This window comes from Manis pentadactyla, chromosome 10 (assembly GCF_030020395.1).
Source record: "Manis pentadactyla isolate mManPen7 chromosome 10, mManPen7.hap1, whole genome shotgun sequence".
NCBI classification, from domain to species: domain Eukaryota; kingdom Metazoa; phylum Chordata; class Mammalia; order Pholidota; family Manidae; genus Manis; species Manis pentadactyla.
Genome location: NC_080028.1, coordinates 7,412,901 through 7,549,385, shown reverse-complemented (window position 1 = coordinate 7,549,385; position 136,485 = coordinate 7,412,901). Strand labels below are relative to the sequence as shown.

At 40.3% G+C, this 136,485-nt stretch overlaps 1 protein-coding gene, 1 non-coding gene and 1 pseudogene across 3 annotated transcripts; 2 read left to right on the top strand and 1 right to left on the bottom strand.

Annotated features, from left to right (window-relative positions):
• The first annotated feature begins 37,525 nt into the window (after nucleotides 1–37,525).
• EP300 (E1A binding protein p300) lies at nucleotides 37,526–109,887 on the top strand. 2 transcript variants are annotated; one of them, XM_036931520.2, is made up of 31 exons: nucleotides 37,526–38,883; nucleotides 53,472–54,109; nucleotides 63,682–63,858; nucleotides 64,903–65,164; nucleotides 65,812–65,925; nucleotides 66,993–67,238; nucleotides 73,287–73,380; nucleotides 73,948–74,085; nucleotides 75,743–75,860; nucleotides 76,551–76,725; nucleotides 81,941–82,018; nucleotides 82,456–82,565; nucleotides 84,241–84,378; nucleotides 84,918–85,355; nucleotides 86,621–86,800; nucleotides 87,022–87,166; nucleotides 89,266–89,384; nucleotides 90,537–90,776; nucleotides 91,574–91,662; nucleotides 93,571–93,651; nucleotides 95,394–95,450; nucleotides 96,058–96,135; nucleotides 97,706–97,773; nucleotides 98,951–99,101; nucleotides 99,217–99,363; nucleotides 99,965–100,078; nucleotides 100,903–101,068; nucleotides 102,161–102,325; nucleotides 103,230–103,391; nucleotides 106,043–106,324; nucleotides 106,588–109,887. In XM_036931520.2, the coding sequence occupies exons 1-31, from the start codon at nucleotides 38,790–38,792 to the stop codon at nucleotides 108,763–108,765; spliced, it is 7,242 nt and encodes a 2,413-aa protein (XP_036787415.1). In that variant the 5' UTR covers nucleotides 37,526–38,789; the 3' UTR covers nucleotides 108,766–109,887. The 2 variants fall into 2 exon arrangements, with proteins under 2 accessions (XP_036787415.1, XP_036787416.1); XM_036931521.2 differs by lacking the exon at nucleotides 86,621–86,800.
• LOC130678926 (40S ribosomal protein S24-like) lies at nucleotides 42,432–44,065 on the bottom strand (annotated as a pseudogene).
• On the top strand, nucleotides 98,444–98,549 carry LOC118935329 (U6 spliceosomal RNA). The gene has a single exon (XR_005033778.2). It is a non-coding gene; the product is annotated as a U6 spliceosomal RNA (small nuclear RNA).
• Nucleotides 109,888–136,485: the final 26,598 nt, after the last annotated feature.

Sequence of the window (136,485 nt, the reverse complement as noted above, 5' to 3'; positions counted from 1 at the left end):
GCTTTGTACAGCTGTGAAGAGCAACAAAAAATTGGAAGTTCACCCCTAGGCTCATGGCTGCATCTCTCCATGGACACAGCCCTTCCCTCTGGGTCTCCACATTTGCCTGGGCGGCTGGGAGGGAGACAGGACCTAGATGGGAAAACATGAACCTTAACAGCCACTGATTGGTCATTTCTATGTGCTCTTTTGAGGGGAAGGGGTCTCAATGATACAGAGTTTACAAACACCAGATACACCCCCCCAAATCCCTCCACTGAAGTCAGCCTAGGTGAATGGGTGTCAAAAGACTAAACTGCTATGTGGTTGCCTTGGCAAGCAATGTTTGTGAAAAAACCTCAGAACCACAACAGAGGGAAAGCTGCAACCTGCAACCTACAACTTGGCCGTAGGTTTTCCTAGCCAAGCAGAGTCCCAGTGTTTGAGGGGCGCTCTGGGAAGGAACTGTGATTTTCTTTGCTCTGAGGACCCCATATTCTAGCAGGGCAGTGCTTCACCAGTGCAGTGAAGAAATTCTCCCGTGACTGCATGGGCCCCTGCTGAGAGGGGCAGATCACCTCCAGCTGGGGGACTGGGAATCTACAGGGCTTTGCCTGTTCTCAGCTGAACCCACCGAGCTGTGTGGACAAGAGCTGGGAACACTGAAATCAAGCCACATGCCCTCGTGGGCTGCTGTGTGGCCATCGGGCTCCAAAACAATCTCCACTTCTTTGATGTTTGCTTCCCCCCCCCCCATTTTCTGCCTCAGATTTCTACTCCCTCTGTTTCATACTCTGGGACTTTTCATCTCTCCCCAAGCTCTCCTCACCTCACCTGCCCACTTTTTAAATAAAAAATTCTCCATAACAGGGGAGTGCAGAACCACCTATAATCACAACCACTTACTACAATGCCCTTCTTTGTGGTGCTGGGTTACGTGCTCCCCATAATTTTGATGTCTGTCCATGGAGCAGATGAACCTTACCTTCCAATGTGGGAAGCTCCTCTTAGCTCTGTCATAGCTCACTGACCACTTCTGGCCAGTTCTGCCCTGTTTTACTACAAGTGAAAAGATCCTGCCTAGGCTGAATTCTGACATTGGCCGTGCATGGGTGAAGAATCAATTAGGGCCCTCCCTGCTCCATGGTTTGGGATGAACCACTCTACATCTGGACCCCAGAAATTCTTCCCTAAATGTTCTGGCTCATAAATCAGGTTGTTATACAGTAGCTCTTATGATTTCTTTCCTGAAAAATTATTACTTTTATGTCTTCGTTTTCAGTGTAAAACTAATATGACTTTACAGAAAACTTGGTAACACACAACTAAACTTTTGTGTGCATTTCCTTATAGCCTTTTTTCCCTTATTGTCTTGCCAGTAGGTTTCAGCCTGGGCAAGTTCACTATGGATTCAATGCGACCAAAGAAATTGACAGCAAAACGTTCTTGGGGTGAAAGGGTTATACCCAACTTTATTTCCAGGTGGCAGGTAAGTCACTAAAATCCCATTCACTCAGAGTGAGTCTGCGTGCAGCAAGCCGGTCTCTGCCCCTGGGCCTCTCTGTCTGCACAGCCGTCCTCTGGGCCCCTCTGTCCACACAGCTGTCCCGCACAGCCATCCTCTGGGCCTCTGTCCTTGGCACTGCCACCACTCCTACCTCTGCTCTGCCCTCCTGCAGCCTTGCAGCCCTGCCACCATGTCACTCCCAGAGCACTGGGCAGAGCTCTTTTTATAGAGTCAACGGCCATGTATTGCCCACAGGTGTGCAGTGAGCTAGTCAACCAGGGGCAGGTGATAATCTTGGCCACAGGAACTCTCATTTTATCCAAACCTTATTAGGCATATTTTATTTTAAAAATATGATTGCAATCATATAGGATGTGTGATTTTAGTTTTTTTTCACCTGACATTATATAAAAGCATTTTACTTAGAAAAATAAAACAGTCTTTTTTGTCATTGTAAACAGGCTTTTACATAAATAAGCATATGTACTGGTGGCCACTTCAGTTTCACTATCATACTTTTAAAGGTAGCATAGAGCAAAAGTAACTATTTTTATTTCAGTTTTATGCTATGTGAAGGGAAATTGCACTTACTTTTATATTGATATTAAGGAGCAAGCCACACCAAAAAGCATGCATCTTGATATAGTTTTTACCATTCTTACAAATTAAATTTATATTAAATGAAACCTTTTTGCAGCAAGTAGAATGATATAGTTTTCCATCCATAATTTTAAATCATGGGAGAAGTTTTCTACTAAGTGGAGAAGAAGCTATGATAGGTAATACATGTGCAATGCACATATGTGTATGTCCTTTATAACAGCTAATTAATTTTGCCATTCATTTCACTGTTTCATAAGGCAAACATTTTAATTACAATGATTGAGTGTTTACAGATATTTTAGGGATATTTATTAGACATCAGAGTGAGATACAATTTACAACATAAATGTAAGAATTTAATTTCTAAAATAAATTTGAAAAGCCTACTAATCAGCAATTGTAAGGCAATAGAAAGAAGCAATTGAAAGTTAACAATTAGAGAACAGCTAATTACCTGGTAGGATATACACTATCTTGACAGCAGCCATTACAAATGAGAATCATGAAGACAATGTTGCAACATGAAAAACCACTCCTGCTTCAGTTATGTGAAAAAGCAGAACTAGAAATTTCACTTACAATTATTTAACACAATGCCTGGAACCCAGAAAGTATTCAACAAGTGATAGATATTATTAACTAGTGACAATGTAAAAATATGTATCCCCATGGAAAAGACTGTCAAGAGACCACACTAAAAATAACTGACTTTGGTGCTTGATGGTGTGGGATTTTTTTTCACTCTATAAATTATACTCTATTTAAAAAAATATATTCTCTAAATAAAAATTTGATAAGGCAAAACCAACAACCCAATACAAAAATGGAATAGAAGAATTGATAGAGGATATGTTTCTTCTCATAGTGAAAAAATAAATAAGTCAAACAAGTGAAAAAATGTACAGCCTCCCTCATAAAAAGAGAAACGTACGTCATGATTAGCCTGACGTATCCTTTTAAATCTACTGGCTTGGCAAAGTCCAAAGAGTTTGATAACACTGTATTGCAAAAGTGTAGAGAAACAGGTGCTCTCATAGTTGCTTATGAGACTGTAAGATAGTACAATTTGTGGCTAGCAATCTGACAATATTTACTAAACTTTAAAATGTACATGGCCTTGATCTATTAACTCTACTTCTGGGAACTGATCCTATAGCCTACTTACATTCATGCAAAATAACATGAAAAAGTCTGTATAGTGCATTGATATGATACCAAATAACTGTAAACAAGAGAGATGTCCACTAATAGGGGATTTGTTTAAATAGTCTATACGAAGGAACATTCTATAGCTTTTCAAAAGGATGGGGATAGGAGCTAAGCATATTAAAATGAAGAGAGTTCAATGTGTATTATTAGGCGATAGGAGCAAGGTGTAGAATGGTGTGTTCAGTATGTTCCTCTTTGTGTGAATTAGAAAGATGTTTATCATGCACAAACTATCTCTGGAAAGATGCACAAAAGTCTCTGCAATGGTACCAGGTAGGTGTGGGAGGGGTGGTGGGTGGGGGGCAGTGGAGATGGGGGTCCTTAAGAAACAATGAGAAAGAGGATGCATTGTATACCTTTTTTTGTACCTTTGAATTTTGCAGCTTTGCACATATAACAGATTCGAAAATTAAATAAAATGACATTTTAATTTAAAAAGATGCAAAAATGTTATCACTCTTATAAAAATCAGTAAAATCATGGCCCTGTAAAGGTTCTTAAGTTAGGCTTTCAGGGACACGTGGATCAGTGGAATGGAAGTGAGGCTTTGAGGTGTCGGTTCTGGTCCTGCCGCTCTGACTCAGTGGGCCACAGGGAGCCGTTTCTTTCTGAGGCTTCCTTTCTCAGTGGACTCTAGGCTGAGAATTCATAGGGTTACCTGTGGTTAATACCTAGGTTAATACCTGTGAATACTTTTGAAAATATTTCGTAGTTTACAAAAAAGATATCATTCACAGACATTTGCTAAATTAAATGTTTTATTGAGGCATAACACCGAAAAATGCCCCAATCATAAGTGTACAGCTTGGTGAGTACAGTGCACACACCCATGTAATGACCCACACCCCCAGAAGCACTTCTCAGTCACTACCATGCTCCAGGACAACCATTATCCTGACCCCATAGGTATATTTTGACAAGGACAGTTACAAGCAAATCACCCCAGCACCCTAATACAACTGCTTTTATGTTTGCACATTTCTTTCCAAGATGTAAACACCTATTCGCCTTTTCAGTAATATAGTTAACACCCACAGTTGTCTCCATCCCCTGCCAACTCTGCCTTTACAAATCAAATGGCAAATAATCATTAATACCATTCTCGGATCTAGTACAATGTTCAAAGAAAAATGCCATTAAAGACATTTCTAGATAAATCACACGGGAGCAAAGTAAACACGTGGGTGAACTGGCTGGAATTCACTCTCATCAGATAAGGGAAAAATCTAGGCTGCCTGCTGGTGTCCTGCACTAACATTCCGCAGGCAGGCGTGTGCCCTTGTCTCCTGGGTGCTGGCTCCCTCGCCTTCCGTGGCCGTGGGTGCAGCTCCAGCATGTGTTGTGCATTAATGGAATCTGTCGGATTAGTTGGCTTCCTATTCACTCCAGTTTAAGCAGGAGGGGAGAGACAAGATGCCTGCAGAGCCTCAGGCCGGAGACTTGGGCTTGCTGGTCCCTGCTGGCCCCCCCATGTGTAAATGAGTGACTGATGTCAGACTTTCCGGTTTCCAACTCAGCTTATGCATGTAGCCTGCCCCAGTCAGTCCACATTGCTTCTGCTATGTAGTATATCCAAAGCCCTCTGGTTATTTAAGAAAAGTTTGCCCAGCGAGGACACAAAGCTGCCACCCTTGGCTGGAATGGAATGGGTGGGGTTTGGGGACAAGGAGGAGTGTTTCTGAGCCCCTGCCTGCTCCCCTGCCCCACCCCCACTGCCAGGAGCTGCGGCCCACTGGGCTAACTGACTTGCGTCCCCAGAGATTTATGACCGGTGAGGCCCAGCTGTTGGCTGGACCGGGCAGCTGCTCAAGGTTAAGCGGGCCTTATGTGAGGGATGCACGTCATGGATGGCCCCAGTGCAGTTGTTCCCTCTCGGGGTCACGGGGGTGATCATGTTGCCAATCTGGGAACCAATACAAGCTAAGCGAGGTGGCAGGCTCACCCCTCCCCATGCACACTCCCCTCGCCAGCTATGGCCCAACTCTCTCCTCTCGGTCTGATTCCTCCTGGTGGCCTGCTGATGCCAGGCTGGCTGAGCTGAGCGATCGTTTAGGAGCCCTGGCCCAGCCCCACGGAAACACCGCTTCGCGGGAGCTGCTCCCCACCGCTTGCGCTACCACCTAATTGTCACCCAGCAAGGGCATGCACCCGGGCAGGGGCTGAGGGCAGGAGGGAACAGCCAGCTCTCCCTGGAGCCCTCGCTGTGCCCAGGCCCTATGCCAGATGCTTTACTTGCATTTTCTGATCTAACTCTTGCAACAAGCTAGTGAGGTTTTTACTAATATTCCCCTGAACATCCAGAGGTTCACAGAGATTAAGGAAACTGACCAGCACACCGCTGGCTGCCTATCTCTGGAACCAGAGCTTTTAATAACTAGACTGGCAACCAAGAATATTGCACAGGCTACAATATCCAGTCTCCTTCTCTACCCTAGAAGGCCAGCAGTGCTCCTCCATTTGGGAGTTGAGGAAGCAGGCTCAGCATCTTTCCAAAGGTCACTTAGGCAATGAGCGGCAAAGCTGATTGTCCCTGATGTGCTGGACACCAAACTCTATGCTCTTTTTCCTTCTCCTTCAACCTCACTACACCCCCTGCTGATTCCAGGCAGTTTCATCAGATCCAAAGGTTCAGACAGCCTGGGGTTGCCTCTTCTTGCCTGCACCTTCCTGCCCACTCCGCTGTCTTTGACACACGTGACCCCCCTTCCAAACACTGTCCCCTCTCAGCCTCGGCGTGTGAACATTACGGGGCCTCCTACCCCATTGTCTGCTTCTATTTGGCCCCCTTTCCTGATTCCCCACCTTTCCCACTGTCCAATGAGGAAGGGACTCAGAACTTGGTCCCAAATCTTCTGAACCTTCTACTCATCTTTCTGGTAATTTCTCACCATCCCCTTTGTGGCCCAATGCCTTCCAGCTTACTTTTCCTGTGCCACCTCTCCTCTACAAGGGGGCGCACCCAACTGTCCCCTTGACTTTTTTTTTTTGTCAATCCAGAATTCTGTATTTGGCAAAAACACCCTAAGAGTGAAATAAAAGCATTTTCAAATCAATGAGAACTAAGAGAATTTGTTGCCAACAAACTTGGAGTAGCTTTCTTTTGTTTCGTTTTGTTTGTTTTGTATTATTAATGTGCAATTACATGAGCAACATATGGTTTCTAGACTCCCCCTATAAGTCCCCGCCACATACCCCATTACAGTCACTGTCCATCAGCGTAGTAAGATGCTGTAGAGTCACTACTTGTTTTCTCTGTGTTATACTACCTTCCCTGTGTTCCCCTTACAACTACATTATATATGCTAATCATAATGCCCCTTTTTCCCCCTTATCCCTCCCTTCCCACCAACCCTCCCCAGTCCCTTTCCCTTTGGTAACTGTTAGTCCATTCTTGGGTTCTGAGTCTGCTGCTGTTTTGTTCCTTCAGTTTTTTCTTTGTTCTTATGCTCCACAGATGAGTGAAATCATTTGATGCTTGTCTTTCTCTGTCTGGCTTATTTCACTGACCCTTGACATTTTGAACAACTTTATTGAGATGTAATTCACACAGCACACAAATCACCCACTTACAATGTACAATGCAATGGCTTTCAGTATATTCAGAGTTGTGCAACCATCACCACATTCAATTTTAGAACATTTGTTATCTCTAAAAGAAACCCTGTACCCATTAGCAATCACTTCCCACTTTCCCCCACTTCCCCAGGCCCTGGCAACCACTAATCTGATTTCTGTGTCTATGCATTTGCCTATTCTGGACATTTCATATAAATGGGATCAAACAGTACATCACTGTTTGTGACTGGCTTCTTTCACTTAGCATTATGTGTTCAAGGGTCATCCATGTTGTAGCATGCACCAGTACTTCATTCCTTTTCACAGCCAAATAAAATTCCATTGTATGGCTGTACCACATTTTGTTTATCCATTCATCCATCGATGGCAGTCATGTTGTTTCCACTTTTTAGCTATTATAAATACTACTGCTATGAATATTCATGTATGAGTTTTTGTGTGGACTGATATCTTCATTTCTCTTGGATATATACCTAAGGAGTGGAATTGCTGGGTCATATGATAACTCAATGTTTAACTTTTAGAGGATCCACCAACAGTCTTTTATAGCACTACACCATTTTACATTTCTGCCATCAGTGTATGAGGGTTTTAGTTTCTCCACATCCTCACCAATGCTTGGTTTGTCTCTATTTGATTGTAGCCATCCTAGCGAGTGTGAAGTGGTACCTCAGCATGGCTTTGATTTGCATTTCCCTAATGGCAGCGATGTTGAGAATGTCTTCATGTGCTCATTGTCAATTTGTACATCTTCTTTAGAGAAATATCTATGAAAATTCTTTGATCATTTTTAAATTGAGTTGTCTTTTTATTGTGGAGTTGTAAGTATTCTTTATATATTCTGGATACATGATTTGCAAATATTTTCTTCCATTCTGTGGGATATCTTTTCACTTTCTTGAAAGTGTCCTTTGAAACTCAAGTTTTAAATTTTGATGGGCTCTACTTTATCTACTTTTCTTTGATTGCTTGTGCTTTTGTTGTTACATCTAAGAACTGTTTCCAAACTCAAGATCATGAAGATTTAATACTGTTTTCTTCTGAGAGTTTTTATAGTTTTAGCTCTTACACTTAAGTTTCTGATCCATTTTGAGTTAATTTTTGTGTGTAGTATGTGGTAGGGATCCAACATCAATATTTTTCATGTATATATCCAGTTGTCCCCAGCACCGTTTCTTAAAAGATTTTTCTTTCCCTCACAATTGTCTTGGCATGCTTGTTGAAAATCAATTAACATTAAATGGTTCCATTTATTTCTGAACTATCAATTCAATTACAATTATCTTTATGCCCATGCTTACAAGTTTTGAAATCAGCAAGTTTGAGTCCTCCAACTATTCTCTTCTTTTTTTTATTATCTTGGCTATTCTGGGTCCCTTGCACTTTCATTTAAACATTAAGCTCAGTTTACTAATTTCTTTTTGAAAAGTCAGCTGGGGTTTTGATAGAGATTATATTGAATCTATAGATCAATTTGGGGTGTACTGCAGTCTTCAAATGTTAAGTCTCTGATCCATGACCATAAAATGTCTTTCCATTTATTTGTATCTTATTTAATTTCTTTCAACAGTGTTTTGTACTTTTCATTGTAAAGTCTTACACATCTTTTGTTCAATGTGTAGCTAAGTATTTTAGTCTTTCTTTTGCTATTGTAACTTGAATTGTTTTCTTTTTTTTGTAATGTTCATTGCTAGCATATGGAAATATAATTAATTTTCATATACTGATCTTATATCCTGCAATCTTGTTGAACTCATTTATTAGTTTTAATAACTAATAGTTTTTTGGTAGGTTCCTTAGAATTTTCATGTTATCTGTAAATAGAGATTTATATACTCCATTCTAATATGGAATGCCTTTATTTTTCTTTTTGTTGCCTGATTACACTAACTAGAACCTCCAAAACAATGCTACATAGAGGTCATGACAGTGGACATCCTTGTCTCGTTCTTGATCTTAGGAGGACGTCATTCAGTGTTTCACTATTAAGTTTGATGTTAGGTATGGGTTTTTTATAAATTCCCTTTATCAGGTTGCAGAAGTTCCCTTCTATTCTTAGTCTGTTGAGTATTTTTATTACGAAAGGGTGTTAGATTTTTGTCACATGTTTTTTTTCTGCATTCATTGAAATGATCATACAGTTTTTGTCCTTTATTCTATTAATGTGATGTGTTACATTAATTGATTTGTGAATGTGTTGACTCAAAAGCACAAAAATCTTGGGGGCACCAGGACCACTTTCCTGATCAGTGATTCACCAGGAGGACTCATGTAGTCATATTCACAGCTGTTTTTTTATAGCAAAGGGATGCAGAGCAAAATCAGCAAAGGGAAACAGCACCTGGGGCAAAGTCCAGAGGAAATGAGGCACAAGCTTCCAGAGTGCTCTCCTGGAGTCATGTAGGACACGCCCAATTCCTCCAGCAAGTTGTGACAACATGTATAAAATGTTGTCTACCAGAGAATCTCATTTGAGACTCAGCGCAACAGGTCTTTAATAGGGGCTAGTCATGTAGGCACCCTCCGCCTAGCATGTATCAAAATTCCAGACTCCTGGAAGGAAAGCAGGTATTTAGTATAAACTGCATTGTTTGTACAAACAGTCTAGGCACAGTGAGCCACTCTTAGCAGGCCTGAAATCCATGTTCCCAGATGCCAGCCAAAGGCCAACCTCGCATGCAGGCATTTCTCAGGATAGCAGCCTCATGCTTGACATGTTAACTCTTTTCTGCGCAAGATGTGAAGCCAACCATGTATTCCTGGGATAAATCCCACTTGATCATGGTGTATAATCCTTTTGATATGTTGTTGTATTCAGTTTCATTGTATTTTTGTCGGCATTTTTATATCTAAATTTATAAGGGATATTGGTCTGTAGTTTTCTTGTGATGTCTTTGTGTGGTTTTGGTATCAGAGTAATACTGGCTTCAGCCTATGACTGGTAAGTGTTTCCTCCTCTGCTTTTTGGAAGGGTTTGTGGAAGATTGGTGTATCGGTTTCCTACTGCTACTGTGACAAATTACCACAAATTTATTCTTTTGTGATTCTGGAGATTGAAAAGCCAAAATGTACCTAAAGGACTAAATTCAGCTGGTAACAGCAAGGCTGGTTCCTTCTGGAGGCCCCAACAATCTCTTCTTTGCCTCTTCCAGCTTCTAGAAGCTGCTCTGGGCCTTTTGCTCCATCCTCAAAGTCAGATGAGTGGTAGCTTCTCTTTCAGCCTCTGCTTGCCTTTGTTTCCTTCTTTGCTGGCATTCTACTCGGACTCTCTATCATCCTTCTTATAAGGACCTTTGTAATTACATCAGGCCTAATCCAGGATGATCGCCTCGTCAGGAGATTCTTAACTTAATCACATCTGCAAAACCACCTTTACCATATAAATTGACATTCATAGGTTCTTCCAAATAAGACGTGGCTATCTTTGGGGGGCCATTATTCAGCCTAACACAATTGGTTTAATTCTTCTTTGAATGTTTAGTAGAATTCACCAGTGAAGTTTTCCAGGACTGGACTTTTCTTTGTGGAAAGTTTTAAATTATTAATTTGATGTCTTTACTTGCTATAGGCCTAATTCACATTTTCAATTTCTTGAGTAAGTTTTAGTATTTGTGTTTTTTGAGAATTGTCCACTTCATCTAAATTATCTAATTTTTTGGAATACAGTTATTCATAGTATCCTGTTTTTTTCTTCAGCTTTATTGAGGTATAACTGACATGTTAAATTGTGTATATTTAAGGTGTGCAACATAATGATTTGACATACGTATACTTTGTGAAATGATTACCACACTCAGCTTAATTAACACGTCTGTCACCTCAGATAGTGACTTGTGTGTGTGGGGGGGTGAGGACTCATAAGTTCTACTGTCTTAACAAATCTCAAGTGCACAACATGGTATTATTAACTATTCAGCCTGCTGTACATGAGATCCCAGAGCTTATTTTCCTGTAACTGAAGGCTTGTACCTTTTAACCAGCATCTCCCTGTATAGTGTCCCCTTACAATCTTTTTTATTTCTGTAAGTTTGTCCCCTGTTTTATTTCTCATTTTAGTTATTTCAATCTCTTTTTTTACTTGGTCAATCTTACTAAAAGTTTATTGCTTTTGTTGATCTTTTCAAAGAACCAGCTTTTGGTTCTGTTGATATTTTCTATTGTTTTTCTATTCTTTGGTTAATTTATTTCTGCTCTACCCCTTATATTTTATTCCTTCTTGTTTTAGGTTTAGCTTGCTCTTTTTTTTATTTTTTAAAAGTTTTAGTTTCTTAAGGTGGAAGGTTAGGTTATTGGCTTGAGATCATTCTTTTTTAAAATAGGCATTTATAGTTGTAGATTTTGCTCTGAGCCTGGCTTAGCTACATTTTACACATTTTGGTCCTTAACATTTAAGAGCCTCTGTAACTCACTCCCTGGGTTGAAAGTCAGCTCTGCTACTTATTAGCTGCTTGGCTTTAGGCAAATGCCTCATCTGTAAAATGATTGATGATAACCTCATATAAAGTAAATACAGAATTGTTGTAAGGATTCTCTATATATTAATATACATAAAGAATGTAGAACAATGCCCAGAGACTAGAAAACCCTCCACAAGTGTAGCTAATATTATTTACTTATTGAATATTTGTTGAGTTCCTCACTATACAGCAGGCTCGGTTTTTGTCAATGACAGAATGATAAACAAAAGTCGGGCGCTTCTCTCCTCGCATTTATGTTCCAATTGTGGGAGACAGATGGACAGAGAGGCTGAAAATAAATAAATAAAAAGGAAAGTGCTATATTGAGAAATAAAACAAGGTGATGTGTTAGAGATGGGCTGGGGGCCCCTTTAGATTGGGAGAGGAAGGGGTAGGGAAAGCCGTATCTAAATGACATCTGACAGAACGTGCCAAGCTGACAGACCAGGACCTCCTGTTCTGGAGGTCCCCGAATAGGAACGGGAGTGGAATGTTTGAGACCTTCAGGCAGGCTGGAGATGGGGACAGGGGAGGGTGGCACAAGAGAAAGTCGGTCTGGCTCTTTTAAATGGCTTCATGGGATTCCAGAGTCCGGCTATTCCCTAATTTTTAAATCTCTTATTGATGGTTGTTTTCCCATTTGTTACTGTTACCAACAGCACCAGCACCCAGGTGCCTCTTTGTGCTCCCACTGGAGTCTCATTTTGTGACAGATTCCTAGAGGTAGAATTGTTGGTTCTATTACTTTTTAATTGGAAACAATGTTATTGAAAAGATAAATTAACAAGGGACCATGAGATGGAGAATGGGACTGACTAAGGTGCACCACAGACACATTCTAGAAGAGTCTCATGTACTGGGAAGTTTAGCGTTGGGGTAGCAAGGAGCTATAGAATTATCATTTATTAAGAGCTTATCATGTTCCTGGCTTTGTACCTCCTTATATGCAAATTCCTACCTCATCCTCATAAAAATGTTCTGCTATGTACTCCTGGTGTCCATCATTTTTCAGCCAAAGAAACTGAGACTAGGTTAAAATAACTTGCCAACAAAAGTCACATGTCTCATAAATTGTCTGGATTGGAACCTGGGAATCTTGACTCCACTTTTAAGATTAAGCAATACTTCTGGTGGGTTGTTAAAGAAGTGGGAATCTGGAGAGACTACTGAGTCGGAGGTAGACCAGAAACACAGTGTCTCCTCCTTCCTAGGTGAGAATAACTGGTGAGTTTTGAAAGAAGTCATTGGTTAGCATCCATGATGCCTTGAATTTAAGATATTTTAAGCATGCACTCACACACATACACACACATCATGTTAATTGCTTTATAATAAACATCCTCTTTCCATTTTTCCCACTGTAATATAATTTTAGATGGGCAAACTGTTACCCAGAATAAAAATTACATCCCTCACCCTCCTTGCACTAGATGTGGCCATGTATCTAAGCTCTTACTGGTGGGATATTTGTAGAAGTGTTGCATAGCTGCTTCTAGGAACAGAAATGAGAGACGGTTGATGTACCCTCTGCCTCTTCCTTCATCTTTCCCCAATCTTCTGCCTGGGCTATAGATACAGTCTTGGTGCTTGAGGATGAAGGCCACCTGTGGAGGGTGGGCCAGGTTGCTGGAAGCAGCCTGAGCAGGGAATTTAGTGGAACAGAACCTCTATTCCTGCCCCAGACAGCATGCATCTGATATTTTCTATTTTACCCCTATTTAAGAAAAAAAAAAGTTTGGCTGTGACCTACTTGACTTCACAATACACTTTACAAGTGCCAGCAGCCCTTCGAAGGCAGGAATATTGGAGAACTGATAGGGAAAGTTCAGCCTTCCTGTGTGTTGAGTATTGGGTGTGGCTTTCCAGTGTCCTGGGAGAGCAGGGTGCAGGCTGAAGCGCCCAGTCTTCAGCAGAGAATGAAAGGAATACACCCTGCTGGTCGTCCACAATCCATATTGCTCTCTTGGAGATTTTTGAGGCTGAAAGAAGCCATCTGCTTCAGTATTTCAAACGTAAGCAATTATAAGGACTGGCTGGGAAGCAGTAGCAAGAGGTAAGATTGGCTTTTCCCTAGAGACCATGAGCCTGAAGGCAAAAAATTGGATTAAAGAGGTTGCTTTCCTCCTGCGCTTCAGAGGGATTGAAGGTGGCTGCCATCAGGCTCAGCACAGGGACTCATCTGCAGAAGAGCAAAGCATCCAGGCTTAACAATGGTACAGCTGTGGTCATTTGCATGTGAAGCAGATAGTCTGGAAGCCTGCTAAGTGTTTGAAAGAATTACATTACCGAAGAAACCACCAGTTTGACCTGTGAAAATCTGTGACTACTCAACACTTGAAGACATTCCCAGGCTCTGAAACCTGCACCAGCAAGAAGCAGGCACTGAAAACTGGGCAGACCCAATGGGTCACCTCTCCTGCATCCATGGTGGATAACAGAAAAGAAAAATTTTTTTCCTCTGCCCAGAGGGCAGAGCTAGGGGCTATCAGACAGGTGCACTCAGGAAGTAATTCTACTGCCAGGGAAGGGGCGCTCCCCTGTTCCTGCTTAGAGGACGTTGGTGATTGCAGTGGGTCAGCATCTGCTGTGTGTTTCATATCCTCTCCTTTTCAGAGTGGTCATTTTTATTGTAAGTATCTTGTTCCTACTCCACTAGTACATATTTAAAGATAGTTTTTTAGTTTATAGGTTGCACCTACATCTAGCCCTGACGAATAGGCACAGTCTCTTAGGTTATAGACTTTGAGCAGGACCCAGGGGGATTTGGTGGTTTATCAGGGAGCAGGTGAGTGAGCTTTGTATGTGGGAAGACCATTTAATTTATCATTCAAATTAGGACACTTAAAAAAATTGTTTTATTTTAGTGTTATTTATTCATGTATTAATATAAATTGCATGCATGTTTTAAATAGCATTGTTTAGGTATAACTGACATACAAAAAATTGCACATATTTAAAGTGTACAAACTGAAAAGATATGACATGTGTATATACACATGGAACTGTCACCACAGTCAAGAACATGAATATATCTGTCACCCCTTCCAAAGCCCCCTTGTGTCCTCTGGCAAGCCTTCTCTCCTATCCCTCTACTCCCCTTGCCATGCAACCACCAAGCTACCTGTCACTATACACTGGTCTGCATTTTCTAGAATATCATATACATTCTATATATAACTTTAATAAATACAGCATATGTGCTTTTATCTGGCTCCTTTCTTGCAACATAATTATTTTGAGACCCATTTGTGTTGTTGTATCAATAGTTGATTCCTTTTTAGTGCTGCATAGCAGTTCACTATATGGCAATACCACAGTTTATTTATCCATTTACCTGTTGATGTACATTAGGGTTGTTTCCAGTTTGGGGCTATTACAAATAAAGCTGCTCTGAACAGTCAGTATTTGTATGGACATGTATGCTTTCTTTTCTCTCGGGTAAATACTTCAAACGTTTTTCACTTTTTTTATTGTAAAATATATAACATAAAGTTTACCATTTCAACAATTTTTAAGTGTTCGGTGGCATTAAGTACATTCATATTGTGCAGCCGTCACCCTATCCCTTTCTAAGACTTGGTCATCATCATGTGTAGAAACTCGTACCCACTCAGCAGTAACTCACCTTCTTCCCTCCACAGCCCCTTGCAACCACTTTCTGTTTCTGTGAATTTGCCTTAGTCTAGGCACCACATGTAAGTGGAATCATACAGTATCTGTCCTTTTGTATCTGGCTTCTTTCACTTAGCATAATGTTTTCAAGGTTCATCCCTGTTGCAGCACGGAGCATGAATCAGTACTTCATTCCTTTTTATGGCTGAATAATATTCCATTGTATGAATATTCCTCATTTCGTTTATCCATGGATCTGTTGATGAGCACTTGGTTGTTTCTACCTTTTGGCTATTATGAGTAATGCTGCTATGAATGTGGGTATACAAGTATCTGTCTGAGTCCGCTTTCAATTCTTTGGGGTATATACCTACAAGTAGAATTGCTGGGTCATATGGTAACTATGTTAAACTTTTTGAGGAACCACCAAATATTTTTCCCTTTTTAAAATGTGGGATGAAAAGTTTATGCTGTGAAAAGGAATGTTGTTACTTATGTGTGGGATAACAGCATAAACTGTGATTTTTTCCATGCAAACTGGGATGTCTGGTCATCTTGCGTATACATAGACAGGTGGGTGGAATATGGCAGAGAAAATTACTTGTTTCCCAGTGTATGTTCCCCACTTGGTCTGTAAATTTTAGGTGTGCACATCACCATTCAGAATGAAATCCATATTTCCAAGGCTGCCTTGCAGCAAGGTGTAGCCATCTAACTAATTTCTGGCCATGGGGCTCTGTAATGGCAGGTTCAGCTTCTGGGTAGAGTCCTCACAGGAAGGGGCACACCTCCTTCTCCCAGCTCCATTCCCTTCTCCTGGCTGGAATGGGAATGTGATGGCTGCTAGATCTTGGAACAAAGGTAACTTGGAAAAGAAGGTACAAGGCAGAACGAGGGATAGGAGGAGGCTGGGTCCTGGTACTGGCTGGAGCTCCCAACATCAGCCCTGGACCACCTCTCTCGGGACTGTTACTGGAGAAAAAATAAATCATTGTTTTGAAGATTTTTAATCCTAATTCTTGCAGGTACTCTTGGTAGCTAGTCACTGGCTAGTTTAATGCTCCAAATGGAATGGCAGCCTGTTACTGGCTTTGGGGTAACGTGGAAAACCAGCCCAGTCTCTGGCTTCCATTGCTTTGCTCAGCCCTAGACTATTTTGAGCTCCCACACCCCTCACGCCTCCACCCGGCCTTTTGCTTCCCCTCCCATGGCACACGAAGCCCTCAGCGTTGACACGCAGCCCACTCCCTCCAGCAGTCTGTCCCCACTGGCACCTGGCTGCGTCCCCACCTCTGGGGGAGCAGAGGCTCCTGGCTCCCTCACTTCTTATGCCCCGGGCTCCACTCTGCAGCTTCCCCTGCTAGTTCCCCACCAGGTCCCTTCTCCTGTCACTCTGTCACACTCAAGGAGAACTCAGGGAGCTGGCCCCCAGGCAGGGTGGGCAGTGGAAGGCGAACGGGCCAGGCTGGTGACTGACCATGGGTCCAGTATAAACTCGCAGCACCATCAGGAGGGTGGCAGCACCTCGGAAATCTCCGTGTCTGACGGGCCCTCCATTGCCCCCCTACCTCTTCCCTCTGCCTTTCAGAGAAATTCAGCGCCCCATTCCCTCCCCGGCGCCCTCTCCTTCGCTGCTGCCTCACCTTCATCATTCTGCTTTCCCTCCTCTGCGTGGGCCCCAGTCACTCTCTTGGACCATTTATTATCTCTCAGCCTCAGCAGTGTCTTTGCCTCCTTCCATGCTTCCAGTTTCCCCTCCTGCCTCCTGTAGGGCAGGAGTCAGCAAACTTTTTCTGTACAGGGCAAGATAACAAATATGTTAGGCTTTGCTGGCCTTTCTTCCCTTCTATGGAGAAAGCAGTGGTAGACAATAGGTAAATGAATGGGTGGGGCTGTGTTCCCATAAAATTTTATTTACAAACACAGGCAGCTGGCCACTGCAGTTTGTTGACCCCTGCTCTAGGGCATTGTTCCACCAGTCGTTCCTGACCTCCTGGATTTGTAATTTCTTCCTTTACACCCGTTTCTTCTCCACGTTCTACAAATAGGTTCAAGTCTCTGCCTCTTAATGGGAAAATAGCTAAAAGGGGAGATTGGATGAGTCAAGCACAAGGCAACGGAACAGTTTGTGCCTGAATTTAACAGAGAGGGCAAGGGACTGACTGAAAGTGGTTTCAATGAACAGACCTCAAGAGCAAGTCCTTGTAATTATCATATCCTTGTATATATCATATCATATGTAATTATCATTAAAATAATAAGAAACCAACTCTTTCGCCAACTGGAGCTTTTTCCAGGGCCCCACTAAAGTACCTGATCACTTTGGATTATGTTTGGCTGGCAAAAATTGAAAATCCAAAACACTAATGGCTTAAACAGGATATGGGCATATATCAGAGATATTTTGGGTTCCCTTCCAGACCACCTCAATAAAGTGAATTGCAATAAAGCAAGTCAAATGAATATTTTGGCTTCTCAGTGCATATAAAAGTTAACATTTACACTCTACCATACTCTGTTAAGTGTGCAATAGCAGTATGTATAATAAAATCTACTTACCTTAATTAAAAAGTACTTCATTGCTAAAAAAAAAAATGCTCACCATCATCTGAGCTTTCAGAGAATCATAATCTCTGATAGAAGAGTCACCATAACTAATATAATCATAATGAAAAAGTTTTAAATATTGTGAGAATTACCAAAATGTGACACAGACACGAAGTGAGCAAAGGGGTTGGGTCTGGGAATGGGGTCAGTCCTGAGATTCTCCTGGGCTGCGTGGGGACAGGACTAACACCTGCCAAAACCGAGGTGCTGGCAGGGAGGAGGCAGGGGACGCTAACTCTGGGAAGCCAACCAACGCTCTGCTCCCAGACCGAATATAAGGCGTGACGACTGATTTTCTTTCTTCTCACTTTCCTCGGAGGACAGACTCTGACATCACACTTTACCCGACAACCCAGAATCCTTTTACCCACCCTGAGGTTGAGACCCCCCACCCAGCAGCTTGCTGCCATCAGTGCTCCGCCCTTCCACACCTCCTTCTGTCCCAAGGGCTGCATCATCTCTGTTAATTTGCTGGGGCTGCCCTAACCAAAGACCCGGGTGGCTTAAACAACGGAAATTTATTTTCTCCCAATTCTGGAGGCTGGAAGTCCCAGATCGAGGTATTGGCAAGTTTGGTGTTGGCTACGACCTGTTTGGGGTTTGCAGATGGCCCCCCTGAACCATTTGTACACCACGACATGTGTGCGGTTTTCCCACACCAACATCCAATCTCCAACCATCTGGACACAAACTGTGTGTCCAACAGTTCGATTAAATTCTAGCACTATGCACCTGGAGTCGCCACGAGACCCCCACAGGTTAAGGACTTAGTCCCACAAGGCTGCCCCCACTTCAGACGCCAGTCGCAGTTCCTGATTCCTGGGCCTCCCACACTTCTGACAATGGCTATAAGCTGGAAACTTCTCACTGCCTCCTCCTTAGGTTCAATAAATTGCTAGAATGGTTCACTCAGGAAGGCACTTAACTTACTATTACTGTTTATTACAAAGAATACAATTCGGGCAAGGAGTAGTAGACAAGCCTAGGGCAGGTATGGGGGAGGGGCTGGAAGCGTCCATACCGTCTCCGGGTAGACCCCCTCCCAGCACACCGCGGAGTTTGGAAGCTCTACAAACTCCATTGTTTACGATTTTTATGGAGGCATGGCTGATTAAATTACTGGCCCTTGGTGACTGGCTCAATCTCCAGTCCCTCCTCTCTTCTCAGTTGGGGGTTAGGGGGTGCTGAACGATGCAACCCTCTAATCACATGGTAGGCTCCTCCGGCACCAGACTCCCACCCTAGAGCTATCCTAGAACTAGCTGAGGGGCCCGGCTGAGAGGCAGCATTAGCATCAACTCAGGTGTGGCTGAAAGGGGCTCAATCTGAATAACAAAAGGCTGCTCTGGCCCCAACGCTCGGGAAATTACCAGGGCTTCGGGAGCTCCATGCCTTGAACTGGAGATAAAGACCAAATACAATGTATCTTCTACCTCCGCTTCACGGCTGCCTCCTCCCCGTGTCCTCACAGGGCCTTGTCTCACGTGCTCGAATCCCTGGGGTTCTCTCCTTATTAGGGCACTACTCATACTGGATTATTACCCCACCTTAACAGCCTCATTTAAACTTAATCATCTCTGAAGATCTTACCTCCGATACAGCTGCATTCTGAGATACTGGGCTTTGGAGCTTCATGAATTCGGGGGTGGGGGACATATAATTGAGCCCATGCCGCCATCTTTCTCCAGAAGTCTTCACCTTCATTGATTCACTGACTCATTCAGCCACACTTACCGAACACAATAGAGATGGCAGTTACAGCCCGCCTAGGGCGAGAGTGTGGTAGTAGAGAACCAAGGGCTGAGCCTTGGGGAGCTGGCCTCTGAAAGGCAGGTGAGGAGTTCCCAGAACAGGAGCTGAGGAGGAGGGGAGCCAGGCGCAGCACCCCTCGTGCCCCTCGCCTCTCCTCCGGCTCCGCCACCCTTCCGCAGAAGCCCTTGCTCACTCAGCCCCACCTCTGTCTCTTGACACCCACCCCCACCCCGCCGGCCATCCCTCCTGGCAGGAGGGCAGCCCCAACCCACCACCTCCCTTCTGGCCTCACATTCCAGCTGGATGTCAGCGGAGCCTTCCTCTGCTCGGTACCTTCTGCTTTCCAAGACGATTGGGGTTGTGGGGGGGCCCTCTGGATTCTAACAGCGGTGTAAAATCCTTCAGTTTGATCTCTCTGCCTCAGCAGTGGCTGTAGCTGCTTCACTCCAGTTACCAAAGGGCAAACTCACCTTATCACCAGAGAATTCAGTTTTTTCCAACTCCACACCGTCTAGTCATATGAAAAGCACAATTTCCTCCTATTGATATGATTTTGCCCTGTTCCCTGAGAAATAATAAAGATCCCCTGGCCTTTTTGTCCCAGCAATGCATTTGCTTTCATCCTGGGGACTTTTTCATAAAAAAAGTTAGAGGAAAATGCCTCCATCTGAGCTACCAAGGAAAGATGACACTGTTCAAACTAGATCTTCTCTGATCCCCAAATTTCTCTTCTAATCTGGGGAGGGTTTGGGTTGTTCTGCCAGACTATTGGAACTGGAGGAAGGGAAGGGCACCAGAGGCACCGGGCATGTGGATTCGGGACTGGGGATGTGAGTGAGTCAAGTTCTGATGCCTCATCTTTGCTCCATGAGGTAAAAAGTAAAACCAGTGACTGGGATTTCAGCCAAAAGAGGATGAGAGATGCTCCGCAATGTTCTCAGCATCACTGAGGCCCAGGGAGATGGGGGACCTTGAGTTTTCAGCTGTACCAGTTTGCCTTTGTGACGTACAGCTGCCGGGATGCATCTCTGCCCCCTCTCCCTGCCTCCTGTCCCTGCTTAGTAGCTTTACTGTGTCCTAACTGGGAACCTCAACCCACACAGAACCAGCCAGACAACCACCAACCTTACAAACTCAATTGCCTAAATATTCCTCAAATTCATCCCTCATTTTCTTTCACCTTCCCCAGCTTCCTCACTGTGTTCTCTGCTCCTGTTCTTTCTACCCTCCACCCAGCTATTAGAGCAGCTTTTCAAAATACTTTCAAATTCTCAAGTTCGATTGTGTTATGCCCCTACTTAAAGCCTTCCAGTGATTCCCTGTCATCTATGGGCTTCATTCTGAGTGCAGTAGGAAGCCGTCGGAGGGCTTTGGGCCACAGTGACATGATTAAGTTTACATTTTGAAAAGATCTGTCCTTGTGTGGAGAATGTATTTGAAATAGAGCAAGAGTAGAATCAGGAAGACCAGCAAAGAAGTCTTGTATTGCAGATGAAATAGTGTCTTAAACCACATTAGTCTAAGTAGTGGGAATGGAAATAAGTCAGTGGATTTGAGATGTATTTTTAAAGTAGAATTGATCACATTTGCCAGTGGTTTGGATGCAGAGTGGATGAGAGAGGGAGGTGTTATGAAAGACCCCTCACTTCTAGAGGCTCCCAAATTCCTTGGTTTCTGCACCATTTCCCTTTTCCCTTTTTCATGACTATGCCTCCCAGTCTTTTCACTGCTCTTCATCCACTGTCAGCTCCTTAAATAATGTGGATCTCCAAGGCCCATGACCCCTTTCCATTCCAACTTTATCAGCTCTTTCTGGGAAAGCTCATTTACGTGCTAGCTTCAACTCTTAACTGTATGCCAGCATTTTCCAAGTCTACATCTCCATTCTTGACCTACTTACCATGTTCCATATCAGCTTTTCTACCTTCAATAGGCACCATGTCAAAATGGAGCTTCTTGATTCTCAAGTAAACCCCACTTCCTGTAGTCTTGATCTCAGTGCTTTCACCATCTCCCCAAATATTCCTAGCTATATATTTCATCTTCCCCGTTCTCTCCATCAACTCCCATGTGCTTTGAGCCAACAAGTCCATGGTCTTCAAATACATTTCTCATTCGGTTTCTATCCATTTCCACTGACTTATTCAATCCCTCATTATCTCTTGCTTGGACTATTTTTACTTCCATGAACCACTCTCTCTCTAGCTTTTTTCACTGGGGTTCTCATGCTTACAACTAATATTTCCCTGGGATTGCTCCACAGATGACTGCCTTGGTCAAAGTTCAGGCAATGCCACCAGGAACTAGTCTCCTATCTGCTACCTCTGTGCTGACTTCATTCCTAGAATAACGGGTTTCATTCCCCTCATGTTGCCATAACACTGGCCTTTCTCATTCAAGTCAGCACATTGAAGACCTAAATTTGAGCCTCAGTGGCTCTGATTGGCCAGATTTGTGTCAGGAACCATATCTTGAACCAGTCATCATGTCAAAGAAAGTACAGAATGTTCTTATTGGCTTAGGAGTAGGTCACATGGTCTGCCCTTGTTAAAGCAGTGGAAAAAAGTTTCACCCAAAGCATAGTGGTTGCGAGTGGGGAAAGCAAAACCATTATCACAAGAAGGCAGATTTGATGCTGGGCATCATCAACTATGCTGGGTATCCTTTTTATTGTTGAGTGGTACCATCTTTAATTTAACCACCTGAGGTAATCCTTGGCACATTCTCCATATCCACACCAAATCCCAAGATTCTAATCTATTTTTCCTCTCTGTCCTCAATGACAGGTTGCTATGAACTCTCTAACATGTCCACAGTCATTCATCCCCTCCAACCCATAATGTGATTCCCCTGGCCTATTGACTTCGGATTTCGCCACATGATATGTTTTGACCAATGGGATGGAAGAGTTATGTGACATTTGTCACATTCAAGTAGAGCTTTAATGCAATTGTGTGGCTTGGCTGGGGTACCTTTGCTCCAGCCCTCCACTGTGAGAACATGTCCCAGACAGTGGCTATCCCTTCAACCTCAACACCAGAATCAAAAGATATGTGCAACTGAGTCTAGCAGAGGGATAGACAACTTGCAACCTTCATATTATATGAGTAAAAAATAAGTACATGTTGCTGGCAAAACTGGACAGCTACATGTAAGAGAATGAAACTGGATCACTGTCTAACCCCATACACAAAAGTAAATTCAAAATGGATCAAAGACCTGAATGTAAGTCATGAAACCATAAAACTTAGAAAAAAACACAGGCAAAAATCTCATGGACATAAACATGAGTGACTTCTTCATGAACATATCTCCCTGGGCAAGGGAAACAAAAGCAAAAATGAACAAGTGGAACTATATCAAGCTGAAAAGCTTCTGTACATCCAAAATCTTACAACCACAGACTATTTATTGTTAAAAGAACATATGGGATATGAACAGTCCCCAGGAATGGGTTGTTCTAATTTATCTGAATTCTCTCAGACTGTTTAAGTTCAGTTGGACAATATCCACCATATCATAGATAAGTTTTCACAAATGCCTAAGGTGCCTAACTGGTTTTCTTGGTTTCACTGGAGATGGCTGGTAATTACAGGTATGCTTTGGTTAGGTAACTATATTCCTATTATGTTAATGTGTGTGCACAGTTTAATTAGTAGTTTAAAACCTATCCATGCTGAAGTTACTCTTCAAGAAGATATGTCAAAGAAATAATCAATCTTCCCAGGTTTTCTTCTGCCTGCTACTTCTATAGCTTTTCTTCTTCCTACCTAATCACAACCTTTAAATAGACCTCGTGCCACATGTCGAATTTACCGAGTATCATAATTCTTCCAAGTGGTAAAGATACCTCAAGACAAATGCTGGGCATAGAAGCTACAGGGCATAAATATGCAAAGAAGTAAAAAGCTAACCTTTTCAAACAATATGGCTTCTCTCTCACTTACCAACTTAACATTTCCCTGTATGGCCCCGGAAGATGACTGGTTAGCCAGAGACAGGTAAGATTCCTCAAGGGAGGAACAACCTAAGACAGGCACAGTCGCAGGGGGCCATCTGGTGAGAAAATGGGGAGCAGCAGAGGTGAGGCTTAGAACCTCCCCCCTCATGTTCTGAGAGAAATCTTCTGCATACATGGATGTTTATTGCCCTCGTCTAGCTCGGATTAACACATAGTCTACAGGCACACACCTGATCATCTACATTTGCTCTCTTACAACACTAAACTCTGTTTTCTACCTTTATCTCATATCTACCTACTACTTCAGCATTTTATTAAAAATAATAATAATAGAGAAATGTGGTATCCACATATAAATCAAGTTTAAAAATCAAATGAATATTCATATTTGAACTGTTTATAGTTCATAATGCATGAACAAAACCGAAAGCTTCTGTGATGACTGCCCTTGCACTGTTCACCATGTAACTTATTCACTATGTAAGAATTTGCTCTCCATGTAAGAATTTGTTTGTTATGCATCAGAAGATTGGAGACTGATGAAAATTAGGCTTGGGGTGGATTAATGATTGTGCAATGAGTATTGACCCCCCTATACAGAAATTTATTGTTGTTAACAACTATTTGATCAATAAATATGAGAGATGCCCTCACACACACACAAAAAAGCTTCTGTACAGCAAAGGACACCATCAATAGAACAAAAAGGTATCCTACAATGTGGGAGAATATATTCATAAATGACAGATCTGACAAAGGGTTGACATCCAAAATATATAGAGCTCATACACCTCAATGAACAAAAGGCAAACAATCCAATTAAAAAATGGGCAGAGGAGCTGAATAGACAGTTCTCTAAAGAAGAAATTCAGATGGCCAACAGACACATGAAAAGATGCTCCACATCACTTGTCATCAGAGAAATGCAAATTAAAACCACAATGAGATATCACCTCACACCAGTAAGGATCGCCATCATCGAAAAGACAAACAACAACAAATGTTGGCGAGGTTGTGGAGAAAGGGAACCCTCCTACACTGCTGCTGGGAATGTAAATTAGTTCAACCATTGTGGAAAGCAGTATGGAGGTTCCTCAAAATAGAAATAGCATTTGACCCAGGAATTCCACTTCTAGGAATTTACCCCAAGAAAGCAGCACTCCAGTTTGAAAAAGACAGATGCACCCCTATGTTTATCGCTGCACTATTTACAATAGCCAAGATATGGAAGCAACCTAAGTGTCCTTCAGTAGATGAATGGATAAAGAAGATGTGGTACATACACACAATGGAATATTATTCAGCCATAAGAAGAAAACAGATCCTACCATTTGCAACAACATGGATGGAGCTAGAGGGTATTATGTTCAGTGAAATAAGCCAGGTGGAGAAAGACAAGTACCAAATGATTTCACTCATACGTGGAGTATAAGAACAAAGGAAAACTGAAGGAACAGAACAGCAGCAGAATCACAGAACCCAAGAATGGACTAACAGTTACCAAAGGGAAAGTGGGTGGGAAGGATGGGATAAGGGCAGGGAAAAAGAATGGGGGCATTACGATTAGCATGTATAGTGGGGGGGGCATGGGGAGGGTTGTGCAACACAGAGAAGACAAGTAGTGATTTTACAGCATCTTACTACGCTGATGGACAGTGACTGTGAAGGGGGGACTGTGGGGGGGACTTGGTGAAGGGCGGAGCCTAGTAAACATAATGTTCTTCATGTAATTGTAGATTAATGATACCAAAAGAAAAATTAATAGAAAATAAATAAAAATAAGTACATGTTGCCATATGACATGAGATTTTAAAGTTGTTATGCAATATAAGTCAGAAAAGCTAAGTAGTATAGACTCCTCAGCTCAGGCCCCTATCATTTCTACCTGGATCACTGCAACTGCTCTTTCCTCACTCTCACTGTGACATCCCCGCAGCTGTCCCCCTCGTTTGTCATCCAGCCTCCTGCACAGTCTCCACAGCAAATCTGATCACATTAACTCCCCGCTTACCTCCCAGGTCTCATCACTATTTTCAGGATAATATTCAAACTCCTCCTTTAAGCACACCCAGCTTTTCAGGACCTTACCCAGACCTCCCGCTTTAGCTTTCCCTTCCCCCGTCGGCAGGGATTGCCCCGGCCCCACAGGACCCCTTGCAGTTGCTGGACGCACCATGCTAGCTGCTGGCTCTGCGCGTCACTCACTCAACATCACTCCCTTGTTCTTGGAGACTAACCTCCGGTCGCATCTGTTAAGGAACCACTTCCCAGGGTGGGTTTAGATGGCCCCTCCCTCCTCTGTGCTCGCGCAGCACCTGTGCCCACCCTCCCCTCTGGTAGCACGAGGGTCCCTAATCTCACTCCTTCCTGGCCCCGAAGTTCCACAAGGGCAACGACAGGGTGTGGCTTGTCTCTGAGTTCCCCGGGTTTGGTGGTCCCTGGCAAAAAGTATTTGGCGCTGCTTGGGAGACGACTGTGTGAAAGTATGCACGCATCTGTTGGATTTCATGCTATTTCTCCAAACCAGCCAATCTTCTCCATTGCTGCCAGAGTCATCTTCCGAGAAACAAGATTTGATCATGTGACTTCCCTGCTAAAGGAAAGGTCCTGGCTCCTCTTTGCTCTCACGGAGCTTGTCACAGCCTAGTTTGATCCACTCCTTTGACCTCAGGCACTATTGGTACGTTGGTGATACCCAAATTTCCAACCCAGATCTTTCTCTGGTTTCATATATCAAACTGCCTGTCCTACATACCTACTGGAGTGTCATGCAGGGACCTTGAACCCGAAGAGTCAGATGCCCATTTTCCTCCTCAAACCTTCTTCTGCTCTTGTGTTTTCCCTCTCAATCAGTAGCCTCCTCAACTATTCAGTTGCCCAAACCTGACATCTGGGAGTCTCCCTTAAGAGACTGGCTCAGAAAATGAACTTGGCAGCCAGATAAATGACTTCAAATGCTGCCTCTTCCGCATAGTACCTCTGTGACCTCAGGCAAGTACCTTCACCTCCCTAGATTTTAAATCTAAATTGCCATGGCAGTACCTACCTCCCGGATCGCTGAGAGGACTGAGTAATAGGATCACGCCAAGTGCTGGGCAGATGCAACCGCACAGTGAACCCTTACCAAATATTAGCGTTTGTTATTATAATGGTCCTCTCTCCCCTTTACCCTGTCATCCACCCGCTACATCTGTGGATCCCACATTCCCAGTGTCCCTTGAATCTGTCCCATCCTTCCTGTCCCCAGTGCTACCCCCTAACCCAGCCTCCTGTCCTCTCCTGTCTGATGACTGCAGAAGCTTCCTGCACAGCCTTCCTGAATCCACCCTCCCCCTGTGTTCACTCCTTTCTCCAAATTTCTAGTGTGGCTTTTTCTGAAAACCAACTCAGCTCATGTCAGCTTCCGGCTGAGCTGAACTTCTTTCAGTTCCTCAAACGGACAGAACCCTGCTTTCCCTCCACATATGCTGTTTCCTCTGCTTGGCCCCTGGCCTCGGTCAGCCAGCACCACAGGCTGGCTGCCTCTTCTTGCTGCTCCCCACGTCAGCATCAGGCTGCCTGCCCACTACCCAGATTCTGTTAGGTGTCCCTGTTAGATGTCACTTTCCTCCCAAGTGCCTCAGTATCCCTATTAAAGCACTCATCACATGTCGCCGCGCTGATGGACTCAGTGACCATCTCCTGTCATTAGACTGGGAGCTCTATACGACAGAGTCTCTGTTTTCTTCAAGGCCGTATCTCTAGGATTTAGTCCAGGCCTGGCCCATAGTAGAAGTTCAATACATTTTAAATTATTTAAGTTACCTTGAATAGGTAATACATGCACCGATAAGAAGATTCAACAGGTGCAAAGAGATGTACAGAAAGAAAAGACTCTCTCTCCACCTTGATTCCCCACTATACCTATTTTCTTGAGGATCCTTAATATTCTCTGCAAATACAAGCATACTCTATGGGTATGGAGGCATATTATACACAGTATTCTGCAGTTGGTTATTTTCTCACTTAATAATGAAGATATTCCATTCAGTCTATATGAAACTTTTTAAAAACCTGCATTAGTGTTCCTTTCTAAAGATGTATCATAAATTATTAAGCAGTCCTCAGCCACTGGGTATTTAAATTGTGTTCAGTCTTTTGCTATTATAAACAATGCTACCCTGAATGTCCCTGAACAAGTCATTTCACTCATAAGTGAATATACCCATAGGATAAATTCCTAGAAATGAAATGGATGAGTCAGGCTGTACATACATTTCATAGTGTTTTAGCTATGCCAAACTGATCTCTGCAGACACTCATCGATTTACACACCCATCTATAATGCACTGTTCTACCTTCTTCATGTGCTTGCCAACTCAGTATTATCAAACTCCTTGATTTTAGCCAATCTGATAGTAACAAAAGGAATGCAACATAGTTTTGTCATCTGTTTTTGTAATCGAGGCTGAGCATCTTAGATATCTAAGATCCATTTGCAAAGTTAAAGGACAGGTGACCAAGTGAGTAGTTACAAATCATATCAACCAAAGACAAACCAATGCAAAGTTGAACAAAAACTTGAACTGGCACTTCATAAAAGAAGAAATCCAAATGGACATTAAAGGAAATACAAATTAAAATCACACCAAGACAGCACAGCCTACTGACACAGAGTGGTTAAAATTAAGAAGTCTGACGATATCAAGTACTGTCAGTGAAGTGGAGCAGTAGGTACTGTCAGACACTACCGGCAGGAGTGGGAATTGGGGAATTGCTCAGAAAAACTGAAGATGTGCCCTGGAACCCAGACACTCCACTCCTGCATCTATTCTCACTGAGAAAGCCTTGCCCGTGTGCATTGGGAGTTAGACAAATGAACGTTCAGAGCAGAACTGTTCCAAACAAAGAAAACTATCCATCCATAGTAGAGTAAAAACATAAATTGTGGTTTGTTAATACAGTTGAAAACTATACAGCACTATAATGAACAAATTACAAGTTCATGCATCAACACGGCCATGTTGTGTAAAAATGTTGTTGAGTTAAATAAGTCACAAAAGAAAAGTACGAGTCCCTTTATATATAAAGATCAAAAATAGGTGAAACTAACTTCTGTAATGTGTCTGAGGATGCATACATAGGAGGAAAAACTATATTAAAAAGTCAGTGTAGTGGCTTCATCTTCAGAGGAGCAACCTGTGATAGGAGAGGCCACACAGCTGGGGCCGAGCTGATAAGGTACTGACTGTATTTCATTTCATGGCCTGGATGATGGCTACACAAGTGTTACGGCTTTGTCTTCAAACTGTATGTATATGATTCATACATTCCTCTGTGTATATGAAGTATTTCACTATTTTTGAAAAAAAGTTCAGAACAGCATATATATATATATATATATATATATACCATCTAAAGAAAAAGATAAAAGTTAAAGAAACTATAAGGAAATGCAAATTTGATTAGTTTTGGAAGCATATGCAAGAAACTGACAACAAAGACTGTCACTGGGGGACTGGGGAATAAGAGTAGGAGCAAAAATATACTGTTTAAAGTCTTAAACCATATTAGTATATTACCATCTTAAAAATACATTTGCATTTTTTAAAAAACCCTGTTTATATTTCCTTTACTGAACTCTATTATTTTCCAGCACTAAATAGCCAGTTACCACAGATTTGGTGGCTTAAAACAATACACACATTTATATCTCATAGTTTTTGTGAGTGAGGAGCCCAGGCATAGCTAACCTGGGTCCTCGCTTCAGGATCTTCTTGGGCTGCAATCAAGGTGTTGGCTGGGCTGAATTTTATCTGGAGGCTCAAATGGGGAAGAATCCTCTTCCAAACTTACTCAGACGGTTGGCAGAATCCATTTTCTTCCAGCTGTATGACTGAGGGCCCCAGCTTTTTGTTGTGCAGCCCTTGGCCTCTGGCAGTTCCTAGAGACCACCCACAGTTCTGTGCCGTATGGCTTTCGCAGCACAGCTGCTTACTTCATCAAGATAGCAAGGGGAATATCTTGTGCAGTCTCCTAAGTCTAGATGCGGTCTTACAGGATATAACATGATCTGGGAGTGATATTCCATCACCTTCGCCATATTCAATTGGTTAGAAGCCAAGTCACAGATTCTGTCCTCAGTTAAGGACAGAAGGAGAGGGATTGCACAGAGGTGTGCACCTCAGGAGGTAGGAATTATTGGGAGTCACCTTAGGATTTGTCAGTCATAGTTATTGTCCTGCCCAAATTTTTTTCTATATTTTTTCCATTTGCAAGAGCTCTGTGGATTAAATAAATTAACCCTTTGTGAGCCACATAGGGTGCCAATTCATTTTTTTTTCCTAGGTTTTTTTTTTTTTGGTATCATTAATATACAATCACATGAGCAATATTGTGGTGACTAGATTCCCCCCATTATCAAGTCCCCACCACACACCCCATTACAGTCACTGTCCATCAGCATAGTAAGATGCTATAGACTCACTATTTGTCTTCTCTGGGCTATACTGCCTTCCCTGTGCCCTGCCCCCCCACATTATGTATGCTAATCACAATGCCCCTTTTCCCCCCTTATCCCTCCCTTCCCACCCATCCTCCCCAGTCCCTTTCCCTTTGGTAACTGTTAGTACATTCTTAGGTTCTGTGAGTCTGATGCTGTTTTGTTCCTTCAGTTTTTGCTTTGTTCTTATGCTGCACAGATGAGTGAAATCATTTGGTACTTGTCTTTCTCCGCCTGGCTTATTTCACTGAGCATAATACCCTCCAGCTCCATCTATGTTGTTGCAAATGGTAGAATCTGTTTTTTTCTTATGGCTGAGTAATATTCCACTTGTATATGTACCACATCTTTATCAATTCATCTACTGATGGACACTTAGGTGGCTTCCATTTCTTGGCTATTGTAAATAGTGCTGCAATAAACATAGGGGTGCATCTGTCTTTTTCAAACTGGGTTCCTGCATTCTTAGGGTAAATTCCTAGGAGTGGAATTCCTGGGTCAAATGGTATTTCTATTTTGAGTTTTTTGAGGAACCTCCATACTGCTTTCCACAGTGGTTGAACTAATTTACATTCCCACCAGCAGTACAGGAGGGTTCCTCTTTCTCCACATCCTTGACAGCATTTGTCAATTCATTTTTAATAAATAAATGACTTCATGAATCTTCTTCTACCAGTTGATCTACAACTTTCAGCTCATCAACAGTGACTTCATTGGTCCTTTGTGGCATCTGTTTCCCTTACCTGGAAAGCTGAGCTGGGTCAAAGCCCAAAATTTAATTGAGGTTCAAAGATGGGTGAGATTTTGTGTTGGACTTGACTTGAAATTGCTCTGACTTTGACTCATGCCAAGATGAGTCAAAGAAATAGTGCAGAGAATATACCCGCAATGAGGCTGCCTGTAAGAGGACAAGGCAGGTTAGTCCACCTGCATATCATGAAGAGGCCTGTGAAGTCCTCTGGTATGAGACATTTGTCAGGCTGGCAGAGCATTGAACAATGGGGTGGCAGCTTTGTATGCCTCTAACCTCAACACCCCAAAATAGCTTGTCATCAGGATGTCTACACGCAGGACCCCCAGTAAGCCATGTCACTGGTACCCACTGTCCAGGTTCTGGGCTTTATGGCATTTGCTGTGCCAGCTCTGGGCTCTCTCCCCTTATTTGTGCCTGGACTACAGAGCCAGAGTTGTTCAATTCTTTCACATATGCCTCTCTCTCTCTCTTTTTTTAAACCAGGATAACCACACTGAATCATTCAAGACTCAGCTTCTAGGCTGTGTCCTGGAGGGAGGACAAAACTTACAGGCCAAGGTATATCTGTAGCCATCTTCTCTGTGTGACCCTCTGTGTTAGCATTCATTACAAGGCACTGTAATCAATCTATACATTTCTACCTCTTACACTCCATAGCAAGACCCTCCAGGGCAAGGACTGAGTCTGATTTCCCTATCGACCTTATAGGACCAGCTTCCATGGGAGCTCTCCATTTGGGTATCCCCAAAAGCACATCACCATATGCAAAGCTGAACTCACCTGAAGCACCCCCTCTGAGAGTCCACACAGCACCAAAGCCTCTGTCATTGCATCTACTGTGTTAGGATATAATTTCCTGTTTATGAGACTATCTCTCCCAGTGATAGTAAGCAACTGGGGGCAGAAACCATGTACATTTTTATCTATCTTTGTATCCTTGGAGCCCAGCACAGTGCCTCCCAAATAGGAGCTATTCAATAAATGTTCACTGAACTGAACTGGATATCTGTGAGTTCAGGGCCAGCTACCATGAGAGTACTTAGGAAGTGCTCAGGACATGATTGTTACATTAGATTCTAGAAAAGATGCTTCTCCCAAAGCCCTCTGCCTACCCTCCTTCTCTGGCAGCTTGGATTTAACACTGAGAACCGATAGTTTGTCACATAGCAACAATAGTAAAGAATGAGCTACTGCCGAATAGAGCAGACGCTTGCCTGCTGCAGAGAGCAGAGCAGAGCTATTCTGAGATCTTTTAGGTAGAGTCACAGTCTGATAGGCCCACACATTGTGGCAATAGTTATCATCAGCTTAGGGGTACAAGGCACTGAAAACATCTTATTTGCATATCTGTCTCTTTTGTCACACTTTGGAGCATTCTTTTAGAATAGAAAGGACCAGATTTTAGGTCATGGTTTTTCTTATTTTGAAGTCAGATTTTTATTTACAATACTACTAACATATTTCCATATTCCACTGAATTGTTGTACAGATGTGTTAATTTATAAATCAAATGATCACAGATACCAAACAAAAAGCAGGACCTATGTCTCAGCCCAAACTTCCCAGCATGGCACACATGGCCCTTGGTGACCTGGCTGGGCCCACTGGGTCAGCACCCTCTCCTGCCCGGGAGCCCTCGTTAGCACATGCTCCAGTCTTGGTGAGGAGCACCCAGGCTCCAGTGTGACAAGTGCTCTTGCTCACAAATTATCCATCCTGGTTTGCCTTGAGAGAGCCTCCATCACTCTGTCCAGTAGCTGTATCTGAGCTTCCCTCTAACAGGATGATCTGCCCAGAGGACAGGAATAGCGTCTTTCCCATCTTGGAATCCACAGTAGCCAGCAAAGTGCTGGGCACAGGGAATACGCTCAGGAAAGGTTGGCTCAGGGTTACCTTAGGCTCTGCAAGTCCAGTACATCCTGATGGCAGGACACCATGCCAACAATAGGGCAAGCTGCAAGTTCCGTGGCTGCTTTTGTGGCTCTGACACTCTGCATTTTAACTTTATAGAAAAGATATGTGTGTGTGTTTGTGTATTTATGTATAGACCTTTCTTCTTCCTTCCTTTCTTCATTCAACACCCACTGGCCATGAATTCTGTGGCAGTTCCTGTATTAGGTGCTATAGGCATGAGAAAGTGTAAGATCTGCTTACGGTTCAGTGGTAAGAGGCCTTTGTGTGATGTTGGAAGTCATGAGTTCAAGCCTTCCTTTACCTCAGTCTGGGGTCTCATGAAGGACATTTTACTTGCTTTAGAGCCTCAGTTTCCCAGATCATTAGTGAATACAAACACTAACTCTCTTTCTGTTGTAATTATAAAGAACCCAGGTCAAGATATTCAAGATGCCAGAAGAGAAGGAGATTGGCTGGCAGGTAAGATAGACCACATCCCCTTCAGGGCCGGAAAGCCTTGGGGCTGCAGTAGAATGGATGAGGATGCATGGGGAGACCCACCCACGGGGAGACCCACCCACCCAGACCAGACTCACAAATCAATGGCATCCTTTCATTTATCCAACAAGTCTGAGTTGAGTTCCTTCTATGTATCAGCTCCTGAGTTTGGAGCTGGGGAGAGAGATGGAAACATGGGGAGAGAGACCAACGAGGACTATCACACAGTGTGAAACGCAGAACAACTCAGAAGTGTCAGGTGCTTGACGTGGAGGCACAGAAGGAGTCTGTATCAAGGACTCGGGGATCAGGGACGGCTTTACAGGAAAAAGGATGGGTAAGCTGAGACCTGAAGGGACACTGAAAATTAGGTGGGTCAAGGGGTGAGGGTGGTTATTGTTTCAGACAGAAGGAATATGTGTGCGAATGTCCCAAGGACAGAGAAAGCATGGTGCAAACAGAAGAGAAATAAATCCACTTGGCTGCAAGAAGGGAAGTTGAGAGAAATGAGGCAGGTAGGCAAGGACCATTTCTTACACATGGAACTTTATCCTAACAGCAAAGAGGAACCATTGAAGGTCTTTAGAAAATGCTTTTTGGTTCTGATTTTGCACACCACAGACATTTAGAATGTAGAATGAAAGCTCCCTGTAACACTTCTATTACTCCAACACTGTTAAGAGTTTGATGCATATTCTCTTAGCTTCTAACCCATTATTACTATTAATTACAAAAAAAAAACACAGAGCCATTCGATACCTGCTGTTCCACAATTTTCTTTCTGACCTTAGTGCTATAAGGTTATCTTTCTGTGGTAGTACATACTTACCTACTCATTTTTAAATAACTGCATAGTGATCCCATCATCATAAAGATGTTTCATTGTTTATTTTTATTGTGATAAAATATATGTAACCTACAATTTATCATTTTAAACATTTAAAATTATTTTATAAATTGTAAAATACACATAAAATTTACCATCATAACCGCTTTTAAGTGCATAGTTTAGTGGCATTAAGTACATTCGTACTGTTGTGCAAACATCACCGCCATTCATCTCCAGAAATTTCTAATCTTCCCAAATAGAAACTCTGTCCCCATTAAACAGCAATTCCCCATTCTTCCAAACCCCTGGCTCTCACCATTTCACTTTCTGTCTCTGTGACTTTGACTCTTTGGTCCCCTCATATAAGTAGAATCATCTCTGTAGTTTTAACCATTCATCAAGAGATGGGCTGTTGGTTTTTTTCCCCTTTCTTTGGGTGGAGGAGGGACAATGACAGTGCTACACAGAACATTCTCTTTATACCTCTGTGTATTTGTAGAATACATCCTAGAGATACTGGGATTTTCAAAGTCTTACAAAACATTTGTACCATGCTCTATTCCCACCAACAGTATATGAAGGCACCAGTTCTCCACATCCTTGCCAATGTTGGCTATTAACGTTTTTTTCAAGAACATATTTTATTAAATGTATGTTATAAATAAGAGTGTGTTCTTGCAAATGCTGACAACATTCTAGAAGATTATATCAACCAGTGGTTCCTTTTAATGGGTGTGCAGCCCCTTTCACAACCCATCCAATGTTCACATTTGCAGGAGCAGCCCAAATTCGGGAAACTTTCCTCCCTTGATGACGAGTGCTTTGGAAAAACTTTACTGAGGCCACACCTGTAAGAGCCCTTTTTAAGAATTTAATTTTTGTGAGGCAGTAATACTTGCACATGGCTAAACATCCATTTGATTTGGAAAGATAATTCAGGAAATAGAATCCACAGGACTTGACTGGGTGCGAGGAAGAAGGCATAGGGAGGACTATGGGGATTCACGGATGGTGCCCACATTGCCAGCTGGATGAGCACGGGAACAGCCGTACTATTCACAGGACTAAGGAGCACCAAGAGTATAGATCTTGGGGAAAGGGGGTGAGGACCAGCTAAGACCCTGGTGCTTATGGATCTTGTCCAGTTGCAACTGACGGATTCACCCTGGGATAACACCTGTCCCTCCTATTCCTGTGCTCACTGTCTAGGGGGCTCCTTTTTGGCAATCAGGGCACCTGGGAAGCTGGATTAGTCATCAGAAGGTTTCAAGGTGAACAGAAAATGTCTTAAAGGGAGTTGGATGATCCTGTGAGATATTTTCTTCTGACTGAGGAGACAGACGCCAGTGTGCTTGCTAGTCCAAGAAAACTTGCCAGGCTGTGGGCACGGCTGAACACCTTACATGCAATAATCTCGTTTTCATTCTCCTGGCAACTCTGAGTTAGGTTAAGATCCTTTCCTTTTTAGAACCACTGATTAGAAACAACTAAGGTGTATTGAATGCTTACTATGTGCCTGGTACTTTGACAACCATTATTCATAAATTATCATGTTTAATCTCTACAACAATAGTGGGTCTCATCAAGAAATCCTTTTTACAGATGAGGAGCCCGCCCAAGTCACACAGTTGCTAAGTGACAGACCCAGAATTTAAAACCAGTCCCGGCTGCTCTCAGTGTCCCTGCTCTTACCTACCAGTCTTTGCTGTCTGATGTGTCTCCCTCTCCCACCTCCCCACCGCCAGCTACTGACAGGCAATTCCTTCTTCATGAATGTACTCTTAATCGACCCATAGCATTCCACAATCAATTAAATTTTCATCTGATTAGGCTAGATATAATCCAGGCTGATGATTCAATTCTACTTTTTTGAAACCATCTGAAATCTCATCTTGATTGCATTTGTGTCATTTTTATTTCTCCAGACACTTCCAATGAGGCTAACTTCAGAGTCCTGGGAAAAGACCCAGGCAGGAGCCGCCATGCATGGAAAACCCCACTTAGAGTGGAGCCTTCCCTTCTGGGTAGGTCCACAGCTCCTGACCCCCCAAGGAATATTTTCACGAGATGTTGCCCAAACCTGCTTATATAGGCTTCCTGTACTTTGTCCCACAGTATTTTTGGCAGGCAGGTGGGGTATGTTTGAATGCTGCCCAGACTCAAGTTGGATCCTCTGCAAAACTGGGCAAATCTTTTTCTAAAGGGCAGAAACTCTTTAAAAAATCAGGTGAGCAACCTCCCACAGGGAAATTATGGGCCAAGTTTCCAAGTGTTGCCCACATTTCTTTCCTTTGTCCTCTTCATTGTGAATGTGGCTTATAAACTATGAAAAATCACTGGATCATTCCTGAAAGCCAATTTTGACCTTAGCCCTACTAATTGAATCCATCTTATAACAACTTTAAGATAAAAAGGTACTGTCCTTTTCAATGTGTCCTTTTCCTATTATAGTTTGAGTGAATTAGGCCTGAACATCACACAACAGAATTCATCCTTGTGGCAACTTGAGTTGCTTCATCAGGATTTTCACTCCTAAGTGCTTTATCTTTTCCTCTCATCACTCATTTTAAAAAGCAAACCACTGCAACCAAAACCAAAGTAAATGCAATAATGAGCAAACACCAGCTAAAGGGGATGATATTTGAAATACGTTAAAAAGCTTTTACCTACCTCCACAGATACTCGTTTGGGTGTTTCCTTGGAGAGTACTAACAACCTTGCCACCTCCTCAAGTCCCAGTTTACCCAGGGCCAAACAGAGGAATCCTGTAACGTGTAGGAACGTGGAAGCATGCTGGGGAGGCCTTCCTCTGCGAAACTGTATTGTCACACACACCACACTACATTTACATTTAGCAATCTTCCTCCACAGTTACATTTTTGTTTTTTTCCATCCTTACATTACCGTTAGCACATTACGTTTTTGCTTTTTTCCATAATTACATTATCTTTACAGCACTGCCTAGACGTGGTCTTTTATTAAGCTCGCCTATTGGGGGTGGGCGAAAAGAAATACAGGTCCCAGGCGTATTCAGAAAAATAATTCAATCTCAATAATTCTGATCGAAGTGCTACCTGGTAAGGGCCGGTGGACACGTGGTGGACAGGTAACGAATTTAGGTCTGATCCTAAAACCTCTCCCCACTGCTGTGATTTTTTTCTGATTATCAAAATAACATGCGCGTTGTCAAACAATTGTGAATTTCAAGGAAAAAGGGAACAACTCGTAATCAGTGTGGGTTTGGGATGTGAGCAGTTCCCTTTTGTAAGGCGATGGAGGACAGAGGACGCCCTAGGTCTCTAGCCCGGAACACGGGTCGGCGGGGTAGCCCTGTCTGGCTGATTCAACGGGGGTTCGGAAGACCGGCTGCCCTAGGGCCCCGGGCGCAGGGCCATCCCCAAGGCGCTCCTATTCGGCCACCTGCGCGGTGACCTGGCGCCTTTCCCGGTGTAGCTCCCAGGATCCGTCTACCCCGGTACCCACCGGTCCCCTACGCCGAGACCCAGCCCAGGAACCTTCTCCCGTAAGTGTCCACCGACTGAAAATAGATCCCGAGTCCGCCCCGAGCCCCTCCTTTCAGATCCTCCCCTTTAAAGTGAGCCACCGGGTGACGCGGGGGGAGTTTGCGGAAGCGCCAACCGCGTTGGGGCCTTGGGCGGATCCCGTGATTGGACTGGCCCCGCCCCCGGGTCCTCTTACCCCATTGTGTGTGCGGCTCGTACCCAGGCCCCGCCCCCTCGCCCCTCCCTCCGAAGGTCCACCCCCTCCCCCCTTTTTCAACCCCCCCCTTGGCTCATTTCCGGCCGCCGCTGCTACCGCTAGCCTGTAAGGAGGATTCGGCAGAGGGAAGAAACAACAGCCGCCATCTTGTTTGTGTGCTAGGCTCGGGGGGAGAGAGGGCGAGAGGGAGCGGGCTAGAGTGGGCAAGCGGGACGCCGGGCTGAGTGCGAACTGCGGGAGCGAGAGCGCGGAGGGAAGCCGGGCCGGAGAGAGGCGGCAGGGGTCGAGACAGTGGCAGGGGGCCCGGGGCGCACGGGCTGAGCGACCCCCAGCCCCCTCCCGCCCGCACACACCCCCACCGCGGCCCGGGAGCCGGGCCGTCGTCGACGCCTAGGGGAGACCATTACATAACCCCGCGCCCCGCCGCGCCTTCGCCCGCCGCCGAGGGCGGCCCCGAGCCAGGAGCCCCGGGGGGCGGGCGCTCCCGGCACCAGGCCGCCGCGGGTGGGGGCCGTAGCGGCGGCCGTATTTATTTTCCGCGGGAGAGGAGAGCGAAGGAGAGCGCGGAGCGAGGGGAGGCCGCCTGCGCCGCCCGCCGGAGCGGGGCCTCCTCAGTGGACTCGGCGTCGGCGCGGGCGGGCGGCGCTACTCAGCCCGGCCCCCTCGGTCCTCTGGACCGGCGAGCTCCGCGCCCGGCGTCCTCGCCGCGCCTCCGCCGCCCTCCGCGCGATGTGAGGCGGCGGCGCCAGCCTGGCTCTCGGCTCGAGCGAGCTCTCTGCGGCCATTAGCGGCCGGTGCGGCGGCGGCGCGGAGCGCGACGGCAGAAGGAGGGTTGGGAGGGTGGGGGCGCAGGTCCGGGAGGGGGCACCGGGAGGAGGTGAGTGTCTTTCGTCGCCTCCTCCTCTCCCCCCTTTTCGCCCCCGCCTCCTTGTGGCGATGAGAAGGAGGAGGACAGCGCTGAGGAGGAAGAGGCTGATGGCGGCGGCGGAGCTCCGAGAGACCTCGGCTGGGCAGGGGCCGGCCGTGGCGGGCCGGGGACTGCGCCTCTAGAGCCGCGAGTTCTCGGGAATTCGCCGCAGCGGACGCGGTCGGCGGATTTGTGTCCCTCTGCCCTCCTCCGGGCCTGGGCTCAGGCCCGGCCCCTCTCACTTGCCCTACGTTTCCCTATCGAGTCCGCATCCCTCTTCCACCGCGACCCGGCGAAGAGAAAAAGGAACTTGTCCCCACCCGCCTCGGGGGCCGGCGGAGCCCCCTAAGCCCACCCCAGGGAGCGGGGCGGGGAACCCCAGCTGGAGAAGAGATTTCCCGAGGATTCTCCTTTTCCTCGCCTGCATCTCCGAAAGAATTAAAAATGGCCGAGAATGTGGTGGAACCGGGGCCGCCTTCAGCCAAGCGGCCTAAACTCTCATCTCCGGCCCTCTCGGCGTCGGCCAGCGATGGCACAGGTTAGTCTCGGGAGCCCTGACCTTCCACATCCCCCTTAATCTTTTCTGCTCGTATACCTTTATTCTTCCGTCTTTTCTTCCTTTCTTTCTTTTCCTCGTACTTTGCCTCTTGATTAATTTTAAAGGTGTTTGAATGAGCTGGTCTAAGACGTCCAGTAACCCAACCATTTTCTTTCCTTCCTGATACATTCGTTGCAGCACTGTCATATCGATGTGTGTTCTGGAATTAGAGCCCTTGAGTGGTGCTATAGAAATGGCTTTTATTGTTGCTCCCATGCAGTTTAATTTTTTGAAATGCCAGTGCATTTGTGTGTAATAGCTTTTCATGCAATTTGACTTAAAATTTTTTGTTGTTGCTGTTGAGAAATGAGGAATTGCGAATCCTTTCTCCTGGATTGCGCTTAGTCTGTTTCCTCTACTTTCTGCACGAGATTTTCTGTTGAGGATGAGGATGGAAAAAAACCTTGGTTTTATTTGTGTGTCTGGGATCCAGGATTTCACGTTTGACTTGAGGTGTAAACGTCAAGCCTGAAGTTTGGTTTGAATTATTTTACGTGCCATTCCTAGTCTTTTTTTTTTTTTTTTCATCTTATTTGCTTTAAGAATCGATATGGAGCGCAGTTCATTTTACAGCTCGCGTTTCTTTGGTACAAGACCAAAATGTCTGAAACTGGGTTTTTAAGTTGGAAGAGTCGAGGCATTTTCTTTGCAGTTTGTAGTCACTTTCTTTGGGGCGGGGGTTGGGGGGGAGGTGGAGTGGTGTAACCGATTTTGTGGCGTTAAGTACTTGGAAATCAAGATTAGAAGTTGGAAGAGTCCCAATCATGGACTGATGATGATACAGAAGTTTAAAGTATGCATTCGGTTTCGTATTTGTGTGTTTCTGTCTTTTTACACTTTTAAGTGTTTGGAGGTCCAGAGTTTAGCTTAAAAAAGCTCCATGATTTCTTCACTCAGTTGTGGACTAGCCCTTTTTGTCGAGAGAAATTGAGGGAGATTGCCTTCCATCATCCCGGTCTTAGTTAGTTTGGTGCTAGGTATTCTGAGAGCCACTGACATTGTCTTTGGCTGTTGTGGTTGTTGAGGTGCCAGGATAATGAAGAGGAAGAAAGGCTGGCCATCTGACAGTCCACAAGATGTTCCCCTTACTACGGAGCATCTCTTTAACTCCCCGGGAACAGGCTCAACGTCATTCCTCCATCTGCCAGTGAGAGTGCATAATGGAGTTAAATGTGCCGATGAGTTTGTAGAGAAGTTCTAAAGCATGTTTCTAAGCAGGCTTCCTTTCAAAGGGCGAAATGTAACGATAGAGCAAATATTTTGTATTCTTCGCTTTTATAAGAAAGATGTATCCTGAGTTTAATTGAGTATTTTTGCAGAGTTCTGCTTCACACTTGTCACATTGGTGCGCATGAACTTTGACTTGTCTTTACTCCTTGAAGTTTCTGTAGTCTTAAGGGATTTTTTTTCTTTTTTTTCCTCAAATGCATACACATATCCACTAGTGTATTCCTTTGCACTTGTGTCATTTAGAAGGATTTTTAGATCACCTTTAGACATACTTTAACCTGTAGGTTTTTGTGTCATTTCTTCAGTTTTTGGGTAATGTAGTTCTTGCCCTTTAGTTTTTGTGTAAAGTAGCAATGGATTTTACATATGAGTTAGCCAGTGACTTAGGATATTGTAATAGGGAAAACTTGTTTTATATGCATTATTTTGATGTCTCCTAGTCTCATAGTAATACAAGGCCTTATAGGAAGGCTACAATCTGTTGTTCAAATACATCTGTTCAGGTGCTCTACTGCATTCTCTATATTTGATCTGTGTACTTGGCGACTTTAGGTAACACATTTTAGTAGTGTCTCACCTGTCTTAAGATACAAAAACTTTTGCTGCTTGAACTATCTTTGAATAATTATGAGTCCTAAATGTATCAAATAGGTTTTTTTTGTAAAAAACAATCACTCGACATTGAGATGAACTCATTCAATTTTCTCTTAGTTACCTTTCTCAAACTTTTGTAGTGAGGGCTGATTTTCTCCACCTTTTATTAAGATTCAACTCTAGGAATTTTTTGGTGTCCAATTTTTAGTTCTAATCAGTCTGGGTTTTTTGTTGGGATGGTAGCGGGAGATGGGTATAAAGGAAATACTGTCGCCTTGTGAACTTCAAATTGGGCACTTTGCTTTTTTTTGCATCCAATAATGTGTAGTGTAAATTTCCTGGCAACTTCTAAGGGAGACACCTCACTTATTAAAAGTTTAAATTTCAAATTTGTGGTTTTCTACATTTTGACTCTTGTGTCACCTGGGTAGTTTATAAATGTGAAAATAGGTTCTTGGTTCTTGATTATGAATTTTGTCTAGAACTGGTCAAAATGAGCCCCAAATTCTAGACCTCAGAAACTTTTTTAATGATCGAGGCTTGGAATTTCAGTAGTGTTAGTGTGCCTACCAAGAGTGTTTGCATGTTGCCAATTTTATAGGAAAGAAAATTGGAATCCAATGAGTTTACATGCTAAAGCATTACAAAACAAATTAGCACTTAATTCCCAACTTCTGAATTCCTAAGGTCAGCCACTAATGCAGAATAAAAATGATTTATTTACTACTCAGAGATCTTTCTTAAAGATTTCCAGGTTGATTTCAGAAAACTGAAGTTCAAGTTTTATGTGTTGGAATGGGGATAAAGAGACTTACGTTTTAGTTTTTGCATCTTAATGTTCCAGCTCCAATACTTGTCTTGATCCTTTGAAAATTTTATTTAACTTGGTATGGTTAGGTCAAAACTTTGATAGATCAAATGACTTTTCTATGCCCCTCCCCCAAAAGAACCAGTCATAAAAAGCTACGTGTAAATATTTTTTGGTAAAATTATTGACCATGAAGTTAACAGGTAAGTCCTGGAAATATAACTGTAACCTATTTCTAATAATAACCTGAGTGATGGGAATGATAAAGATATGTTGCCTTCATTGCTCACTGGATATGTTCTGTCCCTGCTTTGTAAACATTTAATGCTATATGCAGTGAAAGAACAGATAGGGAAGATGAGGGACAGCGTTAGGATCTGGCCTATTAAGTAGGGTATAAAGATTCTTGTCTTAGTAGGTTTGTGTGTACTAGTGTCAAACTTGGCTTGGATTTTATGCCTGTTTTTCATTTCAAAGGCACAGGGCAGGTAGTATATAAAATATACCTGCATTTTGACCACAAGATTAAAGTCCAGAATGGAGAAGTCGCAAGGATTTTTTTTTTATGTCAATTTTGTTTTCTCAAAAACACTGTTTTGTGTTAGTGGTTTATCATCCTAACCAGGATGTTTTTGGTGGAAGCCATTTCTTTTCAGCTCTTAAACCTATATGTTGATGGTATTATGTTTTATTTTTTAGACATGAGAGTTTACATTAGATTTCTGCTGTAGTTTTTCGGTTATGGCTCCTTGGTCCAGTGAGGTATGCTGACCTCAGTGTTAAATTGGAAAACATTTCACCAAGTGCCTTGAACTCTGGCAATTACTATTCAAGACTCAAGACTGTAATACACTCAAGACTGTAAGTTCGTTTGTAGGGCTTCAAGAAGGCTGTCTGTGGTTGATAAAGTGACTTTTGTTAAGTTGTAAATCTTGTGTGTTACAGTATGGGTGCCCTTTTCCCAAGGAGGTCGTGTTCTGTTGCAGAGGTAAGAAAAGGCGTGTCCACTCAGTGTAGGATCGGGGAGTGAGGAAAGAGTTGCTGCTGTTGTTGCCTTTTGGCATTATTTTCTGGTTAACTTTGCTTTTCTACTTTCTCCTTAGTCTATTCGATTAAAAGGGGGGAAAATTCAAACAAGAAGTTGAAAATTGGTGTGTAGTGGTGTTTGTAGGGACATAAAGTGGTAAATAGGAAAGGGGAAAAAAAGTAGGAACAATGTTGCAGATAAAAGTGGGAGTGTAAAGTACTTCTTACTGGTATATTTACAAAAACAATTCAGGAGTTACTTTGCCAATTCATGCACCCAACAATTAATGGAAAAATAAGACATACTTCTGGGTGTTTTTTGAGATTTTAGGGTTTCCTCTGAGGATTTCTAAAGTTGAATTTTTTAGTGTAGCAAACATTAGAGAAATTAATGGGCAAGGTGAAACTTATATTATAAAAAGTGTAAATTTTTTAAACAATTTTGCATATGTTTTACATGAAATGGTAGTTTTCTTCTGAAATTTTAATGGGAAATTTTTTAATGCTCAGTTCTCAAAGAAGGTTTAAGAGAATAAATATTAAGGTGTTAAGCCTATTCTGAACAGTTTTGAAAATCATTTGTTTTTAGATCTTTTTTTTTAAAACTAAATGTCCAAAAAGGCAATTAGGAGTAATTTAGTTGAGAGAACAAAATTAAAACCACTGGGGGAAAAAAGCACCAGTGGTTAAGAAAATGGGTTTTGGAGTCAGACTACAAGAGTTCAGACCCCAGACCTGCCTTTATTAAACTGGACTTTGGGCCTGTTATCGAACCTCTCTCTCAGCTTCCTCACCTTTAGTACCCACCTTATAGGACTGTGATGAGGAATAAATGAGAATTCTCTTTAGTAAATGCTTGGGATAGTGCTCGCTGCAGCATAGTGTGTGCCCATTCAGTGTTTAACGTTTTTAACCTCTTGGCTTAAAAAAATACATATGTATGTATTTTTTAAGTTCTTAGTTTATTAATTTTCTCATGACAGATCTGCACAATCACCACAGATAATGTTACTGCAGAATCTTTACTCCTTTTTGCCAGCACCAGTATCAGCCTTGCAGTCCCCCTGCCTTTCTTCATTCTGTTCTGGCATTTCTTTAACTGTTCCCTTGAGGTCTTTTCCTTCTCATACAGTCCATGTCTTGCAGGTCTATGTTTGGGTTCATTTTTCCTTGCATAATCCAGAGAATTGTAGATCATGCCGAAGTCAGTTGTCTTGCCACCATCAAAATGGGTTCTGAATCCAAATACAAAGATGATGTCTGGTGTGGTCTTAGACATTTTGGCTAGTTGTTGCCTTCCCAGGATGAAGGACATCAGTGACCATTTGCTTCTGCTCAAGTAGTTGGTTGTTCATAAGCTTCCTGCCCCAGGAAGTTACTGTGTTGTTCATGGTGACAGTGGATCTTCAAGCAGGCAGGGAAGAAAGAGTGGTGTGTGTGTGTGTGTGTGTGTGTACACATACTTTATTTTTAATAGATATAGATAGATAGATGGTAGGTAGGTGGATAGATAGATAGATTAGATAGATAGATAGATAGATAGATAGATAGACAGACAGAAAGGATGAAGAAAAGCCAAATGCATGAAGTTCAGACAGTAGTGTTTTGGAAGAAAGGAAGGTATATAGTACAGAGTTAGCCTATGCATCATCTGCTCAAAGATTAAGTTTTTTGAGAGTATAAGAAATGTGGCAGCAGAGATGAAAATAAGAATAAAAAGTACTGTCTATGCATAGGGTGTCTTGTATTCTTGTATGTGTAATTGAAATGAAAATCAAGTATTTAAGGTATGAGAAATCAGAAAACACATTGTTCTTACTGGAAACCCTCAGGTTCAGAATGGCTTTTTGCTAAAGAATTGTGTGGTTGAGTGCAATTTTTTCTATTTTTTGTTTATCTTGGTCTTAAAATAAGGCTTTCTTATAAAGGAGGAGGAGGAAACATAGAAGGAGCAGTGCAGTGCTTCTCAAACTTACCCAAGTGAGAACTGCATTTTGTGGAAAACCAGAAACCCTGTCAAAAGCTAGGGAACAAATACTTATACTTATTAGTTGTTAAATACTCTGATGTTTTCTAGTGCATTTCTTTTTAAACTACTGCTTGAAACCCACTATATTGATTGCATGACCCATTATTAGCTTGTGACCCACAGTTTGAAAAAAATACTGGCTTAGAAGGATGGCAAGCTGGCAGGTGTCCTGTATTGGATCAACATTTTCTGTATGCTAGCCACTTGTCCTCAGTACCTGGGAATAAGCTAATAATCCAGACATAGACCTTCTTTCCTGGAATTTATAGATACATGGAGGAGAGCAGCGTTCTAGTCTAAGACCACTGTTGTATTTGGAAAGTGGGAGAAACAGAGACCTAAACCCTGTAACTCCTGTTACTCTGGTGGCTGTCTTTGAGGAATTGGGTGTGGGATTTGGGGATCTGAAGGATAGAGGATTAGAAAGGGTGAGCCCAGGTTGGGAACAAGAAAGTATAGCCTGTGAGGGAACCTATAAGTTCCATCCAGCTCGGGGTATAGCAAGAAATATGACAGGAAAGATGAGTCAAAAGCCAGTCATGCAGGGCTTATAATGCTTGCTGGAGTTTAGACTTACCACTTTAGCTCTTTTAAATGACTGAGGAAGAATTGTACCTTAGATGATTGTCTAAAATGTGTGGTTTGGAAAGGAACAGGGTAGAATATGAGAACCAGAGAGACCAGTGAAAAGGCTCTTTTAGAATTCTAGCAGTGATGACACTGACCTGGATATTAATAGATGAAAAGAAGTGAAAAGATTTGAGGGAAGATGGATGGCCAGCAGAAACTTGGTGATTAATTAGGTGTTTAGATATTACAATGGAGGAATCAAGGATAATTCCCAGGTTTCAGGTTTGGGCAGCTATATTGGTGAGGATGCCAGTTACTGAGATAGCAAATATAGGAAAGGAAGTATTTGTGTTTGGGGGAGTGGGGGGTGGGGAGAGTTAAATGTTGGACATTTTGAAGTTGTGTGATTCTCCTTGGATTGAGTAGTCAATGCTCATTTGGTGTGTCTTTCTCTTGTTTCAGCCAACAAACATTGACTACCCACCAGGTTTTATGCACTTTGATGTAGCAAAGATGAAACAAATTGCAGTTTCTGGTCTCAGCCTTGAGGATCTGGTGGGGATGGTGTACCTGTACATACAATTTTCCCACAAGTTATATACTCTGATAAGAATTTTTAAATGTTCTGGATAAAGGTAAAAGATAGGGATTATTGGATTATTTTAGACAGGATGGATTTGGAGTACTGGGGGAAAACTTCACAGAGAAAATTTGTGCTGGAACTGGGGTAGGAGAGCTTGAAAGCAGCTTAATCTTAGAAATGGGGAAAGTTGGAAGGGTATTTCATATTTCAGGTAGAACAAATAAATGCCAAATTGTTCTGATATGGCTGGAACAGAGACTCTGTGGTGGAATGTTTTTGTGGGAGACAGAAAAGAATGTTTGTATCCTGTTACGAAAAGATGGAAACATGCTAAGGAATTTGACATTTATGTTACCATCGGGATAAAAATTCTCTGTGCAGGAGGCTGACATGGTCAGGGAAAGGGAGAGGACTTAATTCTGTTGACATGTACAGGATCAGCAGGGAGAGAACCTAATGGTAGGAATATGAGGGGTATATCATTTATCTCTTTAAATAAACATCATTTGCCTTGGAAGTTTATGGTAAATTTGTAATTACTAAAGTGAATTGTTTATTTTTTAAGATCCAGGTTTTGTTGATGAGTTGTCATACATGTAGCAAATATAGCAGACAACTCAATCCATTAACTCCCCCCCCTTTTTCTTTATAGATACTCAGTTTTTAGGAGGCCTTTTTCTTTTTCTTTTTTTTTAAGAGATTGTATGATTGCTTCATCATCTAGGATCCCCTGTAGGTACTTCCTTGGAGCAAACACCAAGCTTATGTGCAGTTTAGGTTTAGTACAAACACTTTCTTGAGATGATTCTTAAGGTGGGTTTTTTTTTTTTTTTTTAATAACATTGGGAAAACTGGTAGAAGGGTATATTCAGAAATTCTTGGTACTATTCTTGCAACTTTTCTGTAAGTTAAAAATTACATCAAAATGATAATTTAACTCCAAACAGTTTCCTAATTTGTACTATAAGGTCTGTAAATCTGACCAGTGATCAAAGAATAATACGTGAGTGATTTTTAATTGTTTGCAACTGTTTGCTTTCCTTCTTTTTTCTGTATCTCTGGTTTTATAGCTGTGTTTTCCAAGAATATAGCTGGTAAGATTATTCCTTCAAGGAATTTTAGAATGACTTATTTGCAGGTGAAAAGAGTGGGTCCCAAACAAAGTTGGAAGCCTTTTCTTTTTGTTTTTCATGCCAAATTTTATGCTCAAATTTATTTCCATCAAGCTGATTGGATAGTGATGGGAAATTCCTTCATTTAGTTCTACATGCTAACTTAAGGTGGGGTTTTAATAAATAATAATGTCGTCTTTTAGTTAACCTCACACTAAGAAGTGTCACTATGTTAATAAACTGAGAAAGAGCAAGGCAGATAGATAGTCAATATAAAACTTCTAAAAGTGGCCTCAGGTCACATTCTTTATCAGTTACAGCCTTCTTCTCTGTTTACATTTTGAGACCGGACTTTAAATGGGTTGAGATTAAGAATCAACTTGAGTCAGTTGCTTTCCAGAATATAGGTACACCTTTTGGTATCATGGTTGCAGGATAATGTTAAGGGTACATATTTTGGAATTGGCTTGCCCTTTTGCCTTTTGCCTCTAGGATTTCAAAATGCAACAGCTGCTGACATGCATAGCTCTGTGATCTGGTATAAGTTTATATTGATTCTCATCTTTGATCCAAATTTGTACATAACCCAGGTCATTTCCAGTTGTTTTGGAAAAAATCTTAGAAGTCTTAACATGTTTTCCCAGCACGGATGTTGCATTTTCTTAGTGTTCCTTCAAATTAAGTAGTTTTAAGTGTTTGTGTGTCTTTCCTTTGATAGATGGGTTGTTTATAATTAGATTAATTCTGCTTCATCTATAGGTATTAACTATTTTTTAATAGTGGAGTATTGAGTGGAGGTTAGGAAAGTTGTTTTAACCTAGTAAATTCATGAAATTTGCAAAATTGCAAAAGGCCAAAGTGTTTTAAAACGTCTTGCTTCTTAAGCACCCAGCACCGCTGAGTTTAGTGTAAGAGCAGGAGTGCCCCCAATCCATGAGCCTGGGATCGTAATGAGATTGATGGTTTCAGTGTTGCAGCAGAACTGTTACCAGAATCATTAAAGTCATGTAGGCTTGACTTCCATCTCTATCCTTACTTTTTTAATCCCAAATCCCTCCCCGTGTTGCAGCAGAACTGTTACCAGAATCATTAAAGTCATGTAGGCTTGACTTCCATCTCTATCCTTACTTTTTTAATCCCAAATCCCTCCCCTAGGCTAGGGTTCTCTGAGTGTTCTGATCTCTAATCACTTCATCACTCGGCTGCCCCTTCTTTGAATTCTTTCAGTTGCTGAACTGGTTGATATTTAGGTTGTTCACATTCTATTTTCTCTCTCTACTCTTTACCTGTCCAGCTTCTTCTTATCTAACTCTGGCCTCACCACTGGGTTAGGTAAAAGAAAAGTTTTGAGATCTGGAATGTTCATTTTTTAAAAAGCATTTTAAGGTCACAAAGAAAACTAACTGAAAGGAGGAGACTCAACGGATGGGTTCTGTCTTCTAAGTGGGTAGTTGACAATTGACTACTTTCAGAATAATTAGTGTCGGTATTTGGCTTAGTGTACACAGTGGGAGGGCAGAAGTGAGTTTTTATTTGACTTCAGATTACCTGAAATACAGAAAGTAGCCTGTTTATTCAACAAGTAATGTTTGACCTTCTAAGGAGAAAACAAAAATGTAAATGGAAGGAAGAAATAGTGTTATGCAGTAGAATTAGATTTTGAGCCCAAATTATTTCTATTTTAAGTTTTGCATCCAAGTTAGTAACTTAAATCTTTTATTTATGATCACAGACAATGCAGTATTTGGGATTATGTTGTTAATGATCCTTCTTTTGAAAGTTATGCTTCATTTATGTATTTCATGGTGGGTGATACTTGTCTATAATTTCTCACATGTCATGGAATTGTCTTGATCTTCTGATTTTGGGAAAGTCTAAGTGATCTGAGTACTGATTTTACAAGAGATTATAAAGCTAATTCTGTGAGGACCACAGCAATATAGAAGATGGCAAGGGAGACCTACAGAATCAGAATGTAATGATAAAAGGATGTTTTGACTCAACACTTAATTTCCTGCATGATCAGTCCAGATTCATTTTTGTTTGTCACATTTAAACCTCATGGATTATGCTAAACTTTTCAAATCAGATTTAAGTCTGTCCTGTATTTCATATTCTGCATCTCTATGTTTGGACTGAATGTACACTCAGATGAAGAAACATTTTACTCAGTCATTTTGTATTTGAGCTACATTAAATGTATATGAGAAAAAGACAGACTATTTGGTAGAGGTAGCCTGCTGGTAATGTTGGTTGATATTTTAGAAAGCAAGCAGAAAATGTCTTACTGAGGGTAGTGTGAATTCATTCATTTCAGCAATTGTTTGCAATACTGTTTCATAAATATACCATAGGATAGTTCACAGGTAATGGAATACATTTCAGATTTATAAATTTATAATCCAGGAGAAGGGAGTAAGCAGGTTAAATATCTAGGAGTTCACTTTTATATCTAGAAAAAGTTCTTCGTGTCTTTTGCTTTCTTACCTCCTACTCAGTCGCCTGCATTTCTCTTTATAGCTCCACTAAACTGCTCTTACCTAGATTACTAAATAATTCCTAATTACATTTAGTGACCTCTCTCTCTGAGCGTGAGACTCCACTAACATTTCCTTCTTGGAACCTGGTTCCTAGGTCAGTATTTCTGGCGGATAGGCTGATGTTGGGTTTTAGCATCCTTTACTCGTTAAGATTATTGTCTCTTAAATGCTGGCATTTCCAGTGGTCCCCTTCATGTCTAATGGTGACTTAACCTCCACATTTCTCTTTCACAACACTATGCATTTCTCTCTGCCCATCTGGATAGAGGTTTATCACTTGGATCTTAGGTTGTCCAGGCCTAAAACTTAGGAATCATCCTTTTTTTCTTTTCCCTTAACTCTCTACCTATAGTCAGAAAGATCTGAGTTCTTTTAATTGGCTCTTTGATGCCTCTTCCCCCTTAGCACTTCTGCTCCAGGCTTATGTGCTGGCTTTGGTTGTTTCTCCAGCAGCCTCCTGACTAGTCTCTCTAACTCCAGACTTGTCTGTCTAATTCATTCTTCATCCCTATTACCTGAGTGGGCTCTAATAAACGCAGATTTATTCATATTATGTTTCTGCTTTAAGTTCTTCAGTAGGTCACGTTTCTCTCTAAAATAAAAATCCCAAACTTTTTAGTTAGGTTACAGGATCCTCTAGGTTGCTTCTTTGTTTGTTGAACCTTGAATTTTATTCAGCTCATCTGAACTAATCCCTCTGAAAGGCAAGTCAAAATTGGAATCTGAGAAGATTTATTTGAACCTTTATTTTTTCCTTTCCTGAAGGAAGAACCTGAGGAGTTTAGTAGTAGGCATGAAATCAAGGCTGGTCAGTCAATACCAAAACCCATTGTTAGAAGGATTTGTTATGGCATTTATGTTTCTTTGTTATTTTTTCCTTCCATCTTCATACATACTGCTTTTTGCTTGGGACTTGTTTTAGACCACTGGGTTTCATTTGCTACATATGACAAATTTTGGTTAAAGACATCTTTTATTTTAGTAGCCACCTCTGTACAATATGCTGCTCATGAACTTGCTACCAGGTTATTTGCTGGGAAACCCTTGAAGCAAGGTCTAATGGAAAAGGATTTGACTTTTGATGACTAAAATGAAATGTACTTACTAGGTTTTTGAGCTTTAGTAATCTTACCCCTTCCAGTATGGAATTACTTACAGTTTGGTTAATTTTTCTTAGTTTGGAAATATTAAATTTTGTTAAAAATAATTTTCACTTTTAAAATGTTCAGAAAAGTTATAGTTTTCATAATATTCAATACTCTAAAACAACTGCTAAAAATAAACTGCTTACTTACCTAGAGCAATGGAGTGGAATCAGGTGACTTTCATAGTATATATATGCAATAACAAAATAGTATAATCTTAGGGAGATTATACTGTTAGCATCAGTTGCTACATCTATAAAATGAGAGAATCAACACTTCCAAATTAGCCAAAACTGTTCTGAAGTCTGTTGTTTTATGTTTCCAAGTAAATACTGTACTAGATGGTCCTAAAGGATTGTTTGCGCTGCCCAGTCTGGGATATAATGGTATATAATTTTTTAAAAGAGGGTTGATATATGTGTATGTATTTATATAGAGGCACATATTTATATGTCTTAGAATTTTTATGAACCCTCATTGGTTCTTAAAACAACTCCATGAGCTAAGTTTTAAGTTTACTGCCTTTTGATACAAGCGGTAATTTGAGTTCAAAGTTGGTAAGTGGCAGCTAGATGAGGGGAGGCTCAGTCAAAACGGTTTAGGGTTAATAACGACAGTCAGCAATATCAAATGAAATGGCAGAGTCTGTTTGATCACACGTCAAAATACATACAATGTTTTTAGTCTTCCATATTTAGTCAACATAGTTAGCAAATTTTAAAGGTTTTAAATAGAGGTGAGAGAACTTCTATACAATGTAAACACTCCTGTCTCCTTCATAGTGAAGCCTAACTTTGTAATGTGATGTTAAATGTTTTGCATAAACATGAAACAGCAACCAAATGCAGCAGATTTGGCTGTCGTACAGGTTAAATTGAAATCCTCAAGACAAGAGGCCCAGAGTGAGATTTCTGTATTACTGCAGTTGATTCTCCTTAGTGAACTTTGTGTATGGCTGTTACCTACTTCATAGTGTTCAATGTGTGCTAGGCACTGTTTCAAATACTTAGCATGTATTAACTCATTTAATCCTAACAATAACCTGTGAAGTAAATGCTTTTATGCAGAGGTGGAAACTAGGTTCTTCATCTGGCTATCTGAAAAACTGTTGGGATTTTGATTGGTATTGCATTGAATCTGTCATATTTGTGTATGGTTTTATATTTTCTAAATAGGCAAAGATAGTTCCTAAATGTTCAACACTAAAAAATTTGTTGATTATGGAATATTTACTTGTATACCCGAAGGGAAAAGTAGAGTGCAAAATCGCTCATATAGTATGTATGTTCCCAGTTTTATGAATTACGTAAATAGAAAGGATGAAGGAAATATATCAGTATATTAAGCACTTGTCTTAATGTAGCAGTGATGTCAGGCATATTTTTTATTTGAAACTTTATATTCCAAAGCTATTAATAAGACATTTCATTTTTCTGATAGAGGGGCACATACGATTTTTCAAATGGAAAGAAAGTAGTTCTGTAAGTCTGGACTCTTAAATTTCATGTCCTGAGATCTTGGGATGCTATTCAGTTCAATTAAAATATGATGAGATGCTTAACTGTTGAGCATTAAAGAAGGAGTTCGTAATTAAGTGGTGAGACACGTCCTTCCCAGAGAGCTTCAGTCTGGGTGCACGGGTAGTATGAGGATTGGTGGTATGGACAAGTGGTAGTAGGGAGAGGAGAGAGAGAGACACAGGTAATTTCAGGTCTGTGATAGAATGCGTTAAAGAACAGGAAGGACACATAGAGGAAGAGTACCTAGCAACCAAGATAATAGGACCAAGAACGTCATTATTAAAGTGGTACCTTGTCTACTAGGGATGGACTATTTTTTAATAGGATAATCAGTTGTAGATTCAAGTATATTTCATTATTAAATACCCAGTAATGCCTTGTTATTGTGAAAACTACTTGGAGAGTTAAAAGGAAAGAAAACTCAGACACCTCTGTCTAAATAATGAGTTAATACTGTCAGGTCAACCAGGGAGTTTTGCCCTTCTGGGAGACATTTGGTGATATCTGGACACATTTTTGGTTGTCACAAATGGCATAGGGATACTACTGACATTGAGAACAGAGATTGGGGATCTGCTGAGTATCTTACAGTGCACTCCTTCCCCCACAACAAGCAATTACCCAGCCCAAAATGTTTGATAGTGCCAAGGTTGAGAGACCCTGAGTTAATCTATAATTTGCATCCTCTTTTGGGCAGGGATGTTATTGTGAGGGTGGGTAGTTTGTGTTGAAGTAGCTAGACAGGCATGGTTTTGTATCCTCTTCCAGCTAGATTGTGGTTAGGTGAGGTTAGGTGAAAGCAATGTCACTCAGCAGATTGAGGACCTAACTTTAGGGCAGGCATTGTGATAGTAACTGGGTGAAGAATGGCAGACAGCCCACACTGAATGTTTACAAATGGCGGGTCTTTTGTATCAGTTGTCTTTATTATTGTTCTAAATCTTTTGTTTCGCTCCAAATTTAGTTTGTGTATAGATGAGTTATTTCAACCTCTTCTAAGGAATTCTGGAATTTTACACAACCTAATTGTGTATCTTTTTTTCATGGTTGTCAGTACATTTCAACAAATGACTGACATCATTTTAACAACTCATGTAATAATGGGTATTGTACTGATTTAATACTTTCTCTTGGTCTTATTTCAGGTACAGTTCATAAGTGTTTAAACTTACTACATAACCAAATATTCTCCAATTTTAAATACATAAAAAACAATTTTTTTAGTACAGTATGAAAAACTGCAATACTAATAGTATCCCATGGAGTCAGGTTTGGAAATGATATTTAATGCTTATCAAGAACAAAATATAGAGCAGTTTGTAACTTTGATTCTGTCAAACTTTAACCTTTATCTTTCCTCTTTGCTTTTAGATTTTGGTTCTCTATTTGACTTGGAGCATGACTTACCAGATGAATTAATCAACTCTACAGAATTGGGACTAACCAATGGTGGTGATATTAGTCAGCTTCAGACAAGTCTTGGCATAGTACAAGATGCAGCCTCTAAACATAAACAACTGTCAGAATTGCTACGGTCTGGTAGTTCCCCAAACCTCAATATGGGGGTTGGTGGCCCAGGTCAAGGCATGGCCAGCCAGGCCCCACAAAACAGTCCTGGATTAGGTTTGATAAATAGCATGGTAAAAAGCCCAATGGCACAGGCAGGCTTGACTTCTCCCAACATGGGGATGGGCACTAGTGGACCAAATCAGGGTCCCACGCCATCTGCAACAGGTATGATGAACAGTCCAGTAAATCAACCTGCCATGGGAATGAACACAGGGATGAATGCTGGCATGAATCCTGGAATGTTGAATGCAGGCAATGGACAGGGGATGCTGCCTAATCAAGTCATGAACGGTTCAATTGGAGCAGGCCGGGGGCGACCTAACATGCAGTACCCAAACCCAGGCATGGGAAATGCTGGCAACTTAATGACTGAGCCACTGCAGCAAGGCTCTACCCAGATGGGAGGACAAGCAGGATTGAGAGGCCCCCAGCCTCTTAAGGTAAGTATGGATTGGCTTGTATGCACAGTCAGTACATTTTGAGGGTTCCAAAGATGGAGGGCAGGTTTGGGGTCAGTTAGTTATTCTTTACTGTTGATATTTAACCTTTCTTCAGTGTTTAGCGTTTCCCGTGTGTTATATGCCAAGGATCTACTGTGTTGTCACAGATTTTATACAGCTCTTACATTAAATTTAAGTAAAACATTGATTTTACAACTGACTGGTATTGTCGACCTTTGCAGTTTGTTCCAAATGGTGACTGGCTAATTCCTGTTCTCTCCGGCACAGGTATTAGGATATTTTCATTTCAGTTCTAAGCCCACTTTAGTTTTCATAGCCTGCTTATACAAATACAGTGTTGAGATAGCTGGCATCATACTGTCTTCAGATAGACCCTTATTTCTTCCCACTGTGTGGGACAGCATTTTTATGTTGCTATATTGATGTGGTTTACTTAGAATATTTGACTTTTAAGAGCTATATTTACTTATTCTAAAATATTTGTTTAATGTTATTTTTCCTTAATAGTTGATGGACATTAAGGTGCATTAGTTTACTGTGAGACCCTAAGTAACATTTGAGGTGTTCCGATTAGCCTGATTTTCAGTTAAAGCCATTGTTTGAAAAGCTTTTCTTTTTTTAAAAAGCCTACTTTCTTAGGTTTATTTGATTCAGAAGAGAATGCTAAATATATTTTTAAAACCTTTTAAATGAGCATTCTGTGTATATATTAAAGACATTACAAAAGCACATATTTGATGCTTACTCCTCCGTATTTTTCCTACATATTTTTTTTCCTTTTTCTTAAATGGCATCACATAATACATGCCAGTATATGGCATATGGTTAGTAAATATTTGTTGAATGATAGAGATGGCTTCACTTGAAAGGTGATGTTGGAGATGGGTAGGATTTTCACAAGGGGTCAGGAGCAAACTTTGTAAGAGGAATAATTTGAGCAGGCATTAGGACTCCTGAGAATCATGATGGTGCGAGTGAGTTCATGGATGAAATTAAGCCATGGGGATGAATTGGGAGTGGGAGGACTGAGGTCACATTCAGAAATGGGAAAGCCCTTAATTGTTTTTTTACTATACAATAAAGAATACTGACATCTGAGAAAAGATGTTTGGCATCAATACCTACTCTATAGATTCTTCCTTTTTGGCACTTTGATATTGCTGTATTGATGTGGTTTATGTAGAATATTTGGAGTGAGAACCAGAATCAAGAAGGTAAAATATTTTTTAGGTGCCTCTTCAAGGTTCTAGGAATATGGCTGTAGAGTCCCTGCCCTTCTGATGTATATATATTCCAGCAGGGAGAGGAGGGATGACAGACAGTAAACCTTCACTGATTGATCAAATATTTACTGAGTTCTGGCTTTGAAGCTGAAGATAGTAAATAAAACCACCTCATGGAACTTACTTTCTAGTATGCACCTAAGATGTAAATTTATAGTATTCTAGGCAAGTGCTATGAAGAAAAAGTAAGGAAAAACTCATTGGAAGAATGCCTAGGTTGAGAGGGGGGCAGTTTTACTTAAAATCTAAATTACAGACTTCTTGCATCAACATTGTTTCAGGGACTGGATATAATATAGCAGTGAACAACAGACCAAAATCCCAGTCCTTGTGGAGCTCATGTGTTCATGGGAGGGGGGAAATAAAAACATTATTATTAAGATATTTCCTTATTTTAAATGAGTCCCACCTATATTTTATGGTTACAAGTTTGATACTTAGAAAGCACAACAGTGTCTGACACAAGCTCCAAATGTTTAGAAAATAAGTTTTGGAGTTAATGGAGGTTTAGGATGAGATACCAAATTAATACACAACTTAGATACTATTATAAAACAACTAATTTTCTATTTTTAACAGGATAAAAGCCACTTCTATATTTTCCTATTGAAGATTAAAATTAATTCAAGTGAGGGTGTTCAAATTGTTGGCTAGCAGTTGCCCTTCTGTGGTACCAGGTCCTAAAATTACCTCATGGAATTGATTATATTCAATACTTTCCTTCCAAAATTCCTAAGAGTTCTGGTAGAATTAGGAATTAAGAGGATATCCACTCTCCCTACTTTTATTCAACATAGTGCTGGATCCTAGCCATGGCAGTCAGACAACACAAAGAAATAAAAGGCATCCAGATTGGTAAGGAAGAAGTTACATTGTCACTGTTTGCAGATGACATGATATTATACATAAAAAACCCTAAAGAATCCACTCTAAAACTACTAGATCTAATATCTGAATTCAGCAAAGTTGCAGGATACAAAAATCAATATACAGAAATCTGTTGCATTCCTATATACTAACAATGAACTAGCAGAAAGAGAAATCAGGAAAACAATTCCATTTACAGTTACATCAAAAAGAATAAAATACCTAGGAATAAACCTAATCAAGGAGGTAAAAGACTTAATACCCTGAAAACTACAAGACACTCATGAGAGAAATTAAAGAGGACTCCAGTAAATGTAAATACATCCCGTGCTGATGGATAGGAAGAATTAATATTGTCAAAATGGCCATCCTGCCTAAAGCTATCTACAGATTCAATGCAATCCCTATCAAAATACCAACAGCATTCTTCAACAAACTAGAACAAATAGTTCCAAAAGTCATATGGAACCACAAAAGACCCTGAATAGCCAAAGCAATCCTGAGAAGGAAGAAAAACGCTGGGGGGATTACACTCTCCATCTTCAAGCTCTACCACAAAGCCACAGTAATCAAGACAATTTGGTACTGGCACAAGAACAGACCAATGGAACAGAATAGAGAGCCCAGATATAAACCCACACATATAAACCTACACATATATGGCCAATTAATATACGATAAAGGAGCCATGGATAGACAGTGGGGAAATGACAGCCTCTTCAACAGCTGGTGTTGGCAAAACTGGACAGCTACATGCAAGAGAATGATACTGGATTGTTGTCTTAACTCCATATGCAAAAGTAAACTCCAAATGGATCAAATACCTGAATAAAAGTCACGAAACCACAAAACTCATAGAAGAAAACATGGGCAAAAATCTCTTGAATATAAACATGAGCAAATTTTTCCTGAATACATCTCCTGCAAGGGAAACAAAATTAAAAATGAACAAATGGGGCTACATCAAACTAAAAAGCTTCTGTACAGCAAAGGACACCATCAGTAGAACAAAAAGGCACCCTACAGTATGGGAGAATATATTCATAAATGACATATCTGATAAGGGGTTAACATCCAAAATGTATAAAGAATTCAAACCACTGCAGATAACCCAGTTAAAAAATGGGTGGAGGATCTGAACAGACACTTCTCCAAAGAAGAAATTCAGATGTCCAACAGGCACATGAAAAAATGCTCCACATCACTAATTGCCAAGGAAATGCAAATTAAAACCATAGTGAGGTATTACCTCACACCAGTTAGCATGGCCAACATCCAAAAGACAAGGAACAATAAATTCTGGCGAGGATGCAGAGAAAGGGGGATCCTCCTACACTGTTGGTAGGAATGTAAACTAGTTCAGCGATTGTGGAAAGCAGTATGGAGGTTCCTCAAAAAACTAAAAATAGAAATACCATTTGACCCAGGAATTCCACTCCTTGGAATTTACCCAAAGAAAATAAGACCCCAGATTCAAAAAGACAGATGCACCCCTATGTTTATTGCAGTACTACTTCAAATAGTCAAGGTATGGAAGCAACCTCAGTGTCCATCAGTAGATGAATGGCTGAAGAAGAGGTGGTACATATACACAATGGAATATTATTCAGCCATAGAAGAAAACAAATCTTACCATTCACAACAAGATGGATGGAGCTAGAGGGTATTACGCTCAGTGAAATAAGCCAGGCAGAGAAAGGTAAGTACCAGATGATTTCATTCATCTGTGGAGTATAAGAACAAAGCAAAACTGAAGGAACAAAACAGACTCACAGACTCCAAGAAGAGACTAGCTATTAACCAAAGGCGAGGTGTTGGAGAGTGTGGGTGAGGAAAGAGGGAGAAGGGGGTTAAAGGGCATTATAATTAACACAATGTAGGAGGCTCACAGGGAAGGCAGTATAGCACAGAGAAGACAAGTAGTGACTCTTGCATCTTAACTACGCTGATGGACAGTGACTGCAATGGAGTGTGTGTGGGGGGAACTTGATAATATGGGTGAATGTAGTAACCACATGTGAAACCTTCATAAGAGTGTATATCAATGATACCTTAATAAAAAAAAAAAAGGAATTAAGAAGGGGAGTTTTCAGTGAGACTTAATGACCTGAACCCTGTTAACAAATGGCAGTGGCGTTTGTGCCCAGTTCTTTTTAAAAGAATGAATCTGATACAGAATGCATGGGCAGGTTGTGATGTTACTACTGTTAAGTCCTCCAAGAGTCTGACTAACAGTGGTTTTAGAGTCAGAATAAACTAATCAAAGACAAAATGTTTTATGTCTTCAAGTTGTTTCTGACTGATTACTTCATGAGGATACAGTGAAAGGCAGTGTAGTGCACAGACTTCGAACCATACTACCTCGGTTAGCATCTAGGCTGTACTACAGTCCTCCGTCTTTAGCTGCTTATCACAAAGCTCAGTTAAGTCAGTTCACTCCTGTAACTTCACAAGACATTTTATTTGCCTGCTCAAAAGCACTGGAGACAAAAGAAGTGAAAGTTTTCCAAAATCCTTTTCCTTTTATATGTGAATGAAGAGATGAAGTTAACTAATAAAAACATCACAGGTAATGTTGTGGACCAGGGATTTTTACTGCGTTTAAAAATGGCTTACATAATAGTTATGTTACATGGGGCAAAGTTGCTTGCTGTACCTCAGTTTTCCCATCTGTAAAATGAGTTTAGAGTAGATATAACCTACCTCACGGTATTGTTGGAGAAATGAGTTCATGTAAGTAAGCTCTTTGCGAATGGTATATAGTAAGTACTTGTAGTGGAGTATTAGTAGTAGAAGAAAGTGCTTAGTATTATTGTAGCTTCCATTTTGTGATGTTCTTAAAACATTTTTTGGGGGAGGCATTGAAATCAAACCTACATCATGTAGGTAAGCTGGAATCTTCTGGAGACGTAGCTCTAGCTAAATGGGGGAGATCAGATCAACCTAACACTGGAACAGCATTCAAGGCTGTGAGAGTGCCGCTCGTAGAAATGTCAGTAAATGATTACAAATTTGGTGGAAAGCTTACTTTCGTTGGAAGTAAGGACTTTTAATTCAAGAAGTGTTACTCATTAATATTCTGGAGTTTTTGTGTTTGTTTTTTTCCTTAGAAAATAAAAAGGAGACAAGACCCAGTATATTATAACAATATAGACAGTGTAATTGTACCTAAATCAGTGTTAGGCTCCAAATGCTAAGGAGCTCCTGAATAATTAATAGGTATTTAATATGTGTTAGGACCTTAAATGCTATGTGAAGAGGTATTACCTGACATCTGAATAGATTTCTATCCAAATTTTATGTGCTTTGTGACTAATGAAGCTGGTGTTTTAAGAAAACACAAAACTCAACTTCATTCAAGTGAGTATTGATTGTCTTAGCAATAATTCCTTTTTTCTTTTTTTAAAAAGTTTTTGAGGTGGTAGGAACACTAATGTCAGTTTTAGAGTTCTCTTAAAATTAACATCAGTTTGCAATGGTTTTGGGCATGTGATGTTAAAGAATATTTAAACTATAAAGTTCCAAAGTAAGCAATGATTGTTGCATTTCTGTTTTAGAACTTGGGTGTCCTTGGACAGGCAAAGGGTGAAGCAGATAGCAAGAACCAGTCAGGGGGCATTAAGTGTAAGTCAAGGAGGAAGAAGCCATGTTGAGAGAAAGATGGTTCTTAAATGCCATATTCTGATGGTTTTTTAATAGGACAGTCATATGCCCAAATTTACAGTCTAGATGGATGTGGTTTTAAGTGTGCAATATCCATTTAAGAGGACTAGTTCCTTATGGGGTAATGAGGCCCCCTGAACTAAGGTTATGGTATAGGAGTAATGGAAATTAGTCTGAAAAATCATGTTTAAATTTGGTGTAGGTTATGAGGTATCACTAATCTTCCTTATTTATCAGCATACCCCAGTGCTTAACGTGGTGCCTGACATATAACTTGGAAACAGATAACATAGGCATTTAATGAATCCAGTCAGTAGTAGGGAATATCTGAATGTAGTTTAATTGTGTTTTTATTACTTGGTAGATCTTGGAGTCACACTTGAGTATTGATTTGTGTTAACTGTGATGCGGCAAGTATTATTAAGGGATTTTTGTCCCTGCATTAAATGTTATATTCCTTACATTGTGGGCACTACTTTTTATTTTTCCTATCATAATCAGTGATCGTCTCTATTGTGTATTTGTTGGGTTCCTATGTTCCCTATGTTTCTTTTAATATATAGTAAATTTAGAAACAACCTGTTGAGTCAGATTTTTTTTTTTTTTTAAGAAAGAAAAGTAGTCCCCTGCAGGTCCTTTTTGTTTTAGCCGCCTAGAACTGTTGTGGCTTCCTGGTCCCTGACCTTTTACATTTAGGTGGATATCTGGATCATATTAGGTATAGAGAAGGGAACAGGATCAGATAACTAACAACAGTGTAGCAGAAATTAAGTGCAATTTATCCCTTTCTTGTTACATTTGATGGGGGAGTTGAGGGGGTTAGGGAGATGGAAAGAGTAGGGATGGGGAGATAGGTTGTATTTTATTTTCCAACACTGGCAGCAGAACTCTGAGGGACACGGAAAAATGAAAAACCTGAGACTCCTAGAGTGAACAGAAGTGTCAGGAATGAATTATTGCCAACTAACCAGCAGTCAGAATATTTGAGACCATAGTCTGCTGTAGAGTAAATTTAGGAGTTTTCTGGGTGTTGCATTGTGATTGAGGGAACAAGCAATATCAGGAACTGGTTGAAGCTTGGTTGATGGAGGCGGGCAAGGCAGTGTCTCTTTGAATGAACATGAAGACCAGATTCAACTTGGGTTGTGTGTGTATATATATATATATATGTGTGTATGTACATATATATATATGTATATATGTACATGTGAATAAAGACAACAAGCTTATTATCAAGAGACATTAAAGCAGCTTACAAATCCCAGCATTTTATTTAAATAATGAACTCTTAAAAGTGTAATTTATTGTCTGTTGGCCTTTTATGTATGGTCTGTGATAGAATGGTTTTCATTTTATGTCTATCATGATAATTTCCATTCTAATAGAAAATAATTAAGTGAAATATAATTCCCCCAGTGTAGGCATGCATGTTATTGGAATTCTGTTAGTATAAATATTAGTCATTCAAAAGCATATCTAGCAGGAGCACTTAGAGATGGAGTTGAAACTACCCAAAGAAACCTGAACTTGGGTGTAAATCTGCTTCTTGTTGATTGCTGCTGTAATCTTACTGGCCAGATTCACTTACAAAATTCCAATTATTGGAGACTAAGTTTTTTGCTCTGGGTGCTTCTTGTTCAGGCTGCCCCATTTTTTTTTTTATGCATTCACCCAAAACAACAGGTCTCAGCCTCATTCCCTGACATTGTTAGAGCACCGGACAAGTTACTTAACTCCTTGTCTCTAATCTCATCTGGAAAATGTGAATATTATTTAATTTTTCTTTATTATTTTGCCTTTCCACTAAAGGCATACCTTTGAACTAGTAAATATGTCATATTGATATAAATTTGCCAGAGCATAAATAACTACATAAAATTTTAGAAATGAATTTTATTTACCAGGGATTCATGTAATTTATTTTCTGACTTTTATCATTTCTGTTTTCCAGAGTCAAAAGGCTCTTTCGTCAGTCAGGTTTAGGGTGATGGGGCTACAAAGAAGAGGCTATGCGTTTTAACAGATGTTTATTTTACAAAAAAGGTGATAAAATACAAAGGCATAAACATTTATGTCAGGGTGGGAAAGGTCTTTTTAGCTGTCTGGGACAGTAGACAGCTGCTTCACAGAAGTGGTAACTTTTGAAATGTATCTTAAAAGAATTGAGTAGAAGCTGCACCTGCTGCTTATAGTTGTACAAACTAAGCAACAAAAGATGATAGGACTGTCTCCCTGTGAACTTAGTCTTTTGTTTCCTTTATAGATTAGCTTTCAGGAGTTAAATAGGTAAGGAGGGTGTGTCACTGCATCCTTGTAAGGATGATGAAAAGCTTGAGGCAAATGCTAGAGATTTAAGATGCAGGACAAGAACACTTCACATTTGCACGTTAGTGGGTGTAGAGACAGTTGAATAGGTTTAAGTAGGCTTCATGAAGATCATGAAGGCTTTGGTATACCTTTTTCTTTTCCCTCATGAATGGAAAAAAGTGAGGTTTAGAAGGCAAGAAAACCTTCTGGACACAGTTTGCACAATCTGTGATGAGGGGCTTGAATTAAGACAGTGACAGTGTACCTGGATACCTGGGGAAGACAGGGGAGGCTGTTTAGAAGTAGAATTTGAAGCACCCTTTGGTATGATTCCTTTTAATTGGGCAATTGTAGTGTCCTTAATTTATTCTGATTGCTTGCTGTGTATTTCACTTAGGTGATTGACTTATAGTGGGATCTTATGGAAGAGTAGAATTGTAAGTTGCATCACTGCTATCAGTAAAACATTTGGCTTTTGAATAATTAATACTGTTCTTTCAATTAATCATTACACAGTATGATAGCTCCAGATGTGCCTAAATACAGAAACAAACCTGTCTTTTAAAATACATAGGAGTTGCACACAGAGAAGACAAGTAGTGATTTTACAGCATCTCACTACGCTGATGGACAGTGACTAATGGGGTATGTGGGGGGGGACTTGGTGAAGGGGGGAGTCTAGTAAACATAATGTTCCTCATGTAATTGTAGATTAATGATACCAAAATAAAATAATAAATAAGAAAACAGTTCGAAAAAAAAAATACATAGGAGTTGCAAAGAACTCAAATTACTTTCAGAGCCAGGCAGATAATGAGTAAAGCCAGCTAGGTTTAAGACACAAAGGAATGGTGTGGACTCTAAAGTTTGTGTGCTCTGTCTAAAGGATTCAGAATCAGACAGTTTAAAACCACTGTGATACCATGATGACCCTGAATAAAAAAGGACCTGTCCCCACACACTACCCGTTTTTTACCTTTTATATAAACACCATGTGGGAGTAATAAACATTCAAATGTTTTGATGTATCAAACTCTAATATATTTAGGTATTGGTAGGTTTATTGAGTTGAACTGAATTTAAGCCATGGTTTGTACATTAAATGAAAGTGCATTCAGTGCATTAAAGGTGGAGATGAATGGCAAACCTTGCTTATTTAGCATTAAATGAAGATGCTTGTTAAATTTTTCTAAAATACATCTCAAATATTTTACAGAAAATAGCTCTAAATTTACTGTTCCCAAGGCCCCTAAATTTTAATCTTGAAAACGTGAGTATTTTCATGAGCATACTTCTGTAGTCTGTTTATACATGTAGAGGATTTCCTTTAAATTGTCTTTGTAAACTAGGAAGTGGAAAAGGAAAGGGAATAGTACTGTTTTATCAATGTGGGGAATAAGATTTAATTTCTCTTCTGTTTCTTATTCTTAGATGGGAATGATGAACAACCCCAATCCTTACAGTTCACCATATACTCAGAATTCTGGACAGCAGCTTGGAGCCAGTGGCCTAGGTCTCCAGATTCAGACAAAGTCTGTACTTCCAAATAGCTTATCACCATTTGTGATGGACAAAAAGACAGTTCCTGGTGGAGGAATGCCCAACATGGTGGGTAATAATCTATCTACCAAGTTGTCTTCAAGCTAGCATTTTAACAAAATAATTGTGTTGAACTTCTGCTCTGCATTATTAGGAGGTAATAGATGACCCCTAAGATCAAAGAGGCTTGTGCCTTCCCCCTCATTTCACATGGTATTTTATCACTTGTGATATTTATTGGTCTCTACGGGCTGCTGATCCAAATAGGATCAAATGGGGTCACTTCAGTGAAAGTTTTTGGGCCTGCAATATTCTGCAGTTTCTGCTTGTGAACATTTCTATAGGATAGGAAAGTAGAGCCTTTCTCGAAGGACTCTATGGCAAAGGATTTTGACACTGAATGACCATACCTACTGATTTATGTCTGATAACTGCTGCACAAAAGTAACTGCCCTCCCAAAGTTACATTGTTTAAAACACAAAGTAAAACTTTCTAATTGTAAATGTGTCAAGCAGTCCATGTTCACTTTCGTAAATAATTGTCCTCTAGGGATTTTATTTCTTTCATGTATTTTAGTTTTTTGCTTTGTGTTGTGGGTTTGTCGATTGCCTATATTTCAGATATTCTTAATTACTAGAGATAAAAAGATGGATAAACATGGCATCTCGGTTCCCAGAAATGTTTACCTCTTTATTGGAAAAACCTAATTTCCAGAGTTTACAAAAACTAGTTTTTCACCTACCTGAAAGGCCCCTGCTGGGTCTCCCAAGAAGCTCTTCATTATCCTTCAAAACCTGACTTGGACATGTTTATCACTGTAGACTCCTTGCTTCCATTGGACTTTACTATGTCCTCTTGTTTTCTGTTCTCTGATATTATACATACATTGATTATATCACTTGGTAATGTAATAACTTGTTTTCTTGTTAAATTGAGCTTCTTAATAGTAGGGCCATTGTTTATCTTGGAGTTCCTGCATCAGAAGACGCCAAGTATGGCATACAGTAGACTCTTCTTAAAGGTTTTATTTGAAAATGTCCAGGTCCATGTTTATTAAAGAGATAGCACGCTATGACACCTAACATTAAATGTGACTTTATTTCATCCCTTAGGGCCAACAGCAAGCCCCCCAGGTCCAGCAGCCAGGCCTTGTGACTCCGGTAGCCCCCGGAATGGGTTCTGGAGCGCACACAGCTGATCCAGAGAAGCGCAAGCTCATCCAGCAGCAGCTTGTCCTCCTCTTGCACGCTCACAAGTGCCAGCGCCGGGAGCAGGCTAACGGGGAAGTGAGGCAGTGCAACCTTCCCCACTGTCGCACCATGAAGAACGTCCTAAACCACATGACACACTGCCAGTCAGGCAAGTCCTGCCAAGGTGAGTGGGCTCCAAGGGTTTGTGTGACTGGCAATATTTATAGTCAATAAGAAAAGAATGTGATCAACTCTATTTTGAGACTCCTCTACTTACTGATAATGTCTTGCTCTGTATAAGGATATGATAAAATTCAGTATTTTAAAAGTGGGTGTCTAGGGATGTGGTAGGAGAGGAATTGTAAAGGACTTTGATGATTATCCTTAATGGTTTTAATTTGCCCCCAGCATGGCATTCTTTAAATGTTGCTGAGTGTTTGCTATTACATGGGCAAACACTGAGTCAGTGTTACCCAATGTAATATGAGTTGTGTATTTATAGAATCATTAGAAAATCTGTTTTTGTATGTTTTTATAGAATAAAGCAGATTGCATGGCTTTGTGGTTGGAAAATAATGGGCTCTGGAGCCAGACCGCTTGAATTTGAATCCCACTTTAGATACTCTGACTGTGCAGATAACTTGACAAGTTTTTGCCTGTTCTGTCAACTATGAAATGTTAGTACTAATGGCTGCACTATGAAGGATGGTATGAAGATGAAACAAGTTAATAACATCTGTGGCAGTTGTTAAGTGATCAGTATATTAGCTGACACTAATGTAAAAATACATCCTGTATTTTTTTTCTTTTTCTTTTTCTTTTTCTTTTTAGTGGCACACTGTGCATCTTCTCGACAAATCATTTCACACTGGAAGAATTGTACAAGGCATGACTGTCCTGTGTGTCTCCCCCTTAAAAATGCTGGGGATAAAAGAAACCAACAGTGTAAGTGATTAAATCTTTCGAAGCTTTTATACCAAAAGTATTCTTAGACTCCCACCAGTACAGCTTGGTGGGATTTAGAGTATTTCTTGATTATGTGAACTCCCTATCACTGCCTAGTACTGTCACACTAGATTGTTTGCAGCTAATCTTTACAGACAGAGAAGAGAGAGAATGTGGTCAACTCTGTTTTGAGACTCCTTTACTGATAATGTTTTCATATAGATTCATATTAATGAGGTTAGAAGTAAATGGCCCTTTACCAAAAATAAGATGCAGGAACTTGTCATTGTTAATTCTTTATAAAAACCATAGGTGAATGTATGCTCCATTTTTAAATCCATGAAAACTTCAAATATAATTGCTTTGACTTCAGGCAAGTTACTCTTTATACCTATGATCTAAATACTGAGATAATTTGAAATTATTTAAAGAGAAAGTAAAAAATCTTGAGATTATATTTAGAAACTTTGGATGATGAGAAGCTTAGAAAAAAGATTTAAATGCAGTTACTGCCCCTGTTCTTTAGAAACTAAACATTAATGGTTTAGAATTGGAAGGCAAATTTGGAAATACTCATGCAGCATGTGAAGAAGGCATTAAATTCCATAGATGAATGAAGAAGTCATAAATAGCCCAGTAGGAAATTGGGGCAAGGAAATAGACAATTCTCTAGAGAAAAGGAATGCCGAGAAGTTCACTGTTAAATTAAGAAATGAAGCGAGGTGCCATATATCTCTTCGTCACCTCTGCAGAGATCATGCCACCTACTGTTGGTGTTTGTATGGCTCTGGCATTCAGACAATGTTAGTGGGAACATTGATGCAGTCCGTGAGAAAGTTTTTGGGTATTTTGGATCAAAAGCTTTTCATGCCAGTGATCCCCTTTAACCAGTAAGTTCTGCATCTAAAAGTTTTTTAAAGGAAGTAAGAGTAAAACAAGATGCATATATACTGAGATTTTCATAGTCATATAAAAATAATTTTGTGTTTTTTAGAATTCACTCAAACATGCTGGTCTTCTTTTCTCGGCACCTTCAGTGTTTAATACCATTTCTTTGTCTTCTCTAGCAATTTTGACTGGAGCACCAGTTGGACTTGGAAATACTAGCTCTCTAGGGGTGGGTCAGCAGTCTGCCCCCAGCCTAAGCACTGTCAGTCAGATTGACCCCAGCTCTATAGAAAGAGCCTACGCAGCTCTTGGACTCCCCTATCAAGTAAATCAGATGCCAACACAGCCCCAGGTGCAAGCAAAGTCCCAGCAGAATCAGCAGTCTGGGCAGTCTCCCCAAGGCATGCGGCCCATGAGCAACATGAGTAAGTTGGTATCCTAGTGACAGATGTGCTATTGGTTGTATTTGTAAATGCCATGTAGTAGGCAGAACCAACTCCTTATTTTAGTTTCTGTGTGTCTTTCTAACCCCCCCTTAATTTTTTGTTATGTTTTGAAGAAATTTGTTGTTTTAAAGATTGCAGTGTAAAAAATCCCCTTGTAAACCACATACCAGAGGCAACTGCTACTGGTTTATATCCTTCTTAATCATTTTATGCATATGAGTTTTTATTTCTAGAGATGGGGTCCCATTTGTTAATTCTGTAACACAGTATTTCTTTTTAACATAATCTTTCACTTTCTGTACCAGTGTATCCTTTTTAACTGTTGTATAGTATTTTGTTACGTAAAACAATCTCAATAGGTGGATGTTAAGTTTCCAATTTTTTTGTTTTTTAAAACCACACCAAAATATTGTGCTTGGCTTGAAGTATTGCTTTGGTTTGAAATAACTAGAAATGAGTGTGGTTATTGTTAATACAGATTCCCATAAATCTAACAGCAGTAGTGTAGCCTTCTGAAATAGTTTTTTGAGTGTACTTGTTTTCCTAAACTCATCCTACGATATGATTGGAGAGGAAAGAGAAGGAGTGAATGGTGTTCTAATATCCTAGTTTGTGGTATATTTCTTTCTCTAATTACATGGTAAAATAAAAGATTTGCTGTATTACCCTTGCTGTCAGGCAGTTGAACATCTGAGATACTTTGTTTAAATAGTTAGATATATCAAACACTAGTAAGTACATTACTTTTAATATTGTGGCTCTTCTAAAATTTTACTTGATGATAAAATTCTTCTGTAACCAGAAAACAGTCTGATTCTGAATAATTAATCCACTATACCTTTTCCTCTGAAATCCGTTTTCATCTTTCTGTTAATATTTGCAGTAGGCTTTAGTTTCTGCCCATTATTTGATTATAAGTGAGAAAATTGGGCCACTACTCTTGCAAAAGTGTGATGATGTTGATTTTTGTTGTTTTTAACTTAAGGAAATGTACACTATTGCATTGAGAAGCAGTGCTAACTTGTTTTTATTGAGTGAGAAGTTTTAAAAACTAGACCAGAAACTGGGATGAAGAGCAAATTCTGCCCTTTCAGGCCTGTTTTCAGGCTCTTAAGAAGTAAAAGGTACACGAAAGGGGTTAAAAATGGAAAAGATCTGAGGATTTCACCTCCTCACCCCAGCCCCACCCCACCCGACCCCTGATCTCTTTGGTTTGGTTTGGTTAGTTGATTGCTTTTTTGACTTAAAGATTGCTTTTCTCATCACCCTTTCCCATGTTATGCAAAGTGCATCTTCCTTGAGTTTTAGGATCTTGACCCAGTGCAGTTGTTTGCACGACCTGGATTTTCATTTTTGTAATTGGTTATTGCCCATTGGTTATTTCCCATTAATTTTTCAGATTTCAATGTGTTACCCTAGTTCAGCTCTTTTCATCGGCTGTTGTATCATCTGTGTATGTTCATTTATAATAAATAGCCTCAAGATTATGTGGAGGTTAGCTTTTTGGGATTTCTTTTTACCCTTTCTCAGTTTCTTTCTCTTTATTTTATGATTAGATTTAAGATTAATCAAGTTTCCATCTGTTTCTTGTTTTTCAATTTATGGTGCCTTTTTAGTAATAATCATTGTGAACCAAACTTCTAGAATACCTCATTTATTTCTTTTGTTGTGTTAGTTAGATCCCATTTTGGAAGCTAATGTGGGAATATTTACTCTACTTTTCAGCCTGTAACATCAGTGTGGTTTCTGTTCATCAGGCACAGCTCAGATAGGCAAAGGCCTACTTATGAGGTGTTTTTCTTTTTATACCAAAGTCCTTTTAAATGTGTGTTTTATGTTGAAGGGTGTCCCCTGTGTTTTCATTTTATTTTTATGAGTTCCCTAAAGCATAGATAGTAAATAAAGGATATGAATATCAAATGGAATCACATGACTGGGTCATGTAATTTTCTCAACCATCTTTAGATGGTTTTTAAGACAGTATTTACTACATATTATGAAAATGTAACTACTTTTTCACTTCACACCAAAATCTTAAATAATTTACTAGTTTTTAGCAAAACTTCATACTTTGGGGTGATGCTTTAGACCAGGGTTTTGTTTTGTTGTTGTTTTTCCTGTAAATGTTTTTTCTCAGGGTAAAGATCCTTTAAGGTTTCTATCATTATTAGAGTTGTATAATGGATTATACTAGGAATGTAATAATTTTAATGATCAGAAATATGACTCGAGTTACGACTTGGCTGAGGATAGTGTCATATTACCAGAAAGAGTAAAGAAGTGCACAATTAAACACTCAAATTAGTGTTGATAACTGTATTTTCTTTTACTATCTTTTTTCACTTCTGTTTTCTCCCACTGATAGTTATTATTTTAGGGTACGTGAGGTCTCAGACCTGTGCTAGTAGGCTAAATCCACAAACGGGACTGATCCCCACCAACAGAGTAAAATTTTTATCCTGTTTGTAAACAAAAGTATTTTACTTGAGTATATTTCCATTTATTCAGTGCCCTAAAATGTTTGTCTTTTATGTTTTTCCAAGATTGGACTCCAAAGTAGTGCTGTCAGGTCTCACCCATATTATTTTAACCCCAAAATATTGGATGTATAACTAGAAGTCCAGGGGAGAACTTGTCAGGAAATTTGAGCCATAAAAACATCTGTGTATTCTCCCTTACATAATTTATTTTTTTTCTGTCATAATCATTGCAGGTTGAAGGTAAAGGTAGTACTTTGGTGATTTCTTTTACCTGTATGAGTGCTTTTTTTTTCCTCCTGAATTTTAATTTGGAGTTTTCAAGCCTACCTAAAAGTTGTAGTAGTCCAGTAGAGACCATGTACATACATACCTTTTACCTAGGTTTATTAATTTTCAACATTTATACCACATTTGCTTTGTTCCTGTATGGACTTGAGATATCCTGACACTTGACTGCTAACTATTTCAGCATAATTCCTAATAATGACATTCTCTCTTAACCACAATAGTGCTGTCATACCTGCAAAATTTAACGTTTGTTCAATAATGTCATCTTATGTACAGTGCAGTCTGTTTTAATTTCTCCAGTTGTCCCCCAAAGTCAGCCAAGGCCTTTATATTCAAGTTTATGTGTCTTTTTTAATGTAGAAGTTATCTGACCTTTTCTTTTTTGCTCATCACACATTGACTTTTTTTAAATTGAAGTATCTTTGATATACAATCTTATGTCGGTTTCAAATGTACAGCACAGTGTTTCAATGGTTACCCATATTATTAAACCCTCACCCACTCTAGTGCAGTTATTATCTGTCAGTGTAGAAAGATGTTATGGAATCATTGACTGTACTCTCCATGCTGTACTACTGTCCACGTGACCTGTTTATATTGTGATTGTGAATTATGGTGCCCTTTTATCCCCAACCCCTCCCCCTCACTTCTCACTTTTGTTTTGTTCCTTCTATTTTGCTTTGTTTTTATATTCCACAAATAAGTGAAATCATATTTTGAGACCCCTGTAGATTGTCCTATAAGTTGTATTTGGTGGTTTTCTTATTAAGTCCAGGTTAAACTTTTGAGATAAATAAGTCATTTGTGGTGGAGTGCTCTTCATTTGCCTTTAACCTTTTTAGTATCCTTATTTTCTTCCATTGCTGACCTTCAAATTTTTGGTTACCTACCTTTCAGTTCTTTTATGAAAATTCTGGAAGTATTACCATCAAGAATTTAGGAGTTTTGATTTGTACTTTCTCGAGGTTCTATATTTCACTTATGTGGTAGTTAGGATTTCAAATTTATGTTCCCAGGCTGTCAGATTTTTGGAAAAAGTAGTATTTATGTTTATGGGTCTGTATCATACCATCTTCACCTTCGATGTATAGTGCTAGGTAGGATGAAGCACCAAAGCAAACATACTAATGCTTCCTTGGGAAAATGCATTCACAGTAACAGCTGGGGATTACAGATAATGTTTCTTGCTGTGGCAGAACTGGTTGCAGTGCTGGAATATTCTCAGTTTAAAATTTTAGGTAACCTTTGATTCACAAGGACATTTGAATAAATGATAAGCAGCATTCATTGAGACGCGCTGTATGTTGAAAAAACGTACTAAAAGGGCATGGTCCCTATTTTGAAACATCTCTAGTCTAGATGGCAGATAAATGATTTAAGTAGATGAAACTATAGAAATTTTATTACATATGTATCAGGTTATAGAGATTTTGTAGTAGGGAGGAGAAGAAGGAATCCATCTAGGGCCCAAAAAAACATTGTGACCATGTTTGACCACATTCTTAATTAATCTTCTAGTTCTTACTGAATTCATTTACTCTCTAACGGTTATCTTAGTAGTTTATTAGATTGCTGCTACAGATTAGCAAAGAAAAGTATGTTCTTGCTGATTTTTAGGTGCCACGAATTTTTTTTGTTCATTTTTTTTCTTGACATATTCTCTGGCAATGCCAGTAATGTCAGACTTTCTACATTTTTGTATTCTCAAGTGCTCACTCACTCTTATGGTCTTAAATACTAGTTTGTGTAAGGGTATTTCTGTCTCATTTATGACAGCCATTACTTGCAGTCAGTGCTGCATATTAAATGGACTTCTGGAGACTGGAGAGAATGTTCTGCAGTGTTTGCGTGTGCCACCAGAAAGCAGGAAGATAAGCAAGTTGATGTAGTATGATCACTTTTTCTTGTACCTAATCATACTATTGCCACCAATGAAACAAATCTTTGTTAAATTAAAGGTACATAATTTTTATAAAAAGGGATTATTTACACATGGAGTGTTTACAGTGACAAATACAGGATTATGGACAATATAATTCTTTTCAAAAAGAACACTTCCAGCAAAGACATTTCAGAGCCAGCCTGATGCCGTTAGAATCAAGATTCTGCCTAAGCATTTAGGAAGCATGAGAGAAGCATCGGCATTTTTCTTCACTAAACATTGTTTACAAACTAGCCAGTTTGCATTTCAGTGGGAGGTTTTGTTTGTTTTCTTTTTTTTAACTAAAACACCTTGAGGGGTATATTAATAGAATTGTGTGTCAACAACAGGTTTTTTTTTTAAACCACATGAAAATTTGGTTTAGTGTAACTTGCTGTTGGTCATTTCTGTTTTCAAAGAAATAGAATATTTATTAAAATAACAAATTGAAGAAGTTGTATGTGCACATAGAACTATTCAAGCTAGTTTGGAAGAGTAGTCAAAGTCAGTAAAACATGTTCAACTTTAAACCAAATGCTGCCTTACATTCCCCTCCCTAGGACCATAGTACTGAGGTTCTTCGTGTCCTTACATAAATTGTACTTAATAAAAGCACATATAATAATTCAGTTCCCTAAAGAATTTGGTTCTAGTGTTTTGCTCCTTTTAACATCATCATACTTATGTCTGTCCATGCATCTATGCATATAAATGTAAGAGTGTGTCAGAGTGGAAATCCTGTCAAAGAATATGTGCATGAATTTTTAGTTAACCAGTTGCCAAAAAGCCCACCCAAGAGTGCATCAGTTTACACACTATGAATTGTGGTTGAAAAGGCTTCTTTCCCTGAACCCTTCTCAACACTTGATATTCTCAAAAGTTTAAAAAATTTTCACAATTTCATACATGAAAAATACATTGCTCTAAGTTTTACTTTAAGTGTAGTTGAGCATATATGCATTTTTTAAGCTATTGTATTTTTATATAAATTACCTGTTCTTCCTATTTAATGGTTTATAAGGGTGCTTCATGTATTCAGCCTTTATGTATGTGCTAATTATATTGCTAATAATAATTTTTTATTATGTGTGCTTCTAGTATTTTTCCCTGATTTTGTCTCTTTGTGGTGATTGTTTTATTTATTACTCAAATTTCTAAATGTTGTCTGTATGGCTCCTGAGTTTTTGGGTCTTTGAAAGGATAAAAATTTCTTATGGTATTTTCTTCTAGTACTTCCATAGTTTTTCTTTCTTCCTTTCTTCTACTTATTTTTTTTTTTGTACTGATATTTGAGATTTAAAATATTCTATCTTGGTTTTTGTTTTGTTTTTTACCTAGGTGCTAGTCCTATGGGAGTAAATGGAGGTGTAGGGGTTCAAACGTCAAATCTTCTGTCTGACTCAATGTTGCATTCAGCCATAAATTCTCAAAAGTAAGTTTTATCTTGGGTTTGTGCCCTGTGTCATGTTTCAAACACTTTTTAGAATTCTTTGAGTTGTTTTGTTTCCTTGATTTGAGGATATCCTTGATGAATGAAGACAAATAATATGTTTTGAGTCCATATTTAAGGCTTTCTATAACCTTATTTGAAACTCAGTTATCTGGGGTATCCTAGACCTTCGCAAATAAAATAGGAAGTTGCAAGTATGCAGCTGCTTAAAAGACAAGTTGCTCCATCCCTGTGTTAAGAATTAGTCCATTGCCCAGTGGATTCTCTGGGATAAGCTATTTCAAAGTTACAGTTTAGTCTTATAATGTAAAACTTAGTCTTCTAAACCCAAGACTTCTTCCTCCCTGCTACACAATGAAATGTTGTAGGTTGAATCCTTCACACAAGTACAAACACATATACACTTTATTTCCTGTGGACTGCTTTATGTAAATAGACTTTTATAGTGTATTAGACCCATTGCAATCACCACTGTCAGCTCTGCTTAAGTGAAATCTTCTTTCTCCTCCCCTTCTTTCACTAAAACTATTTCATGACTCCTTTTTAAAGCCCAATGATGAGTGAAAATGCCAGTGTGACCTCCCTGGGTCCTATGCCAACAGCAGCTCAACCATCCAGTACTGGAATTCGGAAACAATGGCATGAAGATATTACTCAGGATCTTCGAAATCATCTTGTTCACAAACTGTAAGATTGTAGGCATGTCTTATTCATAACGAGTTTCCATGTCAACATGCTTCCAATCTGCCAGGCACTTAACCACAACAGGAATATTACTGATTTCTCTACAGCCTGGCTGATGCTGCTGATATTTCTCTTCCTGTGGCTTTCTTGCTTCCTATTCTCTGCTTTTCAACCTTTTCATTATCATTTGTAGGAGACTTACAGCTTGAACATTGTGTGAACTATTCTGCCTGGTAACAATAATCATTATATTTGTTAAAATTACTCATTTTGGTGTCGCTGCCTTTACAAAACTCCTTTTTTAAAAGAAAAATTAGGTCTTAGCTCATGAGAATATGGCAGTGGCAACACTGTTTACCATTATCCCTGCTAAAACTTCTGTGCTGACAAGTTGAATCTGGTACTCTGTGGTGTCTGGTCTTCCAGATGTGCACCGATCAGTAGTTTGTGAAATACCTCTGCACTTCTTGTTGCAAAGTTGATATATGCCAGGCACTTGGCCTCATGAATAGTCTTATTTAATTTAAAGAGCTCTTTTCAGATAAAAGAGGGAAAGCCTATAGAGTAGTATATGTAATGTGCCTAAGTCATAAAAATAGAGCTTGGACCTCACTGATAACAGAGCTTACACTTCTGACAACATGTAGCATTTCTCTCTTGGGTTAGAAATCTTCTTTTCATTTCTTCACCACTTAATAGAAAGGTCTTCATTCCATCCATTTGTTTTATTGGCTTAGAACCATCTGGCTTTTTATCTTAATTTATGTTTATATTACAGTAGCCTACCAGATACATTTGCGTTTCATTTAGGAGTTTTTTTTTAATGATTTCACTAGAAATGGAATTTGACAGTAAGGAGGAAACTCCAGAACAAACTTAATTTGTGACAAACAAATTGTTTAGGAACTTTCACTTAATAGAGACAATAGGCTATTTGGGATCAATTGTCTGAATTGATATTAAGAGATTATTATATACTTGGGAATTTTTTTACCAATTAAGATACTCTTAACTTCCATTTATTTCCTCCCCATCTGGTTCCTCTAAGTACTATACAACTGAACATGGGTGTCCCAATGATAAAATTAGTGGCTGGAAATCATATTTGTCAGTCTTTAGGAACACAAGTGCCAGGCATTTTGTAGAGACTTGCTAGAGAGTAAAAAATACTCAATTTAGCAGAAGCGTAGACATTTCGGCCTTCTTCACTTCCCATTCTTGATCTTTTAAGATTTTGTAGTGATTTTTAGGTTTTATTTCACTAAGCTCAATAAAATGAGGGCATAGGAGGATCTGAAGGGTGTTGCTGCTTGACACTATGACAAAGGTCAGGTTTTCTGACTTCCTTGATGCAGATTGCATAGTATAATTTTTCTGCTCTACACTGGAGTGACAGGGACCAAGGAGTATTTTTATGGCATCATTTCTTATATTCTGATAAGGAAAACCCTTTGTTTACTACAAAGAGACAACTTCATTTGGGCCAGTGTTATTTTATATTTGAGTTTATCTGACAGTTCTTTTTAAATTCTACCTAATGTACTCATTGTATAAAAATGAGAAAATACTAATTAGGAAAAGGTTTAAAATAATGTACAATTCTGTGATGAGAACAAAAGGCTAACATGATATAATAGTGGTAGGATTTTCTATTCCCTAGTGTTCAAGCCATATTTCCTACTCCGGATCCTGCTGCTTTAAAAGACAGACGGATGGAAAACCTAGTTGCATATGCCCGGAAAGTGGAAGGGGACATGTATGAATCTGCAAATAATCGAGTGAGCATTTGTGTTTTCTATATGAAGTCAGAAGTGGACCTGTTCTGGTTGTTCAGTTGGTCTCTATTTGTTACATGTTCAGGTGATGCTATATTTCAGAGGATACCCTTTAGCTATCCTGTCTTACTGTGCACAGTCAAGATAACAAAGCAATTTTCTTAAAGCGTATGTCATTAAGAATCACATTTTTCCTTTCAGTAATACAGTGCACTCATGTGGCACTTTATCTGGGTTGTCCTGTCAGTTTAAAAGTGGTTGAGCTGTTAATCAGCTCTGTGTTATTTTCACTAGGATGTAGTGAATCAACTACTTAGTATTTTGATCTCAAGTAGTATTCCCATTTCTCTACATCAGTTAAACCTTCTTCTCTAAATTGGCACTTCTTCAAAATCTAGTGTATTCTTTTCATGTGCTGTAAATTGCCAGCATGTATTTTGTAAACCTACTTTGAGATGTCATGCTTTACTTTGTGGGGTCATAATAAAGCTGCTTTCACATTATGATTCCAAACATGAGCCTCATATTTAGAACAATCTAAGAAAGTAGATTCTTCCCCCTTTTAAAAGTTTCTGCCTGCTTCTTGAAATGAAGCTAATATCTGTTCTTAGGGTTTGTTTTGTTTTTTTCCTGTTACCTGATGACAGTTCTTTTTTTCTCATGTCTGCTTTTTTATTTCCCAAATTCAAAAAGGCGGAATACTACCACCTGCTAGCTGAGAAGATCTATAAGATCCAGAAAGAACTGGAAGAAAAACGAAGGACTAGACTACAGAAACAAAATATGCTACCAAGTGCTGCAGGCATGGTGCCAGTTTCCATGAACACAGGGCCTAACATGGGGCAGCCACAACCAGGAATGAATTCTAGTAAGTGCTTTTCTTATAGTTACTTAGGAGAGAAATTAGTAATAAAATTGTTTCTAACAACCTAATTAATTTACATTAGATTGTGTAACTGTTCTAGTTTTGAATGATCCATTTTTGCCTTTGTAAAGAAAATAATTCATCCTCTAATAAAAACAGTAACTGAATAGTATATAAAAGAGTCCTGGGCATGGTCCCTAACGTGTCCTGATGTGGCATCATTTTTAGACCCCAAGATACTTTCTCTCATGGTGACACCTAGAAAATATTTCACAGGTGTTCACTGATTTGGATATGGTGCGCAGCCAATAGGTAGAGGCCGAGTAGGGTTTAGAGGCCTCACCAGCTTTCATAAATCCTAAACACACAATCTCATGTTACACAATATGTTCAAAAGCTAAGAACTATTTTTTGAAGCATTTTTAAAAAAATTTATCTTCACAGCTTCAGTGTCCTGGTTATAGCAGCCATCTTGACTTAATGATTACCCAGATAGCCAAGATTATTCTGCATTGCCTTATTCATTCATTGGAACTCATTGTTTCAAGTAGTGCAATGAGCAGTAGATAGACAATAGTGAGGAAGAATACAGGATATTTAAAAGATGTGAGAAAGGCTAGGGAAAAACCTGGGTTTCTTGAGTTAGGGAACACTGACTACCTACAGGTAACATCAAGTGAGTCAGCAGGTGCTAACTCTTATGCCATTAGTGGATTTGATAGGTGGGCTGAGAAATTCATCCCCAGGCCCTGAAGTAGTAAAGGTGGAGAACTGTTGGTTGCCATCAGCTTTTAGCAGCCTCGTTTGTTAACTTGCAGTATGCTAGATACGTTTTCTCTGTGGGCCATGATGTGAAAAGAATTAAGAAGAGCGATAACATTTCTGGCAGAGGGAATAATACACATGGAGGCCCACTGACAAGGGAAAACGCATCTTTTTTTTTTTTTTTTTTGAGTAGGTAGGAGCACAGATGCTCAGAAACAAGGAAGTCAAGGCTAGAGCTGAGACTGCATCATATTGCTGATGGTTTGAACTAGGGCAGTAACTGAAGTGTGTGCATTTGAGATACAAAAGTATGATAAAGTTTACTTGAGTTCTTTAGAAATTTGATCCAAGTCTAAACTCTATCAGATAGTAAATTGTAGTTTTATGTTAAAGTAAAAACAGTATAGTAACTGAACCTACCGTAACAACTGTGGAATAGGTACTAGTGGAACTCAGTAGCCCTAAGTAGATGTTGACCTTTAGCTTATACTAAATCTAGCATTTTGTATACCTTATCCCATATACAGAAATTAGTTGTAGAAGAATAAAGTTTTAAACTTTAAACAAAAAACTAAAAGTACTACACAGAACAATGTAGAAAAAGTAAAATGAAATAAGAAGCAGCTAAGCTAGCTGGTAGCTGGAAGCTTTAAGAAAAAATTACAACAGAAGATTACCATAAATATAATTAATACAAACTAGAAAATAGATTCAGTATTTAAAGACACTAATTTCCTTAATGTATGACTTGGGAAAAAAGATTAGAGATCGGAAGAAAAATGAGAAAAGGAAAGAACAAGTAAAATTAGCGGAGACCGTTTGGAGTCTCTAAAGGTTAAAAATGTGTGTTAGTGACTATATAGTCACATGACTCTTGGTGAGCAGTTAAATATTTGTTCATTCCTGTAAATTCAAGCATTCCATGTCTAGGAACTTAATGACAAGCAACAATGGTATAATTGCACAGAAATATCCACAGTAGCATGATTTATTCTATTGAACCATCAGAAACATCTAAAAGTGCCCCAGTATTGCATTGCTAAAGTAACCTTAGAGCTACGTACTAGAATATTTTAATTTGAGGCTCCCCCTTTACACCCAAGCAGTTGGAAGATGGAACAGATTTAACCAACCACCAGGAGCCCTCTACCTAAAAGTGAAGGTCAAGGTGCCACTGGGAGAGTGACAGCTTTAAGGTGATTCTACCTACCCTCTTGAGCAAACAGCTCACCCTGAGGGGGGACTGCTCACTATACTGAGATAAATAACAGTAAGGATCCAACCTGTGGTTCTTAGGTAGATAAGTTAAAACTGCAAGGGAAAGTCACAATCAGCAAATAGAAAAACTGTTTGAAGAAGTATTACAAAAGGCAAAGGGAATTTTCAGAAGAAAAAATTTTACAATGAAGAAATGAAAACAAAACAGGGGATAGAAAAGGAATTGAGTTTAAAAACCATGTTAGCAGTAACAAAACAGAAGACTTAACAGCTTTAAATAGGTGCAAAATCAAATGAAAAAGAACAAAAATCAGTAGAAGATAGGGAAAGCAGGTATGGGAACTCCAACGAACCTAATGTAGGTGCTGTTGTCTCCATTTTACAGATGAAGAACTGAAGCACAGAGAGCGTTAACTAACTTGGCTGCACTCACACAGTCAGTCAATGGCAAAATTAAGAATCAGGTCCAGGCATTCTGTCTTCACAATCTTCTCTAAACCATTAAGATACAGTGAATAAACAGAACTGTGATTAAACTGTTAAAAAGTAGTAAAAGGAAATTTTCTTGAAAGAAAAGGCTGAAACAGCCAACCACGTCTTGTTCATCAGTCTGTCTTAGGAACATAAGTTAACATAAAGGGAGATGAGGGAACATCCAGAAAATAAAACCAAACCATAAAGAAAAGGAATGATAATTTGACTAGGTAAAAAGCCCATAGTGAACCGTAAAGGTGAAATGAGTTTAATAAGATAAATATATATGTACCCATGTGAACAATAGCCAAGATAGACCTGTTGATGGATGAATGGTTCAAGAAAGGAGGTGGGGCAGGGGGATTGGAGCGTTAGTGTATACATACACACAATGGAACTTTATTCAGCCTTAAAAAAAGGAAGGAGGAAATCTTGACATTTGCAACACGGGTGGACCTTGAGGGCATTATGCTAAGTGTAGTAAGTTAGAGAAAGACAAATAACCATATGATCTCACTTACATGCGGAATCTTTTCCATTAAAGGGGATGGGGTGGGTCGTCGATACTGAGAACCAATTGGCAGTGGTTGCCGGAGTGGGGGTGGGTGGGAAGTAGGCAAAATGGGTGAAAAGTGTCAAAAGGTATAAATTTCCAGTTACAAATGAGTCCTGGGGATGTAATGTACAGCATGGTGACTATAGTCATACTGTACTGCATATTTGGAAATTGCTAAGAGTAGATCTTTAAAGTTCTCATCACAAGGAAAAAGATTTGTGAGTCTGTATAGCAACAGATATTAACTAGACTTAATGTGATTATTTTTGCTCTATGTACAAATATCAAATCATGTCATACATCTGAAACCAATACATTATGTGTGTCAGTTATATCTCAATTTTTTTAAAAGACAAAAACAATGGGAAATAGGGAAGACACAGTTTTTGCACCCAGTATAATATTTTAAGTGTGAACTTATTCCTAATTTTTGTATTTGCATGAGAAAATTATGGGTAAGAGTAGTGATTATGGAAGTCTTGAAACTTCTTGTTTTTGTATTTCTGTACTTGGATTTTTTTTTATTTAGGCAAGAGACCTGTGTTTATTATGTAATGAAAGAGTGGCTGTGGTAGGTCTATATATATCAGCCTACAAAGAGGTTCACAATATGTTAATACAAGCAACATATACTTGCAATCTGAAAAAGATTAACCTAATTGTTAATGAAGTTGAATAAGGAGCTGACTTCAACTTTTTACAAATAAGCCTTAAGAGAAAGTCAGTGACAGATCATTTATGTTATAATTTGATTTTTTGTAATGTGACATATTCCCAGAAAAAAGTTCTGGAATAAATACTCATCTGTTAACATTGTTTTTTTTGTGGGGGTGGCAGGATTCCTGGATACTTACTGTTATATGTTATAAGGTTTTTGAATGTCTATGTGTATATTTTGCATTAAGAGAGTATTTGTTTAAATGTGAATGATGGGCATTTTAATGGATTTGAATATATGTGTATATATTCTTTATCTCTAAATATTTATCTTAAAAATGATCATCAAAATGTTCCTTCAAATGTTCATCAGATGTTCCTTTTGATAATGAAAAATTAAGAGCTGCCTAATGGGTCAGCGGTAGATTTTGACATATTTCCACCATACAGTCAGTAAAAGCCATCATGTACATCATAGCTGTGTAAGCACTTGGGCCACATGTGGGCTCTAGAATTATGTATTGTTTCATTTGCTTAGTCTCACCTATTTATAGACTTTGCAATAAAATCTGGATCTGGCTTTTCTTTAAAAGTAGAAGAATCTAGCAGATTTGGCCCTGTCCCGTGCAAGGGCACCACTGTCTGTGGCTGGAGTAGTGGCCACCTTTAAGCAGGCTTGTGCTTCCTCCACCTCATCACAGTCCTCCCTGTTACTGGTGTTTCAGGGGCGGCCTGGTCTTTTTCTCACTCTTGAATATTAACTGCCTGTCCTCTGCTGGCATTTAGCTTGCAACGCCTATCCAGATTGTTGACAGGAAAGAAAGTTCCTCATATGTTAGGGGAAAAACTTACTTTATATAAAGTGTGTTAAACACGTAGAAGATTAAAACTTAGTTTACCTCCTTATATTCTTTGATTTTTATACAGTGAACATAGGTTACACATGTAACTTGGTAAATCTTGCACAGTTGTGTATAAAAGACTTTTCGAGGGTTTGGTGTTTTCTCCAGTTCTCAATTTTACTGTAATATAGTTTTAGGAGCAATATTAGTGGTAAATTCTTCTGAACGTAGTACCTTGAATTGCAGTAAACCACATGGTGGTGGGATCATTTTTGTTGCTATTTGGTATAGCAGACGTTTAGTAAATGAGCAGAAGTGGCAGAGTAAAGTTTGAAAGTTGTATCAATTTTATTCACTGACCAAGATCTGTGGCTGGCTCTTAATGGAGTATTGTGCTGCATACCAAACAAAGAATCAGGCTTAGTCAAACAATAGCATATTAAAAGCTATAGTAGCTTCTTTTTTTTTTTTTAAGACTTTATTTCCCTGTCACACTGAAAGCACTGGGAATGTACTAAAGGAATGTACTAAAAACATTTGAGGCATTTTCTGATGTTTCAGAACTAACATTTTCTTAAATGTCTAGCTTAAAGCTTTATTCTTTTGAGATTGAGACTGAATTTTGTGAGTTATGGTTTTTTTGTTTCTTTATTTTAGCGTAGGTGGCTGAAAGATGCTTTTTTTAACCATTTCTCTCCCACTTTAGATGGCCCTCTGCCTGATCCATCTATGATCCGTGGCAGTGTGCCAAACCAGATGATGCCTCGGATAACTCCACAGCCTGGTAAGTTAAGAAAGAAATCCTTGTACTTAAATTAACCATGGCCATTTTAACAAATTCCCTAGTATACTACAAGATAATACCTGCCACCTTACTCTTAACTCAGGCCAGCAGCAAGTTACCTAATTACCAGTTTCAGAAATCAGAAAATGTTTTGGAGTTGGATGGGTGAAGAACGGTTTGGCTGGCAGGTCAGGGGCAAAAGACATTAAATGATCAAGCATCCATTTAAAAACAACTGGCAAAGATGGAATTTATTCCAGACCATGTGAATTAACAATCCCCTTCTATGGTTATTGTGAATGAAACTTGCATGCTAAACATTCATCACACTTGAAAGCAGGTTCCTTTCTTTGCCCTGATATAATCAGAAATAAGAATTCTTTTATCCTCTGATTCCACAAAGGTGTTGAGATCTAGTATTTTACACTTACTCACAGGTTTGAATCAATTTGGGCAGATGAGTATGCCCCAGCCGCCTATTGGGCCCCGGCAGACCTCTCCTCTTCAGCACCATGGACAGTTAGCTCAGCCTGGAGCTCTCAACCCAGTAAGTTGGACCTCTTTGGGTAATCTTTTTGGCGGTTAAAAAAGTCCTTTTTCTTTGTTTTTATTTCATAAACAAAAATTCTTAGGTAACTGTAGGTGATTAATCCTTAACTTTGATTCTTTCTATAATTCTGTTGGTTTGGGCCCTTAATATAGACATAATTAAGTAGTTGCTGTGTTTCAGAGATGAAAATAGTTACTTTTTTTAATGGAGTGGAGAAAACCAAACCATATACCACAATTAGGCAGTAAATACTAAATTCCTTAATTTTCACCTGTCTCTTTTACCTACAAATTGTTTTTAGAAATTTATCCTACAGAAATAATCACTGACATACTGAAAGGATATACTTTGAAGGAAATTCATTTTAAGAATGTTACGTTATATATTCTGATTTGAAAAAAATCCATATCCTCAAAGTACATCTAGGGATATATTATGGTTAAACCGTGGGAGATCTGTAAATTAGAATGCACAGTAAACAATAATCACAGAACTTAGTGGTGGCATGAGAGCTGTTTACAGCTTTAAAGTAGAAAACCAGTTTTCTAAAGTGTGTGTGTGTTTCAAAACACCCAAATATATGTTGTGATAGTTAACGTGTATTTATATATATGTATATGGAATATATAGAGTGTGTGTATATATATACACACACATACATACATAAAGTATATATGGGATCTAATATAGTTTAGAACTCTCAGTTATATAAAATTTACAGTAAAAGAAAGATTTGTTGGCAGACACTGTTTGTAGTCAGAGTACTAGCAAGCTTATAAAAGGGCAGCCAGTCACCTTTCCATGAAGTCTTAGTGTTGAGAAGCCTGCACACTTTGATACAATCACCTCTCTTCATAATGCCTGCTTACTCAAATATAGAACCATGCTGGCAGGGAACAGTCTTTTGCAAGGGTAATTAATGGAGGGACAGTTGCCTGGTTAGAAAGTAAAGAAGAGGGACAATGAGTGTCTCACTGCTCCTTATGCAAACTCCAAACCTACTATCCACCTTTCCACATTGACCCCAGCCAACCCTTACCCTGTCTTTCAGAGTTAGCTTAGTGCCTCTAATCCTGGAGCCTTTTTGAGGTTGTCTGTAGTAATGTCTTGACAACCTGTCTGCCATTCTTAATAAGAAGTCTTAATTTCCATTTTAATCTATTAAAAAAAAAGTTTTTGGCCTTTGCTATTTCATAATTCCTTCCTGTATTGATGGCCTAGATTTGTTCAGGGCAATTTTACAATAAAATGTAACAATCCCAGTGTGTTTGTGGGCCATGTGTGCTACCCACGATTCAGCCACAACTTGGAAGATTTTATTTGTAGCCATTAAGGAGTCTTATAATTTGTGCTGTTACAATACCACTGACATTAGCAAAAACCCCATGAAATTCTGAAGCACTCTCCTCAGTTCTTGTTGAAGTTCTAGGTTCATTTTGTGTATCGAGTGATTTTATGTTTGCAACCTCCTGTCTTTCTTTATAATAGGCTTAGGTCAGCCGTGAGTCTATTCTCCATTTTCTGAGCATGAGGGTCAGATGTTGCACCACTTCCTTTTCTACCCTCCCCTCCCCACATTAGGGCCAAAGCAGTGGGTGATTCTAGCCATAGTGGAATTACCTGTAATGAAGCAATGTGGTGCTCTGCTTTTTTGTTTTGTTTCTTTGTGCAGCCAATGGGCTATGGGCCTCGCATGCAACAGCCTTCCAGCCAGAGCCAGTTCCTTCCCCAGGCTCAGTTCTCAGCACAGGGAATGAGTGTGACGAATATGCCTTTGGCTCCGTCTGGCGGTCAAGCACCCGTGTCTCAAGTATGTCTCACAAATGGATTTTTTTTTAACCTGTTTTTGTGATTCTTAAAACTTACTTTGATCTAGATTTTTAAGTTTTTAATAAAAACAGTTACAGGCATAAGGTATTCTGAACATGAAAAGATTACTCTGTGGCATAGTGGTGGTGGTACAAAGTAAGAAATAGATTAAATTGATAGTCTTTAACCATTTTTATTAGTAGTGAGCACTTTTTAAAATGAAATCTTAGAACAGCAATGCAGAAGGAAAAACTCTTGCTGAAGAGAGTATAAGGGCCAGAAAAGTGTATTTTACTCACCTGCCCCATGTCTCTGCAGTGGCTAAGGCCATTCTGCTGAAATTTTTGAAGTCCACTTAATTCAGAACTGTATGGGTTGGATAATCCAAAGGTAAGCCCCCCCACCAAGACTATTTTTGACAGTTTGAAAAGGAGACATTCGTTGCTATTTAATCAGTTTGTGTCTTCAAATGTATGTAGCCTGCCTATTAAATATTTCTTTGATTCTGTTCTGAATTTTGTTATGTTTTTCATTTAACAGGCACAAATGTCCAGTTCTTCCTGCCCTGTGAACTCTCCTATTATGCCTCCAGGCTCTCAAGGCGGCCACATTCACTGTCCCCCTCTCCCTCAGTCAGCTCTGCATCAGAACTCACCTTCTCCTGTACCTAGTCGTACCCCCACGCCTCACCATACGCCCCCAAGCATAGGGGCTCAGCAGCCGCCAGCACCAGCAATTCCAGCTCCTGTTCCTACACCTCCAGCGATGACGACTGGGCCCCAGTCACAGGCACTGCATCCACCTCCAAGGCAGACACCTACACCACCACCAACGCAACCTCCTCCCCAAGGGCAGCCTTCACTTCCGGCTGCTCCTGTAGCTGACCCGCCCCCGCAGCAGCCTCTTTCACAGCAGAGTACAGCAGCCTCCGTTCCCACCCCAACGGCACCATTGCTGCCTCCACAGCCTGTGACTCCAGTAAGCAAAACGGGGTTTAGGCAGAATGTTTTCAGTTGTTGTGTAGTGTTGCACTAGTTACGTGCTGTACCTGTTCTTTACTTTGTCTCTTACTGTTGTCTCCCCAGTTAGACTAGAATCTCTTTGTAGTTAGGGACTTGCCTTCCTTTCTGTTTTTTCTTCCTGTTGTAGTAGCTAGCATAGAAGGAATTCAAAGGTTTTGTTTAGTTCTGACGTTGACCGTGCTGTTTTGTGCTGCATTCTGAGACTTGAAGGCGTGAGAGAGAACGACAAGGGGCGAGAGTCTAGCACATTCAGTGCAGCACATGAATCTTAACTGAAAATATTTTAGAAAGTATTTAACTGAAAGTATTTAAGAAAAAATAAACAAAATAATGGATTTAGTGTCTGTGTGGTCCTACCTAAGGTTAAGAAATCATGAGCTAAGATGAGAAGAGTATGGGCCTGAAACAACTTGAAGCTTCCTTTTGAGAGACTCATTATGTATGTAGTAGAAATCAAATTCACATCTAATAGTTGCATCCTCACTAAAAAACTGTTATGTCAAGGCTTAGAGCTTTCTACTTGATCCCTGATGGCTAATATTTTAGTTCTCTGTCATGTTGGTGAACTGAGAAGTCCCATGAGTCACAACTTCTTCATAAAACAGTTTATTGATGACTGGTTCATCCTGCCCTCTAATAGGCAAAGAAGGGCAGAGCTCAGAAAGGAAACTTGATTTTATTCTGTGTAGGGTAATTTGTGAAAATATGAATGTCTCATTGTGAAGTTCCTCTGTTGGAAGACTTAAGAAAATAGGTAGAAATTGCTAGTTATCCCACTAGAATGTGAGATTCTAAACAGCCATTCAGGGTAGTTCATTATATTCTGTCAACTCTTCTGTACATTTGATACTTTTCCTAATGAGAAGTTAAAAACAAAAGAGCCAGTCATTCTTATTTTATTTTTCCATTTCTTATAAATTAGAGCTTCTCTTCTCTGAAACCCCTACCCCTCACACACTGCCACAGAATGATAATCAGTGAATAAATGGCTGCTGGCCTTTTTTATGTACAACCAGCCAACCAGTGTTTGCAAGTCCTCAGTCTCCCATCCTTAAGCAAATTTAGTCCAAGGGGGTGAAATAGAGTAAGTGAAAGCACTATAAATGGGTATCATGATACAAGCCTAGAAGTAGGGGGTTGATCATGCCATCCTGTTGTATAGCTTAAATTCTGGTTGTGTATTTGGCAAACTTTGTTTGTTTTTCCCCTCTTTCTGCCCAGCTTTCCCAGCCAGCTGTAAGCATTGAAGGGCAGGTATCAGACCCTCCATCTACTAGTAGCACAGAAGTGAATTCTCAGATCATTCCTGAGAAGCAGCCTTCACAGGAAGTGAAAATGGAGGCTAAAATGGAAGTGGATCAACCAGAGCCAGCAGATACTCAGCCAGAGGATATTCCAGAGGTGAGAGTAGGGCAGTTAACTGATGATTGTTGGCTAGGACCTCAGTCTAGGAGCCCAGATAATACGACAGGGAAGCTCTGATACTTAGGTCTCATTTCATTGATTTCCATGTGAGAGAGGGTCTTGAGATACATCCACAGGGGAGAATAAATAAGATAACAGTCTCACTGCTTTCCAGTTGCGTGTCTTCGGAAAACTAAAAATCTTACCTTGCCTTTTAGACTAAAGCAGAAGACTGTAAGGTGGAACCTACAGAAACAGAAGAAAGAGGCCCTGAACTAAAAATTGAACCAAAAGAGGAGGAAGACCAGCCAAGTACTTCCACTACCCAATCATCTCCAGCCCCGGGACAGTCAAAGAAGAAGAGTAAGTTGCTTAAGCTCTGTCTTTTCCTGCCTCCAGGAATAAATAAAAGACATACAGTAGAATGGAATCAAGCTTCTTGGGCCTCGGAAATTGACTTTAACGTAATTTCATTAAGCTTGCAGCCCTTGGCCTGGTCTCTTCATTATTACTAATGTTGGAAAAGAAATTTTCTTTCATTTAGGTGTATTTGCTTTCTGTAGTTACTGGGTCAGACATATCCATCATTTCTTCAGGATTGTGGGGTGCAGCCTCTCAAAGTTACCATTTTTAGAGGAAAGAAGTTACTAAATACATCGTTGACTAAAATACCAGAAATAATAGCAATAATAATGGTGGCATTTGTTAATCTGCTGTGCACTATGCCACACATCTGTCTCACCTATATATGCGAGTTACGTGTTAACATATAGGGAGTTCATATTCTCTCAGCTCTTCTGTACATTTGATACTTTTCCTAATGAGAAGTTAAAAACAAAAGAGCCAGTCACCCTTATTTTATTTTTCCACTTCTCTATAAATTAGAGCTTCTCATCTGTGAAACCCCTACCCCTCACACACTGCCGCAGAAAGATAATCACTGAAGAAATAGATGCTGGCTTTTTTTATGTACAACCAGCTATCCAATGTTTGCAAGTCCTCAGTCTCCTGTCCTTAAGTAAATTTAGTTCAAGGGGGTGAAATAAAGTAAGTGAAAGCAGTTAAACTAACTAATGTTACAACAGTTCTGTGAGGTTATTGATCACTTTTATATGTGGGAAAACTGAGAGTCAGCAAAGATAAGTAACCTGCCCCAGCTTACTCAGCTGGTAAGTGAACCAGGCAGGCTGATTAAGTGTCTGCTCTAGACCAGTCTGCTGAATGCGAGTGGATCAGACTGAGCGAGCAGCGCCACTTAGCAGAGTGTTAGACAGTTCACGTGGAAACGAGAGATGTGCTAACTAGGACTAGAACTGGTGGCTCTAGCGACCCCTTTAGTGGCACAGGTAGGACTTAACAGGGAGTCTGCTGGCTCCTGTAAATGATGTGTATAAAAGTGTTCCACTAATACAGAGGGGCTAAAAAAAAGCTTTTATTTAAAATAAGGTTTGTTTATACTAAAGTGTGATTTTAATGTAGGCTAGAGCAAACCCTGCTTTACTGTTAGGAATCTATTCAAAACAGCTCATCTCACAAGTTTGCCCAAATTCTATTACTTTTTTAGTATAACCAAGAATGACAGACTAAAGGTCTGTCTTGATTTTTTTTTTATATGACAGACCCCTCCATGAGGTGAAAAATATCCAAAGTACTAACAAATACACCCTCCTGAATATTAAATTAATTTGTAAGCAGAAGAAATAGGCCTCTATTCGGTGTGTTTTAAAGCTCAAAACTGAACCCTTAATGACTAGCTTCTTGAATGATAGCTCAAAGTGATTCCATTTAGGACACACTAGCAAATCTTTCCTGACTTTTGGGAAACATCATACTGAGAACAAATTGAATGTAATTTGATAAACTAACTCCATGGTCTGGCAATAACAATTTAGTTCTGTCTTTCCTGACACTTAAACCTAACATTTGCCATTAAAATAGTATACATGTCTACCTCCTAAGCTGTAAGACGTCAAGCATTTTAATGAGGGATTCTTGCCTTCAGTGGTTCTATTCCTTTAGTGATAGGACAATACCAGGTCTATATGGTCGATACCGATATCACTAATGAGGACTTCTTTCTAATCTTGCTTGATATCATCCCTCTTCTTACACCACTATCTTCTGGAGTGTCATTTTGATGAGTTTCTTCTTAAGTTTTTGAAAGGCTGTGTGTGGTTCTGTTTCTAGTTGGTCAGGAGTATCTTAACTGAAATTCTCACTGAAAAATAAGCTGAGCCATGAAGGGTGTCTAAAGGTGACTACATATGGTGTTTGAAGGTGCTGCCCAAAGCAGACCAGGAATTAGAAACTGGAAATATGCCCATAGTGATATTTCCAGAGGGACAGAGTAGGCCATTTTGTGTTTTGTGATTTTTTTTTTAGATATTTTTGTAGCTTTGACTTGAATGTTTTTTTTCTTCTTTTGCTTAACTGTAACTAATTTCACACGTACTCTTCTGAAGTTTTCAAACCAGAAGAGTTACGACAGGCACTGATGCCAACGTTGGAGGCACTTTACCGACAGGATCCAGAATCCCTTCCCTTTCGGCAGCCTGTGGACCCTCAGCTTCTAGGAATCCCAGTAAGTCTTTGATGGTGCTTCTGATTTCTCTTGCTGTTAACAGCTTTATTTGTATATAATTTGGATATTGTACAAGTCACTCCTTTAAGGTATACAATTCAGAGGTTTTTGAATATTCAGAGAATTGTGCAATATCACTGCAGTCAGTTTTGGATCAGTTTCATCACCCCATTATCCATACTCTCCATTTCCTCCCAAAGCTCCCACCCCCACCCAGCCAACCACTAGTCTGCTTTCTGTCTTTACAGATTTGTCGATTCTGAACTTTTTCTTAAACGGAATCATACAATCTGGGGTTCTTTGTGACTGGCTTCTTTCACTGAGCGTTAATGTTTCCAAGGTTAACCCACATTGACGCATGAATCAGTACCTCATTCCTTTTTAATGGCCCAGCAATACTCCATTGTGCAGATATACCACACTTCCTTTACCCCTTCATTAGTTTGATAGACATCTGGGTCGTTTACACTTTTTGGCTGCTGAGGAATGCACTGCTGGGAATGTTTGCAGACGAAGTTTGTGTGGGTATATGTTGGGTATATATCTAGAAGTGGGATTGCTGGGTCATATGGTTTGTTTATTTTTATCACTTGAGTAGCAGTAGTTTGTGATAGAAAAGATGGACCCAGAGTAGTTTTGTCTGCTTTTAAAGCTGTCTTAACACGCCAGGCTACTTGCAATTTTCTTTTGAGGATTTTAAAGTAGTATCAGGAATGGAGTGTTTTGAAGGGCAAAAATCCATTAGTACTGTTTTTTCGTGACCTTTAATGGATCACTGATGTTCTGTGGTCTTAGTTTCCTCATCTGTAAGCCCCTTGATCTTTGACTTCTAAATCTCTGAGCTGGTCTTCATTACCATCACACATATACTGTGGTAAAGTCCCTAGAGTTGCCTCAGCAGACCATTAGCCTGCTGTCTGGAAAGAAAGTAGTAGTTACTTTATTCTCTCTGCCCTCTGAGCTGCTTCATAATCTCTGTAGACTAATGATTTAAAGAAGCAATGGGCATCAGTCAGCTCTCTGGAAATATGGGCAGGCAAAAGACTCAACAGTATCTGGAAAATCAGTGATGATGATAATAGGAAGACATGCCATTTATGTTAAATATACTGATACTTGAGTAATGTTGCTTGGTATTGCTTGTCCTTCTAGGATTACTTTGATATTGTGAAAAGCCCCATGGATCTTTCTACCATCAAGAGGAAGTTAGACACTGGACAGTATCAGGAACCCTGGCAGTATGTGGATGACATCTGGCTTATGTTCAACAATGCCTGGTTATATAATCGGAAAACATCACGGGTGTACAAATACTGCTCAAAGTTGTCTGAGGTCTTTGAACAAGAAATTGATCCAGTCATGCAAAGCCTTGGATATTGTTGTGGCAGAAAGGTAAGAAATTTTTGCAGAGATAAGAATTATATTGAAAACTTGACCATTTAGCATCCTGAATCATCAGATTGTGAACTCATCTGGAGTGGGGACTTGATCATATTCACCTGTGGGTGCACAGTGCCTGTAATGTCCTGGTTTTCCTGTGCATGCCATTTCACGTAGAGCTGCCCTGGTCCTATTCTTCGGTAAGTAGTGGAAGGATATGATTGCTAAGCCTACCTCAGAGTGATGAGATGGTATAGTCCAGTAGTCTCTCATCTGTGGTTTCTGTCACCCAAAGTCCAGAAGCAGATGATCCTCCTCCTGATGGATGGTCAGAAGGTCCCTAGTTGCCTAACACTTGGTCACAATGCCTGCATCATTCACCTTCATCTCATCACAAAGGTGTTGTATCATCTCACATCATCACAAGAAGGCTAAGTACAGTACAAGATATTTTGAGAGACAACACATTCGTATAACTTTTATTACTCTTACTGTGCCTATTTTTAAGTATAAACTTTATCATAGGTATGTACCTGTAGGAAATAAAACATTTTATAGGGTTTGATACTATCCATGGTTTTAAGCACACACTAGGGGTCTCAATATATTCCTCATAGATATGGTGAGGACTACTGAGTAAACTAGAATGCATGTAGTTCTGTGAACTGTCTTGAAAACTACAGTAGCCCATTATGATTAACATAAATGAGAGCTAAGACTTCACTGACTTTGTTTCTGATTGGCCAGTATAAAAATCCTAGCTTGTCCCTCAGGCTTGTGTTCTATTGAATGACTGGTTTCTTTTGCAGTTGGAGTTTTCCCCACAGACACTCTGTTGCTATGGCAAACAGTTATGCACAATCCCCCGGGATGCCACTTACTACAGTTACCAGAACAGGTAAGCTTGACTGAACCATGGTCTGTGTGTCCAGGGAGTGCATGCAGCTGGACCAGCACACATACAGTCATGGTTCATCTGTAACTTGCTTGAAAACAACTGTACAGCACAAGTTCTGGGCTTTGCATTTGCCTCTGTTTGCAGAATTACATAATTTTTTAGCAGAAAGTAGCCTAGAGTCAGTAGTCTGGGCCCTTAATTTTTATAAGGCAAGAACCCAAGGCCTTGGGAAGTTAAACAATTTTGTGAGTTGTAGGCATAGATGGGATTACAACTCAAGCCCCTCTTCTCTTTCCTACTGTCCTTTGATAGTTTACCACAGCCTCAGACAAAACTGAGAAAATTTGCAAACCAATTAGTCTTTCTGTTTGTCCATGAAATTGCTGCTGGCTGTGGTTGTTTCCAAAAACTACCCAGAGAACTTTGAACCACAAGTTTGTTAGCCAGCTATATCTTTTTGTGTGCAGTTCTTGGAGGATGTGAAAACAGGATTCCAGAGTGTTTGCTTTGCCTATATTAAAGCAAATAAAAAGAAGCTTCAAATTACTTACAATGATAAGGCAATAGTTGGTAGGGTTCTAATAAATAGGCTTATTTTCTTCTACCCAGTGGCTATAGTTCCACAAATTACATTCATTAATCTACTTTAACTATGGTTTTTCTCCTGTTTAACAGTATAGCTTGCATGGTGTGCTTACTTAGGGCTCAGAAACAGAAATAGCAAGTCTGGGCAGTTAGCACCCTTTGCTCCTTTAATAAGCAAACCCGTGGTGGTAGTTTTTGCTGAACTTGTGTACTACAGATGGATTTCTAGCTTTGAAAAAGTCACTTAAATTTTTTGTTTCATTTACAAAAAGGTGCATGCTGCTAATATTTTGTAGTCATTAGAATCCAGGTTTTTACTCATTAAAATCTAAGAAAAGTGGGTTTCAGGTTGCTAAAAGCATCTTGTATTCAAAAAAGCAAGTAACAGCTGGCATGAAGTTTTTCTTCTGCTATAGTCTTAACATGTATACTGTTTTTGGATTTTTAACACCAATCTACAGGGTTTTTAATTTTGTACCAAGGAACAATAATCATGTCCCTGTACATCACTTTCTTTTGCCTTTTAAATTAAGTCAGTTGATGGCAGCAATGAGTATTTAACTACTTATGCAGAGTTCTTATTGAAAAACGTTTTTTTTTTTTTAATTTATGTGGATTTATTGGTTGAAACCAATTGTATTTTTTTTTGTTTTTTTTCCAAAAATTTTTTTTCAAAAACAGTTCTTTTAGGTGATTATTTCCTGGCACTATATCCACAGTTGTGGTTTTGTTTTGTTTTTTTGGAAGTGGGGAGAAGTGTGATTGCTCTTGAAGTAATAGAGTTGCAGTTCTCTTCTCTCTCCCCAGTATATTTTTCCTTCTTCCTCATTTTGATTATTTGCATTGAGTAGCATATAAGTACTATAATGACAGGGTATGGTCTGTGTAAGTGAAGCCTTTTTTATTTTATTTGCTGTAATCATTTGCTGCTTGTGACCCCATTTGAGATATATAACGCTAATCTGTGCTTTGCCTTGGCTTTCTGCTTTGTGTTGTTTTGTCTTGCTTTTATGTTTTTCGTTGTCCTGCAATCCCTCATTTCTTCGTTTGTTTTGTGTTTTTTTTTTCTCCCTCATGCTTGTCGTTGTCTGCGCTTGGCTTTGATTGCAAAAAAAAAAACCAAAAAACAAAAAATAAAAAAAACAAAACCCAAACTGTGGGGCCCATAAATATGCATCATTGAATGTCCTTGTCGCCGTTGATGACCTGCTGTCTGCTCCCGTCCCCCTCCTTGGCCTGCTGTGATTGGTGGCTTCGTTGCTTGGCTTGGGCTGTGTTGTGTGAACGGAACAGTTCACCCCAGTATGGCCTTCTTGCCGACAGGTATCATTTCTGTGAGAAGTGTTTCAATGAAATCCAAGGGGAGAGCGTTTCTTTGGGGGATGATCCTTCCCAACCTCAAACGTAAGTAGTAACTATATTATTTTGGAAAGTGCTGTCTTCTGTTTATTGTCAGATGACTAATTGTCAGGCTTCTAAGTGGTCTTGGGTTAGTTACACTGCCCAGTATGGTAGCCATTAGCCACAAGTGGCTATTTAAACAAGTTAAAGTAAATAAAGTTTAACATTCCACGTTCGAAGTGCATAGCAGACATCTGTGGCTAGTGGCTACTGTATTGGTCAGGGTAGACAGAGAGCATTTCCATCATAGAAACTTCTGTCAGTGTTGATCTAGGTACTGCATCGGAACTGAGTAGTCATTTTAGGTACATTTCTATAAGGAAGCAGTCACCTTTTCTCCTAAAAATTGAAAGGCTGTCATGCAAAGAAATTTCATTAACTGTTTTGGGTACGAGGGGAATTGAACAAGTAACCACCTTACAACCTCAGGTAGGTTAGCAGTACCAAAATCACTATAATTGTGAATATCATTTGTGACAATCTTAGAGGCTTAGTGGTTTGTTGGAGTGTGGCACAAGCGCTTATTGTTTGGTAAATGCCAAGAAAAATTTTCAAACTTAGCCTCAATTGTCTAAGAGTACTTTTAATCTCAAAGATTTAGTTAGACACACTGTATTTCAAATTTCTACTGTTTTAGGAAGAAAGAACTGTTTGGTGTGCTTTAATAGTCTTCAGCTTTTTCTTTCTGTTTTAAACCTATACTAAACAGAAACAGTTCAGAATGTAAAGTATGGAATTGCTACATTACTAGTAAAAACAGGGCTTCTGATAAAAACACTAGTTAAATTTTCCAAATTTGATTTTGAATTTGTACTTTTCCTTCAATTATAATTTAAATACAATATAGTGGGGTCTGCTGGTGGTCTGGAAAGTAGGTGGTGGGTCTCCTGAAGGAGTCTTCTGACCCTTGACTAAACCAGGGAAGTTGCCTCTAGCCAGGTTTCCATGATTTAGGAAAGGAAGGCAACCTTCCCGTTAGTACTGTTTGGTGGGGTTACTACATGTTCCAGATCTTAGGACAGTACATCTCTACTTTTAAAAGAATGTAGAAACCCCTTGCAACTGTACAGGTCTGTAGTGGGCCTAAGAATCTGCATCATTAATTAACAAGATCCCTGTTCCTTCTGTGCTGCTAGCATTCAGAGCATAATACTTTGAGTAGCAAGACTGTGGGCCATTTAGAGATGAATCTCTAGGGTATAAATATAAGAAAACAGTTTAAATGTAGAAATGCCCTCATTTTTGTAAGGAGAAATCACAGGAGTCAAATTTGGGCCCCATAAAATTTATTTATTCTAGGTAGAGAATGATAAGATTTGTTAGCATCTGTGTTTGTGAGGTTATAAATAGTGTGGTATGCTAGATTTTGGGATGGGAGGCTGTGGGAACATTTTAAGATGAATACTATAAATAATTTTTACCCTTTAAAATTACTCTTTTTGGGGTAACTCTAAACCTGAAGTATGTATTCTTAATATTGAAATTTTCTATTACTATAAAAAGTGTGACTAGAACATCCTGAAAAAATGAGTATTATAGAGTCCTTTCCAGGGAAAAAAGGCATTCCTTTATGTAAACATCGTTTTGTGGGAACCAAGAATGTACCTGTTTGATGAATCTTCAGTATAGTCTTCCATTTAAATAATCCATTTACAGGATGAGATTTATTCTTTTGTTAGAACAGTACTCAGGTAGCTCTTCTTTCTTATTTGCTTTTTCTTATTGTGTCCCTCTTCTCTCCTTAGTACAATAAATAAAGAACAATTTTCCAAGAGAAAAAATGACACACTGGATCCTGAACTGTAAGTAGTGTACCCCCTGAGTAGTCAGCACACTTTCCTTTCATTCTTTGGTCTGCATGAACAGTGAGATGAACTCTGTGTCTTTAAGCTGAATCCGTGGAACATACATCTACATAGATGGTAGAAATGTACGAGTCTACATTATAGTTAGTATTCATTAACATTTCACTAAATCAACCTGATATTAGTGTTTTGGCTCAAATGAAGCACCAAGCTACCTCTGCTTAGTGTCATGTATTCCATCCCTGTTAACCTCTGCATTTTCAAACAGGTTCATGTTCTGCTACTTTGTAGTGAGGCCTTTCAGAGCACTGAAATGGACTGGGATGCTAGGCTTCTTAGTATGGGTAGGATGGTGTCAGACTCAACTTGGAAGTTTAAGTAGCAGTGGAAATTAAGCCACTGTCTTTCCACAGTCAACATTTAAAATTGTCACATTTAATGACTAATATTAATTGCTTTTGAAATTTGCTCTACCTATAACACTTAACAAGCTTTTTAAAACCAGAAACTTCTTTGAATTGTCAGAAATAGGGAAATATCAGAAGTTTTGATGTGGTTTAAAGTTTTGGATTTAATCTTGAAAATTTTGGCTTTTCATCTCCAGGTTTGTTGAATGTACAGAGTGTGGAAGAAAGATGCATCAGATCTGTGTCCTTCATCATGAAATCATCTGGCCATCGGGGTGAGACACCAGTACTTTTTCTAGCCTTTTTCTTCATCATGATAATTTTAGGGAATTTTTGTCTTCTTTTCAGTGGTTGATTATATCATATATACTCCCTCTTAAACATTGTTTGGATTGGGAAAAGATAGTTAAAATCCAGTTATATTAAATAACCTAGAATCAAAAAAATACAGATCATTCTCTTATTTGCATTGTTTAAATCCATACAGAAATGATTTTATTCTGCTGGTTTGTTTTTTAAATTCTTTGGTGATCATTACACATCAAAAGTAATACATTTGGAAGATGTGTCAGTAGAGACAGCAAGAAATCTCTAACACCCAGAAACTAGGAAGGAGATTTTTAGATGCAATGAAATGTAATGTTACATAGACTGTAGCAGAAAAATTAGAAGATACAGATGTGGAGGGAGCCAAAGGGGTTCCTCTTATTCCTACCTCAGAAAATGTCACCCTGTAAACGGTATACTAAATGGTAACCCTGGTTAGGATTTGGTTTAAACATCTTTTGGGGATTTGGGCCATGACGGCTGTAGTCAAGTGAAAGTCAAAGAGTTGCATAAAAATCACTAGATGCAAACTTCAGGAAACTAGTTATATTCTCGGGTCCCATGCTCTGTTTCTGAATATTCCCTACATATCTACCCAAGCTGCACATCATCTGTGACTTTGATAGCAGTGTGTGGATTTTGGTCCATTGTGGCACTGACCTGTCTGCTGCTGTGGACCACCTCTCACTTCCCAGAAAGGAGGCTGATCTCTCCGTTGTAAGGGAAGGGGGTCTGTGGGTGGGGATCTGTGCACCAAGTGACTCTCACAAGGATGGGAACTCTACAGTTCTCTGTTCTTTTCTTGGACTAATTGTTGATGCTGGTGTGGAGGTCACAAGAAAGAGGATGCAAATTAACAGATTTTCAGAAAAGAATGCAAAGGTCAGTCAGAGTAGTTGGTGTTTAAGTGACTTGTCTTTAGCCTCCTTAGTGCGCATCCTAGTTGCAGAGTGGGCGGGAGTGATTAAGAGACTTGCCTTGATTCTTACAGTTTAACATCAGTCAGCTGGTTGATGAGCACTTGGGTGATCTCACATTTTTCTAAGAAACTACTTACGCACACATCCTGATGTAGTTGCAGGAGCAACAAATTTCCATTTTAACTCTATTATTGGCACTGCTTTCAAAGTAGTGCTTTCAAAGTTACTTACATTCCCACCAGTGTAGCATGTAGACTTTCGCCAATGTAATTGACCAAAAAAAAAAAAAAACACAAAATTCCTGTTTTAATCTGTAATACTTCATCTTTTCACATGTAAACCAATTTATATGCCCTTCACATTTCTTCATATCTTTTGCCTCTTTCTCAATTAGGCTTTTAATCCTCTTTTTCATAATGATATCTAAAAGCTCTTTCTTTGCATATTCATTCTATTATTAACTCTTGGTTAAATATTTAGAAATATTTCTCCAGGTTTTGTCTTTTGATTTTAACTTTGTACATATGTAAGGTTTGGTAGTGTATGTTTCTTTAAATGTTTCTGTGAGTTATATAATCAGTCTTGGTTTACAATTTAGATTTGTCTGTGATGGCTGTTTAAAGAAAACTGCACGAACTAGGAAAGAAAATAAGTTTTCTGCTAAAAGTAAGTTTTGTACTTACAGGTAAATCTTGGCAAAACTTCACTAACGCATAGTTAATGAACTGTTCAAAGTGAATTACTATATTTCAACCTTAAGTAAAATACTTACCCAAGTAAAAATCAAATAATTTTTCTATAACCTATTTAAGGTTAAACTGTAATGTACTTTTTGGTGTGAAATTCATGAGACCTAAGAAAAAAATGAATGTAAAGGGTCACGACTTAATAAAATACAGGATATGTGGTTTTTTTGTTCCTACATTTCTCTATATTTGAGGCATGTCCTAATAGAGGCCACATGTGGAAATATTTGTCCAGAATAGCCATCTCATAAGTGAATCCCTCAGCTGTTGTCCATACCATTACTTAAGAGAGCTGCATTTAGACCTATGTCAAGTGAGAGGGAAGGAGCGACAGTTAAAATTTTTATCATAAATTTGATATAAATTTATCTTACTACAGTGTTAGTTTGGGAGGTGCTTTTGCAGTTTTTTCTGACCTAGAGGTTGCTTTTATTCCCATAAGGTTTCTCATAATACTCAACCATTGTTATTTTAAATTTTGCAGTCAAGATAAAAGGCTTATGGGCGTTTGTTCTGTTTTTTTAACTTCTGAAATTGGAAAATTTTCAAAATAAAAATAGGAAAATAACATTTAAAAAGTAATGACTACTGTGCTTGCTTTTAACTGCACATACACAAAAATTGAAATGATACAGAGATTAGCATGGCCCCTGAGCAAGGATGATCCACAAATACGTGGAAGTGCTCCATACTTTAAAAATAATTTTTAAATATTGCTAACTTTTAACAAAATCCAGCAAGTTACCCTGTTTGTATTAAAAAAGCAGAAATGATCAGGAACAAATTACTTTATTACTGACGGCAGTAGCAGTAATCAGAGCATCAGCGTGATGCTTCCAGTGGCTCCTCACACACATTCCCCACCATGGGGTGGTACAAAATATCTTAAGATCTCTAGCGTCTTTTTTATGCCTGATACTGGTAATTTGTACCCTCTCTCTTAACTAGCGTTTCTGGATATTACTCAGTTCAATTAAACTTCTCATGAAGTGGGAGGACACAAAAAGCAGAAATGAGATTTGACACTGAACCTTAAAACTGACAGTAATTAATTTGCACCTTGGTTACTGCTTAACTTCTAATATCTACATTCGTAGGGTTGCCATCTACCAGGCTTGGCACCTTTTTGGAGAATCGTGTGAATGACTTTCTAAGGCGACAAAATCACCCTGAATCAGGAGAGGTCACTGTTCGAGTAGTTCATGCTTCTGACAAAACTGTGGAAGTTAAGCCAGGCATGAAAGCAAGGTATCGAGTACTTTTCCCTTTTATTGTGGATCCACAGTTGCTCAGACATGGTTACTGTTGATGATTCTAATCTGAGCAAAATGTGGTTTTTTTCCCTTCGATCTGAATTGTGTAGGTTTGTAGACAGTGGAGAGATGGCAGAATCCTTTCCGTATCGAACCAAAGCCCTCTTTGCCTTTGAAGAGATCGATGGTGTCGACTTGTGCTTCTTTGGCATGCATGTCCAAGAGTACGGCTCTGACTGCCCTCCACCCAACCAGAGGTAGGACTTCACCATGGCCGGCTTCTAATTGGTGTGGGAGTTTGAAGTTTAATAGGTGAAAAAGCATAGTGGGCAAGAAACTATTCGATGTGCTTGATCTCAAGTGTAGTAATGAAGTGAAACCGGAATAAAAATAATACCACCCTTCTGTCATAGTAATAGGGAAAATGGATATGAATAGCAGCCTGAATTTGAAAATGGGGTTCTCAGAAAATGAGCTTACATCTAGATTGTCTTAGTACCTTGCTGAGAGAGAGGCATGTGAAAGAATGTCATACAAATGGGGTATAGGATTAGGTTTCAGATTTCTTGTTTCTAAAATAGTATAAATATAAAGGCCAGAATAAGGTGCTGCCTGAATACATCTGGATCCCTAAGCATCGGCCTGCTATCCTATGTTTCAGGCACTACTGGGTGCTGAGACAGTAATAGAGCCGCAGGCTTACCAAGCTCTCATAAAGGGTCCCAGTCTAGTCATGTACTAACAGAGTGCTGTGCAGTGACAGGGTGAGCAAAGCACAGGAGAGAAAATGTTTTTAGCCACATCACTAAGGACTTAGCATGGGACTTGACTTGGTTTCTTTCTCCCCGTTTGCTACAGGAGAGTATACATATCATACCTTGATAGTGTTCATTTCTTCCGTCCCAAATGCTTGAGGACTGCGGTCTATCATGAAATTCTAATTGGATATTTAGAATACGTCAAGAAATTAGGGTAAGCATGTTGATAACAAATGCTGTTCTTTAAAAAAAAAATAGCCTAAATAAATTAGGTTTTAAACTAATTAATGCTATGGTAATGTGATGAGATATAGGTTAAAACATACACGTATATGATTTACTGCCTTTTTTTTCAACTTTGGTTTTCATCTAGTAGAACTATAATCTCAACTGTCGGAGATCCTTTGATGCTAATCCTTTTGCTGCTGGGAAAGAAATGGGCTTTTTGACCCTAGTTGTACCCACTCCAGATAAGTTTTATTTCGTTCAGTTAAGCTATTAGGTATAGTTTGACTTGACTTGAAGGTTGGTTGTTACTTGTTGAGGACCAGAGCCTCAAACCACATTTGATCCTTTTACACCTGGGTATCAAAACCAAAAAAATAAAGTTCTGGAGATAGAAAAATTTGTTAGATTGGTTCCTTACCTGAGGGTAGGTAAATGCTTGAGAATATTCACCACCTCAAATTGCAATTTCTCTTAACAATATGCATTTCATTTAGCTCTCTTGTTGGAATGGATCCATTTTCCCTTTACATTGTAGCTTTCAGTTTGTGTTTAAATACAGGTATGGGATTTGGGGATCCATGGAGATGTAGGGAAAACTAGGCGATGTAGGTACCTGTTGTTAGTGTTGGTTCTGACCAGTGTTATTCCTGGTTCTGACCTTAGGATTTTGATCTAATGCTGGATTGTACACTTTGCATTATTTTGGGCAAAACCACTGTTTCTGTACTGACTCCACCTTGTCTTACGGTGTGGCATTCTCTCTAGAACGGATGATCTTTTCTCTTGAATGTTCTCTCTTTGTGTTGTTAGATACACAACAGGGCATATTTGGGCATGTCCCCCAAGTGAAGGAGACGACTACATCTTCCACTGCCATCCTCCTGACCAGAAGATTCCCAAGCCCAAGCGCCTGCAGGAGTGGTATAAGAAGATGCTTGACAAGGCTGTGTCTGAGCGCATCGTCCATGACTACAAGGTCAGGAGCAGAGGGGGCAAGACAGAACCGAACGTTTGCTGCTCTGTGTTCTGCCCTTTGTCTTAACAAAAATCCTCTTCATTCTTCCTCTTCCATCGCTAAAATTAGGCTGTTTAGAAATTGCTAAATCTAGTCAGTTGAGTATGTCAATGTATCTCTTAACTTTTCTGTACAAACTTTTTCAAACTAAGGAAAAGAAAGCTTTCAAAGAGTTTTAGGTCAACAAATTAAGGCATGACATTACAAATGTATTCTTAACCATTCATGAGTATAGGGTATTTTATGATAACTTGACTACTAAATTTCTTAACTAGTTTTACTCATGAGGAAGAAAACATGAACTGGGTGTTTTCCCAGGCAGCACAGCAGGTCACGCTGTAGCCATGCAGTTTGCCAGTATTTGTAGTTTGGGGTGTTTTGAACCTGTGTCTTAGTGGAAGTTGCTGAAATTCCAAGTATGGGTACGAGGCAGGTGTGCCTCACAGCATGAACTTCCTGTCCTCAAAAGTGATAACGGCCACTGTGAAATGATGATGCCTCTGCCATTGGTCCTAGCAGAAAATTTACCACTTGGTTATATGAAGACAGGTAATCTCCCTATTCTTGTGGGTACAGGAAAGAGAAAACCAGAAATACAGACTTCAGACCGGGCCTTTTCACTCTTGGTGATACTAAGTGAGCATGGGCCTTAGGTATCAAATCTCTGCCACCTTTCAGGAGATGTCTTAATCCTTCATGTTTCTTATATCTGTTACTTGTTACTGTTTCTATATAATAAATGTGTTTTTCTTAATTACTATTTTTTAATATCATTAATGTACAATTACTTGAAAAACATTATGCTTACTAGACTCCCCCATTATCAGGTCCCCCCTACATACCCCATTACAGTCACTGTCCATCAGTGTAGTAAGATGCTATAGAGTCACTGCTTGTCTTCTCTGTGTTATACTGCCTTTCCTGTGTCCCCTCCCCCCCATTATGTCTGCTAATCGTAATGCCCCGGTTTCCCCCTTATCCCTCCCTCCCCACCCACTCTCCCCAGTCCCATTCCCCTTGGTAACTGTTAGTCCATTCTCGGGTTCTCCACAGGATATTTTTAAACAAGCTACTGAAGATCGGTTAACAAGTGCAAAGGAACTGCCTTACTTTGAGGGTGACTTCTGGCCCAATGTTCTGGAGGAGAGCATCAAGGAGCTGGAGCAGGAGGAGGAAGAGAGAAAGCGGGAGGAAAACACCAGCAATGAGAGCACAGATGTAAGGGCTTTGCATTTTCCTTCCCAGCTTCTGTTTTCATGCCCATGTATAATCCAAAAATGAGCTTAAATTTTTAACTTGTTCTTAAAGCTTTCAGGTGGGAAAGAGCTCTTTAAATTGGTCAAGAAATAATTGGCTTAGCTAAGGTTCTATTTTTGAACCTTTTTCATATCAGACTCCCTTTTTAAATGGAATCTTGCATTTCTATTAATGGAAACAGGAGGAAGGAAACCCGGAAAAGTAGAAAATTACCCATCTAGAGTAGGGGGGCCGGATGTTACTTACTATAAAGGTCCAGATTATGAGTATGTTGGGCAGGCCAGTATCTTCTCTTTTTAAACACTTGATAAATGTGGAAGCATTCTTAGCCATACAAAAATTGTTACTAGTTAGAACCTGTTATAAATCAGAACCTGGCTTTGTAGGAAAGATGGCCTGAGGAGCTGCTTCTAGACAGTTACCTCCCCACAGTGTGTCTAGAACTGCCCTCACTGAATGTGGCCAACTAAGTCACCCTTAGTCTGATAAAGAATCTTTATAGTTTAAATTCATTGGTTGAGTGTTTTTCAAGGGTTTTTTTTGTTTGTTTGTTTTGTAATAGTAGCCTGTTATAGACCATAAAATTCTAGAACGTGAGTGGAAGGAAACGAAGCCAAAGTCTTGGATCCTTGGTCTGTTCTGATCAAAAAGCTAAGGCGGCATTGCCTTAATGAAGGGTCATAGTGCAGGAATTCTTCACTGGGAGAAAATACATGCAAAAACATTAGTAAATATTAATTACCCTAAAGAGAGCAGCTGGTGGAAGACATAAGAGTATGACCTCTACTTTCAAAGAAAGGAAAGCAGTCTTTATACCATTAGTATTATTCAAATCACTTCTTAAAAACTTTGTGCTAACCTACAGGTAACTAAGGGAGACAGCAAAAATGCTAAAAAGAAAAACAACAAGAAAACCAGCAAAAACAAGAGCAGCCTGAGTAGGGGCAACAAGAAGAAGCCAGGCATGCCCAGTGTGTCCAATGACCTCTCGCAGAAGCTGTACGCCACCATGGAGAAGCATAAAGAGGTAAGACAGAAACCATTCCGCCAGGAATGGAAAACCAGAGCAGGGTTTCCTAAAAACCTGCCCACTGTGATTGGCATTTATGACATGAGCATCAGACCATCTGAAATTCAGAACAAAGACAAATCATTTAATGGGTAAGAAGAAAGAAGAGAGGGTGGCTAGAATGGGTGGTAAAATCTGGAAATAACAGAGTTTCTTTGACTTGCAACTGTTACAAATTAAGATGGTGTGTTGGATTGTGTCTTTTTTAAATTGAAAAGCATAAGCATAGCTTGTCTAACCCTGTTGTTTGTAATCCTGCTAGGTCTGTATCTCTGTCCGTTGTTCAGGATGTTGGCTCATTGGCTATTCTGGTTTTAACCCAAGCTCTTTAGCACTCCATTGGCCATTCCAGTTTGTCTGTAATGGAACTTCGGCAAAACATACGAATAAAAATGTCAGCTGTCTGACTTCCTACAAGTGAACTGGGAAGTGAAGAGAATCAAGGGAAAGCTAGACCTTTATATTTACACTGTAATCTCTTCTCAGAGAAGTTAAAACTTGATTAATTTGCTTATTTGTTATTGTCAGCAATATGGAAAGGTAATTGGGTGTGTTGGGGTTTCTTTCCCCTTACGTAGCATCACTGGTAAGATGAGATTTATTTATTTACACTTCATGTCAGTTTTTTTTTAGTATCTCAGTTTGACTCTGTTCAGGTATCGTAATCAAATTCTTACAGGAAGGTTTTGTCATACTGAGAGGGGGAACTAAAGGCTTGATTTTAAGGACAGAATTACAACTTCATTGATGAAGCAGTCTCTGAGAAAAGGCAGAACCCTTCTTTAGGGAGGTGCTTATGATGGTGCTTGACTATGTAAAGCTGCTCGGAACATCCTCTCCCACACCGCTACTCCGCTTCTCTCCCCTACTCCTATTTTAAGCCTAAAGAACTAAGGTCAACAGGATAGCTTAATATGAGAGAGGCTTAATTACTTTACCTCAGCCACACTAGTGAAATGAAAGGATTCCTAAGTTCTAGTGGGGGCCTCACATAGATAGTATCAACAGTCAGTAACAATTTTGTTACCGTTATTATTAGCTACTTAAGTGACATTTAGTGTTAGAAAATTCTAGCATAAAAATTGGGAAAGGCCCTAGAAGTATAGTAGGTTTGACTTAAATTGTAGATATAGCCTATGATTTTGTTTAATCTGAAGAAGATGTATATAATAGTCACCTGTTAGGAATCAGAATCTAAGATTGTTGATTGAGGTTAAATTCAAGTATTGTCTTAGTTAAGGTGGAATCCATCATGATGGTGGTTATTGGAGGCTGAACCATACTCAAGATTTCCTGGGGAGTCCCTGGGTGGTTTTCTTTGCCTCTTATTTTGGCTGGGTTGTTACCGAATTTCCCACCTGTTAGATGCAGCGCTTCCCTGTGTGTCACCTTTTCAAGATGCTCTTCCTTGCGTTGTGAGTGCTCTCCTGGGGCCACAGAGGTCAAGCATAAAGTACTCCCTTGACGCTTTTAACTTTTAGCACCTGTTTGATATGTATCTCAGCTTGGTGGGTGTGTGCTGTCTTGTCCTGTGTGCTTTGATTATAAATGTGTCTTACTTAAAAGACTTGTTTTATGCAAATACGCCTGCTCAAGTATATTGCAAGTGTTACTGCCAGTTTGCACAGATTTTCAGTCTCTGGAAAACTGGTAGAATGTAGTGGGCAATACAGCAGTTGCTTACAAATTCCTGATCTCTTTAAGGTACTGTTTTACATTTTATTAGTTTAATAGTTTATAGTTATATACTAATTCATTTCAAAGATATATATATATAGTAACTTGATATTACAGCCTTTACATTAATGGTTGTCATGTGTTCTTCAGTGTTACTGAAGAAAAATTTTGCTATTTCCAGTAGTAGCAAGGACTGAAGTTCGATTTTTATCTTTCCTGCCCCCACTTTTTTTTATTTCAAACTTAGAGGAAAGTTGCATAGAGTCCCCCTCCCACACCTTCACTTAGATTCACCAACTGCTAACGTTTTGCCTTTATTTCTTTCTCTACTTCAGCAAGTACCCTTTAAAAAAGAAGACATCCTCTGCACAGCCACACTGGTTTTCCACGTGGGAAACTTACCCCGGCACCACCATCTGATGTCTGGTCTTAGACTCCAGTCTGGGCTTCTGTGTCATTGTCAGGTCTCAGTGCCTGGCCTTATTTTCTCCCATAACATGGGCATTTTGTTGAAGAGTCTAGGCCAGTTGTTTTGGAGAATATCCCTCAATTTGGACTTGTTTGGTTTGTGTTTCCTTGTGACTAGATTCAGGTTAAACCATGAATTACATCTTAAAGTAGGCCATTTTGAGGCAAAATGTCCACTGTACATGTGCTGTGCCTGACCAAGACCATTTTGATTTTGAAGACATTATTGAATGAGGTGGAAAAGGTAACAAGATGTAGATTTTAGGCCCACTGTAGTCAGTCTCAGAGAAGAGCCGTGACGTTTGTGGAATAGGAGAAAGAGGGTGTGTTGTTGAACCTTGTGGTGTGGTTGTAAAATGACCCAGCCTCACAGTGCCCGGCCTGTCTCCCCCATCTGCTGTGCTTGATCCCATGCCATGCGCTACTCCAGTTCTAGAGTCAGAATAGGATGGTTTGTTTTGCAGGTCTTCTTTGTGATCCGTCTCATTGCCGGCCCTGCTGCCAACTCCCTGCCTCCCATTGTTGATCCTGACCCCCTTATCCCCTGTGATCTGATGGATGGGCGGGATGCCTTTCTCACCCTTGCAAGGGATAAGCACCTGGAGTTCTCTTCACTCCGAAGAGCCCAGTGGTCCACCATGTGCATGCTGGTGGAGCTGCACACTCAGAGCCAGGACCGCTTTGTCTACACCTGCAATGAGTGCAAGCACCACGTGGAGACCCGCTGGCACTGCACCGTGTGCGAGGTAGGCCCCCGGCCAGGGGAGGAGGAGAGGGCACTGGGGGCTCGGCGCCTGAGAGGCAGTACCCATGGATGGTACCCAGGCGGGGGTGCCTGCCTTACGCCAGTGCTGAGCACTGTGGGGGAGGAGCCTGGCCTCATGCTTGAGTGGCAGAGCTGAAGAGGCTTTCTCTGAAGAGGGGCTTTTTAGTCCAAGCAGAACATGTAATGTGCTTTTGAAGGACTTATATCTTGGAGAGCTGACTTGTGCCTGTGGTTTTTCCCCAGGATTATGATTTGTGTATCACCTGTTATAACACTAAAAACCACGACCATAAGATGGAGAAGCTAGGTCTCGGCCTAGATGACGAGAGCAACAGCCAGCAGGCCGCGGCCACGCAGAGCCCAGGAGACTCCCGCCGCCTGAGCATCCAGCGCTGCATCCAGTCCCTGGTGCACGCCTGCCAGTGCCGCAACGCCAACTGCTCGCTGCCCTCCTGCCAGAAGATGAAGCGGGTTGTGCAGCACACCAAGGGCTGCAAGCGGAAAACCAACGGGGGCTGCCCCATCTGCAAGCAGCTCATCGCCCTCTGCTGCTACCATGCCAAGCACTGCCAGGAGAACAAGTGCCCGGTGCCCTTTTGCCTCAACATCAAGCAGAAGCTCCGCCAGCAGCAGCTGCAGCACCGGCTGCAACAGGCGCAGATGCTGCGCAGGAGGATGGCCAGCATGCAGCGGGGCGGGGCCACCGGGCCACAGGGCCTGCCGTCCCCCACGCCTGCCACGCCTACCACACCCACTGGCCAACCAGCCACGCCGCAGACACCCCAGCCCCCCGCGCCTGCCCCACCCCAGCCCACGCCTCCTGGCTCCCTGCCCCCCTACCTGCCCAGGACACCAGCGGCTGGCCCTGTGTCCCAGGGGAAGGCTGCCGGCCCGGTGACCCCCCCAACGCCCCCCCAGACTGCTCAGCCACCCCTTCCGGGGCCCCCGCCTGCAGCAGTGGAGATGGCAATGCAAATTCAGAGGGCTGCAGAAACGCAGCGCCAGATGGCCCACGTGCAGATTTTCCAGAGGCCGATCCAGCACCAGATGCCCCAGATGACTCCCATGGCCCCCATGGGTATGAACCCACCCCCCATGGCCAGAGGTCCCGGCGGACATTTGGAGCCAGGGATGGGGCCCACAGGGATGCAGCAGCAGCCACCGTGGGCCCAGGGAGGAGGGCCTCAGCCCCAGCAGCTGCAGTCCGGGATGCCGAGGCCAGCCATGATGTCAGTGGCCCAGCACGGTCAGCCCTTGAACATGGCTCCCCAGCCAGGATTGGGCCAGGTAGGTGTGAGCCCTCTCAAACCAGGCACTGTGTCTCAACAAGCCTTACAAAACCTTTTGCGGACTCTCAGGTCTCCCAGCTCTCCTCTACAGCAGCAACAGGTGCTTAGTATCCTTCACGCCAACCCCCAGCTGTTGGCTGCGTTCATCAAGCAGCGGGCTGCCAAGTATGCCAGCTCTAACCCGCAGTCCCTCCCTGGGCAGCCGGCCATGCCGCAGGGCCAGCCAGGGCTCCAGCCGCCTGCCGTGCCAGGTCAGCAGGGGGTGCACTCCAGTCCTGCCATGCAGAATGTGAGCCCCATGCAGGCGGGCGTGCAGAGGGCCGGCCTGCCCCCGCAGCAGCCGCAGCAGCCGCTCCAGCCGCCCCTGGGAGGGATGAGCCCCCAGGCTCAGCAGGTGAACGTCAATCACAACACCATGCCTTCGCAGTTCCGGGACATCTTGAGACGACAGCAAATGATGCAGCAGCAGGGAGCAGGGCCAGGCTTGGGCCCTGGGATGACCAACCATAGCCAGTTCCCACAGCCCCAGGGAGTTGGCTACGCACCGCCACCACAGCAGCCGCGGATGCAGCATCACATGCAGCAAATGCAGCAAGGGAGCCTAGGACAGATGGGCCAGCTTCCCCCGGCCCTGGGAGCAGAGGCCGGAGCCAGTCTGCAAGCCTATCAGCAGCGACTCCTCCAGCAGCAGATGGGGTCCCCTGCTCAGCCCAACCCCATGAGTCCCCAGCAGCATATGCTCCCAAACCAGGCTCAGTCCCCGCACCTGCAAGGCCAGCAGATCCCTTCTTCTCTCTCCAATCAAGTGCGTTCTCCCCAGCCTGTCCCTTCACCGCGGCCGCAGTCCCAGCCCCCCCACTCCAGCCCTTCCCCAAGGATGCAGCCTCAGCCTTCTCCACACCACGTTTCCCCACAGACCAGTTCTCCACACCCTGGACTGGTAGCTGCCCAGGCCAACCCCATGGAACAAGGGCATTTTGCCAGCCCGGACCAGAATTCAATGCTTTCTCAGCTCGCTAGCAATCCAGGCATGGCAAACCTCCATGGTGCAAGCGCCACGGACCTGGGACTCAGCACCGATAACTCAGACTTGAATCCAAACCTCTCACAGAGTACACTAGACATACACTAGGGACACCTTGTAGTATTTTGGGAGCAAAAAAATTATTTTCTCTTAACAAGACTTTTTGTACTGAAAACAATTTTTTTGAATCTTTCTTAGCCTAAAAGACAATTTTCCTTGGAACACATACGAACTGTGCAGTAGCTGTTTGTGGTTTAAAGCAAACATGCAAGATGAACCTGAGGGATGACAGAATACAAAGAATATATTTTTGTTAATGGCTGGTTACCACCAGTCTTTTTTTCCCTTGTGTGTGTGGTTCAAGTGTGCACTGGGAGGTGGCTGAGGTCTGTGAAGCCAACCACATGCTCATGCCTTGCACCTCCAATAGGTTTTATTATTTTTTTTAAATTAATGAAAATATGTAATATTAATAGTTATTATTTACTGGTGCAGATGGTTGACATTTTTCCCTATTTTCCTCACTTTATGGAAGAGTTAAGAACATTTCTAAAACCAGAGGACAAAAGGGGTTAATGTTACTTTAAAATTACATTCTATATATATATATAAATATAAATATATATTAAAATACCAATTTTTTTTCTCTGGGTGCAAAGATGTTCATTCTTTTAAAAATGTTTAAAAATAAAAAAACTTCCCCACCCTCAAGTCAACTTTTGTGCTCCAGAAAATTTTCTATTCCGTAAGTTTGAGCGTAAAAACTTCAAGTATTAAAATAATTTGTACATGTAGAGAGAAAAATGACTTTTTCATAATAAACAGGGGCAGCTGCCAAATTGATGTATTATATATTGTGGTTCTGTTTCTTGAAAGAATTTTTTTCGTTATTTTTACATCTAACAAAGGAAAAAATTAAAAAGGGTAAGAAACGATTCCAGTGGGATGATTTTAACATGAGAATGTCCCTGGGGTTTCTTCTTTGCTTGCTTTCTTCCTCCCTATCCCGCCCCCACCCACCCACCCACCCACACACACACACACACACACACACACACACACACACACACACACTTTCTGTAAAACTTGAAAATAGAAAGCAGAAACCCTCAACTGTTGTAAATCATGCAATTAAAGTTGATTACTTATAAATATGAACTTTGGATCACTGTATAGACTGTTAAATTTGATTTCTTATTACCTATTGTTAAATAAACTGTGTGAGACAGACACCTGACTTTGTTTTACTTCTTGCCGCCACATCCTTGCGTTGGTTTAAATGCCTGAAGCAGAGGATTCACCGCTGTAAGTACTGGCTAAGTGAATTTTGTCTATTTGAATAAATACCAATCCACCCTTAACAGCTTGGTACAGGACCTCCCATGGTCCCCTCTGGATTGGCCTCGTGGTCTTCCCATCACCCTCATCTTAAAGGGATGAGAATGAGCCCCTAAATCGCAAGTATCTCCTGGAAACCGCACTGAAGCCAGAGAAGCAGTCATCACTATCCTCTGGTAAACACACTTGTTTTTGCCACCTGCCAGCCATGAAGTTGGGGGAGGGGGGAAGCATGTGGAAATAAAACCAGGAAGGCTGAGAGAGAACCACAGTAGGTCCAGTACTGTGCTAAGTGTTAAAGGAATGGAGAGGCCACTGGTGCCCCCAACTGAATATTACATTACCTTGGCTTTGAACAACTGTGAATAATAAGAATACTCTTTTTTGTCATAAAGCTTTATATTTAATAGTTCATTAAGGGCTAAAGAAAAAGGTCTTCCGATAGCTTAATTCAAACTCCTTTTGTTAAACTGTTTTACACTCTCAACAAAAATAACCAGTATCTTAATGTGAGGCGAGCTTGCACAGTCAACATTAATCAGAGCCCATCCTGGGAAATATCAATCACCCACCTTCCTTGGGTCCGCGACCCAGCAAAAGGTGTCCCTGCATTCTGTGCCAGGCCAGGAGGAGCACCGTGGAGAGGGTGGGCAGGCCAGTGTGCAATCTAGAAAAGGTAGGTGCTTAAATAAGGTAAAATAGGAAGTGGCAAGTGATCCAGAGGAACAGCCGGGAAAGGCCTGGCTGACGGGATTTGAGAAGGTTTCTGGAAGGGGTAGTACTTAAACTGGATAGAGGGGAGCCCTTGGGAACTGGGAGAGGGAGGAGTCAGACCTGCGCGGAAAGCGGCCTCAGCTGCACTTGGGCTGAGAGCAGATCGTAGAAGATGGGAAATGCCTGTGCCAGCAGACTCCCCTCCCCCCTGCCCTTTGCTCCCCAGTACTAGGGGCTCAAGATTGACCTGAGCCCCCAAAAGTAAAATAGGACTCTAGCCCATTTCCAAGCGGTACACTCCCAGCTTTCAGAGCCCTAACCTTTGGCTGAAGGCCACTGGATTGAAAGATGTTAGACCACATACTCACTGCAATGTTACGAGGCAGAAGTGGCAGAAATAATTAAGTGGGCGGGAAAAAATGCTGTCCTTGCCCAGGCCAGAGGTGGTGCTGGGGAAGGGGAAGATGGGTTCATCCAGAGTCAGGAGTACAGCAATGGGAGCTCAGTGTTTGCACGTATTTGAAATTTATCACAAGGAGAAGTTGGGAAGGGCTAAAAAGCCACAAGTCTCCGATTGAGCTGTTTCCAACATCAGTCGTCTAGGAGATGGACCCAGTGAGCTGCTTTCGTTTACGTAGCTTACTTGAATCTTTGAAAACAAACCCAATGGACAAATGAGAAAACTGCAGCTCAGGAGAAATAACTTGGTTAACATCACACTGCCAGTAAAAAAGACTAACCAGAGTGTCAGTGGTCTGTTGGACTCCAAAGCCTGCCTTCTCTGTAGCTTCATCTCCCTTACTGGAGAAAAGCCCTCGAGATGGCTTGAAGAAACTAATACAAATGACACGGTCCCTTTTCCAAGCAAATTCAACATACAGACTAGAAAAGGGATTGGGGTCTGGGGGAACTGAGGAGCCCTAAAGATAAGCTCCAAGTTGCCTCCTTTTATAACCAAGGAAGCCAATGGCTTCCTGGAATGTTACTTTCATGATATCACCCTGTTTAAAGAGCCCATTGGCCAGCATCAAAAAGAATAAGATGTTTGGGAATAAATATAACGTGTAAGACTTGTACACTGAAAACTGCAAAACATCACTGAAAAAATTAAAGACCTAAAAAATGAAAAGATCATAGAATAGTCTTTTTCAACAAACAGTGCAAGAACTAGATACCCACATTCAGAAGAATGAAGCTGGACCTCTAGCTCACCACAAATAGAAAAAGTAACTCAAGATAGATTGTGGACCTAAATGTAATAACTAAAACTATAAAAATCATGGAAGAGAGCAAGTATAAATCACAATAACCTTGGACTAGGCAGTGGTTACTTCGATGAGATATCAAAAGCACAAGCAACCAAAATAAAAATTGGACTTCCTCAAAATTTAAAACTTATGTGCATCAAAGGACACTATGAGGAAAGTGGGAAAAAAACCCACAGAATGGGATAATATATTTTCAAATCATATCTGGTAAGGGTCTGTATATACAGACTATATAAAAATTCTGTAATGAACAGACAACCCAGGGAGGGAGAAGAGGAATAAGGGGCATTACGATTAGCAATGTAATGTACGGGTGGGGGTGGGGGCACGGGGAGGGCAGCATAGCACAGAGAAGACAAGTAGTGACACCGTAGCATCTCACTATGCTGATGGACAGTGACTGTAATGGGGTGTGGGGGGGGACTTATAATGGGGGGAATCTGTAACCACAATGTTGCTCATGTAGTTGTATATTAATGATACCAAAATAAGAAACAACCCAATGAAAAAGGCGAAGCATTTGAAGAGAGATTTCTGCAAAGATAGAATAGACTATATACCCATACAATAGAATATTATTCAGCCATGAAAAGGAATGAAGTACTGATTTATATGCCAACATGGATGAACTTTGAAAACATGCTCAGTGAAAGAAGCCAGACACAAAAGGCCACATATTGTCTGATTCTATTAATATGAAATGCCCAGAATAGGCAGATCCACAGAGACAAAGTATAGACTAGTGGTTTCCAGGGGCTGGTTCAGGAGGAGAGTGGGGAGTGGCTACCAATGGGGACAAGGTTTCTTCTTGGGGTGATGACAGTGTTCTGGAATTAGTGGTGATTGTTGCACAGCTCTGTAGATATATTGAAAACCACTGAGTTGTAAGCTTTAAAAGGGAAAATTGTATACTATGTGAATTATATCTCAAACAAAAAGGAGGCCACCAACCAGCTGGAGGGCCAGCTAGGATAGTGCTGCTTTAAGGGGCCACCTTCCAAGAGCCTACCTGAAATTTTAGGGATGTTTACCCTGCAGATGGGAAGCTTGGAAAGTCAAAAGAGTGGGCCTAAAGGACCACTAAGAGGAACTGTTCTTAGTTGGAGGCTTGAACAAAATTTGATCCAGGGTAAGTAGGGTTACCTTGGGATATAGTGAGTTTCCACTGAAAGTGGAAGAAACAGAGACAGCTAGTGTCATCTTCAATCTTTTGATACAAGACAGAAAAAAATAAAACTAGATAATTCATTTTATAAGGGAATGTTCAACAATGGTATATAATGATCTCACCTAAGCCTGACATCTTTGAGAAGAAAGTTTATCATCCTTACTATTGGCCAAACAGAAATTAGCCCAGAAGTGAGAGTAAGCAGCAAGTAACATCCCACCTCATAACCCTACACGTGAGTTCAGTCATTTCCCACTTACGAAGCACTGAAGGCCTACTGTATATAACAAGCTCTGGAGACAGAAGAAGGGAGAACTAAAGCAAAATGAGGTGGTAGTCGGAGTAAACTATAACTGAAGGATTTGGGAATTAACATAAGTGTCCCCCTAATGATGAGTGGATAAAGAAGTTGTGGTACATATATGTAATGGAATATTTTCAACCATGAGAAAGGAGGTCCTGCCACTTGACATCATGGATGGACCTAGAGGACATTATGCTAAGTGAGATAAGTCAGACCAAGAAAGCAAATAATACATGATCTCATTTATATGTAGAATCTAAAAAGAGCCAAACTTCAAAAAGAGAGAGTAGAATGGTGGTCACCAGAAGCTGGAGGGAGGGGAGCTGGGGAGATGTTTAAGAGTACAAACCTGCAGGTAGTAGATAAATAAGTCCTGGGGAATCCAATACACAGCAGAGTGGCTATAGTCAACAATACTGTAGTATAACCTTCAAAAGTGCTAAGAACATAGCTCTTAATCGTTCCCACCACAAAAAGTAAATGATAATTATGTGACATGATAGAGGTGTTAGCTAATGGCTTGATAGAGGTGCTAGCTAATGCTACAGTCATGGCAATCATATCGCAACATGAATGTATCAAATGAACACTATGCTTCAGACTTGCATTGTACATGTCAACTATATTTCAATTTAAAAAATCAAAAGGTTCAGACTGAGTATGAAGAGAACTCAACAGTTCTATGACCTTAGGCAAATAATCTGACTTCAATCGTCCATTTTTGAAACTGAGATAATGTTGTCCATCCTACTGTCCCACTGAATCCTTGTAAAGATAAATGAGTATGGGTGAGGAAATGCATAAATTAAAATTCTTGTATGTTGTGGGTGGGAATGTAAAATGGTGCAGCCACTGTGGAAACAGTACATCTTAAAAATTAAACATAGAACTACCATAAGACCCATAAATTCCACATCTGAGTATATACACTAAGGAATTAAAAGCAGGGACTTGAGTAGATATTTGTAAACCCATGTTCACAGCAGCATTATTCACAATATCCAAAAGTTAGAAACAACCTAAATGTCCATCAATGGGTGAATGGGTAAACACAATGTGGTACATAGATATAATGGAATATGATTCCTTAGAAAGGAAAGAAATTCCTATAACACAGGTGAACCTTGAAGACATTAAGCTAAGTGAAATAAACCAAACACAAAAGGACTGACATTGTATGATTCCACTTATGTGAGGTGCCTACAGTAGCAAAATTCATAGAGACTAAAAGTAGGTGTTTTCCAGGAGCTGAGAGAGGGGACTAGGGCATTAGTGTTTAATGGGTACAGAGTTCAGCTTGGGTTGCACAACGTGAATGTACTTAATGCACTGAATTGTACACTTAAAAGTGATGAAAATGGTAAGTTTTATGTATATTTTACCACAAAAATATTACATAAAATTGTATTTGTGAAAGTATGTTGTAAACTATAAAGCACTGATCCGTGTATTACGTTATTTCCTTCCTTCCTGCATGCTGTCAAGTAGTTAGCTAAAAAGGAGCCAATTCTATATTGTTACCTGTAAGAATGATAGATTTATGGCCATGAAATCTATCTAGTCTGTCCTCCTAGTTCACAGAGATCAGCGCTGGAAAAGAAGGGGGAGAGATGGGCGTTGGAGTCCTTGCAGCAATAAGCAAGGAACAGGATGAGCAGTTTTTCACACATGGTCTGGTGAAGAGGGAAAAAGGAAATAAAGCAGTCGCTGGTGATGGCCTAGGATAAGTTACACAAAACAGTAGTCTCAACACATCAGGGCTGCCACATGGTCACAGGCAGAAGACAAAAAGACAGGAAAGAAGAAAGAGGACATAGCCATCTGAAGAGTGTGTGACTGGACGTCCTATTTGTACAGCAAGTACAGTGCTGAACAGTAAGGCACAGGCCTGTGCAGAATGCTGTCCTGAGGGTGGGCAGCAGCGGAGACACGCATGACTCCAATGAACAGAATTTATAGAGGTGAGAAACACAATGCCTGGAAAGGAAAAGGAATGGGATTAACAGAAGCTTAAACACTGCAGAAAATGATGATTGGTGAATGTAAAGAAATAACAAGAGAAACTATCTAAAATGAATCACAGAGAAAAAAGACTGAAAAATAAAATGAACAGAGCCTCTGTGAGACAATATCAAGCAATCTAACGTGTAATTTAAGTTCTAGGAAAGGCAAAAGAAAAAAAATTTTTTTTTAAATGACAGTATTTTCCAAATTTGATGAAAACCATAAGCTCACAGATCCAAGAAGTTCAATGACACCTAAGAAGATAAACACATACAAAACCATACCGAGACATATTATAATGAAATTGCTAAAAAAACAGTAAAAAGAGAAAATCTTAAAAGCAGCCAGAAGACAAAAAGACACATTATAGAACAAAGACGACTGTAAATTTCTCATTAGAAAGTATGCAAGTCAGAAAACAATGAAAAAATCAATCAATCTAGAATAACCTCCAAAAAATGAAGGCAAACAGAATTTTTCAAATGGAACTTTTAAAATTACTAAATTAATTCAAAAGATAACACACAAAGGGGGGGAGTAACAAAGGACAGATAGAAAAATAAATAAAAAGATGTAAGTTTTAAACTCAACCATAATGATAATTAAGGTAAATGTTCCAAACACTCCAATTAAAAGGTAGACATTAAAAAATAAATAAATAAATAAAAATTTTAAAAAAAGGTAGACATTGTCAGATTACATTTTAAAAATACAAGACCCAACTATATGCTCTCCAAAGAAATCCACTTTAAGTGTAAAGACTCAGATAGGTTAAAAGTAAAAGTATGGAAAAAGATATACATGCAGATGTTAAACAAAAGAAAACTAAAGTGACATTAATATCAGAAAGAGTAGACTTCAGGACAAGGAACATCATCAGGGATAAAGAGGGATATTTCTTCATGATAACCATGTTAATTCATCAAGAATATGTAAAAATTATAGTGTGTATATCAAGATGTATCTGACAATTTATAGGAAATGGAAACATTCCTTGAAGCACAAAAATAACAAAAAGTGATACAATAAAAATAGGAAATCTGAAATGCTCTAAATCTATTTTTTAAATTGAATTCATTATTAAAATCTTCCCACAAGCAAAACTCCAGGCCAAAATTATTTTGTGAATGAATTCTATCAAACAAATATTAACATATCTACTATTATATTAAGAAATAACATAAATCATACAGAAATTCCTTCAGAATAGAATAGGAAAACTTATCAACTCATTTCATGAAATCAACATTGACCGGATACCAAGTTTTCTTTTAATTGTAAGAAAACTAAAGACCAATAGCCCTCATGAACATGGATATAAAAACCCTAAAGTATTAGCAAATAAAGTCCAGCAGTATATAAAACAATACTATATCATGATCAAGTGGGTTTTTTCCCAAGAATCAAGGTTGGCTTAATATTCCAGAATCAGTCTGATTCTCCATATTAACAGAATATTAGCATAATAAGGGAGACAAACAATATGATCATCTCAATAGACGTACTCATTAATAAGAAAAAACCCTCAGCAAACTAACAATAGAAGTGAACCTCACAGCCTAAAATGATCATCTGTTAAAAACCAACAGCTAAAATCATATGTAATAAAATGAGAGAGAAAACACTTTCTAAGCTCAGGAATGAGGCAACAATCTCTATTCTCACCAATTCTTTACAACATTATCCTGGATATTCTAGCCAGCAATATAAAGCAAGAAAAAGAAATCAAAGACTAAATGGCTGGAAAGAGAGAGGTAAAACTGTTTTTATAATGTGTCATGATCATGTAAGTAAAAAACCCTAAGGAGTCTACAAACAAGCTACTAGAACCAATAAGTGAATTTAGAAAGGTGGCAGGATACAAGAAAAGCTTTAAAAGATCACTTGTATATCTATATACCAGCAATTAAGAGTTAGAAAATGAAATGTACACATTCTAGATGTGAGTCTTTTGTCAGATATGTGGTTTGCAATATTTTCTGCTAGTTAAGAGCTTGTCTTTTCATCCCCTTAACTGATTTTTACAGCCCAAAGTTTTAAATTTGATGATAGTCAATAACAAATTTTTTTAATTATGGATCATGCTTTTGGCATTATGTCTAAGAAGTCTTCAACTAAACCTTAAGTCCTAGAAATTTCCTCCTACGTAATATAGAAAGTTTTAGAGTTTTAGGTCTTACATTTAAATCTGTGATCAATTTTGAGCTTTTTTGTGCAGAGGTTTAGCTTGAGCTTGTTTTTGCTTTGGTTTGGTTTTGTTTTGCTTGTGGATATGCAGTTATTCTGGCACCTTTATTAAAAAGACTACCCTTCTTCCATTGAATTGTCTGTACACCTTTGTTAAAAATCAGTCATGCCCATGTGGGGCTATTTCTTTCTGGGTTCTCTATTCTGTTCCATTATCTATACCACCACAGACTTAATTAACGTAGCTCTATTGTAAGTCTAAAATCAGAAGGAGTGATTCTTCACATTTTATTGTTCTTTCTCAGAATTGTTGTAGCTACTCTCGTTTCTTTGCCTTTCCATATAAATTCTAGAATAATCTTGTCTCTGTTTACAGAAAAAAAAAAATCTTGCTGAGGTTTTGATAGGAATTGTGTTACCTCTGTGTATCAGTTGAGGGAGCTTTGCCATCTTCACTGTGTTGCATCTTCCAGTCCAGGAACACAGAATGTCTGTTTATTCAGATCTTTGATTTCTTTCATCAATGTTTTGTAGCTCGCAGCATACAAGTCCTGTAAATGTTTTGTTAGATTTACACCTACATTCTTTTTTTTAAGTGATTGTAGATGATATTGTACTTTTTAATTTTGATTTTCTTCTTAAGTTATTTCAGTTTTATTGATAGTATCTAAAAATACAATTGATTTTTGTATGTTTATCTTGTATCCTGTGACCTTACTGAACTCAACTTATTAGTTCTGGTCAATTTTTGTTCTTAATTTCATGGGATTTTCTACATAGGCCATGATGTCATCTGCAAAAACAAATGTTTTATTTCTTCCTTTCTGATCCATATCTCTTTTATTTCCTTTTTTTGCCTTACTGCACTGGTGAGAATTACAAGTACCATGTTGACTAGTAGTGGTGAGAGGGGACATCTTTGCCTTATTTCTGATCTTAGAGGGAAAATATTCAGTATTTTACCATTAAGCATAGTATTAGTTGAAGGTTTTCTGTAGATTTTTTTTATCAAGTTGAAGAAGTCCCCTCTATTTCTAGTTTCTTGAGTTTTTAATCATGAATACGTGCTTATTTTTGTCAATTGCTTCCTCTCTATCAATTAGTTTGATCACATGATTTTTCTTCTTTCACTTATTAATATGGTAGATTACATTGATTTATTTTCATATACTGAACCAGCCTTGCATCTCTGGAATAAACTCCACTTGGTCATGGTATATATAATTCTTAAATGTTGTGAATCCTATTTGCTAAGATGTGTTAAGAACTTTTGAATCTATATTCATGAGAGATACTGGTCTGTAGTTTTTTTTTTAATATTTATAAACTGTCTTTTGTTTTGGTATCAGAGTAATACTGGCCTCACAGGATGAGTTGGGAAATGTCTCTCCTCTTCTATTTTTTGAAAAAGATTGTGTAGAATTGATGTTAATTCTCTAAATATTTGTTAGAACTCTCCAATGAAACCACTTGTGCCTGGAGATTTCTTTTTTGAGAGAGTTTAAATAACTAATTGAATTTCCTTAATAGTTCCAGGGCTATTCAAATTATCTATTTAATATTTGATGAGGTAAGGTAGTTTGTACTTTATGAGAAATTGGGCCATTTTTACCTATGTTCTTAGATCTGTGTGTATAGAGCTGTTTGTAGTATTCTCTTATTACCTTTTAATGTCTGTAGTGTCTGTAATGACATTACCTATTTCATTCCTAATATTAGTAATGATGTTTATTAATTTTGTTGATCTTTTCAAAAAATCTGGGGTTTTTTCATGTTTTTTTTTCTATTGCTTTTCTATTTTCAATTTCATTGATTTCTGTTTTTATCTTTATCACTTTCTTCTATTCCTTCTATGGGCTTATTTTCTATCTTTTTCTAGTTTCTTGAGATGGGAATATAATTATTCACTTGAGATTTTTCCTCTTTTCCAATGTAAACAGGTTGTGCTATAAATTTCCCTCTCCAATTAACTTAAGCTGCATCGTACAAAGTTTTATATGTTATATTTCCTTTACATTCAGTTAAATATTTAAAAATTTCCCTGGAGACTTCATCTTTGACCAATGGATTATTTATAAGTGTGTTGTTTAATTTTCAAGTGTCTAAAAATTTTCCTGTATCCTTCTATTACTGATTTCTAGTTTGATTCCATTGATCCCAATGGTCAGAGAAACATACTAGGTATGCTATCAATACTTTTTAAGTTTATTGAAATTTGCTTTATGGCCCAACATATAATCTATCTTGGCATATGTTCCATGGGCACTTAAAAAAGAATGTGTATTCTGCACTGTTGAGTAGATTTTTCTATAATGTCTATAATGTCCATTAGATCTTGTTATTTGATGGTGCTATTGAGTTATATAGGCCTGCTAGTTTTATGTCTAATTGTTTATCAATTGTTGAGAAAGGGTGTTGAAGTCTCTAATTATAATTATAGAGACATATCTTTCTACTTTCAGGTTTATCAAATTTTTTCCCACATATGCTGCAGCTCTGTTGCTTGGTGCATATACATTTAGGATTCTATGTCTTCTTGATGGACTGACCCTTCTATCATCATATAATATCCCTCCCTATCCATGGTAACTTCCTTTGTTCTAAAGTCTACTTTATCTAATATTAATATAGCCACTCCTACTTTCTTTTTATTAATGTTTGCATGTATATCTTTTTCTATCAATTTACTTTCACTCTACAATTACTGTACTTAATATCTTTGCTATATTTGGAAGTGAATTTCTTATAAACAGCAGATAGCTGAGTCATGCTTTTAAATCCATCTTCCTTAGATGATTTCCATTTATTGTAGTGATTAGCATGTTAAGTCCTAAGTCTACTGTTTTGTGTTTTCAGTTTGTTCTCTCTGCTTTTTATTTCTCTGTTTTCTTTTTTCTACTGTACTGTGGGTTACATGAACATTTTTAGAATTCTACTTTGATTTATCTATAGTGTATTTTAGTACATTTCTTCATAATAGTTTTTTAGTGCTTATTCTAGCTATTACATTATATACACATAACCTATCAAAATCTACTGGTGGTGACATTTTACCAGTTTCAGTGAAGTACTGAAACTTTAGTTCCATTTGTATACCTTTACCCTGCTCATTCCAGTATCTTCCTCTACACATTCTGAGAACCATATTAGATAATACTACAGTTTTCGCTTCAATTGTCAAATATAATTTAGAAAACTCAAAATAGAAGAGAAGTCCATTTATTTACCCATACTTTTTTTTCTTAGAGTGTTCTCTTTTCCTTCCTGATGTTCTAAGATTCCATTTATTTTGTAATTTCCTTTCTGTTAGACAACTTTCTTTAGTCATTTTCTTTTTAGGGTAGGTCTGCTGGCAACAAATTCTCTTAGTCTTCCTTCATCTGAGAATGTCTTGATTTCCTCTTCATTGCCGTCTTGCTAAACTGCCCCTTTCCTGGGCCTGTGGCTTCAGTATTGTTTTGGTCTGTGCCAACTGATGTTTCAGGTTCCAACCTTTTCCAAATTTAGTCTGGTTAATGTGAGGCAAAAACTCCAAAAATATGAGAAAACTCCAAAACTCACCACATCATTCCTTGGCTCTAAATGTCCCTGTCTGATCTGCCTTCTTCTCTCCACCTGTTAGAGTTTCCTTGTTTGTTCACTATATAGGCCCCATATATATAAAGTGTCCAGGGTTTTTAGTTGTACCTAGCAGGGGAAATAGGAAAAACTACATTTACTCCATCTTTCCAGAAGCAGAAGTCTTGAAAAGATTTTTATAAATAATATTTATAACAGCACTAAAAAAGAAATACTTTAAAATAAATCTTAAAATATATATAATATCCCCCTACACTGAAAACTAAAAAACACTAGTGAGAGAAATTTAAAAGGCCTAAAAGTGGAGAGATATACCATGTTCATGAATTAGAAGATAATATTGTTAAGATGTCATTTTCCCCAAATGGACCTATAGATTCAATGCAATCACAAAAATTCCAGGGTTATTTTTCAATGAACAAGCTAGTTAGATTTATAGGAAATGCAAAGGATATAAAATAGCCAAAGTAATTTTGAAAAGAAAAAACAAAGTTCAAGGACCTACCCTACCTGACATGAAGACTTACTATAAGGTTACAATAATCAAAATAGTAAGATATTATTATAAGCATGAACAGGCAGATCAATAGAATGGAACACAGAGTCCAAAAAGAGACCCACATATTTTATTCATGGACAACTGATTTGCACTAAAGATGCCAAGGTAACTAAATAGTGAAAAAATGATCATTTTAAAAAATGATAGGGGGACAATTAGACAGTTATAAGCAAAACAAAACAAAACTTTGATCTATATGTCAAACGATATACTATAAAAAATAACTCAGACTTAAAAGTAAAAGTTACCTATTGAAACTTCTAGAAGGAAACAGTAGAAAGAAAATCTTTGGAAATGTAAGGAAGCAAAGATTTCTTAGGACACAAAAATCAAGAATCTAAAAGAATGTTTTGATCAATTTTACTAAAACACTTTGACAATTTAACACTTCTCTTAAAAAAACACAATTAAGAAAATGAAAAGGCAATCCACAGACTGGGAGGAAATATTCACCATACATAAGCTTGGTATACTTGGTAAAAGACAGGCCTCTAGAATAGACAAAGAACCCCAACAATTTAATTAGAAGACAACCCAGTTAGAAAATGAGCAAAAGGCAACCCACAGAATGGGAGAATATATTCATAAATGATTTATCCGATAGAGTTAACATCCAAAATATATTTTAAAACTCATATGCCTCAACACCAAAAAACAAATAACCTGATTAAAAAATGGGGGGAGGATGTGAACAGACATTTTTCCAAAGAATAAATTCAGATGGCCAACAGGCACATGAAAAGATGCTCCACATCGCTAGTCATCAGAGAAATGCAAATCAAAGCCACAATGTGGTATCACCTCACACCAGTTAGGATGGCCACCATCCAAAAGACAAGGAACAAGTGCTGATGAGGATGTGGAGAAAGGGGAACCTGCCTACTCTGTTGGTGGGAATGTAAATTAGTTCAATCACAGTGGAAAGCAGTATGGAAGTTTCTCAAAAAACTAAAAATAGAAATACCATTTGACCCAGGAATCCCACGCCTAGGAATTCACCCAAAGAAAACAAGATCCCTGATTCAAAAAGACATATACACCCCTATGTTTATCGCAGCACTATTTACAATAGCCAAGATATGGAAGCAACCTAAGTGTCCATCAGTAGGTGAATGGATAAAGATGTGGTACATGTACACAATGGAATATTATTTGGTCATAAGAAGAAACCAAATCCTACATTTGCAACACATGGATGGAGCTAGAGAGTATTATTATGTTCAGTGAAATAAGTCAGGAGGAGAAAGACAAGTACCAAGCGATTTCATTCATTTGTGGAGTATAATGACAAAGCAAAACTGAAGGAACAAAACAGCATCAGACTCACAGACTCCAAGAAGGGACTAGCGGTTACCAAAGGGAAGGGGTTGGGGAAGGAGGGAGAAAGGGATTAAGGGGCATTATAATTAGCACACATAATACAGATAGGTTATGGGGGAAGGCGGTACAGCATGGAGAAAACAAGTAATGACTATAGCATCTTACTAAGCTGATGGACAGTGACTGCAATGAGGTGTGGGGTGAGGACTTGATAATATGGATGAATGTTGTAACCACAGTGTGGCTCATGTGAAACCTTCATAAGTTTGTATATCAATGATACCTTAATAAAAAAAAGTGCCAAAAAAAAAGAAAGAAAATGGGCAAAAGATTTAAACAGACACTTCACATGATAAGATATGTAAATGGTCAATAAGCAAATGGGAAATGCTTAACATCATTAGTCTTCAGGGAAATGCAAAACCACAGTGAGATACATGATCTATCCACTAAAATGGCTCGAATGAAAAAGATCGTCAATACTAAGTGTTAATGAGAATATGGAGCAACTAGAATTCTACAGTGCTTTTTAGCATGTAAAATGCCAAATTTGGAAAATAGTTTGACAGTTTTATAAAGTTATTCACATCCTTACCATATCACCCAGGAATTCTATCCCAGGGTAATTACTCCAAAAATTTGTCCACATATTTGTCCATTCATATTTGACTTATTCATAATAGGTCCAACCTGAAAACAAGCGTCCTCCACCAGGTGGACACATATCCACACGCTGGAATACCACTGCACAGTAAAAAAAAAATGAGCCAATGCGCACAGCAACATGGGCGAAGCTCAAAAAGCTTTACGTTAAATGAAAAAAGCCAGATATGAAAGCATATACTATATGGTTCCATTCTAGAAAAGGCAGAACATACCTATTACAAGCAAAAATCAGAAAGGTGCCTAGGGCCAGAGGAGTGGGGACCAGCGGGACAGGGCTAGCGGGGACTCTGGGGTGGCAGGAATGTTCTCTTTCTTGTTTGTAGTGGTAGTACGCTTATCATCAACTGTACATTTAAAATGGATGCATTGTATTATATATTCATTATATGAAATAAGGTTGATTAAAAGAAATTCAGCTGACTTCTTTCCTTCCTTATTTCCTTGGATCTTGCTGCAAGTTGTGACGCTGGTGCCCACTCCTTCCTTCCAAAACGCTCTTTCTTTGACTTCCCTGTGCCATCTCTCGTGGTTTCTCTTCCTTCTCCGACCACCCTTCGGAAGCCTTTTCCCAGATGGATGTCACGGTGCCGGCCAGTTCCTCAAGTACTGGTGTGTCGAGATCTCTGCTACTCTCTCAACACACTCCTGGCTGACCTCCTCTGCTTCCAAAGTTTAGTTAATGACCTCGATCTTGGGCCCAGCTTTTCCCAAACACAAGGGAAACAGCTCCATCTGGAATAAGCAATAGGTACCCCAACTCCACATGGCCTATACTGGGCTCCTCCCTCCACCCTGGGCACGCCTTGGGTTCCTTTCAATGACCACTGACCCCCAGTTGCTCAGGTGAGAAACCAGGGAATCTTCCTTGATTCCTCTGTACTATTGGTTCCCCATCCAGTGCAAGTCTTTTCTATTCTGTCTCCCAAGTCATTCATGAATTTGTCCCCTTCTGTGCATCCCCACTGGCTCAGGCACTCAGAGATGCTTTCCTAGTCTATTGCAGTAAGCTTCCAAACTAGCCTCCTACCTCCAGCCTTTCTCCCTCCAAGGCATACTCCTAACCACAGCCAGATTACGTGATTGGAAATTTTCTAGAATATAGTTTACTTACAGATCAGATGCAAAATTTCCAACCAGCATGGCATTCCCAATCCTTCCCCGTTATTACCTCCTTCCGACACCATCTTATAACAATCTCAGCCCTTGGAATGTCACACTTTCTTATCAAACATGCTTTGGGTTTGTTTTCACTTCCCTGGGCTCATGACATTCCCTCTGTCTGGAATGCCCTTGGCCATTCTTTTCTGGTGAACAACACCTGCTCATCCTCCAATACCCAGCTCCACATTCCTGTGCCACGAGCCATCTCTGGCCCTCGCTCCTTGTTTCCAGAACACTCAGCATCTGCCTCTACCCCGGCATGTGAGCACATCACACTGTATCATAACGTTCTGCGTCGGAGTGTATCTTCCACTAGACTGTGAGCAGCTAGACAGTCGCAGTCTTCTCTGTCCTCTCCGTAGTCCAGAGCTTGGAACATAGTTCTTGGCCCAGAGCAGGCTGCTCAGTAAATGTTGAAGAAATGGATGGTGGGCAAATGGGTAGACGGATGAATGGCTAAATGAAAGAAGGAAAAAAGGAAGCTCTTGGGCCCCGTGGTTTCTCCTTGGTAATATTACACACCCACACGCACACATTCACACCCGTCCTCAATACATTCCTTCTGAATATTCCTGTGTGTTTTCTTCCTTGTGTTATATTTTATGAATAATGTAAAATTTTTGTATGAACCATCATGAAGTATTGGCCTGGTCACCCAGTTGTCATTGAAACAGGAAAATAATCCCACAAACAGCTCCAGAGACTACAGATGCTCTTAAGATATCCCTGTTTCTTCTTCCTCTCCTAGCGATGGGAGTGCAGAGAACAGCAGCAAGGGCAGCACAGGGGGTTCAGAACTTTGAGCTCTAATTTTCCCTTGCAACTGATAAATTCCAGGAAAAATCCTGAAGTTATAAGGAGCAGCAAAGGAAGAGGAAGAAGTGCAGGGAGAAGCCTGGATGGTTTCCTTCAAGAAGTCAAGATTCAGTCTCTCCAAGGAGCCTGTGTCCCCGACCCTCCAGCGCATGTTCCCATCCCCTCCTCTGCCTTCACGCTTCAGGGAGCCTGGAAGGAATCTTTCACTAAGGAGGCCTCTCCAGTCTGCTATGATCTCACTGTGGGACGATTCCTAAAGACACATCCCACCTTACTCCACCTCAGCAAACCTCCTGGCAGGAGGCCGCATGCTCTCTAGCCTCCCCCCCCACCAGCCACCATCCCAGCAGCCAGCGGTTGAACTGCACACCACACACTGCTTCACTGAATTCCCTAGACGGACATTCCGTGACGGTGGGAACATTCTAGACCTGCACTGTCCAACATAGCACCATGGCTACTGAGCGCTCATAAGGTCGTGCGGGCACCTGGGGAGCTGCATTTGCGTGCCACCGTAATTAACGTAAATGTGAGCAGCCCTCTGTGGTGGTGGCTACGGTCTTAGCGCAGCTCCAGCCTACCCTGAAGTGCAGATGATAATCCTCATTGGACAAGTGGGTAAACTGGAACCTCTGTGAGGTCCCTAAGTCAGTGCACGGGAGGGGCCAGGGCTCCCCCAACAGGTCAGGGGGAGGAGAGGGGAACGTGACGTTCAATGTCCTCCAAAAGATCAGCTCAGAGACACGGAGGCAGCACGAAGAAACCAAGAAGTTCCCAAGCCTACACTGACGTCAGCAACCAATGCTAACACATCAGAAGCAGGGCCAGTCAACAACGGCAGCAGAGGAAAAGGATGGCCAGAGAGGCCCTCCCCGCTCCACCGGGAAGGCAGCACGGGCTCCCGCACCCCAGCCCTGACAGAGGGGCGGCCCCAAAACGCTGATGGGTCTTGGTGCTCTCAGAGCAAACCGACCCACTGCCAACCGGCAGCCACGGCGCGATGCCCATGATTCCCAGCGTTGGCCAGATGATACTAGAGCCCCGCTGGCCCGCCTGCGGGGAGAGGCCACTGAATGAGTTACCTGCCTTTCCGTGTCCATTCATGCCACCGGCCTGGGTCCAAGAACAGGCAGCGTCCTCTTGTGCCAGGTCGGGTTTCTGAGCCTGCAGGCCAAGAACGACGTGGCTTGCGAGGGTGAGGAGTGTGCCCTGGTGGTGACCTGTCCCGGAGCCAGCGGCCTTTCGCTGGGAAGCCCCCAGCTTTTCTGCAGTTAGAGCTGCGTCTGTCCATGGTGCTCGGCAGGGGAGTGCAGGCAGGAAGCACTCTGGCGGCTCAAGACCCTCCTCTTGGAGAAAAATGCCCTATTACCGGCCCACAAAGACTCCTTTCCCTTCAATTTAGAGAGTTTGCTCTCACAGCACATGTGAGGCCCTAAGTCACACAGTGCGCACCACACGCGGTAGCACATTCCTGCTCACCCCGCCCGCCTCTGCAGCACGCCGCTGGCCTTCTGGCCTGCGTGCACCTGACTCCACGTCACGGTGTGCGCGCTCCAGGGGCCCGGCCTTGCCCCTGAGCACCGTGCAACCAGCGCCCTCCACCACACAGCTCTCAGCCGCAGCATCAGCCCCTCCACGAGGTTCTCCAGCTCCGGCTGCTGCAGCCACGCGGCCGTGCTCGAACTCACTTCCCCGTGAGAATGCGCTCCAGAGCCCTGTCACTAACGGTGTTCTTCCTCACCAGCTGGAACACCATCCTCCAGTATCGCAGGTTTCACAGTGCCAGGACTGCACAGAGCACGGGACTGGGGTCTCTGAAGGCACACACCCCTCTTGGATTTAGTGTGGACGGTATTTTGATCCAAGCCTCTGCAGACCAAGTTATTAAATGAACAAGCAGATAAACTAACGTTCCCCTGGAGAGAAAACCGATTCAGGAATGTGGAGCGCTGGATTCTAAGGTGATGTGGAATAAGGAGAGAAGACCATGAGGGAGGGAGAGTAATAAGAACAAAAACAGTGCAGGGGGCAGGAAAATGGAGATGGCATTTAGGCCTGAGGCAGGCAGTGTCCAGTTGGGGAAGAACAAAAGCAGAGATAGCCATACACATGTGACTGGTGTGGCCTGTGGCAGGAAGTGAGTTAGCACAGACGTTGTGCATCTGCATCTCTACTACTTACTGGGTAATAGCTTAAGCATCTTTTGAGTCCCAGTAAAAAAATCCCTTGGGGAAGGAACTAATGGTTACCAAAGGGCAGGGGTGTGGGGGGACGGGTGGGGAGGGAGGGAGAAGGGGACTGAGGGGTATTATGTTTAGTACACATGGCGTGGGGGGTCCCGGGGAGACCAGTGTAGCACAGAGAAGGGACATAGTGGATCTGTGGCATCTTGCTGCACTGTGGACAGTGACTGCATTGGGGTATGGGGGGGACTTGATAATATGGGTGAATGTAGTAACCACATTGTTTTTTTCATGTGAAACCTTCAAAAGAGTGTATATCAATCATACCTTAATAAAAAAATTTTTAAAAATCCCCTGGGGTAAGAAGAAATTAGTGGAAAGAGTGGGAAGGGAAACCACCCTGCGGATGCCCTGGAGAGGAAGGAAAGGGTCCCAGAACCAGGAAAGAATTGCTAAGTGGCTGAAAGGCAGCTTGAGAGAAAGCCCAGCAGACCGGTCATCTCGGAGCCAAGGCTGTGTCACGGCACAGCGACCAGAGCCAGCGCCTGCACAAGCCCCAGGCTGACGCCCACGACCAAGAGAAATCAGGCTGCAGCGCGGCGAGGCCGCCGCGGCCCGTGTTGAAGACGCGGCCGGTCCCAGCTGCGCGTAGGAGCCTCCCTGCAAGGGCGCCGCCAGGCAGTCCGTGCTGATGTGCGTCAGCAGGAGGCCGTGTGTCGTATTTTATGCTTTTTTTTTTAATTAACCCACCTCCCAATAAGGGACATTTCTAAAATACACATATATGATCAACTATCTGAAGACACTAAAAAGGGACAAAAAAGGCAAAGTAGAGAGGACTCTACCCTTTTAAAGTAACCACCTCTGGGTGAGGTCCACCTTGTAAGGCTTTTCCCCGGAGAGAGCTCCAGGCCTTGGAGGAGGCAGGGGACAGAGGGGGAAGATGCCATCTCAGTGGCCTGAGCAAGGAGGTCAGAGTTGGGGGCCACCAAAGATTTTAGAAATTGCAGGGCTGGGGATCCTAGAAAGGAGGGAACCACAGGGGGCTTGTGAATAAGCTTCTTTCCAGCCATCGGCTATGCCTGCCCTGCACACTCACGGCCCAGACTCCCAGGAGCCCAGGGCAAGGCTAGACGAGCTGTTGTGCGGGGAAATGGTGCACGTGGAGTCTGCGTCCCGCCAGGTCAGAGGGGCTCCGGACACACTCTGGCTCTCTACTGACATCCCAGAAGAGCCACACTTGCAGAGTAAAGACAGTATCTCAGGACTAAGGGATTCATTCTAATATTAAGGGTGAAATCAGACTGCCCCAAGAAATCCTAAAACCAAGCCACCCCAAGATCAGAGTAGCCTGCCAGGAATTTAACCACTCATGAAAACATAACTCAGTCCACCTAGAGTCACTACAACCTATCATCCATAATGTCCAGTATACAATTAAACATTATTAGACATAGAAAAAATAGGAAAATGTGATCCATTTCCTAAAGAATTACCAGGCAACAGAAATAGGCACACTGACCACTCCAATGTTGGAATTAGCAGTCAAACATTTTTTAAAACTATGATATCTTTTACAGTACCATTTACAGTATTTCAAAGAGGAAGAGGATAAATATCTAGGTACAAATCTAGTAAAAGGTATACAGGATTTTTGTGCTGCCAAGTACTAAACACTAATGAAAGGAATTAAAGAAGAGCTAAATAAATTGAGAGAAATGCCATGTTCATGGATTGGAAGACAAAACGTAGTTAGAATGCCAATCCTCTAAATTGATCAGCAGATTTAACACAAGCCTAGTGATTATTCCAACATTATTTTCTGCAGACATGGACAAGCTGATTCTAAAGTACATGTGGAAAGGCAAAGGAATTAGAGTGGCCAAAGATTTTGAAAAAGAAGAACAAATTGGAAGCCTCGCGCTGCATGACAAGACATACTATAAAGTTACCATAATCGAGACAGTGTGGTTTTGGAGAAAAATAGACACATATGTCAAGGGAATAGAATACAGAGTCCAGAAATAGAACCACATAAATTTGGTCAATAGATTTTTCACAAAAGGATAATTCAGTAGAGAAAATATAGTCTTTTTGACAAATTGTGCTGACATATTTGGACACCCAAATGCAAATAACAACAACCTTTAAATCACATCAAATATAAAAATTAACTTAAAATGGGTCGTAGACAAATGTAGACTGCAAAACTCAGAAGAAATCACAGGATAAGATCTTCATGACTCTGGGTTAGGCAAAGAATTCTTAGAAACAGCTCTATAAGTAGGACTCTAAAAAATTATAAATTTGGACTTCATCAAGATTTAAAACTTTTGCTTTGCATAAAGAATGAAAAGACAAGCCATATACTGGGAGGAAATATCTGTAAATCACATATATAATGAAGATTGGTATTTAAAAAAAAACAATGCAACACAAGCAAAAATAAACAAGTGGGACTATATCAAACTAAAAAACTTCTGCACAGCAAAAGAAACCACCAACAAGATGAAAAGGCAGCCCACCAAACAGGAGAGTATCTGTAAATCATGCATCTGATAAGGAGTCACTACCAAAAATATATAAGGAACTCATATAGCTCAATAGCAAAAAAAATGACTAAAAAGTGGGCAGAGGAGCTGAATAGACATTTTTTCAAGGAAGACATACAGATGGCCAACATGAAAAGTAATCAACATCACTAATCATCAGGAAAATGCAAATCAAAACCACAATGAGATACACCTCACACCTGTTGGAAAAGAAAGAAAAGGAAAGAGAGAGAAAGGAGGGAAGGAGGAAAGAAAGAAAAGGTGTTGGTGGGGATGTGGACAAAAGGGACCCCGTGTGCACTGCTGGAGGGAGTGACATCTGGGGCAGCCACTATGGAACGGTACAGAGGTTCCTCCAAAAATTAAAAATAGGAATACCATACAATCCAGCAATCCCACTTCTGGGTATTTATCCAGAGGAAATGAGAACACGAACTCAAAAAGATATCTGGGCCCCCATGTTCACTGCAGCATTATTTACAATAACCAAGACATGGTAACAACTTAAGTGTCCACTCATCAAATGGATGAACAGAGCAAGAAAATGTGGTACATATCTACAATGACATATTATTCAGCCATAAAAAAAGAAGAAAATCCTGCCATTTGCAACAACATGGATGAACCTTGAGGTCATTATGCTAAGTGAGATAAGTCAGAGAAAGACAAATACTGTATGATCCCACTTATATGTGAAGCCTTAAAAAAAAGAGCTCAGAAAGGGGGACACAGGGAGGGCTGTGCAACACAGAGAAGACAAGTAGTTATTCTACAGCATCTTACTACGCTGATGGACGGTGACTGTAATGGGGTTTGTGGGGGGGACTTGGTGAAGGGGGGAGCCTAGTAAACATAATGTTCTTCATGTAATTGTAGATTAGTGATACCAAAAAAAAAAAAAAAAAGAGCTCAGAGATACAGAGAACAGACTGGTAGCAGCCAGAGGCAGGGTTGGGCAGGGACTGGTGAGCAAAATGGATGAAGGGAGTCAAAAGGTACAAAATTCTAGTTATAAAATAAATAAATCCTAGGGGTATAATGTACAGCATTGTGTCTACAGGTAATAATAGTGTACTGAATATTTGAAAATTGCTGCAAGAGTAGATCTTAAAAGTTCTCATCACAAGAAAATAATTTGTGACTGTGTATGGTGACTTACAGTGGTGATCATTTCACAACATACACATTATATTGACTCATTATGTTGTGTGCTTGAAACTAATATAATATTCTATGTCAATTATATCTCAATTTTTTTTAAACCTGGTATTCTGAACATATAAAGGACTTGTATCTCAAAACTCAAAAAAACAACCGAATTTTTCAAAATGAGTAAAGATCTAGATGCTTCACCAAAAAAGACATACAAATGGCAAATGAGCATAAAAAAGAGACTCAACATCACTAGACATTAGGGAAATGAAAATTGAAACTACAAAGAGATATCACTACATGTCTATTAGAATGGGGAAAAAACTGACAATACTAGGTACTAGTAAGAAGGGGAATAACTGGAACTTTTTAAAATTAGTGTCATTGACATACAATCTTATACTGGTTTCAAATGCATAACACAGTGGTTCAACAGTTACCGTATTATTAAATCCTCACCCCCTCTTGAGCAGTTACTATCTATCAACGTAGAAAGATGTTACAGAATCATTGCCTATATTCTCTATGCTGTCCTACCACCCCTGTGACCAATTTATATTGTGATAGCAAATTACTGTGCCCCTTTATCCCCCTAACTCTCCCCAGCACACCGCTCTAGCCCCTCCCCCTCTACTGCTGTTTTGTTCCTTCTGTTTTGCTTTGCTTTTATATTCCACAAATAAGTGAAATCATATGGTATTTGCTTTTCTCCACCTGGCTTATTTCATTGAGCATAATACCCTCTAGATCCATCCATGTGGTGCAAATGACAGGATTTCTTTTCTTTTTGTGGCTGAATAATATTCCATTGTGTATATGTACCACATCTTCATTCATCTATTGATGGACACTTAGGTTGCTTCTATATGTTGGCTATTGCAAATAGTGCAACAAACACTGGGGTGCATATGTCTTTCTGAATCAGGGATTGGATCAACTGGAACTTTTACATTAGGAATGCAAATGGACAGTCACTGTGGAGAAGAGTTTGCCAGTGTCTTATAAAGTCAAACATACACCTACCTATGACTCAGCCATCCTCCTTCTAGGTATTTGCCCCAGAGATGAACACATGTTCACACGAAAACCTGTAGAAGAATGTGTTCAGCAGCACTCGTCGTCATCAAAATCAATCATCAGAAACCGGAAGCTGGAATTAGTGCTCTTTTTTCCTCCCTCAATGATTTTTTTAAGTCCTAGTAAAATATGTATAACAAAATTAAACAACGTCGTGCACAAAAAGGTAACTGTGAGGTGATGGATGTAACTCACCTTATTGTGGTAATCATTTCATAATACATGCATATGTCAAATCATCACATTTAATTAAACTTACACGATGTTATATGCCAATCATATCTTAATAAAGCTCGGGAAAAGATTTTTCAAAATCAAACATCTTAACCACCGTGTCCAGTACTGTAGATGCATCCATGCTGTGATGCGCCCGATGTCCAGAAGTTGTTCCACCTTGCAAATCTGAGGCTCTGTCACCTTTAAACAGCCACCACCCATCCCCGCCCCAGCCCCTGAAAATCTCACTTCCATTTTCTGTCTCTATAATCTTGACTACTCTAGGTACCTCATATAAGGGGAATGATACAGTGTTTATCTTTTTCTGATTGACTTATTTCATTTAGTATAATGTCCTCAAGTGTCATTCACACTGTAGCCTGTGTCAGAATTCCCTTCCTTTTTAAGGCTGTATTATATGTATAACATAAATATATAACTGTGCATACTCACACACGCAGGGATATTACACACACACACACACACACACACACACACACACATTATGTTTTTTTTATTTAACCTAAAAGTAAAATTTTGTTTTACTTTTTATTGGAATATAGCTCATATCATCTTGTTTATTTACTCATCTGTCATTGAACATTTGGGTTGTTTCCATCTAGGTCTATTGTGAATAATGCTATGTCAATACGGTTATATAAATACCTCTTCAAGATCCTGCTTTCATTCTTTTCGATATATACTTGGGAGTAGAATTGCCAGATCATATTCCATTTTTAATTTTTTGAGGAACCACCATACCATTTTCCACAGAGGCTGCACCATTTCACACTCCCAGCAACTGTACAAAAGGGCTCCAATTTCTCCATATCCCCGTCAATTCTTGTTATTTTCTGTTGGGGTTCTGATTTGCATTTCCCTAATGGTAAGTGATGTTGAGCATCTTTTCATGTGCTTTATGGCCATTTGTATATCTTCTTTGGAGAAATATTTATCCAAGTCCTTTGCCCATTTTTTTACTTGGGTTATTTTGGGGGTTTTTGTTGAGTTGTAGGAGCTCTTTAGTCTGGAAATTAACCTCTTATCAGATATATAACTTGAAAATATTTTCTCCCATTCTGTAGGTTGCCTTTCCATTCTGCTGATTTTGTCCTTTAATGAACAGAAGTCTTTCATTTTGATGTAGTCCAGTTTACCAGTTTTTACTTTTGTTGCCTATGCTTTTGGTATCATATCCAAGAAACCACTGCCAAGTCCAATGTCATGAAGCTTTTCCCCTACATTTTCTTCTAAGGGTTTTCTAGTTTGGGCTCTTAGGTCTTTATAGTTAGATCTTTCAGATCTTTGATCCATTTTGGGTGAAATTTTGTATATGATGTAAGGCAATGATAGAACTTCACTATTTTGCATGTGGGTATACAGTTTTCCCAAGCATTATTTGTTAAAAGTATTCCTTTCTCCCATGAGATGGTCTTAGCACCCTTGTTGAAAATCACTTGACCACATGTGGGTAAAATTGTTAACATTTCCAGAATATCTCACCTGGCTTTAGTACATCTGCATATCGATAGGCGTTCAGAGGTGGAGAGAAGTATGGCTTTAGTGCATTTGCATCATTCCTCAGGGGGGAGATAAGTTCATCTCCGTATCAATGGGTAATGACCTGGGCGAGGAGGACTTATCTGTACCTGAGAGGTGAGGGGGAGGGGTGGTTTTGCTACTGCTGGAGCAGGAGAGAGAGAAATGGCCCCAGACTGCAGTTTGTGAGCAATAAACAGATTTTAAACTTTATTTCTCCCTTTGACTGATTTAGGTTTTTAGAGGTATTTTGCCCTGGGATTTCCTGTCCCCGGACTTACACCATATATGCAAGGATTTATTTCAGGGCTATTCTATTAGAGAGTTAGTGTTTAATGGGCAAAGAGTTTCAGTTTGGGAAGATGGAAGAGTTCTGGAAATAGATGGTGTAACAGTTGTACAACAACGTGAATGTGCTTAATAGCACAGAACTGTATACTTTAAAGTGGTAAGGTTTATATTATAGGTATTTTACCACAATTTTTTAAAAATTTAATGAAATAAAGACATTCTCAGGTAAGGAAAGTTTGGAATAATTTGTAGCCAGCAGACACTTACTCCAAGAAATGCTAAGGGGAATTCTTCAGGCTGAAGGGAAAGATTAAAATTCAGATCTATAGAAAGGAACAAACACACTGAAAATGGCAAATATATAGGTAAATAAATTATTGCTCTTTCTTCTCTTAAAAGTTTTAGAAAGTCAACTGGCTGCTTAGAGTAAAAATAACAGTCCTGTGAAGTCAATGACAATAGTACAAAGGGCAGTAGGGGTATAAATATAATGATCTTGTAAATGTTTTCATTAAGTAGGAATCAGCTACAATAAACTAAAGACATAAACTGTAATCCCCAAGGACCCATTTAAAAATGATCCAAAGGGGAGTTCCCGCGGAGAGCGCGGTGAGAAGCGAAGGTCGGCACTCTGCCCCGGGCCCCTCTAGGCCCTCCGGCCTCACGCCGGCAGGTGAGCTGGGGGGCCCGGGGACAAGTCGCGGGGTCTGTCCTGCAGAGACCTAGAACCTTGGCCGGGGCTGCTCTCTGGCCGAACCCAGGCCTTGCCGCAGCGGCGAACCTCTCCCTCCAGCCCCTTCACCCCCATCCTCACCCCCACCAACCTGCGCGACCTCACGGCGGCGGCCGCTCCGAGCCTGGACCCAGCGCGACTGCCCGCGCTCTTGGCCCAACCCCGCGGGGCCTAGGCGAAACCCCCGCCAAGGCGCCGGGACGTTGGGCTTGGCAGGGCGGGAAGAATGGTGGTCTTTCGAACGCCGCAGAGGTCCGTTAGAGCCTTCGAAGGCCCTCGGAGGCTGGTCTGCGTGGACGCGGGCCGCCGTCCTTAGGCCTTGGAGCCGCGCAGATCCGGGAACTGGGGGCCTGATCCGTCCCAACTGGACGAGATCTCACCTTGTCCGGACAACGACGAACAAAGGCCTTAACGGGCCCGGAAGGTGAGCGGAGGCCCCGATCGAAGACCGGTGGAACGGTTAACCAGGACATCGGGCGGTTGGTCCTCGATCTACCAGACCTTGTTAATGGAAAGAAAAAAATGGTAGACTTACGTACACATTTGGCTAATAGGAAGTGCCCAGCGTCCTTTGAGAAGATTTACTGGCCATTTATAGGAGGCCTGTGTATATAATATGAAAAAGCTGCTCTCAACTTTCCCCCCAACCTTTTAAAAGAAAACTTACAACATCTACGCCGTCTAGGTGTTAAAGAGGTTGCCGACGTATGATAAAGTAGAGTTCGAAAACTACACGTCTTGTAAATGCCCATTTGTTTTTTAAAAAATAGTAAAAATGTCTTCTGGAAATGACTTTTTGAAGTGCAAGTTAGACCACTTCCAGGAGCTACATCTGGGGCGACACACGTCCGGGTTTGTACTCTGGGTTAGAGGACGTGGAGTAGAAGACTTTGAGGAGGAAGAAAAGAAGGTTCTGTGCCAGACTTCATATTTAGAAGATATTTTTCATATTATAACCATTGTTTTGTGTGTGCATTTTATTCCTCACTACTGTGTATATA

What these genes read in the sequence shown, in the direction of transcription:
- EP300 (XM_036931520.2), top strand. Translation starts at nt 38,790, where the DNA reads ATGGCCGAGAATGTGGTGGAACCGGGGCCGCCTTCAGCCAAGCGGCCT. An exon ending in GTCAAGCACCCGTGTCTCAA is followed by an intron (nt 84,379 to 84,917) that starts GTATGTCTCACA and finishes TTCATTTAACAG; the next exon opens with GCACAAATGTCCAGTTCTTC. An exon ending in CCATGGAGAAGCATAAAGAG is followed by an intron (nt 103,392 to 106,042) that starts GTAAGACAGAAA and finishes TTTGTTTTGCAG; the next exon opens with GTCTTCTTTGTGATCCGTCT.